General features: G+C 43.8%; 1 protein-coding gene across 1 annotated transcript; it reads left to right on the top strand.

The window, feature by feature from the left end:
* The first annotated feature begins 26,431 nt into the window (after positions 1 to 26,431).
* On the top strand, positions 26,432 to 142,962 carry LOC142765785 (uncharacterized). Its single transcript, XM_075867471.1, has 4 exons — positions 26,432 to 26,522; positions 131,253 to 131,563; positions 132,627 to 132,801; positions 142,124 to 142,962. The coding sequence occupies exons 1-4, from the start codon at positions 26,432 to 26,434 to the stop codon at positions 142,267 to 142,269; spliced, it is 723 nt and encodes a 240-aa protein (XP_075723586.1). The 3' UTR covers positions 142,270 to 142,962.
* The last annotated feature ends 1,217 nt before the right edge of the window (positions 142,963 to 144,179 follow it).

Genomic DNA, 144,179 nt, shown 5'->3' with positions numbered 1-144,179 from the left:
GAGCTTTTAGACACCATTTTCCGGCTAAGTGGTACAGCTCACAGGACGCCAACGGCGTGTCATTCTCAGACCAACGGGCTCACCGAACGCCTCAACAAGACCCGGGCTGACACGCTAAGCATGTACGTAGACGTGGAGCACAAGAACTGGGACATCATTTTGCCCTACTTCACGCTCGCGTGCAACATGGCTCGTCAGAAGACCAATCGAAAGACACCCTTCAGTCTTCTTTACGGGCGCGAGGACACGACAACGTTAGACGCAATGCTCACTCATGAAAATGATGGCAATAAAACAGACACCGAGCAGTTAACCCAGCTAGCTGAAGAAGCCAAACAACTTGCCAGGTTGCGAATCACCAACAAAAAGACGACGATGCCAAACATTCCAACCTCCGGCCCAGACCCGTCATATATATAGTGCACGACGAAGTATGGGTCTGGACACCTATTCGTCAGCGTGGACTCTCTGAAAAGCTGTTGCGAAGATACTTTGTACTCTACAAGATTCTGCGACGCATCAGTGACGTCAACTACGAGGTTGTTTTGGACGGCGTGCAGTGTTCGAAGCACCGCAGATATTCACCAGGAATCGTCCACGTGCTTTGAAAGAAACCTTACTTTCAGTGACTAACTGTGCAGTTTTAGATTCACCTTGCTTCTCGAACGTTCAACATCGGGGCGATGTTTTTTTAAAGGGGAATAATGACTCGCGTATGTGCCAGTGGTGGCGACAACGAAGCAGCACGAGTGTCTTTGGCCGAGGGCAAAAAACAAAGAAATCGTTGCAGTCTTTTTCCTGCGATCGATAAAGCGTATTTGTTTGAGGCGATTTGTCGGCTCGTCGATCCCGCGTCGTCAGAATATTGTGTTCCCAGTTCCGCTTTATCAGGCTATGTGCAGTGGAGGACCAGGAAGGATCGTTTTAAAAATGATTAAAAAGGTTCACGTGCGGCCAGGAACCAAAACATTCTTCTTTAAACTGCACTCGGGCACATTGCCAGCGAAAGTGTCCTTGAAGGCAAAGGGGTGTTTTCTCCTTAAGGACCGCATTGCATAATTCGTAAGGCAACCGAAACAATTGACCACGTCTTCTTGCATTGTTGAGAGGGCGTGTATTTTTGGGACGTGCTGCAGAGAGCTATTGAAAAAGACCTTCCCTCGGACCCGTATGGAATCCAGGTTCCTGATTTTTCAAAACGGCGACGGGGTGCCCTATGATGCAATTATGCTCGTGGGCCTCCACTATTTGTGGAGAGCGACAATGGCAGGCTACAATTTCAACAATGATGCGCGCCCACCCGAGCCTATCTTCCTAAGAGCTATTGACGCGTTTCTTTCTGTTCATAAAGCTGCACCGAATTGGCTCCCGTGGGTAGAGCATCTTGTGACTCGGCCCGAATTTTAACTCGACGACACCAGCACTATGTTGATTGACCACAGATACTTCTTTTGTGCGTAGTACATTGCGTGGTTTTATTGTTTGTGTCTTTTGTGAGCTATATGTTCTGTTACAAAAACCAGGTAATAAAGAAAAAAATTGGCAGCATATCCAAGGAGTGAATAATGGAGAGTGGGGCGAAGCATTCGTTTGTCTATTCGTTCTTGCTTTCGTCCGTCCATGCGTCCGTCTGTGTTACCGTCCACGCGTCCATCCGTCCGTCCGTGCGTGCGTTTGTTTGTGCGTCCGTCCCTGCGTTCTTCCATGCATCCGCCCCTGCTTCCATTCATGCGTCCATCCATGCATCTATCTGTCTGTGTGTCCATTCGGCCATCTATTCAACACTCCAAGTACCACCATCTCGCATCTTTTCATCATGTATCCCAATATTGAAGCACCGCCATCCAGCGGGCATTCCAAGGACTAAACGAGAGGTGGCACATGCACAGTTTCTTACGGCTTGCGTTTCAGGCCTACTTTCCACTTTTAACCACCTCGAGTTCGTGGTATATACTAGTTCACTGTATTCATGGCACTGCGGCCCAACGCTCGCTAAACCTTTCTAAAACCAAAAAGGTTATGCCCAGCGAGTATAACGTAGCAAACTTTTCCTGTCAGATAGGGCTCAATGTACAAGCCAATGGCTGCTAAAGGGAAATAAGAGACAGGAGAATTCGGCTTTTATTTTCTTACGGCTTGCGCTTCGTATCTACTCTCCACCTTTAACCACCTCGAGTTCATTCATGGTATATACTAGTTCATTGTATTCATGGCACTGTGGCTCAACGCTCGCTAAACCTTTCTAAAGCTAAGAGGTTACAGCCAGCGAGTACAACATAGCAACCCTTTCTTTTCAGATAGTGCTCATTGTACATGCCAATGGCTGCTGTGAGGATTCGAGAAAAAACGACAACGACGAAGGTGCGGGACAAGGCACGTGTGATTACGAGGCAACTGTGCGCCAATCAGCTGATGACTAGCGGTGGCCCATGGAAGTGGCGTGCCACGATTGGGCCACGTGTGATCATTACGTGGCAGTAGGCTTTGTGGCTGGGGATGAGCCGAAGCAGCGGCAGACGGAAGACAGCGGGCCGAAGCGTCGGACGCAGGCGATCCAGGTTCCGGCCAGGGAACGCGGCTGTCCACGCTGCTGCCGTCCAACCACCAGCTGGGGTGGCATTGCCGGCACGAATACTGCATCTCCGGGCGTGGCCTGGCCTGCTGTTCTCTTCCTTGTCGAGGGCCTTGCGGATCTCGGCGAGGCGTCTCCACGGTCAGGCATTCGGCACAGCGATGGACGTGGCCTGGCTAATGGTCACGGTTGCGCCGAGCATCGCGTCTCGACCCAAGCTGTTCGCTGGACGGGCTGGCCATTTGCACGCATGGAGCATCGCGTCTCCGATGCGGGTTGATTGCTTCGCAGTCGCACCCACGCCATCGAGCGCCGGTGTCACCAGAGCGTCGCACATCGGCAAGGGACGAGTGAGACGTTCTGCCGGGCGAGACGCGGGCGTGTGTACGGAGGACCACGGAGCCGGGCGAGGTTCAGGGTGGCCGAGGATCCAGGTGCCTGGAGAGTTCTGGCTGAATCGAGGATCGCCGAGCGGTGCCGATCCGTACCGAGCGACGCGCCAGACTCGGACGTGGGCCGCGAGCTCATGAGCTGCAGTGTGCACCCGAGGGTACCTGGCGGTGCCCTGGCCAAGAAGAAGGAACGTGGGAAAAAGAGCTCGAGGATTGAGGCCACGAATCGAAACGAAGCGGTGCGCCGCTCGAGAGGACGAGTTCCTGGCAGCGTTCCTGAGCCGGACGTGGGACCCGTACGTGTCGGCCAGGTAGAGCTCCGGTGCGTCCGTTCGAGGTCGAGTCCGTCGGCCTGTACAAGGTCCAAGGACGGGGCCTGCTGAATGGCTCCTGCCTGGGTGCAGTGGCCGGGAGCAGGTTCGTGGATGAGGACTACCGGGTGTGGTCCTCGTGAGCCGTGGCCTGATCCTGGACCTCAGGAGTTGCGACCCTGACTGCTGGGTTGGCCGCGACGTCCGACTCAACGGCGCTGCTCACGGTAGCGCATCCGTGTGTCGTCATCCGTTCCAGCCGTGCCACCTATGCCCTCGCGCACGTCGACGACCGCATAATGTTGGGACGACGGGGACCCAAACTGTGAGGCAGCGGCTTCTGCTTGCGAACCAGTAAGCGTAGCCGTAAGCGTAGCCGCGAGCTCTCCGCATAATAGAGGTCAGACTCTCGTGCAGGTGGCGTGATGCTTGGCGTGTAGGGTTGGATATATATTTTTAATTTCACCTGCCACTTCCTCCTATAGTGTGCAATATAAGCCTTCTTTTGTTCGCATCAATTGCTGATGTTAATCCTTTCTCGTCCTCTATCGACAAACATAGTGGCAAACGTCCTTAACCATTACAGCTGCTAATGGGGATCGCAGCGTGCGCGTTAACTAAAAGCCGAATGTTCCTGTCTTTCATTCCCCATTAGCAGCCATCGGCATGTACATTAAGCCCTATTTTTTATTGTTCAACAACGCACAGAAGAAATCTATCACCGGCACCACCTCGTGGGTCAAAATGTTATACTTGTTACATACTACAATGGGTACAAGGGACGAACGGGTGCCGCTATAAGACGCTTCGCCCCTAAAATCTAGCGAAGAAGCACGAGAGGGTGCGAGAGAGTGCAAAACGTTTTCCGTACATCCATCGGAGATTGGATGAAAGGCCTGCGCACAGAATACTTCGCTTGAATTTCCGAGCCAATCCGCCGATATTAGTGGAGCAAGAACTCTTGCTCCACAGAGCAATCCATGATGCGCATTTTCTCACAATCTGCCATTGAAACACGCAATTCCGGCTCCGAATCTGCCATTGTAATTTGATTGCTCCGCTCCGAGCAGAAAATGTCCGATCCCACATAAAGTGGGAATCGATGATATGCGAAGCACAAATGAGAAAGATTGATATGTCACTTTAAAATCAGCACAACGTTAAGCTGGAGGTGAATGATGGCGTACATGACTTCCGTGTCATGATTATTATGTTTGGATGTGTTGTTTACCTTTGTCATCTATTCAGGTCACGTGATACCAAATTTAGTATATGTGGAGCTAGCAAAATGGCCGCGAGGATGCTATGAGTCTGGTATGTTTTATGTTCTGACATGACACGCGGGTCAGGATTATCATGTTTGCACCGGTCATATATTTCATCATCCATTGACGTCACGTAACACCAAACTCGGTATATGTGGATCTAGCAAAACCGCCGCGAGCGAATCATGAAGGGCTCAATATACTCCAATGTATAGCGTTGACGCGCGCGCAGGCAGCGCACAGTGACTCTACTTTAGCAAAACGCGAGCACTCTATAGTCTGACGCTAGGCGCGACCGGGAGACCAGCGTTCGTCGGCGCGGCCTGATGGCAACCGACGCAAAATGCAGCATGCTGTCTTTCATGCCGATGCGTTACCCAGACAACACTGCGCCTCCATCTTTTCATGGCGGAGGAACGCAGGACCCGCTGAAACGCGCATGCGTCAAAACAACGCAGCGCGGAGCGTGCCGGCGAGTATGCGGCAGGACCGGTGCCTGGCGTCCCAACGCCGGCGTGACGCAACGAAATGAGCGCCGGCGAGCGCACACACCGCGTCACGTCGAAATGTATTGGTGCCTTCACTGTGTCATGTAATCCTGTTGATCATGTTTGCACCAATATCATACTTTCGTCATCCATTCACGTCCCTTAATAAACCTAATTTGGTATAGGTGAAGCTAGCGAAACGGCCGCGAGTGTATTTATGACAAACCATAGGTGTGTCATGTAGTCAAGTTGTTTGGATGTGTCATTTACATATGTCATTCGTTCGCGTCGCGTAATATCGAGTTTGGCACATGTGAAGCTAGCCAAACGGCCGCAAGCGCATCATGAGCGTAGCATGTAGTCATGTTGATACAGGACACGCATCTCACGTTCATCATGTTTGCACCGGTATCATACCTGCTTCATCCATTCACGTCACCTAATACCATGTCTGGCATAAGTGAAGTTATCAAAACGGCCGCCAGCACAACATGAGCGTGGCATGCAGTCATGTTGTTACATGACACGCATCAATGATTATTATCTTTGCACCAGTCACATATACTTGGTATATGTGACGCTAGCGAAACCGTGGCGAGCGCATCATGAGCGTGGGATGTAGTCTAGTTGTTACATGACACACACGTCATAATTTTCATGTTAGTTTTTGTCGCTTGTGTTCGCCATGCAATCATGTCATACCATACCAGTTTTGCAACATACAATGTAAACGAAACCACCGCACAAGCTGAAGGACCATGAAATGTAAAGCATGACAATCATGACATACATATCAAGATTTTCATGTTATGACTAGTCAAATATGTTCTTCATACAGTCATGTTATGCCATACTAAGTTTGGTATTGATACCGTTTTCGAAACGGCCAGGAGAGCTAAAAGTGATTGGCAGCTAGATAGATAGATAGATAGATAGATAGATAGATAGATAGATAGATAGATAGATAGATAGATAGATAGATAGATAGATAGATAGATAGATAGATAGATAGATAGATACGCTCAAAGTCGCCAAAGTTTGCTCAGAAATGCTTCAGATTTAAAACTTGATCTGCATCTGTTGTTGGAATTCAACAATAGCCAATCCGACACTAAAATGGACTTGTTCCGCATGAAGCAGAATTATTACCGGTAGTGCTTCGAATATGACCATGGATGGCACCAAAAGGTAAATACGAAAGCTTTTATGGATATTGCAGCGTTTCATGAGAGAGGCTTGAATATCTGTGCCGCGAACATTACTCTCGCTATCACTTACCGTCATAAGTCTTGTTAGTCCTAAAAGTACAACATTTAACGTATGGTCTGAGAGAATTAGTTCACGTGGCGGGCATTCGGGAGGATGATGCTTCGCACCAACAGTAGAGCCCCTTCAGACTAAACCTTGAGCAAACGAGCAACCAAACTATATACAACAACCATAAGTTTATATGGTTGTTGTATACCGTAAACTATATACAACAAACATCTGTGGATAGTTTTGGTCTATATGCTACAATGAAAGAAAAAAATTTAAATAACGAAAGCCACGGGCAAGGCGCTACGTGGCGTCTTTGCTTTACTTTTTTTTTCAGCGAAGTTTTGTGCAGCCACTTTCTGCATTGAATTTGCAGTTCAAGCGCTGTGGCTGGAGTTGTCCATGTGTGTATTCCATGAAATTTTGGCATGAAAAAACTCAAGAAATAAGCACTTTCGACCTCGCTACAATAGTCGCTAGTTATCCTGGCGCTTTTCTTTGTGTTCCTGCCGTGCAGGCTTGGTCCTTTGAGGTCATCAAGTGCTTGCATGCTCTGGGTGTAAGTAGTTTCCGCTGGCAGATAGGTAGGGAGATCGTAGTTTCAGAGAAGGGAAATGCTTGAATAAAGGCAGAAAAAATTTCGAATATACTTGCACGACATGAAAGATGCCCCAAGCAAGGTGTGAAGTTACGCGTAATATTACTAGTGCTATAGAGTCGCTAATTATATCACTTTATGACGGCAAGCGTAATTGATGACCACAGTGACGAGCCCTACGAAAAATTCTATAATTCGAAAACAAATAAAAAATTGCGCTTATGATGCCACCTGGCACAGTGCTTGCCGCAGCGATGGTAACGAGCGAATATTGTGTGCAAGAAGGACTTATCGTTTGTAGCTTTTGTACATTTGTTTATGAAAACCGCGGAATATTTACGACAACATGCCAGTATAAACGCAAGCCAACTAGCCCAGCTCTTCCATTCGTAGCAGGTCTGCCTTTGCAGAGGTTTCAGAGCAGTTATACTACTGAAAATGAATGTTCATGGTTATTGACTTTGTTATTGCAGTTACCTAAATTGCAGCAAATCATTCGCACGAACAGCCACAGTGACCTTTAGGAAAACGCAGCTCATATTGGGAGCGAAGCTATAAACTCTCGAGGTAAAATGTCCACTGCTGAAAAAAAAACCTTGCGCCATTCACCCAGCCGGGCCTACACCAAGAAGGAGCAGCCTTAAAGGCACAACCACCGACAGTCTTAGCCTTGGAAGATTCTGCGACTTTTTTGCCCGACGTGGCGAAAGCCGAATACGAGCGACAATTAACCGTGGTCACCTCCGCCAGGCTTGCACATTAGTCTCTGGCGATGTAGTTCCCATATTCTTTCTGACGGGCGGTGGTTCGACTTTACCTAGTATCTGCTAAGGAGGCGACATTAGGTCTCTCTGACCAACCAGTTTGTTTGAGCTTTGCACGGAGCCCCGCCGCGGTGGTCCAGTGGCTAAAATACTCGGCTGCTGACCCACCGGTCGCGGGTTCAAATCCCGCCTGCGGTGGCTGCATTACCGATAGAGGCGGAAATGTTGTAGACCCGTGTGTTGAGATTTGGGTGCACGTTAAAGAACCCCAGGTGGTCGAAATTTCTGGAGCCCTCCACTACGGCGTCTCTCATAATCATATGGTGGTTTTGGGACGTTAAATCCCACATATCAATCAAAGCTTTGCACTGATATACTTTCCCCCTCTGAAACGAAAATAAAATGTGTTATAATCTTTCTTTTCTCTTTAGTTGAAAGTTTAAGCCTATAGCTATCATGCCGGTGCGCAAAGTAGCTAAATTTGTGGCTGATGGCCCGCAGCCTAATTGCCGTGCCAAATTTTTGAGCTACCCAGATGTTGGGGAAAATGCACCTTCTGCCGTAAAAGGCACTCTAAGGTACACAAATAAAAAGCTGTGAGATGTAAGTGTCAAGAACATCAGCGTAACGTCTGCTATTATGGTTATTTGCGCGTCTGATAAATGAGTGAACAAAAAAACTAGATGTCCACGAGGCATGAGAACATAGTCGCAATTCAGATGCGGAACAAATTAGGAGTGCGTAGTTTTGAAATGTGACAAGTCACTTAGCCGGGTCCAATCGTTACGCAGATGATTTAAAATATAATCTAGATGGCGTGCCCATTTCAGATGTTTTTACCAGAATGGCAAACGCGAAAGCGTGATCTAGGCGATGGTGCATTTCACACGTTTGAACATGAAGGAATGCGTAGACGAGGATGGCCGTCTAAAGAATCCAAAGTAACTTCCTCGACACGAAAGTGAAAATCATTTGGAATAACAATGAAAACGTCGCCATTCTTGCACTTGTCAAGCTGCGTATGCAAGAATTTTTCAGAGACCAACGACACTAGCCGTATAAGCCCGGCTAAGCTCTCCTAAAGAATTTTCTCGTGCCCTGTAATTATTGTGTAAAGCAAGGTGGATTCACCTACCTTAACAATGTAGTGCCGTTTGATAACAGACACGCTCATGTGTCACAAAAAGTGCAGTGCATAGAAAACTTTTTCTGAAAGAAAAATTTTTACGAAAATTTCACAACTACTACTGAAAAGCAGCTGCCGGTGTGTCTACGTATACAGCATTGGCAATGCAAAAAGTTGAGGTAAATATCTGGTACGATATTGTTTCGTTGCAAAACGGTGTTATATTGATAAAATGTGAGAGTGGGCGTGCAGTAGGTGCCTCCTACGTATTACTAAATTGACAGTGAATATTTTTTGGGCTAATGTGTTGCGAAAAAGAAACCACTGAGAAAGCATTTTGAGCTCTTGGTACACAATATTTTTCGATTTTTTATGTTTATGATTGCGTAAAATTGATGTGACAGGAAGGACTTACTGATAAAAAATCCCAACGAAAACGGGTTAAGTATTCAAGCTTCATCCATCTGTTTCTAGTATTGTAAAACTTTTTCTGTGTGCTCTGTGTACAATACCCTTCTAAAAGGAGGTAGTTACGTGTTTCATAGGAGTTGCTAGAAGAATAATTTTCAATTTTGCCGCCCTCATAAAAGTCAATCTGGCAATTTTTTTAAAACTAATTATTGATAAAATATAAATGATTCTTATTCATCTTTAATAAATAGTACGGCAACAGGTTTCGCGCAGCATAACAACTTCATTCCGATCAAAGTGCAAATATAATTATGGCAAACAGACAATTCACATAGTGGCTATATCATTAGAAATACATTACTGTCCCTAATAAACATTTCCAATGTTCATAAATATTGCCATGAATTGAATTTTTTTGTTGTGTGTGGTGTTCATTCTTAGGTTTAATTGGTTTGTCCCTTGCCATGTTATTCCTTTTTATATTACTTAAATTAACAGTTTTATTTTTAGTTGCATATACGTGAAGCTAGCATCGTAAGTTCTTTGCATCTGTATCTCTCTCTTTGTAACTTTACAATCTTACTGTTTTTGCTACAGTTGTTGCCAATCATATACTCATGTTTACATATCATAGGAGGTTCCATTTCAGTCCGTTCTACCGGACATCGTTCTCTATACCCTTCTTGTACATTGTGTTTTGAAACAATAAAACTTGGTTTGATTGCATTTAACAAGTGTTCCCGTCATACTTGCGTCGTGTCGAGTCAAGGTTAGCTATGTGGTTATGTTCAGAAAAGTGCTCACAGTGCACACAAGGATGACTCATAGTCTACATAGATTAGGAAAAGGCACTTCATTCAGTAGAGATATCAGTAGTCATGCGGACATTGCGGAATGAAGGCGTCACATATATAATTATTCTGGATGAAATATTCAGCATACCAACTGGCCCCTTAGTGCTCCATAAAAAAAGTGACCGAATACTAAAAAATGTAGGGTGTGAGACAAGGAAATACGACCTGCTCAATTCAATTTACCGCGTGCTTACAGGAAGTTTACAGAGGCTTAGAAAAGGAAGAGTTAGGAATACGAGTTCATGAAGAGTGCCTTCGTATAGTACCCTTCGCTGACGACTTTGCACTGCTGAGTAACTCAGGATACTAATTGCAATTCATGTATACTAAATCAAACAAGGAGAGCTGAAAGGTAGATCCTAAGAAAATCAATCTTCGAAAACCGAAAGTACTTTAGAACAAACTCGGAAGAGAACAGGACTTCGAGGGATATATGTATCAGTGAACTCGAAGTTGTAAAAGAGTAAGTGTATATTTAGGGCAAGTAGTAACTGTGGAGCCAAACCACGAGAATGAATTGACTAGAAGAATAAAAATGGAGTGGAGCACATTCAGCAAGCATTCTCAAATCTTGAAGGCTAGACTGCCACTATACCTCAAGAAGAAGGTATGTAACACCTGCCTCTTAGTGGTATCTACGTAAAGAGCAGAAATTTGGAGAATTAAAAAGAGGGTTCAGCGTAGGCAGAGGAAGCAGTGACGAATGACAACAAAAATTATAGGTGTAACCTGAGGAGACAAGAAAAGAGCAGTGTATCAGGGAACAAACGGGTGTTAAGGAAATAATAGTCAAAATCAAGAAGAAGAAATGGTCATGGGCAGGGCCCGTAGCACGATGGCAAGATAACCGCTGTTCTTCAAGGGTCACATATTAGATTCCAGGGGAAGGCGGCGGGTGAGAGGGAGACAAAAAGTTAGGTGGGCAGATGCGATTAGGAAGTTTTCGCGTATAAAGTGGCAGCAACCAGCACAAGAACGAGTTGACTGGTGCTACGTAAGAGAGGCAGTTGTCCTGCAGTGGGCGTAGTCGGGCTTTTAATTATGATGATGACGATGAAATACTTATGACTCATCAATGGAAGTCAGTCTAGATAGCGCTACCTAAGGCTATCATCCTCGCAAGCCGAAGCGCGATTCTACATGATCAGCTTGCCGCTTTTGGTGTGGGTTTCTGTTCCATGTTCAGGCAGCGGTCAATATCTGGTTATATGAAACATATACGAATCTTCAACATACTTCTCTGCGTACAATATTTCGGTATAATTAAGGGATCTTTCAGATTTCTTCGTCATCTTCACACTATGTAGTACATTCACAATGAAAACTTACGACATGCGGATATAGAAATGTAAAAAAAAATTAGGCCAGGCACTAACTCCAAGCATGCGCCCGATGTCGTTGCGTGTTTCTGCGCTCCGCTTTAACGAGCATTATTCTTTGCAAAAATTTTCCTCGTTCGAAATGTTAAATAGCCTGCACGTGGCTTTGTATAGTTTGATTCACCTAGCGGTTCACTCATCTATGCTTTTTGGCAAAGATATATCTCAGGAGATGAAGACGTATTCTACGAATCAGAGAATGAATTCTGAATTTATGCAGATATTAATCGGTTTATATCTATGAACATACTCAATATTATCTCCATCATGTGGCTTGCGCTGGCAGAACATCCATTATGTTTGTACACCAGCAAGTTATGCGAAATTTCACTGTCAGCACCGCATTTATCACATCTCTTTTAGTGTGAAAGCTCCTCAGGGCTTGAGCTTGTCGGCTCTCGTTGATAAACCGGCGTCACAGCACCCTGAAAACACTGACATTCACGCAACCATTGATCAAAGCTTATCACAATTGTGGCAGAACAACATAAAACACCTAAAATTACAAACCCCTTACACCAGTCGGTGTCCTAAATTAGACATTACGGACCTAATGACTGGTATTTCATCGACTATTAATGTTGCGTTGTCACTCAATATACGATGTATGGCGCAACGACCGGACGACGTGGGTGAGACAAAAAAATTAACAATACGCTAATATAAATCCTAGTTATGAAATACCTATATGCACAACAGTATATCACACCTATATGCACAAACTGTTTATTCCAGTAAGCATTCTTGTCGGCTCTCAAAAGGAGGCATGCTCTCACAACGCGCGAACACAGCAGATGCGTTTGGACCAAACCAAGCAAATTCTTTATTTAACAGATTTTTTGGTCGACTACACCGTCCGTGGAATAAAATACATAATTAGTAACCAACACGCTAAACACACCGTTATAACCACAACGAACGCAATGTGGACTTTACCACGTAGCTTTGCCCACTCGTCATCATTTACTTCGTGGAGATGCGTGAATTTTTTGCTCCTATCTCCCACGTGATTATCTATCAGGTTTCACAATGCGCATAGAATGCATCGCCTTGATCTTGAAGAACAGGGCGAATAGTTTCGACCTGGAACAAAGTCCGGTCTAACAGCACACCACGTAACTATAACGTATCTGTTTCGATTGGGCCACCACTCGCTGGAAACATTGTTGTTTCGCCATATCGGCGAGGAATGTGGATCGCCTACAATGGCTTCTCGAGGTTCAATGCCCTAGTAGGAAACTGAACTAGGATGACCTCGCACTGGTTGAGCAAACCCGAGGGCAGATTTGAGCGCACTTACACTAGGCCATTATAGTCGGGTATTTGGTAAAGCCCAGTTTCGACACAACGTCTCGTTGATTGGTGTGCAGTGGGGTGTATGACGATGTTGTCCATTGCATACTCCTCTTAAGCAATGCTTCAATATAGAAGCTCCCTTCTCCCTCTTTTTATTTGTTCCATCGTGACGTGCGTTCCCAGATACACCAACTAGAACTGTTGATAAAGTGTAGTCCGGAATCCTCATGGATTGCGGCAGAAAATAGCCGCTCTATAACTGCAGCTGCAGAAAGACTGAAAAAGAATATTTCAATAATTGCGAAACTGCAATTGGTACATTTTAATAGGATATTTTGAAGGCAATGTTTTTTTTAATTCAGAATGAAGCCATTAAAAACGTGGACGTCATACAGAGTCTATGAGTGCTTGCAACACTTCTCGTAATTTTGTGCACGTTGAATAACTTTTTAATCTAAATGTTCTTTGCGCTCCTCATGAAATTCGATCCCATTATGAGCCCTTAATGTTTGTAACGTTATGAAGGCAGTTGCCTTACGCGTTACGGAAAGTGCTTTCTACAGAGAATGGGCAGTGATAGAATTTGGCTTGTGAGATGCTTACAAAAATGAACTTTTATGTCAGTATGGTACAGTGTGATTTCGCTTGTGGTAAAGTAACCATCACATTAGTGGACCAGTGACGAATGTTTTCAAAAAACCTGCAAGAAAGAATCTACCTTTGTGTCTTGCACCATTACAAAGGTATTCACATCCCTTCATAAACTCTGTCTTCGTCTAAATGAAACTAAATAATTGTTAATAATATTATTATTTATATTATTATTATTATTATTATTATTATTATTATTATTATTATTATTATTATTATTATTATTATTATTATTATTATTATTATTATTATTATTATTATTATTATTATTATTATTATTATTATTATTATTATAAAAAAGTGCAGACTGCTCTTAGATTTTTTCGAATTTCATTCTTTACAGCAAAATTTCTTACGTCTTGGACCTCCGTCTGTCAAAGAATAAACATTTTGAACTAGTAGCTCCGACATATCTCTTGTTGGTCCTGACGAATCGCACCTACCACCTAATGCAATACTATCTGTATGTACCGAAACCACGGGCTACAGAAGTCCAACCAATCTCCAAGATTTGCTTTCACGAGAGGTTACCATACGAGGTTTTAAAATTACTTGTCAGTCGTTTATTGGTCACACGTAATAACAAGCGATGTGTTATTGACCAAGTTGAACAGTTTACTGAGCTTGCCTAAACAGAATGTGTATATTGGTACCGCAATATACGCCTAAACATTGTAACTATTTCCACAAGTTCTCTCTTGAGCCTATAAGTACACTTAAGCATAAGAATTGTGCGTACAAGAAGGCTGAATGTTACTCATTCTGCCACTGGAAGGAGCAGTTCAGTTTTATTCAAACTCTATCTAAACGTCTATTAAAACCGGACCACAGTTCGTATAGACTATCAGTCGAAGAAAATCTTTCTGGCAGGCCAGCTTAGTTTTGGAGTTAGGTACGCAAACTGTTCAGCTAAAAGGGGTAGTCTTCAAGGCTACTGCACTCGGATGGTGTCGAAGTGAAAACTGTCGTCGACGATTTCGCCACCCATTTTCCCCTTGTTAATAGGGCTGAGAATCTTGGACGAAAAGAGGACAACAGCACAAGGCAGTTATCACATGTACAGGTCTGTCGCTGAATGAAACGCTCGTCTGCTGTTGTATTAGGCGCTTAACATTGTCTGTATAGTGTTCACCATATGATATTCCTTGAGCCATACTAACGGCCTATTGTAGTTATATGCCCCATTACTGCCTGCAATATTCCATAACTGTTTGTACGCTTTCAAACTTCTCCAGCTTGTGAAAAATCTGCAAGCTTTTCCAGTATTTAGTTCAGGCTGCAAAACTGCTGTTTTTTCTAATTATCACTCGAGTTTTCTACTGTGTACCACATTAAAAATGTTTGAGGTTGCTGTTCGCAACAAATTGTATATTAGCGCGAATTGTTATTTGATCCCTATTAATCAAGGGTTTCTCCACGTAAGTGTACACTATACCAGAGTATTTATTCCCGAGGGCCTCAATTTGGCAGAATTGGTGCCTTTAGCTACTATCGAGACATTATTGGTCAGCTGCTAGTTCGCAGTGTGGCAGCTTGGGCTAGTTGGTATGGCATGACGATAGTTATAGCGCGGGAACAAAATGACGACACAATGACAAAAAGGACACGAAGGACACGAGTGCTAACTTCCAACTGAGTTTATTGTGCAAAGCGCGAAATTATATAAAGGAGCCATTAATCATGTGGCAAAAAATCATATGGCACAAAGAGCAAAAACACGAGTAAGAGAAAAACAAAACAAAAAACAAAAGCACAGAAAAAAGGCAAAAAAAATCTATAGGGAAACGAAACAGAAAAGTAAAGATAATATAACTACTTGCGCGCACCGAAACCTTCGAGGAACCTTAGTTCCTTCTCGAACAGAGAGACGGAGGGCATGCTAATGCAAGGCACCAGTTCGTGTGCCATCTGCGCGGCCTCGACAATGACTCGGGTGCGCTCATCTTTGTGCTTGTACAGCGTCACTGTGTCCTTGAAAAGGGGCACACAATTGCACTCAGTGCAGTGCTGAGCAAGAAAACCATTTTTTTCCCATTTCAATGGAGGCTAAAATGCTATAGGCTCGTGTGGTAAAATTTGAATGCACTTTAAACCCCAGGTGGGCGAAATTTCCGAAGCCCTTCACTGCGGCGTCTTTCATATTCATGTGGTCGTTTCGGGACCATAAACCCCACTTGTTTACCTGTCTTGATACGAGTTCTCAAACTAGGTCATTTCAATTTACTGCGCGTCATTATTAAAACTTGACGTGAATATAATTACGTAGTAGACAACAAAACTAAGCTTCGCTAAACAGTTTCACTTGCCAATATACCTCTAAAACGGCGTTCATAAGTAAGCATACGGATTCATTGATATTTTATATTTCTGCAAAAAAATTATCCACTGTAGTCAATTATTGGCAACTGCACCAATTTTCGGCACCAAGAAATAGCACAACACCAGCAGGATGCAGAAAAATTCACAACCATTACGACAATGACAAAGATTCTGGCTATAGAACAATGCTGAAAGGCTGAAATGTCGTATGAATGCCTACGTGGAAGACACTCAGATCAATTGTAAGTGCTTCGTGACACTGATCCAAACTTATTAGAATATAAAAAAGCAAATCCTGATACGTGAGAGGCTTTTTACGTATGCGGGAGTGAAATATGTTGTACCAATGTGCACCCAACTGAAGGGCACTGTGATGACGCAACATTCGATCGAGGTCGAGCGTGACAGATCTGTCAGCTGGCGAAGTTATTTTGTTTGATGCAGTGCAGTGAAGGGCCACATGCCGGTCTTCCATTTACAAGCAGTGAATTGTAGATTTGAGGGTGTGAGTTGCAACTCATGTGTGATTGGCGCACGTCAGCCACTTTTCGGTCAGGCATGGTGCTCTCCAGCAGCGTAGGCACTCGCTTGCTCGCCCAGGGCTTTGAATATTCCAGTGAGCGAGTGAGTGAGTAAATCAGTTAGTTAGCGAATAGGTTCTTGAGGGAATAATTCAAGGTCTGAGGGAATTAACGAATAGGTTAGTGAGAGAATGGATGAATGAATTGGATAGCGAGTGAATTAGTAGGTAACCTGGTGAATCGGTGTTTGAGGTAATGAGTGACTTAGCTTGCGGTGAGCATATCAGTAACGGAGTGATGGATGGAGTGAGTGAGCGAACGAGTCCATGAGTAAGTAAGCCAGTGTGAGTGCCGCTCGATTACTGAGACGCAAAATATCTTTGATGCAGCCTTTAAGAGACGCTCTATGGCTATAGCATGATAAATGAATGTGCTAGCGACATTCACAAATTCATGTCGAGTAGCTATTACTGTATAATGAAAAGTAATTATAGAATCAGAATCAGGAGGTCACGCGCAGAAGCTTTTCAAAAGTATGCTTGAATATGTTCTACTACTGGGGTACCTCACTTTTCATGAAGCCTTGAATAAAAGCGTCCTAAATAGGTCAATAGTGGCACACCCACAAATTCAATTTAAGAACCATGCAAAGCTTCCACTTTATTAGTCTGCAGTGTCTAGCGCGAAGATGTGATGACGCAGCTGAGAAAATATTTCATTGATAAACTTTTATACAGTTTCCTAGGGAAATGTGCCACCTCGAGAGTAGATTGAAACGGCCGCCTGGAAACTCACTAAAGCACCTTCATATACCTTCACTGTTGGACGAAGCAGGGCTTATACTGCGGTCACCTTTTTGTTGGCGCTGTTCAGTGAGAGCACCGTGCCCTGGAAAAACAAAAGGTACTCTTTATTTCTGCATGGCGTGCTTTTGTTTTTTTTTGAGGGGGCAATGAGGAAGTGCTGTCGGCGCGGACGTAGAAGGTTCATTTTAATAGAAAACGTGCAAAAAGATTCTACTTCCTTTTTTAGGTGCTCCTTACAAAAGCATCCTCTCATTGTCTGCCCTAAAACAACAGAATTGTAATGGCCGCCTTTTAAAGTAGACGACGTATATCAAGTAGAACTATGCAATTAAGCTGGCCATAAAAATAAAACTCGTCATAGATCTCGGCCCGTTATTGCTTGTGCGTGAAAACGTCTAGGTTGGCTTCTTTCTGTGACAAGCTGGAGAAATACGAGGGTAGTTCGGAGCTAATTAGTTTCGAAAGAGCGAACATTATCAATGCCTTAAGTGATGTGAAATACCCCCTTAGTATACTTTTTTTTCAGGGTCACAGGAAAGTGTATATTTGTTTATGGAATAATATTCCTAACTTTTCCCTCATGAATGGGCAACGAACGTAGTTTCGAGCAAATGCCTGTACTTTAAGCATCTTGCATCGAGAAGTGGTTTTTCCAGTAACAGAACGTTTCGAATGTTCCACTGTACTACATGTTTTCTGAAGACGACTTAGCGCAGCAGGCTTCTGCTTGTTTAAACTGAAACTGACAAAATCATAGGAGAATTGAAGGTCACATCGAAGAATAAGAATTAAGTATACTGTGAAGGGTATTTCGCAGCTTCTTAACTTACAAGTTCGTAAATAAGAAGTGCTTTGTAATATACCTCCCAAGAAATTTGGGTAATAAAGCTATCAAGAGAATTAGAGCGTTTATTTGGATGCAGATGTCGTAAATATGAAAGGTCTCTCCAACATGAGCGGGTTAAAGGAAATGTCTTCTGATAATAATGTCAGTTTTAAACATTTTAGAACACGATCATTTTTACTCCCAATGGAAAAGATGCCAGTGTGCCAGAATGCCACTGCACCAGTACTTCACATATGAACCTTTCCTAGAAGCTGGCCTGGTTGGGATAAAAAACCGAGAAAAAAAGAAAAAGCTTCAACCATAAGTTATTTCAGAAAACCTGATGTTTCGAAGGAAGACCTGCTTTTTCTTCAGGGGTAAGGCTTGGATACTGTTTTTTTTAAAGCTTTGCGTTTTTTTCTGGCGAAGGTGAATGTAGAAATTCGCTAAAATCAAATGTATTCACTTTCAAACCACCTCGTTTTCATTTTTACGGACAGAGAGAGTCAATTCAGTTTAGCAATACTATATGGGTAATTCGTTGTTTGTATTATTGGGTAAAGCAATTTGAAAAAAAAATTTGGCCACATCAGCTCGCGCATTCTGACAGTAACTTCCGTAGGTGAAACGTGCTTAGCAATGCTCAGGACGCACAAATAATTAAAAACGCAGAATTTTTACCAAAATAATTTATCAACACTGTCCACTGCATACTTTGTTTGTGCGGGCTCGAAAACGTAGTAAGTCTCGCGAATGTCCTCAAGACACCCGACGTCTGACATGGGTGCGAAATGATAGTCACCAATCCCGAGATTTGTATAGAAGGGGGGTATTTATGTAGAGAAATAGAAAAGGGGGGTGCTTATACTTTGCTTAAATGGTTACAGAATGAGTACCTTTATTTCCCTTCCACTGTAAACTCTATCTATCTGTTCTTCAGTTTGTATTTTATCTGCGGAACTCTAAGCTTTCCATGTTAAATTTTAAGCTTGTTTTGGTGATGACCATTGTTTTCTTGTGTATTCTCTTCGCAGTCTTCCTCAGTGTCAGATTAGTACATTGGCTTTTTATCCAGGATATGTGAAAGTGATCTCAAAATGATATCTGAAAAGATATCATTTACTATATTTTCATATATTTTTTACGACTTTTTCTGAATCAGGCTGACAATTTCTTGTCTGTACTTTTAGAGGGCCTAGAGAGCAGGCAATTTTGGTTTGATAAATTCTCGAAGTTTATATTCTCTTTTTAGTTTCATTTTTTTTTCATTATGCACCTGCACGACCACCTACTTACTGATCGTTTTCGTTGCCTCGTTATAAACACGGTCAGATCATTTCACCCCCGTCAATCTGTTCATCAAAGAGAATATATTAGTGACTGCCCTGCGGGAGTGCCGCTAATAGATGCCGACACCCAGAGATCTCTCTAATGGTATGAACGAAGAGGAGAAAGAATGTAAATATACTGCACCAAAAAGGGCTTGGAGATAACACGCAGATATATTGGCAAGCTATCGTTGCCAATATACATTAAGAAACGCACATGTGGATGCTTACGAATCATACCTTTATTTTTGATACTTCTGCATGCCTCTTACCTCTTTTTTCAACAACCGAAAAAGTGGACAGCGGTTCGAAGTAATAAGAACAGAATTAAAGGAATCTGTAATACTGTCCATGCATGATACAGTTTCATAGGAACTCAAGGCATAAGTCTCTTTTGATTATTTAGAGTATTATAGACGCATATTTACTGATGATTTATCTAGCAACTTTTTTGCACATATACAGTTTTTACGGTTTTCATGTCTTGTGCTACAAGTATATTTCGATGCGTTCGTTTCATTCTATGCAACATACGCGCTTTTGGAAAATCCCAATAATGAAAATGAGTTATTCAAACGTTTATATTAAACATCGTAGCTAAGTTGCCTTCTCTCTGTTAGTAATATAAACTTGTGATATAGCTGTAGCTACGCAAAACTTACTGGCGTAAAACGAATAAGAATGAGCAGCAGGGATATTAAAAAGTTTCTTCAGTTGGTTGCATTAAAATGAGGCTAGATTCTTGAATGCAGTATGCAGGCACTCAATAATGAAACACAATACTATTTATTCAACAGCACCATAGCAGATATAGCGCGTGTGCTCTCAAATTATTGCTAGCATCACGTCAGGGTAATAGCCAGGCTCTTAAGCGGCGCATTCGCTATGGCAAGTTGGAACCGAGTTTTTTACGCGAACTCTCGATGAATAGTAAATTGTGTGCGTGCATTCTATGCGGGCTGATATGGCACCACAGAGCCGAAAAAAGAAGGCGTGCGCACCGACAGTGATTTGTAGTGTTCATTACACGCTGAAGCGAAATTATTTTTCTAGATCCCAACTTTTGCCCGAAAAAACAGATACTTTTATATTTTCGCTAATGAACTAATATAGGTGTGATTTTCGTGCCACCGTAAATATACAAATAGGCATGATGAACTCATTTCGCGACCATATTCAGGTAACGCACACCAAATAGGCCCTGATAGCCTCAGTGTTTTAATCAATACTTGTATGCAAGGTAAGCAAGGTTTCGATCTATCAACGAAGCGAACCCTTCAAATGCAGTACACAACTTAAGGCTGCTGGTTCTTCCTCTCTTAGACCCATCCGTGTAGTGTGTGGACTCTGTTTTGAAAGCAATACGCAAATGTTCCACAAGAAATATAAAAACGTACGAAGAAGTGTATTCCATCACATAATATCATACTTGAAGAAAACACAAAGATACAGGTTAAAGAACAAGGATTCATATTCACTTGCAGCAGGGAGTGACGTGTTACCAAGATCAGCCTTGTCAGCTGAAAGAAGTGGAATTGACAAATCATCTCAAAGTACGTCCAGCGTGCGGAGAGCCTTTACCTATACATAAGTAATAAAGAATAAATGAGGCTGATGTGAGCCAGCAAAATGGTCCATATGGTGTAGATATTTCTGCTGCTGTCTTTTTAACCAACCGGCGCCATGTATATGAGTTTCGCCCCAGAATAACTTTACCTTCCCCTCCAAGTGAAATTTGGCTCAGTGTACTTATTACATGTTTTTGAGAAGACAGATTTCAGACCTCCTATGAGCTGACTTGTCACGCCTCACGTCTAACTATATATTCCGACCAAATCTTACCTAAAATGGTAGATGTTACCCGTGTGACCTCAGTAAGCCATTCATAAGCGCTTCTACAATTGTTAAAATGGTACTTTCCAGGAAAATAAGACAGACAACCCCCAATTAGTATCGCTTGCAGATGCCTTTTCAGTAGACAGGGTTGCGTATTTATTGTAGATGAGTAGAGAGTTTCAGGGCACTGGTCTTTACAAAAAATTTATATATTCACACGTAAAAAGCGCGGCACAGGAGAATAGCCCAAATTGATATGTCACTTTTTTTAACCTGCTAGGGAATATAAGGCGCATCAAAATGAAGGTTGACTCTAGCCCTCCTACTGCTTGAAGGAATGTTTATTTTTCTTACTCAGCCTGGAGACAAAGATTGAACAAAGCATTCTATCTTTCAACTAAACATGAAGGTTTACCCAGAATTCTACAACAGTGTTGGCTTATGTTGTGAACGGTAAGTATGCGTCCAAAAACAATCAGTTCCACAGAACCAGAAAAAAATCATATAGTGGGCCGCATTGCCCTGAACGCATGATTCCGTGTCAAGAGGGTTAATGACCGACGATGACCTCGTCCCTCAACGCTTTCACCGGTGCCTTATGCAACACGCTGAACTTCCAGACTATCACGTAAAGCAGTCGCTGAACACCACCGAGTGATGCTTTGTCATTTTCTATCTGGCGCTTCTGACAAGCGTGCTTATGGGATTCTCAGTGAGTGAAGATACGCGAATATAGGAGGTCATTACCCACATAAGGAACGGTGGGTACCCCGTACTGTCATCTTTTGCACTTGATGTCCTGTGGAGATAGCACTCACCGCTCTTTTTGGTGTATCTTTATATTTTTTGCAAGGAGAATAGTGTAATCAGGGCAGTATATGTATCATTAAAAAAAAACCAAAAAGCTTTGAAATCTAGTTGAACAATACGCCTGTTGACAAGTAAGGAAGTTTATATTTAAGGGCTCGTTTTCCTTGTTATACGCTAAATTAATGAGATCTGTCAGACAATCATGCCAACAAAGTATAGGGGAAGATAACTAGTAGAGTTATATGTAATGTAAATGTGATGAAAAACGTGGATGAAAAGGAAACTGGCCGTGGGCAGAGATCAAACCTGCTACCTTCGAATAGCGCGTCCGAGGCTCTACCAACTGAGTTACAACGGCGACCGTTTCCCGTCCACTGTATGAGCTATATAGAAAAAATAAACGTAGAAGTGTCAGTCAGCGGCCCAAGTAGCCATGACGGTGAGTGTGGAACACTCCTTATTTGCCTGGTCGGCGTCACGGAGCAATCGGTAAGCGGCATTGCCAATATTGTCACTCGCATTGTGATTCCCTCAAGTATTTAAAAATGAAGTTTTTCAGCATAACACGTTTTAATAAACACTGGATCTGACATTCTATAGATGACTTACAGCAAGTATCTACGCACTCAATAAATTCAGGCATCTATAAACACGGTTACAAGCGAAGTAATATGCAGATAGAATAGATGTATGTTGTATGTAATGTTTTTTTTTTCTGATCCGCGTGGGTGAGTCAGTAAACGCAGTCTTCTTTCTTGAATTACGAGTTTTTATTAAGCTATCTAACGATTTGTTGTTCCACTATACATCGGTTATTTTGTTTGTCTTATCATCATGGTTACAAATCATGCACAACGTCCACCTTGCTTTAGGTGCTGTTTTTCTGGTGCTAATAAATAGAATAAATATTTACTTTATAGATAAAACATTTTATAACTGACGCGTTCAACAAATAGGTAAAGGGGATGGAGAAGTAATCTACTGAAGATGATGTGCCCACTTTTTTTTTCGCAAGTATGTGAGGACATATTGTTATTATTGTGTTTTATGGGGTTATTGCTTTTTCATCCTGCCCCAAAGTATTTCATGATGTTATATCATTTTCCACACGCTGGAGTTCCACATATTTATTTTCCGTTGACTGTAGCCATAACGGCTTTACTCCAGAGTTAGTAGAGATTATTCCAAAGTAAACATAGACCGTTGTTTCCAAAAGATTGATGTCACCTCTACTACTTTCACTAAACATCGATTGCACACATGTATTATAGAACGTGAAGACAAACAACGATGCAAGGACGTCAGTGAAGATTCATGCATTTATACAGTGTCTCGTGCATTTCGCAGCTAGCAACGTACTCGATCAATAAACTTATGCACCTGCCTGCTGTCGGGCTCTTTGCACCTCGGCTTAGCCCGTCTTCGTTCCTGTACGGCTAGCTAACACGGTCGTTCGCTTGATAGATACAAGCGCCTAAGCTACTGTTCTATCTCTTCCAAAGATAGGATAACCCCAGACCTTCAAGGACCCTTGCGGCTGTCAGAAATGTGCCCCAATGACGTTGCCAACATGCACAGACTGTCAGGTGAAGGAAAGGGCACAGAAAAGATGTAGGCGGAAGAGATTTTGACTGAGGGGTGCTTTTACAGGACTTCAGTCATCCTGTTATCTAAGTCAGAGGTGACGGCCAACGCAGACATATTGCGCGGTGCCTGTTTACCTTGTATTCCTACTCGTCAGCAAACCGACCAACGCTGCACGCCCGCTGGTACGCATTTTTCTTCCTCAATCGCCGTATAGCCCCAATGATTCAGCCAACTGTGCAGTCGCTCTTGCTGCTGGTTATAGTATTTGGGCGGCATATTTTATGGCAAAGAGTATTGCACAGAGTTGGCAGGATTCACCAGCTCCTTTACTCCTCGCTGAATTCGACAGTGAGTGAAACCTGAGCACGCTTGTACAACACGCTTAATTTGTGGGTAATAAAAGACCCACCTCTTCCGGTGCAGTACATTATGAATTATGTAAGCGTCAAGCAAACCTCTTCAATATACGATAAAAAGTAATCACCGTATAAGTGAAACATCAATGATATTTAACGAATTTCATGCTACTCGTACCCTGACTGCCGGCAGCCACGTGAAAAGTTGACAGAAATATATTGTTTCATGTGTCACATTTATTCCTACTGATTGCCTAAAACCTGTGTCATTGCACCACCGAACACGAGATGTTGCTGATTCGATTTCTTGTGAGGACCGCTTCATTCATGCAGTCGCGATATGCAATGTAGCCTGTGTATGAGCTAGTCACATAAGGCGTTTCAAAATTATTTTGGATTCTTCTATTCTTGAGTTCGTACTTAAGGATAAGATTGCAGCATGCTAAATCACTAAATAATTACGGTGTTACATTCCTGAAATATAAATGTATGTACTAGAGGCGCAATAAATTGTATTATCGCCAAATCAGCTTTCCCGATCCTAATTCGCGCATAAAATGTTGCCAAATTGGCTGCCGACACTGGAAGATACAGGCTGTTATGAAATCTATAAAAGAGAAGCACAGTGATAACATATGTCTATCACATCAGGTACGTAGTTTGAGGGCGCTGATGTCTCGTCTCTTTCTAATACACAGCTTGGCTTGGAGCATCGCTCAGACGGCTTGTATATGCAATCCAACCCATTTATAAGAATATCGGGTGAAGAATATATTGGTTAAAGCAATGAGTAGCTGCTGCACCATAACTTTTATGTTTCATACGATATATTAGCTCACCTAAATCAGTGTCCCTATGAGGCATCATCGGCCATAAGCATCATGTCTGGTTGTTGGTATTTGTACGGAACGTAATGAAACGCAAAATTCTTAAGAAATTTTAGTAATAACTTCAGACTTGGAAGACTTTAAGCGTCAAGAAACTTCAGACGTTGTTATGCGTTGGAGAATGAAGAATCCGATGGCTTAACAAATAGGACTTTGTAGTCATGACGTGAAAAATGTCACAATCTCGTCGCGTACGTCGTGAAACATTTTTCTTCAGACAGCCGCAAATACCCGCAGCACAGACATTGCGTGTCCTAAGTCAGCGCGTCGGTGCAGTCGTCATCCAGCTATCGCTTTTTGATCAACGTCAGGATATACATACCTTCATAAGCCCCGTTCCTAATTTGGAATACAGGTGCATGATTTTTAAACTTTAGCTCATCGTTAATGGTTTTCAGAATGCGTTAGTTCATCGGCATACTTCCTAGCTGTTGCTGACTATCCAGCATTGCCTTAATGTGACGCACCCACGCTTTTTCAGCACCTTCAGGACCTAGAAACTAAACTTCCAGCACATTCCAAGCGTAATAGATTCCAGTATATTGACCCTATAAGAGTATTGAATTTTATCTTTAGGGAGTGAACTTTCCTGAAAGAAATAGGGGCCTTGTTACTTCAAAACAAAGGACACAAAGTATACTGGTAGGAATAAATTTCCCCAATATGAACCTTTTTTCAACTCCAGTATGAACCTTTTTTCATGCGTAATACTCAGTTTAATTGCTAGGTAAATTCATTGACAATAAAAAGCACGTTACTCAACATTGTAATCGACACGGCCTTCACGAGTTTTCAGAGTATGTCCAAATCGAAGGTTGCCTCTAATTCAAGATAAAAACTTCGCACCTGTCGATTGCTTCATTCTAATATGGCTGGTGATAATGACATAACAAAGACTGAAAGTCACCGGGAACGAATTAGAACAGGATTCACTACTGAAAAGTCATATATCTCAGACACTTCACAAATGGTGAGATTTAAAAGTTGGTAGCAAATGGACTGCGTCATTTCGAACGCTTGTCGCTTGTGGAGAGCCGAATTAGATTTCGATTGAGCAGGATGCCTCTTTTTTGTTCTTGCGCTCACGTTTTTATCTTCATAGTAGCTCCACGCTCTTTAGCGTGCAGCCCTTATAACGGCTACAGATAGCGCCACATAGAAGCCGCTGCACGAAGGCAAACCCACAGGAAGCCGCAACCTTGGCATCGAAATCAACGCCCACGCACCAACAGCAGGAACTACGGAAGGCCGTGTGCTACAAAAACAAATCCTGGCCTCAGGGGAATGGCAGCCATGACACTGCCACCCTCTCGCACGCTCTGACCGAGGAGAAGGTTAAAACCAGATCTTCCTTCTCTCCTGCCACAGCTGTTGCTTCCTCCAAAGGACAACCTTCCTCGCAGCCACATCATCTCCTCTGCTCTTCCAACCCCAGTGGCTGCCGAGCAAATGGGACCCTTCCCGAGTATAAGCGTGCCTCCAAGTAGATCTACACGGCCTCATCTGAGTCATCAAGAACTCCAAGCAATTGTAGATTTGATTCCGAGTGACTGAGTGGCCCCAATCACCTATCGACCTGTAGAGAAGGTCAACTTTCCTCTCAATGTTTTGAGATCTCTAGACGCTTTCCTCAAAGGTTTCAGTCCCCAACTTGCACGGGTCAACTTCCAACGCAACCTGGTTGCGGTGGACATGCACACCACCACGAATCTAATTGCCCTGCTCCAGGTTGGGACGATCTGCGACGTATAGGTCCGGCCCAATCAACGGGACTTGAACACCTTTGTCTGCATGACCTACGGGGTGGACCTATTCATCCTCTTCGAGAGCCTAGCCGACAACATTGCCTCATCAGTGACATCTTGGACTGGTGTGCGCAGAGGTAACTGCCTCACCATCACCTTTGCGGGGTCCATGATCCCCTGCCGTTTTGCTGCATAAGCAAAGGCGCCCTGCCCATCCACGCAAGCCCCGCTCCCTGCAGCGTTCTGGTTGCAGCTGCTTCCAGCATGCAACTTCTACTTGCTCACGAGTCGACCGGTGCCTGCACTGCGGCGTCAAGCACTCGCCAGGACCATGTGCAGTGCAACGACCACGCTGCATCAACTATAGCGGAAAGCAGCCCGCAATCGAGTTGTGCTACCCTTTTTTGCAGCTCCAGCGCAAAACCTTTGTCAATATGGCGTCTGCTGACGGCCCCGTGAGCAGCCACGAAGCTGTGGAACAAGCAGGGCAGTGTGGCTGTTCTCAAGGGCCAATGCTTTCGGGATGCCGTCAGCGCTGCTGGCAGAATGACCCCGGAATACGCCCCTCTGCTTACATCGAATGTTCTCGTCATCTTCAAAAACACGACGACGACATCACCCCCTTCGACGACTCAGCCGGCTTCTGCTGTCGTCACCATGCGCTCGACGGTGGCACAGACACCGCGGGCTTGCTCAGTTTCGCGGGCATGTGCCATCGTTGCAAAGAACTCGATGACAACATAACTGGTTTTCTCGAATCCACCAGCCTCTGCCGTCTTCTCCGAGAACTCAAAATGACACCGCCTGCTCTCTCGACTCATCCAGTTCATAGTGTCTCACTCCCACATTTCCCGCGCAGTGATGTTGGGATGACCTTTATAGAGATAGGCAATTATGACGCCACACTTATTTCTTCCGTTTTTAGAACCTCTACGGAGTAAAATCAGAGATACAATATTCTCCAAAGCCATACTTCGTCCTGGGAGAGAGCAGGGAGGGTCATGACAACCTGTTCTGAAGTACCTCATCGCGTGCTCTGTTATCCTCTGTTATAATAATACTGCAAAAGGTCGTACACATTAGGAGCAGCTTTTTCAAAAATAAAACGCGTATATTGCAAGTAATTTGCATGTTCAAACCATCGGTCGAGCATAAAATGCCACGTTTTTCTTTGCGCATGAAATCCTAATAACAAAATCTAAAAAATACTGACACTCAAGACCTGACATTTGAAAATTATTGCACCTTGCGGCCATTTGGGAGCTTGTTGTAGTTCCCTATGAATGGCTGTGTGCATTGAGGACAAAATTGCAACGAAAAAACAAACAAACAGAAGCCATATAAGGGCTGGCTTGTGGCAAATGCCAGCAGTTCAGAAACTAAGAAGAAAACAAAGAAGAAACAAATTTGGCAGATGCCAAGACGCCTAGGGGTGCGCTTTTCTTCTCTTTATTTTGTTCAACATGTGCCTGTCCTGCGACGATGTTCAAGGTAAACTCTGTGCGGTATAACTGCCTTTAGTCGCGCCTGCCTTTCGTGAAATGGCCTGTATTCTGCACTTAAAATGAAACGGTAGATTCCTGGGTATGGTCGGAGACAAAAAAAGCACTTGTTATTTATCTTGCTAGTCTTTCCTTGCGCTATTGCCGTGCCTGCGTGGTACTTCCAGATCACCACTGGCTTGCACTCTATGAGTGTGACTTCATATTTTGGACTAGAATAAACAAAGCGCAAGGTTTCAAAAGAAAGAAATCATTTCTAAGAAAGCCGAAATAATGTTGTTTCACTGTAGAGAGACACCCTAAACACCCAACACGTGATGCTGCATTTGTTACGTTGCTAGAATGTTGACCTGAAGTTCACAGGTTTGATCTATGCTGACAGGATCGTACTTCGAAGAAGGTGAATTTCGAGAGGCCTGTGTATTGCGCCACGTACGTGCGCATTCCTTGCGGCTCTGGTGTCCTATAAGTTGGACATAAAGAATTTTGCATCAAATGTGACACAATGAAGTCAAAAAATTGAAAAAGGTGTCCGAGCTATCGTCAACAAGCCTTCGCAAGCATAGGCAGTAATTTTTTTTGTCGTCATCGTCTTTGGAGCTCTGCAAAGAAGAAAACGAAATGGTGGATTGTGATAAGGTTGACACTCGCTACAACCAAATAATGGAGGACACCTTACTGGTTACTATAAGATCAGTTTATTATATAAGACCTTATATAAAATATGAGATTTGCAAAGTGGGTCTTTGTTAACACTATCGTATCGCCCAAAGCAGCGGACAATCTTCACGTTCTTAATATAGGACACCAGGGCTCAGTGGTTTTCAGAACTCGAGAAGCATTCAGGCGAATGCAGAAGTGTAGCTCTCGTACAAGCTCCCAATTTCTTGTTATTCTAGTCGAGAAACATGCTAACATCACTTAGATAAAATGCAAGTAGTGTCTAATAGCGCGATAGTACTTAATAAAATTTATTTTAATTAATATCTTGTGGCATCACTGACTGGCTTGTGGATTCAAAACTCTGGGGAGAATCTAGAGGACGCGTTCATTACGTGTCCTCCAGGTGCTAGCAAGTCATCAGAGCTCACGCCCACCGCCTCCCCGGTTGTTGAACGACAAAATATAATAACGGTGTGTGATGAAGCTAGAAGAAGACGGCGATGAAGTGTAGTTCAGTCAGCTTGCCCTTACAAACATAGATGGAATTAATTTTGGTGCCGCAAAGCAGGATACGACATTTTTTTATGATGTCGGATATTCATACGTGTTCAATATGTCGTCGGTGGCCATTAAAGTTCAATGAGGAGCTGTTTAACACGAATGCAGCGATTCGCTATTGAACAGTTGAGGCGCTGTAACTGATGCGTTGTTGTTCGATGTTAGTTTCACATCAATAATTTGCACTAACTGGGTTATTTAAATAGAAGTATTTATATTCACCATATTTCACTTTGAAACCTCAAAGCCCGAGTGTCCTATATTAAGAACATAGAGCGTTTTTTGTATACTAATAGGATGCTCAGAAAAAATATCTTCGTTTTATTCAGGTTGTACTTAGACTAAATCAACAAGAAACAAAATATCTACCAGTTAAAAATATTGAAGGCTGAAAAGAAAAAAAAAACAACAGGTGCGCGAAATTTTTTGAGCCCCGAAGTCTGGCATGCCTAACAATCGTATCGTATTTTTTGCACGTAAAACACTAGGTGTCATTATTATGAGTAATTTTTTCTCCCGTTATATACAATACTGCATTACTCATGATGATGGCTCTAAGTTCACGAAAACTGTGGCGTTATTGTCGAACCAACCATGATAAATACGACCAAGAAAACGGGATTGAACTCAATTAGGATGATTAGCACATCAATTCAAGTGACGCAGGTTTCATCGAAACACCGACAACCAGCTATTGATGTTATCAAAATTCAGGAAGAGTGCATACATTAAGGGTTCCCTACAGCCTGTTGTAGGAATCACAGGCCATTTCGGTGAGCGTGTCTGCCAATTACAGACATTTCAACATAGGCAGTTCAATATCGCCATGAGGTAAAGTCTCTTGTTAAGACTTCCCCAACTTGTATTGTGGCGGCCATACCTACTGAAAGCGGTCGCTTCACTCCTACACAATTTTCAATAGCAACAGTCAAGATAGTTTTAGCAACAATAAAACTTATTTTGTACCGCAAATGGAAGCTCATGCTTAATAAGTAGTAATCTCCTGTCTCAAAAAAATATTTTGAAGCTATAGCTGTTTTGTAAACCTGAAATGCTACCTGAAATACTGTGACTCTGATTGCGGACGGAGACCCGCAGCCTTAGTGCAATCAGAAAACTATGAATGTTTTTTTGTTAATTGGGTAATTGCAATATCTCCCAAATGGCGCTTCCCAAGTACCTAAATTAGAGGCTGTATAAGCTGTGTGCCAAAGACATAAACGTAACGTCGGTTATTAGGGTTCGCAGCAGGCCTGACCATTAGGTTTAGTGAAAAAAAAAAGAAAAGAGCACACAAAGTATTTTTAAGGAGCATACTGCCGTAGCTCGGGTGTCTAAGAACTTGGGGACGTGATGTTCAGAAAAGCGACAAGCGGCGTGGCTAGGCTGGATAGTTACGCAGATGGACTGAACTTCAGAAGATAACGCAGACGACGTGCACATTTGCGACGCTATCCCACGAGCGGCGAAAATGCAATGCAATGTAGGTGGCATGGCATATTTCATACTTACAAACACGCAGGATGACGCGTCCGGAACGGGCCGCCCAAAGACTACTACGTAATTACTTGACGTGACTGAGAGGATTATTAGGTATCTCTAATCAAAATAATTATACTGGCAGTTATTAGGCTAAACAAAAATTTACCAAAGACGCATATAACATGCGGCCTTCGCACTGCTACGTTATCTGCAAGTGTAAATAGAGTTTATCGTGCACTGAACACTATTAATTCAATGAAAACAGTCTTAGTTACTTCATTTAAAGAATTCCCTGCACGTAATTAAACAACGCCTGGGAAACTGCGTAGAATAGTGTTTAAAGGAGCGTTGTATTGTGCAAAACGCCTAACAATGGAGAAAAATACCAATTTTAAAAAGTATTTGCCTGTGTTTCAGCATGCACCGTACTCCCTCTGAAATTATGGAATTATGAGGCAGGCGCACACACAAAAAAACAGTTATGGTTTTTACAGTGAGCGTGGCAAAAGTAACGGCTATAATAAAGGGATGTCAACTCACGGGTGTGCACCAGTTCCTATATTTACTGGGGGCTAATGATTTGAAAGCACGCAATGCTGTTGGTAATTTCCATAAAAAACATGGCAGATCCCACGTACAATAGGAATCGATGATATGCGAAGCACCAATGAGAAAAGCTGATATGTCACTTTAAAATCAGCCCAACGTTAAGAGGTGGAGGCGAATGATGCCCTACATGACTTCCATGTCATGACTATCATGTTTAGACGTGTCGTTCACCTTCGTCATCTGTTCGCGTCATGTCATACCAAATTTAGTTTATGTGGAGCAAGCACAACGGCCACGAGGAGGCTATGAGCGTGGTATGTTGTCAAGTTCTCACATGACATGCGTGTAGAATGATCATACTTACACCAATCATATACTTTCGTCATCTATTGTCGTCACGTAACACCGAATTTGTTGTACGTGGAGCTAGCAAAATGACCGCGAACGCATCATGAAGGGCCCTACATACCCCAATTTAGCATTGACGCGCGTGCACGCTGAGCGCTGCGACGCTACGTTAGCAAAACGCGAACACTCTATAGTCTGACTCCAGGCGTGACCGGCGCGACCAGCGCCCGTCGGCGCGGCCTGACGGCAACCTGACCGAAATGCGACATGCTGTATCTCATGCCGATGCGTTACCCACATAACGCTGCGTCTCCCTCATTTCGTGATGGAAGGACGCTGGACTTGCTGAAACGCGCATGCGTCAAAGCAACGCAGCGCGGCGCGCGTCTGCGAGTATGTGAGAGCAGTGGTGCCTGTCGTGGAAACGCCGGCGTGACGCGCCGAAATGAACGCCGCCGAGCACGCCCACTGCGTCACGTCGAAATGTATTGGCGCCTTGAGTTTAGCATAATAGGGTTCCCACATGACACGCACCTCATGGTTATCATGTTTGCACCAGTCACATACCGTGCGTCATCCATTCACGTAATACCGAATTTGGCATATGTGAAGCTAGCGAAACGGCCGCGAGCGCATAATGTGTGTGGCATGTAGTCATGCTGTTACATAATACGCATGCAATGTTTATCATGTTTGGATGTGTCATTTGCCTATGTCGTTCATTCACGTCGCGTAATACCTAATTTGGTACTTGTGAAGCTGTCGAAATGACCGCGATCGCAACATGAGCATAGCATGTAGTCATGTCGTTACATAAAACACATCTAATGTTTTTCATGTTTGCACCAGTATCATACCTTCGTCATCTATTCACGTCCCGCAGTACCAATTTTGGTATAAGTGACGCTAGCGAAACGGCCGCCAGCGCATCATGAGCGTGGTATGTAGTCGTGCTGTTACATGACACGCATCTCATGATTATCATGTTTGCAGCAGTCACATACCTTCGTCATTCATTGACGTCACGTAATACCAAATTTGTCATATGTGAAGCTAGCGAAGTGGCCGCGAGTGCAACATGAGCGTGGCATGTAGCCATGTAACAACATGACTACATGCCACGCATGTTATGATTTTTGTGTTGGGGTCTGTCGCTTTTCTTCGCCATGCAATGTTGTCATACCATACCAGTTTTGCAACATATGAACGAAACCACCGCAAGAGCTGCAGGCCATGAAATATATTCCATGACATTCAAGACAAACATAACGAAAATCACGTTATGACAAGTCAGATATGTTCTACATAGAGTCATGTTATGCCATACCATATTTGACCAGGCATAACATGAAAATCATGTCATGTTTGTGATGAATATAATGATTTACATTTTTTAAGTGTGAATACACTTTATAAGCGACCCCAAACCATCCAACGCCGTCGGCGGCGTCCGCAGTCTTCTCTCTATCTTTAAAAGAAGGAGGACTTGGCGGGCCGCAGCGCGACGCTCTACCGAATAAGCCACGGACGCGACGCTGATATCGGTGTGAGTAACACGCCTTATATCTTTAACGCCGCTGCGCGCGTCCCCCTTCCCTTCGCTCGCTCCTCCGCTCTCCTCGCTCGTTGCAGCTGCGCGCGCACCCCTCTCTCTCGCGCGCCCGCCTTCTCTCTCAGTCTCCCGTCGAGAGCGGATCGTGCGATTTATGTCCCGGAGGCAACGCTATCATCAACAACGAATGCAGTACAACCGAATGCCAGCACTGCACCCGTCGTTGGAGGTGACGGTACCGCGGTGGTTTCGCCGACGTTGGAAGACAAGGCAGCGCTACGAAGGGCTCGTGAGACCGAACGTAAGCGGGCGAAGCGTGCAGCGGATGCCGAACTGCCTGCTCGCGAGGCCGAGTGCAAGCGGGCGAAGCGTGTAGCGGATGCCGAACTGCGCGCTCGCGAGGCCGAGGACAAGCGGGCGAAGCGTGCAGAGGATGCTGAACCTCGCGCTCGCGAGACCGAGGACAAGCGGGCGAAGCGTGCAGCGGATGGTGAACTGCGCGCTCGCGAGGCCAAGATGAAGCGTCAGCATCGAGCCGCGAACGCGGCCCAAGAAGCGGAACGACAACGCAAGTGTCAGGCGGAGAAGGGCGACGAAGGCCGGCGTCAAGACGCCGCTCGCAATCGTCAACGGCGAGTGGACGTTCCCGAAGCCGTTCGAGCCAGTGAACGTGCCGCGCGGGAGAGGGTGCGAGCCCTGGACTACATTTCTCGGATCACAAAGCACTGGTACTAACCGTGAGCTACAACGATAACACGAATAGGTGCTAATCTGTAGTGTAGTTTGTGTGTGTGTGTGTGTGACGCGCTAGCGATGTGTGCATTTAATGCATCGTACGAAAATCGTGACGTGTGAATAAATGATACTTCGTATATAACGTATCTGTGTACAAATGCTTCATGACAAACATCACTTAAATTCATTAATTACACTTTAATCATCATCATCAGTAATAAAACTCCCAAGCATTTCCCCGAGGGTTAACATGGTTAAGTGCGAATGCACGGGGTGATGCTATGAGGGGGAGTAAAGTTAAAATCAGTTGGCATTCGCCAGTGAGTTAACGTAAACTCCCCCGTGTGATCAAATTGCGATTCCCAGGAACTATTACACCATAAAGGCACCATAGTGTGATTAATAAATATAATAGTGCGAATTAATAAATACCCCTCATAGCATCCCCCCGTGCATTCGCACTTAAGCATGTTCACCCTCGGGGAAATGCTTAGGAGTTTTCTGGTGCTGCAGCTCGTGTGGTGGTTCCATTCACATGGCATGTTGCAAAACTGGAATGGTATGACATGATTGCATGGCGAACGTATGTGAGAGACCCTATCATTAAATTCATGACATGCGTGTCATGTAGCAACATGACCACATTCCATGCCCATGATGCGCTCGCGGCCATATCGCTAGTGTCACATATACCGAATAAGATATCACGGTACGTGAATGGATGACAAAGGTATGTGACTGGTGCAAACATGATAATCGTGAGATGCGTGTCATGTAACAACATGACTACATGCCATGCTCATCATGTGCTGGCGGCCGTTTCACTAGCTTCACTTACACCAAAATTAGTATTACGGGACGTGAATAAATGGCGAAGGTATGGTACTGGTGCAAACATGATAAACATGAGACGCGTGTCATGTAAAACATGACTACGTTCTACGCTCTTGATGCGCTCGCGGCCGTTTCGCTAGCTTCACGTGTACCGAACTTGGTATTACGCGACGCGAATGGAAGACATCGGTAAATGACACATCCAACTATGATAATCACGACATGCGTGTCATGTAACAACTTGACTACATGCCACACTGATGATGCGCTCGCGGCCGTTTCTCTAGCTTCAGAAGTGCCAAATTTGGTATTGACTGGTGCGAACCAAATTTGGTATGTGACTGGTGCGAACATGACAATAGTGAGATGCGTGTCATGTGAGGACATGACTACATGTCACAGTCAAGGCGCCAATACATTTCGGCGGGACGCTGTGCGCGTGCTCACCGACGTTCATTTCATCGCGTCGCGCCGGCGTTGCCACGCCAGTCGCCGGTCCTGCCGTATACTCACAGCTACGCGCCGCACTGCATTGCTTTGACGCATGCAGCAACAGTCGTCTGGACACTGCAGCGAAACCGAATGATTTCTTTCGCATGACAGGCCGCTGCCTTCCGAAGCTTCATCGTCATTGGCGAAGCCTCTATCATCACAGTGTAAAACCTCTTGACCCCTTCACTCCAAATACACGCAACTTCCGGCCGCGGTATTGTATTGGTAATATAAGAGGAAAAATGAATGCGGGCAGGAGCAACAGCCACGGGCGCTCAGATAATTCGTTGTTAGAGAAGAACGGCTATTTGGGATATTTGGTTAAATTCCTTCGTAATAAGGTTTGCAACGCAAACGCGAAAGTGCAGAAAGAAAGGCAAGCAGAAGGCGAGAAATGAATGGCAAGGAGGACAATACGAGTGCTGACTACCAAACGACTTTATTTTTCGCAGCACACATGTCAATATATACAAATAGACGAATGTATTAGTAGCAAACGTGAGCCACGTGACATGGTTCTGGCAGTGTTCAATAAAAACGAAGGCACAATAATAAAATGACTTATCCCTATCTAAAAGCGCGATCTCTTTTTCATGCAAAGCCACTGAAGGCAGGCCCACGCATTTGTCACCAAAATCTCTAATATGATACGCCTCAAAAATTTCATGTGTTATTTTTTCTATATGGCGTACCGGCACACTCACGGCCTGAAATTGAAACTGGCCTCCGTAACTTCTACAGTGCAATAGAGGGTTTGAACTTATCCTTTTGCATAAATCGTTCATGTGCTCTCCCAGCCTTTTATCATGCGCCGTCCAGTTTCACTTGTATAAAAACGACCGCGTGTGAAAGGAAACATGTAGACAAACCCACTGTGCATTCTATAAATTTATTTACGTGTTTTACGGCACATGTCCAACTATTTACGGTAATTCCACTGAGGCGTTCATCGGTAAATCTGCAAATCAGGCCTATTTTGCACGGGGCTGATAATGCCACATCCACACCATATCTCAAGCATACTTTGTTGAAGTCATGAGATATATTGTCGAAGTACGAAATAACAGCCACTCTTTTTCGCTCTTTTGTTCTTTCTGGATTCTCTTGCTATTCTATGATTTTCTGCAGCAATGTCTCGCACACTGAAGAAACGACAGATTTCGAAAATCCCGCTGAACGAAGTCTGTTATTCTGCGTTCTTACACTGTCAGACATCTTATGTAGGCATCACTTCCATAAACAGACATTTAGGATATAATGTCCCAAATTGACCATATGATTATGAGAGACGCCGTAGTGAAGGCCTCCGGAAATAACCACCACCTGAAGTTCTTTATCGTGCACCCAAACCTGAGCACACCGGCCTACAACATTTCCGCCTCCATCAGAAATGCAGCCGCTGTATGCACACCAATTGGAAACCAAAAGTATGGATAGATATTTGTAACACATTTATTATAGTTCTTTGTTTCTCCTTGTTTTTTAGACGATTTTCTGAGCATTGAACAGGCATCTTCACTAACAGTTCAAGCATCAACAAATACCGTTGAAATGACATACCCCGTCGAGTTTGCGATGGCACTAAAACTTTTTTATCAATCTGTTGAGAATCTACACTCTCCGTACTAAAGAAACCAATTCATGTAGAAATGTACACAGCTCTTTCAACAATATCACAAAGTACACGCACTTAAAGTACTCCCAATTCATGTTCCGGGGCGATGTCATGTTTTACTAACTGACTTCTGCACAAATTTTGTCGACCTGGCAGAGCTAATGCTCTGCAGATAAAAGAGACCATGTATAACCGATTGACACCAAATATATAGAATCCAGATCTTATAATCGAATGCAATGAGTAAACTCATTATGGTGCGGTGCTTAAGATGCATTCATATTTTCTGAAACGATAACCTTTATTATTTATCAGCCCCGTCTGTGTTTAAATAATATGTAAATACCTACAGAACAATAATTATAAGGGTGCATTGCAGAGCGAGATGAGCAAAGCTGTTAAAAACGACGACGCTTGTTAATCATTAGTTTTCCCTAGCCACACTCCAAAAAAATATCTTTTGACGCTTTTCGGTTAGTCCTGACGTTTCACGTGTACGACTCGCCTAAAAGAGACACGTTGACTGTTGCGGGTCACACGACTTCGATGAGTATAATAACCACTCAAATAGAGTCACCATGCTTCTTTAAAGGGAGTCTTACGTGGAGCGTTAGAACAACCCGAGAGGAGTCAAAGAACTTTTTAAAGTGAACGCTTAGTTGTCACTGTTGCCATTCATTACATCTACATGCATATAGTAAATATTGTTCGCTTGATGAGCGTCCGAAATAGGATTACAAGGTACGTCGTTACTGACGCCTCCGGCAGTTTCACCCATGCAGACTCCTGCTACAAAGGCCTCCGCCATTTCGCATTCGTTAAAAATGAATGTTGCAATTGAACCCACGTCCTTAGTGGTTGCAAGTTATTACCGTACGTATAATGTAAGCCTACCAACCCGCCTTTCAAATATATGTATGTTTTGCTTCACACCCTGTATTAAAAAGGGAATATATAGACAATGAAAACTACGGAAAACAGAAAAAAAACACTGTTTGCAGCATTTTCAAGTAATGAAGTGCCAACCCGGTGAGTCAACAATACCTAACTAGAGTGAGCTTGATTTGCGATGTCAGAATCCCTCTCCTTGTTAGTTTCAGCTATCACTTGCCTTGTTTTATCTCACACTGACGAAGGCGTTGAGTGCTTGGTTGCAAGTATCTTAAGTTGCAACAGGAGCTAGAGACTGCTGCCCTTGTTCTTCTCAACTAGTCAACCTAATCTCGTGGAGCTGTAGGTATTTCTGGCGCTGTGCGTAAAAAAAAAATAAATCTCTCAAGTACACCTTGAGATTTTGTCAGCTGTAACATAGTGAAACATAATTAGGTACATCGTGTTGGAAAAAAAAACAAAATAATCATGTCCGAACTTATGACACTTGTGCCGCGGAATAAGTGCGCACTATTTCAGAGGCCGTGAGCCCACATCGCGCGCAATGAACGAGCTGGTTTTCATTGCGAAGAGCCTCTGTGCTGTGTATCGTCGCGTGTCCAGACAGTCCAGGGCAGAGTCGAAGGAACGTTCTCTAAGGACTGGCTCCACTGCGGCAGTTGTCATGTATGCAAACAGTTTCTGCGCAAGCGCCTGTGTCCGTGGGCACCGCCGCTGCATAATTTCCTGGATTAGTGCATACACGGGCGTCGGCACGGGCGTCGAGAAAGGGTCGCACAAACTTGCAGCGAGCCACCAGAGATGAAAGCCGGCGTGCCGAAATGGCTATGAGTGAGGCATGCTCCAGCCCCGCATGCCGGCACAACAGAGTTTTCGTCTTTCGTGTTTGGGCACACACGCCGCGTTGAATAATTTGTTTAGCATTTCATTGTGCTGATGCGCAAGCTCTTCTTAACGCAAAGCTACCAAACTTGCGTATAGACGCAGATGTAAGAGAAGTGACGATCATATATAAATGAGTGTATACATATCAAACAAACTGGAAGTGGAAAGCTTTTTTGTGGAAGTCGAATTCTAGCAAATTGTGCTGCTTTTATCAAACAAGAGATGCTCTTTCACGTAGTTAAAAGACATGAAACAAACAGAAATGGACCAGAAGGGTTCCAATAACTACGTCACAGAGTAAACTGTTTTTTAAAGCACAAGTTTCATACAATCATGGCAATGAATAAGCCATTCTTTTCCAGCAGACAATTATAGAGGGAGAACTAGAATAAACTGACTTAATTATTATATACCATAGCAGAAATCGTTCCACCAGCATATATATGGGCCATCTCTTCACCGTAAGACGTATGGTGATATATCCGATTTCCGGGCGAATACCATAGTACATATTATTATTTTAAAGCGCAAACTGGAAGGAACATTTAAGCAGTCTACATTAGAATATTTCTGTTTGTTCCGTGTTTTTTACGTGGGTCAAATCTTTCATGACATGTAGATGTTATGTGCATGGCCAGCACGACAATGTGTTTGCAGACCGAAATTTTCAAGAGCCTGACCGTATATCTATAACTGCAGCAAACGACACCAGTTTGAAGGCTGTGTTGGGTTCAGATACTATTTCTAGAGAATACAAACATGGTATTATCTGGGAGGTACATGGAACATACAAAGGTTTAAAAGAGCAGCACTTGTTCAAGAGAAAAGAAGAAATCGACATGTAGCCGCGAAAAAAACACTTCAAACTTGAGTTATATAATGAGCGACAGTACACATGGCTGCAAAGTCTGAGTATCATCAGCAGTGAAATGACAACAGCGCTTTGCCAAGATCATTGTTTGTCTTAGTGCGAAACTCGACACACGCAAAGAACTCTATTTTGTGTTTCACTCAATATGAAGCTGGTTCGGCTAGAGTAGAATGTGTCTAGATTGCCGTTATTTTGTACCTGATAAATCTATGCAAAACGCCTTCGCAACCTTAGACAATTGCGTAAAGAAAGACAAGAAGTTTAAAAAAAATTTGGCCATCTACAGTTGTGTGTACTTTTGAAGAATATTTTTATATCTAGGTATTCATGCGCCTTTATCTCTTTTTCAATTGTAAACTTTTAGATCATTCTTCGAATCCCTGAAATAAGAGCTGTAAACTTGTGGGCCGGCACTTGCACTTTCTTGTATTATTTCTGCACTTGCACTTTCTAAGAAAAGAAAAACCCGAGAAGTAAGCTGAATAATAAGGACACGTGCGCTCTCTCAACGCTGGTGTCGGCGTTCCCAAGGAACTTTGATATATTCACGGTTGCCACACTATGAGCCATCCCCCAAGACTGAGGTCTGAACTGATGCCAGTGGTCAAGGGATCGTAGCCGTTCTTCCCCCGCTCCAACAGGGACACGGCTGCGTTATCGCCTACGCTAGCAGTACTCTAACACCTATATGTAGCGCAACTATTCAATCACTGAGCGAGAATTTTTTGTTCATACCTGCGCGGTCTCCAAAATTCATTCATATTTATATGGCACTCACTTCTGAGACATCACGTACCACCGCGCGCTCTGCTGGCTTCCATAATTAAGGGATCCAACAGGTCGACTTGGTCGCAATGCTCTGCGACTGCAATAGTACACTTATGCATTGACATAAAAGTCTGGACGCCTGCATCAAATTGCCGATTGCCTCCTTTGTTATCTGGTTCACGAATCACTCACCGTCTCTGAGAACGAAGGTTGCCTGTGCTCAGATTTCCAACTGACCCACATAGCCAACGAGCAATGCCACAATGCATCCTTACGGGCTATCATCTAGCCCCTCGAACCCGTACCATCGAACCGATCTCATCGCTTTTTGCTACTGCAGAATGCTACCCTATAGCACCTAAACTTCCATCCAGACGGCCTATCTTTGCTGCTCGCTATACCGAAAAACCTGAACTCGGCTGTACTCAACGAAATTCATGTCGTTCCAACTGCTGGTCAACTCGGTGTGTCCCGCAGATATTACCGGATCTGCCATCGTTTCTATTCGACTGGCCTCGCACCATCCGTCCGAAAATACGTCGCAGCGTTTGAGGAATGTGAGCGCCGTAAAACACCGTGGATGCCTCCGACTAGGCGCCTTCAACCACTTGAAATTTCTTCTCAACCCTTCTTTCGCGTTGGCTTGGACCTACTCGGCCCATTTCCCCTGTCTTCTGCAGACTACATAGGAATAGCTGTGTCCATAGGCTACGCCACACACTATGCCATCACACCCGCTCTTCCTACAAGCTACGCCACCGACGTCCCGATTTATTTTCTCCGTGACGTCATCTTGCAACATGGTGTTCCACGCCATCTGGTCATGAACAGAGGCCACACTCTAAGGAAAAGAGTGTTAAAAGGGTGTGTGCTTCGTGCTTTAGAGGACAAATGGGGCTGCCACAACCATTATTCTCTTCAAGGACTAACGGTACCCGGTATAGTAGTTAGTCGCCACAGGCAAGCTCAAGATACTAACATTCAGTCCTCACATTTACACCTTAGTGAGTAACCGTTAGTTCCACAATTCACCTCAACGAACTAACACTTAGTCCTCACATTTGCACCTTATAAAGCAACTGTTCATCCCCACATTTACACCTTAGCGGGAAACCATTATTTATTACAGTTGAACCTCGCCGGACGAATGGTTGATCCACTGAAATACTCCAATTGAACGAAATTTTTATTCCCAATTCAAACATTGTTTTTTTCATTTATTTTCCGTTAGGCCTGATAGCAACAACAAATAGCGCAGAATAGCGCAGAATAGAAATAGTAACATATAGCGCAGAAACCTGAACTTGGAACCTGAACTTGGCAACGCTTAACGCTAGAACCTTATCTAGTGAGGGAAGTCTAGCTGTACTATTCGAGCAACTAGAGGGTGTTAAATGGAATATAATAGGGCTCAGTGAGGTTAGGAGGACAGATGAGGCCTATACGGTGCTACAGAATGGGCACGTGCTTTGCTAACGGGGCTTGGCAGACAGAAGAGAAATGGTAGTGGGGTTCTTAATTCACAGAAACATAGCTGGCAACATAGAGGAATACTATAGCTTTACTGAAAGGGTGGTACGTATCATAATTAAACTGAATTAAAGATACAAGATGAAGGTAGTACAGGCTTACGCGCCTACATCCAGCCATGATGATGCTTCAGTTGAAAGCTTCTATGAAGACGTGGAATCGGCAATGAGTAAGGTAAAAACACAGTACACAATACTGATGGGAGACTTCAATGCAAAGGTAGGGAAGAAGCAGGCTGGAGACCAGGCAGTAGGAGATTATGGCATCGGTACTAGAAACGCATGAGGAGAGCTACTAGTAGAATTCGCAGAACGCAATAATTTACGGATCTTGAGTACCTTCTACCGAAAACGAGAAAACCGCAAGTGGACATGGAGGAGCCCTAATGGCGAAAATAAGAACGAAATAGACTTTATAATGAGTGCACAGCCAGGAATCGTGCAGGATGTGGATGTGGTTGGCAAGGTACGATGCAGTGACCATAGAATGGTACGGTCTCGAATTCGCCTAAAGTTTAAGAAGGAACGACAGAAACTGATACGCAAGAAGCCAATCAATGAGCTAGCACTGAGAGGGAAAGTACAGGAATTCAGAGTGTCGCTGCAGAACAGGTACTCGGCTCTTAGTGAGGAAACCAACCTTAACGTAGATACAATGAATTATAACCTGACGAGTATCATTACGGAGTGTGCAGTGGAAGTTGGAGGCAGGGTAGTTAGGCAGGACACTGGCAAGCATTCCCAGCAAACGAAGAACCAAATTAAAAAACGTCAAATTATGAAAGTGTCAAGTACAACAGACAAAATAGAACTAGCAGAGCTTTTTATGTTGATTAATAGACGTAAGGTATGCGATTTAAGAAGGTATAACATGGAGAGAATTGAACACGCTCTGAAAAACGGAGGAAGTGTCAAAGCAGTGAACAGGAAACTTGGAATAGGCAAAAGTCGGATGTATGCACTAAGGGACAAAGAAGGCAAAATAACTACCAATGTGGATAGGATCGTTAAAATAGTGGAGGAGTTTTAAAGAGATATGTGAAGTAGCCAAGACAACCACGACCTTAATACTATAAGAACTAGCAGTAACCCAGAAGACACCCCACCAGTAATGATAGAAGAAGTCAGAAAAGCTTTGGAGAGCATGCAAAGAGGCAACGCTGCTGGTGAGGATCAGGTAACATCGGATCTGCTGAAAGATGGAGGACAGATTGTGTTAGAAAAACTAGCCACCCTGTTTACGAGGTGTCTCCCGACGGGAAGAGTACCAGAGTCTTGGAAGAACGCTAACATCATCTTAACACATAAGAAAGGAGATGACAAGGACTTGAAGAATTACAGGCCGATCAGCTTGCTCTCTGTAGTATACAAGCCATTTACAAAGGTAATTGTTAACAGAGTAAAGAAAACATTAGAATTCAATCAACCAAAGGAACAAGCAGGATTTCAAACAGGCTACTCAACAATTGACCATATTCATACTATCAATCAGGTAATAGATAAATGCTCAGAGTATAACCAAGCAATATACTTAGCCTTCACAGATTACGAGAAGGCGTTTGATTCAGTTGAAATATCAGCCGTCATGCAGACACAGTGGAATCAGGGCGTAGATGAAGTATATATAAATATTCTGGAAGAAATCTACAGGGGATCAACTACTACCATAATGCTTCATAAAGAAAGCAACAGAATACCAATCAAGAAGGGTGTAAGACAGGGGGACGCAATCTCTCCATTGCTATTTACCGCGTGCTTACAGGAGGTTTTCAGAAGCCTAAATTGGAAACAGTTAGGGATAAGAGGTAATGAAGAATACCTTGGTAACCTGCGCTTCGCCGATGACTTTGCATTGCTGAGTAACTCAGGGGACGAATCGCAACTCATGATTATGGAGTTAGACTAGGAGAGCAGAAAGGTGGGTCTTAAAATTAATCTGCAGAAAGCGAAAGTAATGTACAACAACCTTGGAAAGGAGCAGTGCTTCGAGATAGGTAATAGTGCACTTGAAGTTGTAAAAGACTATGTCTACTTAGGGCAGGTAATAACCGCTGAGCCGAACCACGAGATTGAAGTAACTAGAAGAATAGGAATAGGGTGGAGCACATTCGGCGAGCACTCTCAAATTATGACAGGTAGATTGCCGCTATCCCTCAAGAAGATGGTATTTAACAGCTGTATCTTGCCGGTGCTTAGCTACGGAGCAGAAACCTGGAGACTTACAAAGAGGGTTCAGCTTAAATTGAGGACGACGCAGCGAGCAGTGGAAAAAAAATTGGTAGGTGTAACCTTAAAATACAAGAAGAGAGCAGAGTGGATTAAGGGACAAACGGGGGTTAAGGATATCATAGTTGAAATAAAGAAGAGGAAATGGACATGGGCCGGGCATGTGGCACGTATACAGGATAACAGCTGGTCATTCAGGGTGACTAACTGGATTCCCAGAGAAGGGAAGTGGTTAGGGGGAGACAGAAGGTTAGGTGGGCAGATGAGATTAAGAAGTTTGCGGGTATAAAATGGCAGCAGCCAGCACAGGACCTGGTTAACTGGCGGAACGTGAGAGAGGCCTTTGCCCTGCAGTGGACGTAGTCAGGCTGATGATGAAGATGATGATGATGATGATTATGATGATAATGATGATGATGATGATGATGAGCGCAGAAAAGAACACGCGAAAAAGCAGTTAGCCACCTATGTGTAACTGCTTTCGCAGTCACGGCAACAACGAAAGACAAAAGTGAGACATCGAAATCTTTTATTTATCTACATACACATGAAGTTTCTCCATTCTTTTAAGTGATTTCATGGTGAAGGGTACAAGTCCAGACTCTTTGTCACATCTTGTTTAGTCCTTGTGGAGCTCCTACGACGGAAGCGATAGATGACAGGCATCGCAGACGCCAGCGCACGCAGCCTTCTTCCTGTTGTGTTCCCACGGCTGTACATACAATGATATTGTAAAAATAGTTCGACACATGTGGCAGAAAATGAAGATGCACGCATATGACAAGTACGCGCATGTTAATATAAAATATAGATGTGAAATGTGGCACACAAGTAACTTTACCTTCACATCCCATAGAGTCCTTCTGCACTGACGAAAGAAATGGACGACAGGCATCGCAGACGCCAGCGCACACAGCCTTCCGCACGGTGTGTGCCCACGGCTGCACATTAAGTGTGTAAAATAGTGAGTTACATGTGACAGAGGATGATTACGAATGCATATGAGAAATACGTGCAAAGTGAAATAAAAACGTACGTGAGATATGGCATGCTAGTAATGTCATTGTGATGTCACACATCGTCCAAGTCTCATTTCGATCCCCGTATCGCAGCAGCTTTGGAGTGGCACCTTCAGCCACAACTCCGCGAACCACCGTGCTGCCAAGTCCGCGAGTTTTGAGCGAGCGACGACGTTCAGCTCGAGCAAGCGAACACGAGATCAAACACGGCGCTGCATGAGGAGTGTCCGCCACTAGCCAACTTCAAACTGGAGAGCGAGCGTACGCTTGGCCCCGGCCACTAACAGCGCCAAATAAATCGACGGTAATGCGGCCCTCTTCCACGAACTCGAGCGAGTGCAGGGCGCAAACGCGAGACCGCCGACGCAGCCAACAGACGGCGCCGAGCTGCTTGCGATCGACTGACGGGAAAGCCAACTGTAATGGCGACCAATTTTCACGGAGTTCCAACGCTAGCGAAAGCCCAGCCAGCCCGTGCTGGTGCACTCGTAGCGCACGACATACTACATTCAAGCTCTTTACGAGAACCCGTAACGTGTTTTCGACGACTCCCAACACAGCGACGAGGTAGGTCTCAGCCCAATATCGTGAGCCCGGAGCTCATCGCGATGGCGAAGACAGGCGAGCACTCGATTAGCGAGCGTACGGGAGGCCGACGGGAATGGCGGCCAATTTCCAGGCGGTCGCAAAGCACAGGCGAACTGCAGATGACCAAGCTGACTTTCATGGTGCATTTCGTGCGTATGATATACAACACGACCATGCCCGTTGCGGGCAAGCGCGATCCGTATCGCGCACGCGACGAGTAAAATAAAGAATCAGCACCTACTTGCGAAAGAATCCAGCGCTGATTTCTGCCCTCAGTCGGACTGAAGTAATGTATCCGATAGGCCTGCTGTCTTCTCGGCCACCATGCTGGTCTTACCAACTGTTGCTGTCGTGTGTTGGTCGCGACTGTCTTACAGCGTGGCGTGGTGACGTGTCGAGACCTGCTCCAGACTTCATGGGTGCGGCGAAACGTAAAAGAAGTAGCGCACGCTCATCCAAGCGTACACACAAGCACTACGTCGTGATTCTTAGATCGTCAAATCCAGGCGGCCGTGGTCGAGCACTCTGAGCGCGACGCAACGCAAACCGTCGCCAGCAAAACACGTGGAAAGACTGAGCCAAAAGAGAGGAGGATGGCTACTGACCTTGGCGATGCTTTGAGCGCTGCCCACATTTCCCGGGCAATTCATCCCTTTGGAGCGTGTTTGGAGACAAAGTGGTTTGCACGCGGCACACGTTCCTTTGTGGTTGCTCCTCAACGGTCTATTATCCGTTCAGCGCGCGCGCCTATTGGGATCCGTTACTCTTTTTTCGGGTAATTTTGCCTAAAAGTGCACACACTTTTATTGGGAGTCATTGCAGTCATTCTGCACATATTTGAAACCCAGAACGAGCTCGCTACGCCGCACCATCCGCGAACAATAGGCCTCGCGGAGCGTTTGAACCGAATCTTAACCGGCATGCTTTCAAAATGCGGTTTTCAGCCTACTCCTACTGGAACCTTGCTTTATTGTACGTGAATTTTGCGTACAGCTCTTCGCGCCATGACACGGCTGGTTATTCCCGATTTTCCCCGTTTTTCCGCCTTGAACCAATATTTCCCCTCAATACAGTCATTCCGTTGCCAGCAGCTCCAACCACCGATTATGCGCTGCACGCCTAAATAAAACCAACAGTGTCGGTGTGATAAACAACCCCACGACGTCCGCTTTTCAGCCAGTTTTTTGGTTCTGCTGTGATCTCTTGGTACACAGGGCCACATCGAGTGCTTCGTGTGGTGACTATCGAAATTGCTTCTCCTGCCTCGTATTCTTTTTTATCCCTTTGGCCAGCGAAAACCTACACGCCGCACACCTGAAGCAGTACCACTCGCCCATTGACGTTGACGTCTAGATGCGCCTATACGGTGCCTTTGCCGACAGGGGTTACGCTACACGTAGCCTGTCTGAATGCATATTTCGACGTGCGTGTGCGCTCGATAAAGAGGACGCCGGTCACTTGCTGCTCAAGCTCGGATTCCGACGGGCTAGTGCTACAACCGCTCTTGCAAATATATTTTGTTAATAGACCTTCTCAATAGGTGTCAACATAGCAATACCAGCAGCACGTGTTGCTTCCAAAAAAACTTACGGTCACCTAAATTATCACCCTTTAACGCGGAAGCAGCAAAGTTGTTTTTTTAGTTGTTCCAGGGTAAGTAAAAACTCATTTTTCCGCTTTCTGATAAAAGCAAAGCGCTAAAGGTTATTGAAAAACTCCAATGATGTGGTGTGTGGCTTATGCACCCTACAGTTGGCGTGTTACATTTCTTTAGGGATTATCAGCTGCACGTTACAAAATCAAATCTGTTGCGCAATATCTAGACACAAAAACTGAAAGAAGTTTCAAGCACTTTCTTCCCTATGTTGTCATAAAGGAGAAAGTTTTAGAAGCTTTTGTGAGACTTGTATGAAAAATTGACAGAGCGCAAACTTTTGGAAAACATGTCGAGATATTTAGTCTTTAAGGTACCACATTGTTACCTCTTAGTTTATATTGCCCAATGGTCAAGGAACCTTCAGTTTCTCTTTTGACTTTTTCTGGTGTTTTTGTAACATTTACCCCCTCTTGTTCTCACTCTTTCTCAATGTTATTTTTTTTCAAATGGGGCTTGTGAGTGATTTAGTAAAAAATAACTTGAGGCCTCTGAAGACTGAAACAAGTTGAAGCTACTGTAAGTCCGTGACAGCCAGGGGACACGTAAAAACGAAATCTTTACTTCGGCCAACGTAATCCACATAGCCATGACGTGAAGTGACAAACCCAATTTCAGTACTCTTTCGGGTGAAGGGTTCCTTTGCGAGACGCCGACACGAATGGTGGAAAGCATCAGACTGTTTTCCGTTCTCATTCTTTTCCCTTGGGGAACTGGATATTTGGGACATGATGAGAGCAACTCAAGGAGGCGCGTTCGAGATGTGTGTCTGAAGTACCACAATCTGGGAAGATATATAGGAAAAAAATAGATATCCTAGCATTTAAGCCCCAACCTAAAAGGCCAAGCCCATGCGATATCCTACCCAATTAGTTTGGTATATGCACTCGTTCACTTTTGAAGTTTATCACTATGTGACACCAAAGCTCATGAATTAAGCCGTGGTAATGAGGAAAGTTTGGCGCCTTTTGCACTGCCACTTAACGGAGCACTTAGTGCAATGTTGCAAAAAAGTTAACTGGATTTCTGGAGGGTAATTTCGATTTCCGTAGTTCAATGTATGTCTTCTCGAAGAGACCGGAGCAGCAGCGAAGATAGAAGGAAAACGGGTGTTGTCTTTCATGCTGATCAGTGTTAAAAAAAAGATAATCTGCATTCTGCTCATTTTACCTGAGAACTATGCAAGTCTACAAACCTGAATAGTGAAAAAAAAAGGGGGCATTCCTGTATTTAACGCGTCTTTGTTTGCACAGCGATAACATGGAGTACTTCAGAATAATTGATTGCGTTGGCATGAATGACGCGTACGAGCATAAAAAACAATGCATCTTTTAGAGCAAAAGCGGTTATGAGATTACAAGGCGGGTCACGCGCAGTTGTCCGCCGCTGCTACCGCCACGGCTGCTACCGCCACAACCATATAGCGTGAAAGTAAAAAAAAAAACTTGCATTAAAGACACTGGGCCTCAAATCTGTGTCCACTGGGTACCAGCCCAGTATTCTACAAGCCAGCTACGCTGGCTTTCTTTCAATATTTTTGGTTAATTTTCACACATGGGTTGCTAAGATAAACATATTAGAACACACAAGGAACAATACAAAAATCAACTATGGCCGTCAAGCATAACTATAACACATCATGTCTTAGAATTCCTTCATGATCAGTAGGGCTTCTACTATTTCGAACCATAAAGGTACACATTCATCTGCTCTTTGTACCTCGAGAAACCTTGATATACTTTCTTTTATATACTCTCTTGCTGGTCTCCAGTCAGGGTCACACAGAAATCCAGCCATTATACAGCGCCATATACTATCCAAGGCAGTCACCATGATAAAATCGAAAGGCAATCCATCATCACTTTCTATTGCCAAGTACCTGATTCCATGAGGGTCTAACGGAAACTATTTTACCTGTCTTTGTTAATACGTCCCAAAAGTAAATTCCTTTTCATCAGTGCAGGAAAACATGGTCAATAGTTTCAGGTTTCTTACAGAATAGACAGTGAGATCCCGAAGGCATATAAAGCCCACGTTCCCCTAGGGAAGTTCTTACAGGAAGTGCTCCGGTGTGTAATTTAAAAAAAAAACGTTTTCGTACTTGGAGCTACCGCCATTTTTATACTCGTTTAAGCACATTCTGACCGTTTCATGCTGTATATAGCGCCCTGTACAGTGGGATGGGGAGCATAGTGTCACAGAAATCTTTGTACAGTCTGTTTTTTTCTCTTTCCAACAGACCACAGGTAGTCAGTCGAAAAACGAACACAGAAAAACCACACGCTGGCCTCAACTTCCTTCATACATCCTTGCTCAGCCCCTGCGGTAACATAATTGCTCACAACAAACTCAGGCAACAGTCTACTTAGTCTTGTTTGACATACTGGTATTAGGGAAGGATCCCTTGTCTCGCAGAAAAAAAAACTATCTACTAACTGTTTGATGAACAGATGTCCTCGTCCATAGAGTCCCCACTACAACCGTTTAAACAAATTCGTGTGACTGTACCTTTCCCAATTACACCCCAACACAAATATTGCAAACACTCGATGTAATTTTTGCACATTGATCCGGGAACAGTACAGCACTTGCATCACATATCGTAGCTTAGACACAAAAGACCAGTTGCACGCAGTAGCCCTAGCAAACATGGACAGATAAGTTGCATTCCACCTATTCGATTTCTTTTTCATTTCTTTTGTTTGCTGTGTCGAATATTCAATAATACTTTTGTATGACTGAAGCGGAACTCCAAGATATTTACTTGGCATTTTCGTTCATTTATTGGCTGCGAAAAATTCCGGGGTTGAAGGCCAATATCCATGCCAAAAACGAGGCATTTACCCCAGTTTATGTGCCTTCCTGTAACTTCGGCGAAAGATTTGCAAACTTTGACTGATTCTTCAGTAGCTTCATAGGAAGTGCTACAATTCGCAACATCATCAGCGTATGCGAGTAGTTTGACCTCTGAGGATTGTACTCTACCCCACTAATGATGTCGTTCTGCAATATCGACCAATATAATGTTTCAATGTAGATGCAAAACAACAGCGGACTAACAGGGTAACGTTGACGCAATGAACGCTCAATTCTAGTGAGAAGGCACAATGTCTTGTTGATAATTAATCTTGTATTACAATTTCGATATGCTATGGCTACACCGCGCGTAATTATCATCCCAACAATAATGCGCTCTAATACTGCAAAGAAAAGAGCGTGGGCGACGCAATCAAACGCTCTCTCCAAATCCAGCTGGAATATGGCCACACGAGCTTGACTGACGTCAACACATTCGAGCACGGACCGCATTTTATGAACATTTGTTACTATGGAACAACCTTCGATTCCACACGTTTTGTGTGTACCGACGATATGTTTTATTTCTGACTGAAGTCTAACCACCAGAAGTTTAATTAATATTTCTCAGTCTACGTTTGTCCATGTGATTGGCCTGTACGCTTTGACGTGCTTGCGCTTTTCTACCTCATCTGTCTTCGAAATCTGAACGGTACGTGATTCACCAAAGGACGGCGGTAACTTTTTTTTCCTCATATGCCTGTAAAAACGCTTGGAAGTATAAGAGACAATTCATATTTAAAACACTTGTACCACTCTGCACAAAGACCATCTGGGGCCGAATTCACAAAGCTTTCTCTTTGGCTACGCATTTTTCTTAGCCAAAACATTCCCTTATCTGGAGGGATTACTATAGCGCGGGTGCGAATTTAACTTATTCGGCACTTAAGAAGGCAAGGAGGACACACGATAGCCGATAAAACGACAAGAAAAGAAAGAAGTGTGTGCCGATATGATCAAGGTAGCACTCAAAGCGTCTAGCATCGAGAGTACACGATGATAGCCAATGATTTGCTGCATCTAAGTTTCAGTTCCGCGAGAGAGAGAGAGAGAGAGAGATAAAGATACAAGGAAAGGCAGGGAGGTTAACCAGACGCACATCCGGTTTGCTACCCTGCACTGGGGAAGGGATAAAGGGGAGAAAAGAGGTTGCACAAAGATGAGAAGGTACACACAATCACGAGCACACTCGGTGAGCACACACAGTTCACAGGCGGTCGCTCAGGTTTGTTGACTTAAGGTAAAGAAGCAGTGCTTTAGTTGCTTTCTGCGCAACTGAGGCAGATGCCCACGGTCCTAGTATCTTCCGCACACAAAATGGTCCGGGGTCAAGTCGACTTAAAACCATCCGTAGCTGGCATCGCTGTGTGTCGTAGCAAGCGCAGCTGCAGAGGACGTGTTCGATGGTTTCTTCATCTCCGCAGTAGTCGCATGTAGGAGTGTCTGCCATACCAATGCGAAAGGAGTACACCTTTGTGAATGCAACACCCAACCAAAGGCGGCATAACAGTGTCGCCAGTGTCGCATCGGAGCGGGAAAGTTGTGATGGTAGCTTCAGCTTTAGCGAAGGATCCAGTTCATAAAATTGACACCTTTGGAAGCTGGTAGACGACCAGAACGTGCGTGTGAGATCTCGAGCCAGCAGGTAAAGTTGTCTTGCTGCATCATTCCTTGATAGAGGAATCGGGACTACACGGGTTTCTTCATGGGCTGAGCGGGCTGCATCATCGGCTAGTTCATTTCCGGTAATACCGATATGTCCAGGCAGCCATTGATATATAATATCATGCCCTCGTGCTAGAGCTTCATGATGGCAATGTCTTATTTCTTGTACCAGTTGGTCATGGCTCCTCCTACGCATGGCAGACTGCAAACTCTGAAGCGCTGCCTTCGAATCACAGAATATGACCCATTTTCCTGGACGTTCTTGAACGAGATATTGTAAAGCAGCCCTTATAGCAGCAAGCTCTGATGCCGTAGATGTAGTCATATGTGACAACTTAAATTTGATTGTCATTTCTGCAGCCGGAATTACAGCGGCACTTGATGAGCTGCTGGATGAGACGGACCCATCAGTGTATATCTGCGTTCGGTCTAAGTACAACTCATGTAATAATAGCAGTGTTGCTTGCTTCAATGCTACTCTGGAGTGACTGCTTTTCTTTTTGATTCCCGGAATTTCTCGACGTACTTGCGGCTGGTCGAGGCACCACAAAGGGCATGCCGTTCTCGCAGCTGGCGTATATCCTGATGGAACGCTGTTTAGGTGCTTGGCTATGACGTCTGAAAACGTAGCACGTGGTCTTCCGGAAGGTAGAAGGGCCAAGTGGTGGTCGGGGACACGGCTAGCATGTCGAATGTGCGCTCTGAGGCAATCCACAGCTATATATATGTCCTGACCGGATGGTCTTTGGCAAGCATGATTGTGGCATAAGTAGAAGCGCATCGGGGCAGTCCTAGGCAGATACGCAGTGCCTGACCCTGCAAACTCTCCAATGAATGAGTATTCGATTTGCAAGTGTTAGTCAGTACCGGCAAGCTGTAGCGCAATAGACCCAGAAATAGGGCCCTGTACAGCTGTAGCATGGAGGCCACAGAAGTTCCCCTTGCTTTACCGCACAAGAATTTCATGATATGCACAATAGATAGCAGTCTCTTCTTCAAGTACGCACAATGTGGGCTCCACGAAAGACTTCTGTCGATTATTATGCCCAGGAAACGATGCGTCCGTGCATATTTGACACTCTGCCCATTGATGTAAACAGGGTATGGCGTCATTGGTTTGCGTGTAAACGCCATCAACGCGCACTTCACAGTTGATATATTTAGGCCTTGTTTCTGAAGGTAGGCTGTTGTGAGTGTTGCTGCCCGCTGTATTCGTGCACGCGCCTGAGGGCGAGTAACTGCAGCACTCCAGAGGCAAATATCATCGGCGTATATGGATAGGCACACCGACTTTGGCAGAACCTTCACCAGACCAATTAGGGCCACATTGAACAATGTGGGGCTTAAAACACCTCCCTGAGGTACTCCGCAGTACGTGTAATGTTGGGCTGTTGTACCCTCATATGTTTGTACAAAGAAACCTCTGCCAGTTATATAATCTTTTATCCATTGAAACATTCGTCCACCAACGCCCATCGCTGCGAGAGAAGTGAGGATGGCATCGTGAGCTACATTATCCTATGCACCCTTCACGTCAAGAAAGAGTGCCACTGATATGCGCTTGCGACTTTTTTCTTGTTGAACAAATGTCGACAAATCAAGGACACAGTCAATGGAGGAGCGGCCCCGACGAAAGCCTGCCATGCAAGAAGGGTATTTGGTGTATCGTTCCAAGTACCACTCGAGACGAAATAGAACCATCCTTTCCATCACTTTTCCGAGGCAGCTTGCGAGGGCAATAGGGCGATACGCTGTCAAGTCCAATGGTGATTTTCCCGATTTCAAAAGTGGTATTAATCGACTAATTTTCCATTCTCGGGGAACACTGCCGCTGAGCCAGGAGTTCTTGAAGCATGTTAAAAGTTCTTTTCTAGCTTTTTGTCCAAGGTGTCCCAACGCACTATAAGTAATACCATCAGGACCTGGCGATGACGTGCGCTTAGAAGCGACTAACGCACCTTCCAGTTCTTCCATGGTGAACGGAATGTCCATTTCTGGTAATCGCGTCTCAGGAACGATCACGGCGTCGATGCTCTCGTTCACAATATTCCCGGCAACTCTCGTGCAAAATTCTTCAGCCACCTCGAGTTCTGTTTTTCCCTGATGGAGTGCCAAAGCTTTAAAAGGGTGCCGTTGTTGTGGAGAGGAGCGAAGACCACGAACTGTTCTCCAGATATATGACAGCGGTTTATGAGGGTCTAGAGATTCGCAGAATGCTTTCCAGCGTTCGCTCTCCAGTTTGTAAATGCGTCGTTGAATCTTTTTCTGGAGCCGCCTTGCTTCCATCAGATCGTAAATTGATCTTGTGCGTCTGTATCGTCGTTCTGCACGCCTTCGTATAGCTCGTAATTTTTCCAGTTCGATGTCAAACTGTGTAACTTTAGACGAAAATGGTAATTTACATTTGGACGCTTGCATAGCTTCCACTATGGTATTTTCCAGGCTGCAGGCGAGGCCGTCTTGGCAAGCGTTCTCAACACGCGATGCAAACATCGACCAGTCAGTGCCAATTGCAACACCGGAAGAGAAATTTTTTACGATACCATCGATCGTCACGTAGGTGGGTATGTGATCACTCCCATGAGTCTCAATATCGCAAAACCACTTAACTTTGTGAGAGAAGCACCGTGACACCAATGTCAGGTCAAGGCAACTGCCATACGTGAGACCCCGCAGATATGTGGGGGTACCATCGTTCATGATGGAAAGGTCGTAATCGGAAGCGAAGGTAACAATGTTCCGGCCCCTGGCATTCATCCTAGTGCTCCCCCAAAGTATGTGATGGGCGTTGAAGTCACCGGTTATGATCCAAGGCCCACCGGTTCTCATTAGGATGTCTTTTAATCTGTCGCAGTCAAATCGCGATGACGGAGATATATATCCACCAATAAGCGTGAACGAAACTGCATTCTTCTTCACACGAAGACACACGTACTGATTGTCGTCATTTGAACTTATTGGGAGCGAAAGATAAGTCAAGTCTGTGCGAATGTAAACAATTACTTTGCTACGTTCTTCGCAAGCGGCTGAACAAAAAGCTTCATAACCGGACAATCTATAAGGCGTTGACACGTTTGGTTCACATATGACAAGTATAGGGAATTGATTGGCCCGAACAAATTGGCGCAAGTCCGAGATACGGGACTTCATGCCTCTGGCATTCCACTGAAAAATCGACGCACTTTTAACTTCAGTGCGGAAGTGGAGATTTTGTTGAGCCATTGTGCTTATACGAAGTTAGCAAGAACTGGATTCAGTGCATCCATTATTTGCAGTGCACTCTTAGCAGACGGAGATTGTATGCTGCTCAGTAGCGTGCGAATCGTGGCAATTAATGATTGCACGATTGCAGCCACTTGCCTGTCTTGGTTGGAAAGATCTCGAACCCAGTTCCGCGAGCGTCTGCAACAGTGCTTACGGGATGCCGCATACGTTGTAATAGACGTTTTGGTGGGCTGTGCAAAGCCAAGCACTCGCCTATAATCAACGACTGTAGCTAAAAAAATAATTGGTCGATGGCCTTGAGCCACCGAGCAATCCATGCACTATCTCGCCAAGTACAAGTAAACAACACTCCAGGTGCACCACATAAATAAAACCACACACAAATAAATGCATGCAATGTTTGAAAATTTGCCTCGAATGTCTTCCCCTATTTAACGCGACCAGTTACCTTACATTTCATTAAAGCTGCGCTGCTACTTAACTAATTTGGTGCAATCTAGCACGGTATAGTGGTGAACGTAAGGGTGTTTTGTACCTATAGTCAAAGGTAGCCTTTGTTACAATATTCTTATTACAAGACACATGAGCGACTTTGGTGCCTGCAGACGAATTGTGCGGAAATAGAAAACAGCAGCAATCAAATGAAATTGTGAGCGCAATTGCACTGGCTCCATGCACCGCAGCATTTTTATAAAGCCGGATTGCGAGAACGTGCATACGCTTACGCTTAGATATATGTCTACGTAAAATGAGGGAGACTCGTCGGGAGGTGTCTCAGTGCTAATGCTTTTCACAAAACGTGGTGCAAATATTTCGTCCAGCGTTGTTTCAGTGCGCAAACAAAGCAAGAAACATGTATACGAGTCTTGAGGTCGAGAGACATTATCACACGTGCGAAAAGGATGAAAAGAGAGAGAGAGAAACTCTCGTTTCAGCTTCGCGAAAGCTTGAAATCGATAGATAATAAAGACAATTTTCTGGCCCAGCAGACGTCAGGGAAAGTCTCCGCAAAGCAGCGTCAGATGCTCGGAGAGCATAAAAAAAGTTGAGTACGCGTTATATGGGAGTGACAGCCACTCAGAAAGCGAGATGAAGTGTGACTGTCTTTAGATGTGAGAATCAATGCTAATTAGGAGAGTTGAGTTAATGAGCCAAAACTTTCCTAAATAACGATAATGAAACCAAACTAAGCATTCATGTAGTGAAAGATACACTAGTTACAGTGAACTCATAATAGTTGATTAGCGTTGTCACAGCCCGAAAAATAATTTTATTATCTTATTTATATTTGGCAAACTATGAGAAGGCAGCCTACGTTAGAGCCCGCTATCCCAACGTCATGACAGTAATGCACAAGAATAAATAGCGCACGGTTATACAGTCACACGTGGCGGTTTCTATCTTCTAGTAACCTTGGGCAAACGCATTCTAACTATTTTTTCTATTTTTGACAAAGTTTCACCGGACGTTTTTGCATTCGGCTTCATTCGAAGGAATGACGATATATCAGCAATAGGGCGAATGCAACCACTGCTGCAGTGGACGAGCGGTTACAGCGCTCAACTACAATCTAGGAGGTACTTGGTTCGATTCGCAGAATCACTGAGCACTTTTTTGTTTCAAGAGGTTGCCCGGCCTGACGTTATACGTGGTGGCGGGTACTAATTTTTTGAGAAGTAGGCTTTCGCACTTGCTTCTTTCACTCCCCTTTTGGCCCAAAAGTGCTGTACTGTGCTCCTTCAAAAATTAAACAATTCAGGGTTCATAACTTTCTCCTCCATTCTCTCTTATCGCAAAAGTGTCCAGTGCTGAAATACCAATATCATACCTTGTATATTACTTTTCACGTGTTTGGATATTCGACGAGCAATCAGTCTTCACGGTGATTTGAAGAAAATCTACACATGCAGTGAGCTAACTGCTTGCAGCCAAGTTGACTGCCTTTGTAGGGACACGCTTTCGTGCTAATTTGGTAGGCATCATCACATGCAGCAAGACCAAAGAGCACGGACAGTTAGAGCTGACGCAAACAGAGTGATTAGTTTGTGTCTTCTCTCCCGCTATTTGTCATGCTGCACGCTTCAGTATAATGTCGCTGTCAATGGTTAAAATTAACTATAGCAGGTAATCGAGTTCTGCTGAGAGGGTCCCCTGTTGTCCAGAACGGAACAGAACAATGGCAATTTGATTTGTGTGATAAAGAAATACCCTGCTTTTGGTTACTAGAATAAATTACTAAACTGAAGTGTATTTTTTATTAACAACAGTTCTAGTGTAGATGAAAGGTGCATGGACAAAATTCGTGTATTCAGCTTGACTAGGTTTGTGACCTTAAATATAATTGCGAACCGGTATCACAGTATGCATAAATATCACACACACATACAACCACGGGTGATAGCTTGCTTATTCTGAATAAAATTGAAAGGTTGAAATCGACATATTCAACAAACGCAATGTGTACGAAATATGCTATGTAGAGCAGCTATGCTCTAAACTAATCTTCGCAGGTTCGTTCCATTTTACCCAATTTCTTGCCCATGACTGTAAGTTGGTAAATGAAACAACTTCTTCGAACACACATATTCTGTGTAAGGTTACATTTATTTTTATGCAGTACAAAACAAATTGAAATGTATAATGGCTCAAAAGAGAAATAACTAGAAACAAATTCAGCCAAATCATTGCCAAACTTACTCACCAAGGATAAACGGATTCTCTTTTAAAAGATACATACATACATACATACATACATACATACATACATACATACATACATACATACATACATACATACACACATACATACATACATACATACATACATACATACATACATACATACATACATACATACATACATACACACATATACGCACACACACATATACATATGTACACCCATACATACATACACTCAGGTGTAATTATTAAAATGAATGGCTATGAAAGAACAATTATAATACACTCATTTTGAATATACTACAGCAAGTAACTTACGAGAGAAATTTACCGGCACTGTTATGTTTGAACACGGTGTTTCTCGAACCATCTCGCAAAAGCTTGATGCATAGTTTTCCGCTGCTGCCCAGTGACAAGCAGTTTTTTTAAAAAACACAAGAATAAAGCCCTTGACAATATCTTGCTAAAGAAAAGGGTTGTGCATCAAGTTTTTGTACATGTCTGCAATATCACTCTGTTTATTTACATAGCTTGGCTCATTCACAACCCACTAACAAAGTATGTTAGGACACTTGGGCTGAAAGCTGGCACAGCGCGAGTAAATTCTAGACAATACATGAATAATACAATTATAAGCTACTAAGCTCTTCGGTTCAAACAGTGTTTATATTGACAGCCATAGGTACCATTTTGTTTCCCCAAAACACTTCTCAAAACTAGAATCCACTTTATTTAGCTAAAAGTTTCTATTCTGGCGCGTCATGGTGGCTCAACAGTGGAAGTGACTCTTTCGGCCAAGAAACCAAAGACCAACTATTTTTCCAGTTTGTGAATTCACCCCATGCTAACATTGAGGCAGCTGGTAGGAGTGCTTTTGGAGAGAGGAAACCACCACATTCCCACCAGTTGTGGCCTTGGGTAGCTACTTCACTTGGACAAAAATGATGAAAATACTCCTCAAGAAACTTCAAAGTTTGCACATCAACACAGTTCCCATACAGCTGTCTATTAGTCTGCTTGAAAAATACTGAGTTTACTGGTGGGTAAAGACTGTACACTTTGTGAGGTGATGCTCCAGTGCACTGAATGTATGTCTTGCTGCTGGCCTCAACTGCGATGTTGCTCAGAACATATGTGTAAAATAACAACTAATACTATGCCACTGCAAAGTATTTATGTGTCATTTGCATGAAACAGGGACCACAATAAAAGAACATAACAACAGTTGCCTTCACAAAGTTCAAAAGATGTAAAGAAATTTCCACAGAGTTTTCACAGTTCATCTGACGATAGTAATATTGGTTGTAAACACATTCTTACTTCCACTAACAAACTATTTTAAGATGCCATATTCAATATTAGAGTATACCAGCACTTTTGTTGGGCTAAACAATTGTACAGGCACCTAGAAAAACACAAGTGAATGCATGCTATAGCTACACATAAAAATAAATACTTTTATTTCTAGTCTGAGTAGAGCTGCATAGATGATAAGTCACTTGCATTACATTATGAACAAACCTATCAGAGCAAAGTATACATTTAAAAAGTTACACTTACACAGTAGATAAGTAGACTGTTGAAGGACGGACAGGCGGTGGGAAAATACCCAAGCACTAAAATCTACTGTTAAGATATACTAAGAGTAGTGATGATCCTCTTCCTTCCAAATAAAATAATCCACATAGATTCACTTCCCAGAGCTTATACACTGATAACATCAATGGTGCTATATGAATGAGTGTACACTGAAGGATTACATCGACTAAGTACATGGTTACTGCATCCATCGCTTTACTTCTTGTACTACAAAGAATGCAAACACTGTTATAATTGGCGACCATGGATGCTGTGATTTCTGGCATGTAAAAAATGTAGAGGCACGCAGGCACTTAACACACTTGTTAAAAACTTCAGCTCAAAAACATTTGCCCACTAACACTACAGCAGCCTTTAAATTAGTGTCATAGTTTGGTATCTTCCATGCAAAATTTAAATAATTTTGAATGCATGTAAATGAACTGCAGAATGATGCACTGCTAAGAAGTTAAGCAGCAGCTGCTCCTGACATCACAATGTGCTCTTTCTGCTGTTGTAAACTTTGAGCAGAACAGTCACTGGCAGTCCCTTTATACTTGTTGGTCTTCTGTGTTCTGTTCTTGATACACTGTACATGACCGTGGAGCACCGAAACCCTTGTTACTGCTGGAACTTAGAAAAATACAGATCATTGTTACAACCATGCTACATGCAAGAGTGTATTGTTGTCAAATATGCGCTCATATTTACAGATATTGTATTTTCAGAAGCCAATGACAAGCCTCAACACACACATACACAAACAGTGAAGACTGAAATTATATTTATTATGATACAAGAGCAAAACTACAATGTTATAGATGAGGGCATGAAACTTCTGACAGGCATAAAAAGCCAATAGAGTTTCTTCTATTTCGACTTTACACTAGGTGCGAGAAGTAGACCACAAATAAGTTCACTAAGAAACACAAATTAGACTGCATTACAACACAACAGCCAGTGTTCATAACTTTAAGGCTGTCTAACATAGCCAGCTCATCATACCGCATATAGGAGCAAATGAGCAGTTTAGAAGACACAAAGAACTTGTGGATTATGAGTGTGCTTGTTGCTGACATCTATTATTCTAAATGAAGAAAGCCTTTCAAAAATTCACTTCATCAGGGGAAATAATCATACGCAACAAACACAACGGGCTCCTACAGGTGCCACCAACACTCACCATTATTGTTGATACCAGTGTCTTGCCGGATGGATATGCTGCGTCCTGCACAGAACACCAAAGGAGCGCTTCATGACTTGGATTGCATGTGTGCTAGCTGCATCGCTCTGCTGCTGAAATAGGCTAGCCACAGACATAGAAATGAGGAGCCATGGCTTTGAAACACACTGAACGTCACCTTTAGAGATCAACAATGCATACTTAGGTCAGGTACAATTTGTAGAAAAATATATATCACTATTCAATCGTGGTGAACATGTTCGGCTGAAACACAAGCAACAGCACTGAGAGAGAAAAAGCTGCATTAGGTAAAAGATGCAGTTACTGGCCCTATGCCATCTGAGGCTTCTTCAATAGGTCTTTCTCCTTACAAGTTGTGAACAGACAGGCGATTTTCATCCACTTGCTATTTCCTTCCAGAACACTCGATCCACAGAGGGAGTCACAAGCTCGAGAGCTCAACAAGGAATCAAAGTATTTGTGCTCGTTTCAAAGCACAAGCTTTTGAGTCTCAGATTATTGGATTTTCATTCATAAGCTGCAGGCTTTCAGCTTTCAACATTCTCAATTATCTTGCAATTTAGTTCTATAAATGTTGAATAAGAATTATGTGTAAGAATATTACAGGTATCCACTGAAAGCAACCATGCTTGGGTTTTCAATTTGTGCACAGTAAGTGGTGTTCACGTAATCGTATGTATTAAAGAAAAACTAACCTTTAAGCCAGCCGTTAGGCAGTTTTGTGCCCTCGAAGCTTCAAAGCAGATCGCAGTCCTTCCAGATGAGGCTGCCATGCAAGCTTCCGCGCCACATCCCCTGAATGATAACAGTCCCAGCAGTGACATAGGCTTGCACAGTTAGGGAGAACGTGTCCTTCCTACTTTTGTACAGGTGCTCCAAGTAATGATGAGGATCGATGTGCCAGAATGTGCAACCGATGCATCACAGGACCTTAACAAACCAATCTCTGCGATCTGTGAAGAGCCAAAAACGAGATATTAAAAACATTCATTAAAAGCACTCACTTCTAATACTTATTTGAGGAAGCTATCACTTAGTTAAAGTGACCAAAATCTGCTATAATCACTTTAAAATAAATTGAAGCCTCACGTAAAATTTACGCACCACAATATATATGTCCTATAGAAGTATAGTACTACCACAGTGGTAATCGTCTATAGAACTAATTTACCAAAATAACATAAATTTTTCAAGTGCAACCTGGCTCCTGAAAAATAAATTCACATTAAGTTTCCAACTATCAAACGGGGTCAATCGACTGGCCCAACCTCATAATCAAACAAGAGCTCACTTGTATCAAGTCACAAAAAACTTTTTATGTATTTGCTTCATAATATATGTATGTATAAAACAGTAGTAGTAATTTTTTCATGCTTCAACTTACCATACAGAAACATTACATCTGATGGGCTTAAAAACTTGCACACGTTATAAAACTGCGTGAATTATAGTACCGGTGAAATTTAGTTCTGCAAGGGGAACTCACCGATGGCAACATTTAGTAGCCGTCGGTGTCATGAGGAACCAAGTACGGCCAACAGGCAAAGGGCATCTGCAGGCTGGAAGCTGCCAATGACAGCGATGAAGGGCTGGCCAGGCGTGCACGTTCATTGATATAATGTAAGAACTGGCCATGACCGGCTGTTGTCAAGGCTCTAGTGCCGTGCAAAACGATGGCCAGACGAACTCGGAAACCTGTAGTTAGGCGATATTGGCCTACAACTTCATCCAAAGCAAGGCACCAGTGAAACCTTTGCTTTTTCTGGGGGCCGGAGGGAAGCTTGACGTTCACGGGCTCTCGCTGCCACATAGAACTCTCAAGTTGTCACCGAAGAACAGTCTAGGCGCGCTTCCAAAGTAACACCGTCCACAACAGAATGTAGCATCTTGCAGCTTTGGTTGATCACATCACAGCGCTAGGTCTGGGGGCCGGAGGGAAGCTTGACGTTCACGGGCTCTCGCTGCCACATAGAACTTTCAAGTTGTTACCGAAGAACAGTCTAGGCACGCTTCCAAAGTAACACCGTCCACAACAGAATGTAGCATCTCGCAGTTTTGGTTGATCACATCACAGCGCTAGGACTATGGTTATCACAAAAAGGAGAAGTGACGACTTAACAAACAAAAGCGCCAAGCTGCCCCACCACAACTTCGCAGGGCAAAACAGTTATCAACGCTGTCTTTCAATTTTAGGTCACACGAGCACAGCTTGTTCACAAGTCTTGGAACGTCAACACAGCATCACTGTTCACAACGAACATCGTTTCACTCCCGAACAGTACATTGCTTTCAAGTAAATAGAAGCGTACCGGCTAACTAGAGGCGAAGCAAGAACCGAGCGCGTAGTTCATACGTTTCCGTACGTACTTGGGGTCACTCAAGTAACGTGTCAAAACGCTGTCAATCCGAAATTTCGCACAGCACCGAACTGAGAGACTGGAAAGTCAAGCGAACGAACTGTTACCGGCACACAAACAAACATTGCAGGCTTCTCGAGTGCTAGTTGCCGTCGATACATCGACGCCGATCCCCGCTTGATAACTACACCAACGCAAAGGCTTTGCGGCGCTTCACCGTACACCATTGCACTGCCACACCTTTCCGCACTGCTTACATGCACCGAAAGAGCTGCTGTAATCACAACACATCCGGTCAAACGCTGAATTAACTTGTGCGAGAAGCGTTGGCTGAAAGTCGCACCGACCGATATGCTGTTTACGACGCCATGTTGTTTTCGACAACTGCGCAGCACATAAGAGAATTCTTAGAAAGTACTTGCACTATTTTCACGGCGTGAAAAAATTTTCTCTTATGTGCGAGGGGGGTGATATGACGAACAGGACAGGTGTGCCAGATGAGAGAAGTGTTTTGGCAACGTCACGAAGTGAGGTGATGTAGAGGGTATTGCTTCACAACCAATCACAAGCTGTGCCTGTCGGCCAAGCCGTCGTCTGCTCGCGTTTGTCGTCTGCTTCGATCAGAGCATGCGACAGGGGATTCGGTTTTGCAACGCTATTATTATCAGGTCAAGTGGTCGCTGCGTCGCACAAAGTACATGTCAGTGGCTCGCTCTATTTTTGAATGATGTTCATGCGCCAAGTTAAATGGCTGGTAATTGACGCAGGAATGAATTCAGCCAAGGTTTGCTCCAGAATCGTGAGGGTTTGCATATTTTCGGTGTCATACAAAGTTACTAGGGTCATTTCATTCTGATTGCTTGCCATATTATCACGGTCCATATCGGTGTCTGAACAGTGAAGGTGAAGATGCATGATTTGTTTGTAGTTCCACGCGTAATCACGTGCACCCCTAATACGCTTTGGTTTACAAATTGCGCTTTGTTCCAGATCGTGCCAAAGTGTATCGACAGCTGTATTTCAGAGATCGCAACCATTGGACAGTTAGAGCCAATGAAAGCACACTAGAGCACAAACTTCATGAATCACTCACTGAAAACTTCCTCTCATTTTTAGTTCCAATAGCACGCAAAGAATGTGCTTGCAATCACATATTTGGTGGTAATTTCCACCAATGAGGCAAGGATCTTGAGTCGCACTTTTAATTGGATGAGATGGGGTGCAACACAACAACATAACAAATAAGGTTGATCCTATGCCATGCCGCGTTTGAATGCACCGACCATTCACGTATCACATTGGTTTTCATCCAACCGCAAATCTTTACATGCATAGTTTTATGCCATTGACGCCCAATAGAATTCTTCATTTACTGCGACTTCGAACTTATTGGACGATGGTGGTTGTCAACACCATCGACGGCGTACAAGGGAACAACACGCGAAGCTCAAGGCACCGAAAAAAATAAAAACGCACCAGAAGTCATCAGGCAGCCCTTAATGGGCGTGAATTACCTCAAAACCAGCCAGGGCACCAAAGTATACCGCCGCGGCAGCAGGTTCTAAGTAGCCACATTGTTCCTAAGAGTGGCCCGGACCACTCTTAGGATTTTCTCTCAGCAATGCTGTTCTTACGCACAATTTCGCTTCGTGAATCCACTTACGAGCACTTTTCGGTGACGTAAGCAAATATAGGAACTGCATCACCACCGCAGACATGTTCCCGGGCAGTCACAGCGTGCTTCATTTGCAGCGGCCGATGTGACAACGATGGCCACTTACGACATTTTTTCAAATCGTAAATCGACTTACGCAACAAAATTTCTCTTGCGCAAAAATGTTTTCGTAAATGAGTTTTGTGAATCCGGCCCCTGGTCTCGGAGATTCGCCGGGATTTAACTTATCAAACGTGCGTTGAAATTCAGATGCAGTTATAGGTAATTCTAAAGGCTTTAGACTTCCTCACTGCTATGTGGCATGCGTCCTAAATATTCTGCTTTAAATCTTTCTAGGTTTATCTGTCTACAGGCAAAAACGTTTTCAAAATGTATTGAAAATAGAGATAAAATGCTGTCGGTATCGGTTACTTCGTGGCCATCCTTCTCTATTTTTTCGTTGTGATTCCATTGAGCGTTCGTGTTTTTCACCCCTAACGCTCTTGTGATTGACGTCTCTATAATAGCCACAGCATCAGCCTTAGCACGGACGAGTACACCGCGGTAGCGTTCCTAGTCATACAGGGCAAGTTTCTGCTTAATATTGCGTTTGTCAATTTTATGCTCTCCCGGTTGTATTTACTCCAAGTGAATTAGTCTTTCCATGGTCATTCAGAGTTCCATTTCTTTCTTTTTCCTTCCATAACTAAATGCGCAAGAACGATCAATAGCTTTTATTTTTATTTGCTGCTTGAACTCTTCCCATTCTTCTGCAAATTTAACTTCATCATCCATATTTATTTCATTGGTGCAGTTCATCACCTGATCTAACAAATATTCGTCAGTGATCAAAGTGGAATTCATCTTCCACAGCTCCCATGAAATCTCTTCCATATCACATTTAAATATACAATGATCACTGAAGTGTATTGGGTAGACAGCATATGCCGTACCGTGGGCTATTATTTCAAGCGACGCGTAAATGCGATCAAGGCGTGCGTGGATATTCTCCTGAAAATGTGTGAAACGCACTTCTCGCGTTCCTTCCATGCAGCCACCAACGTCTTCTAATTCTAATTCATTATTTGTCTGCTAGCGTGCTATTACTTTTATCGTACATGGCGCGTCCGTGTAATCAATCTAACCCGTTGAGGACGCTGTCAAAATCTCCAAGTAATGCTCATTACCCTCGAAAGTGAAGTCCTCTTTTAGCTTTGAAACAAAGTGAACATTCCTCGCAAATAATTTGTGCAAAAATACACTCAGTACGCCACTGATATTTAATAAATACAAAATATCAGGAAACCCATCTACCAGACGGGAAAGAGAAGGTATCTTGCACTAACAGACCTAGTAACTTCCTAATGAACAAGACACAACCTGCAAACGTGCCTATTTCTTGACTTACATTAGCGCAGTAACGCGACGTAAACCTCAGCACCATGCCCCGGGGCTCTTTCTCACCGTCGACTTTTGTTTCTTGCAAAGCTAGTACATTCAGATCATGATCCACGAGCAAACTGCAGACTTGGCTCTGTTTCCGCTTGGCGGCAAGACCTCAAACATTTAATGTTGCCCCTCTAAGTTTCAGTGCAAAAGCCATGTCTACACAGTGAAGAACTTATACCGGGCTAGACATCCTCGGAGCCTCCAGGTGGACCCGTGTCACTAGAGGACAATTGTGGCCAGTATTTGTACGATATCGGGTAGAGACGCAGCCTTGTGCTACTGAGTCAGAACGAAGTCGCGTTTGCAGGTGGCCCATCTTTATGCTTTTCACTGGACACCTCGCGCTGTCTTGCACACTGTTCGTGGGGTCTTTTGCTTGGCGCCCCTCCACTGGTACACTCGGTGGACACTGGAAGCTGTTCGGTTAATAGCACGGTCTCAGGCTCCTTAAATGGCGTGCTTGTGTAGCCTCCCTCGGTTTGACCGGCTGGCTCTTGGGTAACCTACCAGACGTTATGTGTGCTTGTACTGTTGGTCCATCAGCACCAGTTCGTGTGGCTGTACACGTTGAAGCTTCTGGGTTCACGACGTCACCTGCGACTTTCGCCGTGTCTCCAGCCTCGGTCATGTCCATTACCAACACTACTGCGTCTTCACCTTCAGCTGATCCGATAGCCGATGCGCACGTACGCATGCACTCATCTTCGCTGTGGCCAAGCCACCGATAACGCGAGCATCGGGGTATCTTACACTCTCTCCTAACCGCTATCTCCCACTGGTACCTTGGTAGCGCAAACACTGCATTGGCCGACCAGGTGCTATCACAGGAGCCAACCTGAATTGATGCGCGAGATCTTCAGCCTTCATGCCACTCTTCAGCTTAGGAAGGACAGACCGCGTGGTTGACCCATGGTCGCTGACTCCTTGAATGCGCCAATGCTCTCGGGTGGCTTGTACAACCTTCCCAAAAGCTGCCAACGACGTTTGCACGTCTTTAGTGTTGACGCCATGCAGCAACCAATGAAGGCTCAGAAGCACCTGCTGATCCTGGGTGTCTACGATGATGCGACGTCGTCCCTTGACTTTAAGCTCCTTCACGTACAGCAAGCATTTCGTAGCGTCCGCGTTGCTCTCGGTGACTGCCCAAGCGTGATTTATCTGGTAGGCCCCCCAGTGCCAACACCTCCGGCAGCAGTCCTGTAGGGCTTAGTGTATCTCGGAAATCTTCTACTCGATACGGTTTGCCACGCACATCACCATGTAAGAAACGGCAGCATATCCACGGAGTGAATGATGGATAGTGGGGGAAGCATCCGTACGTCCATTCGTTCTTGCTTCCGTCAATCTATGTGTGCGTTTGCGTGGCCGCCCGTGCGTCCATCCGCCCGTGCGTGCGTCTGTTCGTGCGTCCGCACCTTCATCTGTGCGTCCGTCCCTGCTTTCTTCCATGCATCCGCTCCTGCGTCCGTCCATGCGTCCATCCGGCCGTGCAGCCATCCGTGCGTCCGTCCATGCATCTGTCTGTGTGTCCTTTTGTCCACCTATTCAACACTCCAAGTACCACCATCTCACATCTTTTCATCATATATTCCTCATATAGAAGCACCGCCATCCAGCAGACGTTCCAAGGACTGAACCAGAGAAGGCACATGCACACTTTCTTACGGCTTGCGCTTCGTGTCTACTTCCCACCTTTAACCACCTCGAGTTCATGATGTATACTAGTTCACTGTATTCATGGCACTGTGGCCCAAGGCTCGCTAATCCTTTCCAAAACCTAGGAAGTTACGCCCAGCGAGTATAACGTAGCAACCCTTTCTTGTCTTCTGTGCGTTGTTGAACAATAAAAATTCACAGCATGCGCGTTAACTAAAAGCCGAATTCTCCTGTCTCTCATTCCCCCTTAACAGCCATTGGCATGTACATTGAGCCCTTTCTTTTATTGTAAAACGACGCACAAAATAAATCTCTCGCCGGCACCACCTTGGAGGTCAAAATGTTATACTTGTTACACACTACTACAACGGCTACGAGGGATGAACGGGTGCCGCTTCGTCCCTAAAACACTGTGTTTTGCGCGACGCGTTCCTTGCGCTGTAGTGGCAAAATAATCTGGTATCTTGCGTCTTGATCCTCGGTCATTCTGTTACCGCGGCTAGTCTGTGCCGCAAACGCAGCTCCTACGGAGCGCATGATCCTTGCTTCCATCGCGTGTGAGTGCCGATGAAAGAATGTGAGCTACACTGGTGCTTGTGATTCGTTCGAAAACTTGCCTTAGGCAGGCTTGATGTCGGGAAATAACTCGCGTTAATACGACTTACGAAGCGTTTTAATACCGCGAAAGAACAGCCAGTCATCGCACAATGCAGAGAGAGTGAGAGAGAAACAACTTTATTTGGATGAAAAAAATTCACAGAGGAATGGCTGTCAGGCATGCCTGGCCGCCACCTTCTCAGCTCGCTGTATGACCCGGAGCTGTAGTTCTAGGCTCGCATCTCGGAGTACTCTTTCCCATGCCTCGGACAAGGAAGTGGTCAGAAAATCAGGCGGGGGTGTATGCTCGCAGCAGTCCCATAGAATATGAGAAAGGGACGTGACGGAGTCATAGTTTGAGCAATGCGAACTGAACAGATTGGGGCAAATGTGTATCGCACAGCACAAATTCAGAGAATTCGCGGTAGCAAGACTGGTCGCTGGATACTCGCTCGCATACGACACACCACCTCGCCATCGGGCGCAGACGTGGTCTCTATACCTACGACTTTACGTCGACGTTTTCTCGTCAGACCACTGCCGAAACACATGCTTGCAGGACACCACGACGGTAGACGGCTAGCACGAGCCCAAGCCTTACACGACGACTACGCCTCGCGGCGTGATGTGGCCTACGTGGACGCGGCCCTCTACCCCTCTCAACCAAACGCGTACGCACTTAGTGTAATAACTACTCGTACCCCCTCAACACCGACGCAATCTTGCGAGTAGCCAGCTCTGTCCGTGTCCTCCTCCCCACCGAAGCCGAGGAAGCGGCCATCGCTCTCGCGGTGTCCTCCAGGTTTACTACGATCCTAAGCGACTCGAAAACCGCTATCTCCCATTTTGCTCGCGGTAGCGGTGCTCCCGGTACGTACCTTACGGCTCCTTGACTCCCTCGCTTACCTCGAAGGCGAAGATCCGCCTCCCATATCTCTTATCTGGGTCCCGGCGCACGCAGGAAACTAGGGGAACGAGGCCGCCAACCGAGACAAGCTCGAGAATTCGTCAACTGAGCGGTGGGCCTCGCCACGAACCCAGAGAACACCGGTGCGCCCCTCATATCCTATCACGAAATTGCTGAGCAGTATCGTCTCGCTCGTCGAACAAAACAATCGCCGCATCGCAAACTCACGAAACCACAAGCAATCACATGGCGCGGGCTCCAAACTAACTCGTTCCGGTGCCCGCGGGTATACGCACACATTTACCCTATCTGTTCGCACAATGTTGTTGTTGTTGTTGTTCCCCTGTGCAAATAGCTCGTACCCAAAGAAGGGGATTGGCCGATTATAAGGTGAATTTGCCCTAAACTTTCAGAATTGCGTCATTCCTACAATTTTTTTGTAACTTAATTTTGATTTGAAATACTGATATCAAGTTTGCAGAAAAAAAAGAAGTAAAATAGTGAGACAGCAATTTAGCAAGAAAATTGTTTAGTCGCAGTGATGTATTCTTGAACGGCGAATAAAACATCCCTGTGGCTGAAACCCAGTGTAGAGGCTCCGAATGAAAGAAGATCAGGTTGTGATAGTTGCAAGCCCAGTCTTTGAAGAGGTGGTGCTAGTGTGCTTTGCCTGAATAAATCGAAACGGCGACAATGTAATAAAAAATGACTGACCGTTTCCTTTCGATTACAGTAAATACACATAAGGGAATTCAATATGCCTGATCTATGCAAGTAAAAATTGAGGGAGGTAACGCGGCAACGAAATTTCGTGATGACAACTTCCATCATCCTTGAATTAGTCAGTTCACTGCGCCACGGAAATAACAAGTGTTTGTACTCTGGAGAAGCCGTCAGTGCAAGGTCAGATAAATTTTGCCTAATTTTAAGTGTGCGAAATCGCGCCACCGTAATGTATACTGTATGAGAGAAAATAGGAATAATTGGTGTCAAAAGGGATGCCTTCGCAAGAGAATCAGCTATTTCGTTTAACAACAAACCTTCGTGCCCTGGTGTCCAGATTAAATGAATACTTCGGAGATGACAGGGGATCAACGATTTAAAAAGCACAATGCAAATAGCGCAACGCGCGGGCCTTCCAATGCTCCAACCCATTACAAAAGCTTGTTCCTGTTCCCGTATTAACTGTGGCGCATACCAACTTCGGCCATATTTCTTCATCATCGTTAGCCATTGCATGAACAATTGGCACGAAATTGCTTGCAAGTATTTAACCAGGCTTCTCAGAAGAATGACGAAACATAGCATAGAAAATGCTGGCCAGCTACCCAAAAGTTTATTATTAATGAATCTAGAGTGTATCATGCAAGTTTCCTTGCAGTAGTTACCCAATAGGCGTTTTGAAAAAGCTCTGAAAGGCCGCTCTTTTAGCTTTCACTGTGAATGTGCGACGCCTTCCACGCAGACCTGGCGTTTTTTTACCTGCCAGGCCATCAGTTACTACTTGAGACAAATGCCAGCTTCCTGCTATTAGAACATACTAATGTAAACTCAGTAATCAGGGTAACCTAAGGAACATTTAAAAACGACTACAAACATTTCTTTCGTCAAGAATCAATGCCGGCTAAAAACCAACGGAAGCGAATGCCAAAATAAACGCTCGTGAATTTGCGCGCCTTTGAAGCAGTGGAATTGCATCATCATTTGGATATTTTGCTGACCACAGCATTTTGTTCAAACTTATTATTTAAAATTACTAAACATTAAGTGACCGCTTTGGTTTGCATGTCACGGTCTTCCACATCTCTTGGTTGTACACGCGTAGATGCGTAGATGTTATCATGTTCAGCTAGGTTTAAAAAAATCACTGCCCTTCAGAAACATATATTAACAAGTATGTTGAACATCTATTGAAAGTTTACGCGTACCTATCTACTCATTACGCGAAGTACAATGACGGCAAAAGAACCACCATATCAATTATCTTCTTAAACTTCTCGCAAGAGCTTCAATAATTGAAGACGCTGACGCTCATTGAAATTCGAACGCCGCTTGAAACACCTTGCACGTAAATAGGAAGATTACCTTTTCAAACAAACTTCTTTCCTAAAATATATGGGAAATAGTGGCAGGGAATTAATAACTTGAGAGTATTAAAGAGGTTTTTTCGCAGGTATTCTCATGTCACCGCCTTGTTTGCGTGGTTGATTGTTAGCAAAAATTTGGCGTTTACCGCGAGCGAATAGCTCACAGAACTAAAAATTACCAAGGTAAAAAAATTGCAGCATATCCACGGAGTGAATGATGGAGAGTGGGGCAAAGAATTCGTCCGTCCATTCGTTCTTGCTTCCGTCCGTCCATGCGTCTGTCAGTGTGACCATCCATGCGTCCATCAGCCCGTCCGTGCGTGCGTCTGTTCGTGCGTCCGTCCCTGCGTTCGTCCATGCAGCCGCCCCTGCGTCCGTTCATGCGTCCATCTTTGCATCTGTCTATGTGTCCGTTCGTCCATCTATTCAACACTCCAAGTACCACCATCTCGCATCTTTTCATCATATATTCACCGTATAGAAGCACCGCCATCCAGCGGACATTCCAAGGACTAAACGAGAGGTGGCACACGCACACTTACTTACGGCTTGCGCTTCGGGTCCACTTCCCACCTTTAACCACCTCGAGTTCATGGTATATACTAGTTCACTGTATTCATGGCACTGCAGCCGAACGCTCCCTAAACCTTTCGAAAACCAAGGAGGTTACGCCCAGCGAGTATGACGTAGCAAAGTTTTTCAGTCAGATAGTGCTCAATGTACATGCCAATGGCTGCTAATGGGAAATGAGAGGCGGAGAATTCGGCTTTTACTTTCTTACGGCTTGCGCTTCGTATCTACTTCCCATTTTTAACCCCCTCGGGTTCATTCTTGGTATATAGAAGTTCATTGTATTCATGGCACTGCGGCTCAACGCTCGCTAAACCTTTCTAAAGCTAAAGAGGTTACACCCAGCGAGTATAACGTAGCAATCCTTTCTTGTCAGATAGTGCTCAATGTACATGTCAATGGCTGCTAATGGTGATCGCAGCCTGCGCGTCAACTAAAAGCCGAATGCTCCTGTCTCTCATTCCCCATTAGCAGCCATTGACTTGTACATTGAGCACTATTTTTTATTGTTGAACAACGTACAGAAGAAGCCTCTCACCGGCACCACCTTGGAGGTCAAAATGTTATACTTGTTACATACTACGGGGGACGAACGGGTGCCGGTATAAGAAGCTTCGCCCCTAAAAAGTCAAGGCAGCACTGCATGTCTCAATGCTTGAAATAGCAAAGCCCAACGACGCGTTATGGTCTGTCTAAGATGTTGCAAGGCTTTACCTGGGTGTTGCTATAAGCTTTTTCTAGTTGCTTCAAGCGCCGACAAGTTCAAAGTAAATCACAGACACTCGGAAACACGGCATGACTGTCCAAACTACCGAGACAGAACGCGAGCGGTCATCTCTTACGTGGATGTAACGGCAGGTTGTCATTCATCTAGGACTTCCTTCACTTCTGAGTCGTCTGCCAGCCGCCATTGCAATTTTTTTTCTTGTTGCGCACAACAAAATATTATACAAGGATCTTGCGAAGTGGGAAAATGAATACAAAATCAGCTGTAGCGTGACTGAATACATCTTAGAACACAGGTACGTTTTTTTTCTTGGAACTTTTATCGCAGTGAAGCATATGTTTATTGACTTATTATCGAACGAGTTTTGTTTCGGCGTTCGCTACGATTTGACACTAGCCTGCAACAGCAACCCTGTGAAGCCCCTCTTTTGTTGCCTTTGGCAGTTTAGTAGAGGCAATGACAAAGTTGAGGCTACAGCTATATCTTTGACAGCCAAATAGCTATTAAAAGTATGTAACATCTGGATGGAGAGCACCTTTGCAACTCTCTTTCTTTTACCAGGTTCGATTTCTTCAGGCTGCCAAGAAAATAAATTTTCCTCGTACCTTTATAACAAGTGTTTCTCTCAAGGCAAAGACTTGAGAAGGCGACTCCCTAGTTGTGCTACTTGCGTTAATGATTGGTGATAAACGACTTTCTCTAGAGCTCAAATACTTAAACGTCTACTTTACTACAACGATTGAGAAAGAGTTGCTCTCGAGCATAGCTCACCGCACATCTAAAACGTGCTTGGGAGGAGAAAAAACAAGTGAAATCATCGAAATTTAGCAGAACTTTCTGGCTTTCTTCAAAGGAGACACCAGCGCATAGCTCAGAGCACGCCAAAGGTGTCTCGAATATTTAGCGTTTTTTTGCGTTCTTCGAAAGACTAGTCACAATATGTGAACTAGAAAATGCCTCTATTCTGCAACATTTGTGTTCCTTCGCTCTATCTTCAAGGCTAAAAACCAAGACTCGCGCCTTGGATAGCTTTTCCGTAGGTCTAGGTAGGCCTATGCAGACAGAAACCATAGGGTGCCTTATGCAGTCCCTCAAGATGGCTAGAAAGCAAAAAGCATCTATTTTGAACTCTCAGATTCATAGGAGGTAGTTCAAAACTGAAAAAGCCGCTTGCACAACAGCTAGTCCTGGGTGATCAAACACCTGAGGCACAACGCTCATTGGCTCGATCAAAACCATCAACAACCGTTACCACAATTGAACTGTGGTAGCCACAGTGGGCATCTTCATGCAGGTAAGACCACTGGCATAGTGCTGGTCGCCATAGTATTGACGGAGAGAACCACTTACCATATATCAAGGCACCTGACTTCTTTTTGAAAACGTTCTGCGCACTGAGAAAACACATTTTTTTAGAATACAATGCAAAGTAGCAAAAGTAGCCCCTCGTTTTAATGAAGATAACTGCTTCGCTGAACTTTCTTGCCTCTCAATACTGGCGCAAGTCTATCGCGGTGGAGAACCTCTTGCTCGTGCCACGTTTGCTCAAAACTGGCACGCAGTCTTAACTGATCGGTGCTTATTGGTGAACATCATCGGCAACTTGAGATTCTCCTAACGTTGACAAGGTGAAAAATAAGTGATAGAGTTTCCGGCAAAAAATAAGCCTAAAAGCCAGGAGAACTAAACAATGAAATTCAAAATAGACACATCAGGACAATTTGACTGCGAAAAGCGACAAATACCGATAAAGGTGTAACCTGTTGGTATAGCAGAAATATCGATGCACTCTTCGTAGAGTTCAAGACGAAGCAGGTATGACGGGCATATTTTGAATAAAACAAGGTTGAGATGAACAGCTGCATACATTATTAGCTTTGCTTGAACGCCTTCTTTGACTCCACAATATTTTTACTCAGCCTGGCATGTGTCGCGTAATTCACATGATAACTGCGTTTGTTGCAACATCTTGTGTTTTTATTATTGCACCTCTCGTTCGCAACCAGTTCTGCTATCTCATAAGTATGTATGCTTTTTTTTCCTTCGCTCGATATGCCGGTTCAGTAAATACATTGTGAAAGCAAACAAGCCACGCATGAGATCCATGTGTCCTAGATTTCAAACCGCTCACGCGGGTATAAGACAGAAGCGATAGGAAAAGCTTTGCTTCATATAACACACACATAAACACTAATATACACAAACACATTGAATAGGACAGGCATACCGTGCGCAAACCAAGCGGCAGAGTTCGCATTTACTTCGTGCCTTCAGGTGCCGTATAGTGTGCCTCAGTGGAGGCACAAGCACGCTCAACACCTCTTTGACAGCAACTCTGAAAGGAGGTATCCCTATTTGCCTTTTCAATTCGAATTCATCTTTTCGTCTCTTACCTGCCTGCGCCGTGCTTTTAGCTCAGCCAGCTTTTTCTTGCTTCCGCATGCTTGAACACTTTCTAGGAGGCGTGAAATAGTATGGAATACCAAGTTTTCCGAGTTTTTTTTTTCTTTATTGAAAATTCTCGTACGTCAACAGCCAACAGAAACTTGACAATCGCGAAGCGTCTGCTGTAGAGTGAAAATTGTGTTTGTTATCCACCAGAGTATGCTTTTCTCTTTTTTATGTTCCCAGTAGTATGTATCTGTCAGCTTAAAGTAGGGTTTTTAGGATATATATATAAATATATATATATATATATATATGTATATATATATATATATATATATATATATATATATATATATATATATATATATATATATATATATATATATATATATATGTGTGTGTGTGTGTGTGTGTGTGTGTGTGTGTGTGTGTGTGTGTGTGTGTGTGTGTGAGGAGGTTTATTAGCCGTTAAAGACAGCGACGAGACAGCGTGAAGAACCGTCCAGCGATCGGCACAGCAACGAACCGAAGCACGAGCCGAGAGAGCCGGACGTTGGTGATGCTGCTTGCTGCAGGCACATCTTCTTCTTCATATATTTATATATATATATATATATAAATATATATATATATATATATATATATATAGTATGGTGGCTCTGGAAGGTTTCAAAATAGATGCTACTGTAACGACAAACGTTTTACGCTTTGCAGCCTAACACCATCCGTTTGATTCACTGTACCGTAAACCACGAAAGAGTGCAAGCCACAGCAGATCATGGAAACTTCCCGTCTTCAGCTGCCGAATGTCAAGCGGCCTGCTGGCGAGAACATAGCTTTGTTGGCAGTAGGTAGATAGCAACTCTTTGGAGGACACAACAATTTCAGCTCATGCTCGCATGGTTGGTGTCTGTTTGGCAATCTGAACCATAAAAGGGAAGATTTCAAAACTTTCATGTACTCTTAATCAGGTCTCACTTTGGTTCAAAAAACTGTGGTCTCACTTTGGTTCAAGAAAATATTCAAGAAACCATAATAAACATGTCTGGTTTACTTGCAGTATCTGGCACTTTAGGCAGGATCTGAAAAGAACATACCACTTTTTAGGTCCAACAAGTACCTTCTTCTGGAAACGCCAGTCACGATCATAATTCTTTTTTGATATTTTTTTTCGAATATATATTCTTGATAGGCACAGAGATGCTTTGTCCCGAGTGTGTACTTTTGTGAAACCCGTGCGGTGACCATGTATTTTAGCATTACTGTTAACGAAAAAAAAAACTATCGTAATCGGCGTCTGGATGTGAGCTCGTAATAATGTCAATGTGAATATTATTTTCGAACACTAAGTATCACCATACAACGTAACCTGTTTGTCCTTGCGGTGCCCGTTCACACCCTTATACAATTTCCCTAACACCACAGATACAAAAAAACTTGAAATACTTAGGGTAATATTTCTTCAATATTTACAACTAGAATTACCACCACTATTTTGGTATTCTTGTGGAGCCTGGGCGCCTAAAAAAAGGTTTCTTGATTAAAGTGGCTAAGAAAGGTAGGTGCGCTAACTCACCTCTGCTGAGCCAAAGTGGCTAAGCGAGGTGGGTTAGCGCTGTAGTCTGGATGAAGTTTCAAACATGGTTCAAGGATTTACACTGATGAACTAGATGGTGCATGGTTAAGATGAGCCCTGATCTCGTAATTTGACAACATGTTTCAAAATTCAAAACACTTACGCCATTCACTAATTTTTCCCCATAGCCTGCTGATAGCCCGACTGGTAGAGAACTTCACATATTTGATTTGTGGGGTTTAACGTCCCAAAACCAACATATGATTATGAGAGACGCCGCAGTGGAGGGCTCCGGAAATTTTGACTACCTGAGGTTCTTTAACATGCACCCAAATCTGAGTACACGGGCCTACAACAATGCCGCCTCCAGCGGAAATGCAGCCGCCACAGCCGGGATTTGATCCCGCGACCTGCGGGTCAGCAGCCGAGTACCTTAGCCACTAGACCACCGTGGCGGGGCGGAGAACTTCAAACAAAATATTGTCCCAGTGGTATGTGAAATCCAGAGCAGGAATTATTAATAAGCGGCCAAAATGTTAGTTATCGGATTTGCTTTTCAATTTTTATTGCGGCATATCTTCATCAGCCTACCTACGCCCATTGTAGGGCAAAGACCTCTCATGATCCGCCAATCAACCCAGTCTTGCGTTTTCTGCTGCCACGTTAAACCAGCGAAATGTTTAACCTCATCAGCCCTACCAAACTTCTTTCTCCACCTCGCGCCTTTGCCTTCTCTCAAAATACAATCAGTTACCCTGAATGACCAGCTGTTATCCGGCCTACGTGCTACGTGTCGGGCCAAAATCCATGTCTTCTGGATTTCAGCTATGATACCCTTATCCCCGGTTTGTTCCTAACCCAATCTGCTCTCTTGTTTTCCCTTAAGGTTACGCCTATAATTTTTCTTTACATGGCTCACTACGTCATCCTCAATTTAAGCTGAACCCTCTTTGTAATCCTCCAGGTTTCTCCTCTGTAGGTAAGTACCAGCAAGGTGCAGCTGTTGGTCTGCTGGTCAACAATTCTGCAATGTTACACGCTGGGACACCTACAGAGAAGCGTTGGACAAATGCACTGGTGAGCTGTTTGCAGATATGTTGCAAAGCAAGTGAGCAGTGTCTTCTTTGCTGAAACTGCCCGACCATTTTCCTGCTCCTGACATGAAATTGAAGAAACTCTGCGCAGCACGTAGACGGGCGGAGCGGAAAATATAGAGAACAAAAGGAAATTCGTCCGCGAAAACCGAATATAACAGGATAAACGCTCCGATTCATCGCCATACAAAAAAATTGAGACGAAATCAATGGGCCGCTTTCTGTGAGAGTTTATCAACGTTTACGCCCTTGAAAAAGATATGGGCAGTAATAAATAGTCTTTCTGGGAAGATCCGAACGCACAGGTTATTCGAAGCACTCGCTTTGAAACAAGAGATATATTTGCGAACCCTTGCAAAGGATTTCGCAGACGTGTACACATCTGGTAGATCAGCAGGAGCGGCGATTCCTTTGTCACACCAGTTTTTTCACACGTTGGATTCGCCATTCACCTTTCGAGAGCTGGATATGGCACTTAGCAAATTAAGAAGACGCTTTGCCGTGGGTCTCGAATTGATCAGCAATCAAATGCTGACAAATCTACCATATGAGCGAAAAAGGGCCCTTTTGAACATATTTAATCATGTCTGGAGCACGGGAGAGCTCCCATTTGTTTGGAAGACAGCATGGGTGGTGCCAGTTCTTAAGTTGGGAATGGGTCCTACGAGCCTCGCGTCATATCGACTGCTATCTCTTACATCATGCGTATGTAAGTTGATGGAAAGATTAATATGTACAAGATTAACTTGGTACCTTGAAGAAGAAAGACGATAGCCATCGTGTATGACCAGATTTCGCCCACGCCTGAGTGCCCAGGACAGTGTTTTGGACCTATTAATCCACATCGAGCACCACCACAACAGCGGGCTCTCGACACTCGCCGTCTTCATGTACGTTGCCAAGGCATATGATTGTGTGCTTCAGGCAGGCATCGTGAACGGGCTCCAAGCCATGGGTGTGTCGGGAAAGCTCTTCGGTTCATACATGAATTTCTCAGAGACTGCTGTGTCCGTGTTAAGCTTGGAAATGTAACGAGCGAAGAGAGACGCGTTTCCCTCGGCGTCCCACAAGAAGTGTTCTATCTCCCTTGCTTTTGAACGCTGCCATGGCCAGCCTTCCCGACACTCTTCACTTAGCTCTGAAAGGAGTTAAAATATCCATCTACGCCGATGACATCTGCATTTGGATCTTAGGGTACCAGCACAAATGTTTGGCCCGGATAGCACAGAGCGCTATTTCTATCATTGAGCGTCACTTGTTGACACTTGGCCTATCTTTATCAGCGGAAAAATCGGCCTTCATGCTCTTCCCGGGAGCGCGACGGAAGTCAACACGTCTGTCGCTGAATATTCGAGGCCACTCAATTCGTTGTGCAACAAGTGTCCGTTTCCTGGGCATTACCATCGAAAACAAGCTATTATGACGACGTGCGGTTGATGGTATAGCCACTGCATCAGTGAAAAGAATCAACGCTCTCCGTCGCATGGCAGGGGTCCGTCGGGACAACAATCCTATGTCCATGCTTAAATTGAATGATGCGCTAAAACAAGCCGCATTCTTTATCAGCTGCCCCTGATATCACCATCACCAAGCCAGTTCGAACGCCTAGAGGCAGTGCACAGAAAGGGTCTTCGCTTGGCGATGGGAGTCCCTCAGGCGGCTTCAAACACAAAGGCCACCAATGAAGCCGAGTCTCTTTCGCTCCGCCTTTTGGCGTCTCAGGCCTTATTGACGCAGCTATGAAGACTGGGCGAGTCTTTCGTAGGCACGGCGCTTCTCCGGCGGCTAAGAGCAAGAACTGGCTCACATTTCAACTCGGCACTAAACACATTTCGATATTTAGGCTTGAAACTGCCTAAACGGCGCCCTATGGACCCGCCATGGTCTTTTGTATATGTTGCGTGTAACTTCAGCGTACCCAAACTACCAGCGAGGCGCACCATTCCAGCCGCGGAAGCAAAATGTCTTGTGCTGGACCACTTCAGCACCATGTACCGCAGCCAGCTACATGTGTACACCGACCAATCAGTGTGCACACAAACGGATAGCTGTGCAGCGGCTTTCCGCATACCCTGCCTTGGCGTGTCATGGTCGGGCCGCCTGGATCGCATGGTTTCGTTCACAACGGTAGAAAGCGCTGCAATCACGGCGGCTTTGCGAAAATTGCGACCCTTTTCTGCACGAGATGTTGTAGTGCTGACGGACTCCAAATCGGCGCTACAAAGACTGCATCGTGGCCTACCTCAAGAAAATTTCCCCAGGCAATGTCTGGCACTAATCGAACACCTAAATGGCAAGAGTTTTAATATAAAGTTCCAGTGGATCCCACCCACGTTGACATTGAGGGCAATGAAAAGGCTGATGCCCTTGCATGCGAAGCACGTACATTGTTTCCAAAAGTAATAACTACCAATACTTACCAGAACAACAAAGATGTGATGCGCAATCGTTTCAAGGCGATGTACAAGTTCCCACACCAAGCATGTGTAATTCATGGACTTTCTCGTGAAGAAGCGACGCTGTTGTACCGCAAAAGAACCGGCTCCGCATACACCCCGGCCTGGTCATTCAAGACTGGTATATACGCTTCCCCGTTCTGTGCCTTCTGTGGTTACATCAGGGATATTGAACATTTCATTTGGCTTTGCCCACAGTTTGATGTGCAAAGAGCAGCGATGATCTGCAACTTGCGAAAAGGCTGTCATAGGCACCGGACAGTTGATGGCGTCATATTTTCTCAAGAACCCGCGGCAACTAGGAGGAACGTGCAACGAATTTTGTTGGTCTTCCTGCGAGACACTGGGTTGTCTGACACGTGGTGACATTTTCCAAATTCAGGAAAAGCTCAGGCGGAACAATTGCCGGCCATGCAGGCCAGGCTAACCCCACCTGCTGCAACATCACCACCACCATCACCACCATGCAGCTGTTATATCCTTTTTTTCTTGAGAGTTTGTGGCAGATTACTATTTATAATTTGAGAATACATGACGAATATAATCCACCTCATTCTTATTCTTTTAATTATTGCTCTCTCATGGTTCAGCTCTAGGGTTACCACCTGTCCTTATCGCAGATACTACTTTACAACTTCTAGTGCCTCTCCACCTAGCAAAGGGCTATCGCCACAACAGCAAAGTGCTACTGCGACATAGACTTGCACATAAGACATATTAATTTGTGTGTATATGTGTATTAAATGTGCGCCATGAGGCCAGTGTGGTGTATTAAGTATGGTATTGGCTTGTGGAATGTCTTGTCATGTACCCAGTGGTCGTGAATGGCTGTGTCGCTGTAGCGAAGGCGTGCTTACAGGAGGTGACGGGTGGATTCCTGCTGAAACCCTTGAAGAGCCCATTAAAGATAAATATTAATGAAAGTAGCCGAGTTGTTCAAATTACCTCGCTCTTGCCGTCCTGAAATTATTATTCAAGGTGCCGGCCTTTGTACAAAACCGTTCCGTGACTGCGCCTTCCTCCTAAGCTTAGCTCAGTCTGAGACCGCCCGTAGAGGGAATATAAAACCGGTAAGCTGTACCTGTTGAATGAAAATGATGAGTTGGAGACATAGCTGAAAAAATTAATTTGTCCTTGTATTATTTTCTGATTTTCACTTGAAGTCGTAACTTTTTTAGTATAATATAGAGCCAGCACAAATGTTTGAAGCAAATACAATCGAGCATAACCAGCAGCATCACAGCCTTGACAAGATTCTTGGCATCTAATTCCTTGTATCTCAAATTTGCTTCCTCGTGCAGACTCTTGAAAAAAAAAATGCCATTTTTAGCACCGTTACAATATTCATGGGTTCTGAACCTTCATACTAAACCTCGCTTCACAAAAATATGAGCCGATGGCTCCTAAATGCTCTGATGCTCTGAATGCTCTGATCTTCGTGAGCTGCTTTAACGGCTCCACAAATCTTTCAATTTCGCTCAAACTGACCTCACACAAACTTCTATCATTCTTCGTTACATCGACACAGGCTCCAATCATCCTGTAGTACAACGACCATGCCGTGTCTCCACCGCCGAGCTCCTAGTTATCACCGAACACGTTGACGATATGCTCAAGCACGACGTGATTCCAGCTTCAAGAAGTGCGTGAGCATCACCGGTAATTTTAGGCTAAAATAAGGGTGGTTCCAGTTGCTTCTGTGTCAATTACCGTGCTTAAGTAGGGTCACTCGGAAAAACGTGCACCCTCTCTCCAGGATTAATGAGGCACTAGAATGTTTTAAAGGTGCCGAGCTTTTTTATTGCTATGTATTAGGAAACTACGGCAACTTTGACCATACTTGTTTATCTATCTACCCATCTATTTACCTAACCACTTGCGATTTTTAGCTCCCCTGGCCATTTCAATAACTTTACCTATACAGTAATTAATACCAAATTACACGAAATAGCAACATGGAGAGAATAGAACACGATTTAAAGAATAGAGAAAGCCTCAGCGTGGTGAAGAGGAAACGATGGAAGGGCGAAATCCAGATTTGTGCATCAAGGGACAAAGAAGGCAAAGTAACTACATATATTGATGTAATAGTGAAAATAGGAGAGGCGTTTACAGAGATCTGTACAGTAGCCTGGAACACCACAACCATAATGTAAGAACTCGCAGTAACCCCGATGACATCCCACTAGTAATGACAAAGTCAGAAAAGCCTTCAAGGGATTGCTAAGAGGCCAAGCTGCTGGAGAGCATTGGGTAACATCAAATTTGCTGAAAGACGGAGGACAGATTGTGCCACCTTGTTTACGAAGTGTCTCCTGACGGGGGGGGGGGGGGCAGGTACCAGAATCTTGGAACAATGCTAGCATCATCTCAAAACATAGGACAGGATATAAGATGGACTTGAAGAATCACCGGCCTATGAGTTTGCTCTCTGTCGTATGCAAGCTATTTATAAAGGTAATTTCTTACAGAATTAGTAGAGCAGTAAAATTCAATCAACCAATGTAACAAGCAGAATTTTGAACAGGCTACTCAACATCGACCATATTCATACTATCAATGAGGTAATGAAGAAAGTCTCCCAATACAGACCACCACTATAGATAGCCTTCATAGACTACGAGAAGGCTTTCTTTTTTTTCAATAGAAATATCAGCAGTCATGCAGACACTGCGTAGTCAGAGCTTCAACAGAGCGTATGCAAACATCCCGGAGAGAATCAATCTGCAGGAATCAACTCCTACCATAGTGCTTCATAAAGTGAGCGACAGAATATCAATCAAGAAGGGTGTAATACAAGAGAATACAATCTCCCCAATGCTATCTAGCACGTGCTTAGAGGAGGTATTCAGAGGCCTACAATGAAAATGGTTAGGAATCAGAGTTCAGGAAGAGTACCTTAGTAACCTACGCTTCACCACTGACATTGCATTGCTGAGTAACTCAGGGGACTAATCCCAAACTATAAACACTGAATTAGACAAGGAGAGCACAAAGATAGACCTTAAATAATTCTGCAGAAAACAGAAGTAATGTACAACAGCCTCGAAAGAAAACACGCGCTTCGAGATAGGTAATAGCGCACTTGAAGATGTAAAAGACTACGTCTGCTAATGACAGGTAATGACTGCGGAGCAAAAACATGAGATTAGAATACCTAGAAGAATAATAATGAATTGAGGCACATTCAGTAAGCGCTCTCAAATCATGACTGGAAAACTGGCACTAGTCTCAAGAGGAAGGTATATAGCAGCTGCATCCTGCCGGTACTTACCTAAGGGGCTTAAAACTATGTGTAAGCCTGGAGGCTTAAGAAGATGGTTCAGCTTAAATTGAGGACGATGCAGCGAGCAATGGAAAGAAAAATGGTGGGTGTAACCTTAAAACACAAGAACAGTGCAGAGTGAATCAGAGAACAAACAGGAGTTAGGGATATCGTACTTGAAACCAAGAAAAACAAATGTAATGGGCCGGGCATGTAGCACGTAGGCAGGATAACCGGTGGTCATCAAAGTTGAACTTACACGAGGAAACAAAGGAGGAATTTTCGCAGCACACGGCACATCACGTGACGTGCGCGTCATCGAAACGTGTCGTCCTCACTTCATCCACTCCTCTGCTCACAACACGAATGTAAATGTGTCGCCGCTATTTAAAGTCCTCCTTTTTACGGTCGTCTGTTCTCGATTAAGAAAATTCAGCGTCAAATTTGTAAACAATGGTTATATTGGCGTGGCTAGGTAGCAGGCTGCCGGCTTAAAATCTACATGTTTTATTTTTGCGGCAATGACCGAATGTGTTTCGTGTGACAATAGGAGAGGCAAGTGGTCTTTGGTGTTCTTGGTGGTGGAATCGTGGTTTTCATTCACAGCGCGTGGTCTGCATGACTTCACAAGTGCGCTGCATAAGCATAAGAGTCGAGAGTATGAATGACCGTTATTTCGAGGATTCTACGAGCGTAGCTCCGGCTGTGTGCACGCGACGTCTAAGCTGCAGCGCTGAATCAGAATAGTCACGGAACTATTCGGTCCGTGAAGCAGCGCGTTTTAGATCTCGTGGGTGAATCTAGCTTGAAGATAATTGACTGAATTCCCAGAGATGGCAAGCGGGTTAGGGGAAGACAGAGAGCTGTGTGGGCAGAAGAGATTAGGAAGTTCGTGGGTATAAAGTGGCAGGAGCAAGCACAGGACCAAGTTAAATGGAAAAATATGGGAGAGGTCTTTGTCCTGCAGTGAGCGTTGAAAGGCTGATCATAATGATGATGATGATGATGATGATCACACCAAAATTGTTAGGATATAACATGATTGTATGAGTAGAATAAGTGACTAGTGATAACTTCAAAATCATGACATGAATGTCTTGAATGTCATGATTTACATTTCATCGTCTCGCTGCACTTTCGGTGGTTTAGTTCTCATGACGTATTTCAAAACTGGTTTTGCATAACATGACTGCATGACAAACATAAGTGACAGATTGTTATGTGGAAATTATGATACACATATCTTGTCAGTACTTACTACACGCCACGCTCAAGATGCTCTTACGGCCGTTTTGCTAACTTCACATATGCCAAATTTGGTATTACGTGACGCCAATGAATGACGAAGGCATGTGACTGGTGCTAACATAATAATGAGATGCGTGTCATGTGAGAACATGACGACATGCTACAGTCAAGGCACCAATACATTTCGACGTGATGCGGTGTGCGTGTTTGCCGGCGTTCATTTCGTCGCGTCACGCTGGCGTTGCCACTCTAGGTGCCGGTTCTGCCATACACTCTCAGGCGCGCGCCGCGCTGCGTTGCTTCGATGCATTCGCGTTTTAGCGCGTCTGGAGTCTCTTCATCACGAAAAGAGGAAAACGCAGTGTTGTCCGGGTAACGCATCAGCGCAAAATGCAGCATGTAGTATTTCGCACAAGTTGCCGTCGGGCTGTTCCAACGGACGCTGGTCGCACAGGTCGCGCCTGGCGTCAGACTATAGAGTGCCCACGTTTTACTAACGCTGCGTCACTGTGTCTAGCGTGCGCAGACGTCAACGCAATGTTGGAGTATATTGGGCCTTCATGATGCGCTCGAGGCCGTTTTGCTAACTCCACTTATACTAAAGTTGGTGTTACGTGACATCAATGAAGAACGAAATATATGACTGGTGGAAACATGATAATCCTGACACACGTGTCATGTAAAAACATGAAAACATACTACGCTCATAGTGTGCTCGCGGCCATTTTACTAGCTTGACATATACTAAATGTGATATCAGGTGACTTGAATAGGTGACAAAAGTAAACGACACACCCAAATATGATAATCATGACACGGAAGTCATGTACGGTATCATTTACCATTACCTCGTAACGTTGTGCTCATTTTGAAGTGACATATCTACATTTCTCATTCTTGGTTCGCATATCATCCATTCCCACTGTACGTGGAATCTGCCATTTTTTTTAGGAAAAACTGGTCATCAAAATGCTGCCAAGAGCCCTGCTAATGAAATATTCTTCGCAGAGAAACTCCAGGCTTGTGTGTCAATGCATTAAAAATACTTTTCACGGCAAATTCAATATGTTAGTGCATTAGTGTTCTACGTATTATTATCTCTTGGCAACCAAACAAGTTCGAAGTCATTGCACATGTTCACCGCTGTAGTTTTGACATGAACAGCACTGCCTTTTTACGGAAATATAATAATTGGGAAACTGCTTTTTTTTTGGCCTTTTGAGCATACGTCTTCACACCTAAAAAACAAATCCACCGTCTTCATCTACTTGAAGAAGTCAAAAGTCATTGCCTCTGGAATACTTCACCACCTCTTTTGTGGGATCCAGGCAGTGGTGAAAGTCTGTTTTCTGCACAGTCGTTGGCAATACGTGTACCCACATCAAGCAACCAACACGCATATATATCTTGAGGTGCATTAAGTAGCAACACGTTTGTTAAAAGTGGGTAATTCATGGCGCGCTACAACCAGCTCATGGCTAAACTGGGAACCATTCTTGAGCATGCGTTCAACGAGTTCAGCTATTTGCACATGATCTCCTTAAATAAAAAAACGTGACTCCCCTCATCGCTTCACCTTTTTGTTACTAATCAGTTGAAGCACATTACTCAGGTAGGAGGCCCATAAAAACTTATCCATACGAGCAGCGAAAATCCCCAGGGAACGCTACTCTGCTGCTGCCTTCCAGCGAGAGTCACTTGAATGCAGCACATGCAGATAATTCTGAAGAAACCGGCATAGCTTCGAAGGTTCAGCGCGTAATAGAAGACGCACACGTTTAGAGTGTGGAGTTCGTAACGCTGTATCGAACCGCCCAAAAGCATCTGCGGGTACCGGTACTTTCCTTACACAAAACGAAAGATATATTGATGGTCAAGCAGTCATGACTATGTTGCTCGCAAAGAGGTTTCAGGTTCACGATGAAGGAGCGGACGAAACGATGAAGGGAGGCACCGTTGTAGTAGAAATGCGGTGATAAATCTTGCAGCTGGGCAGTTGGTTCATATTTTATGGTAAACTGGTGTGCGCAAAATAAGACGAAGACCCAGAATCAATGAATCTATCAATCAATCACCAATCAATCAATCAATCAATATATCTATCTATCATCTATTTATTTATTTATCTATCTATCTATCTATCTATCTATCTATCCATCTATCTGATTCGCTGGTAATAGCACAAATAATCGGTCAATCTTGTCGAGTACGTCGTCAGACACTTTCCGCCAGAAAAGGACCCGTAGCTGCGGGTGGGTGTGCGCCACATGCATGCCGGTATGTGCCGTAGATGATGGACATCTTATATCTATTCAGGAACGGTGAGAACAGACATCAGTAATTTTAACGTGACAGCTTTAAGAAAAAGCTGACATGTTCAGCATTTACTCGAAGAATGTAGATAATAAATGTCAGAGTCCCAGCAGGAACGAAACTCGGCATGTTGCGTCACAATCAATTATTCTAGCTCTAAGCCACGTTACGTTTCAGAACTTTTTTTTACAGCGAAAGCTGCAATGAGATCACAACTCGGGTCACGCGCAGTTGTCCGCCGCCGCCGCTGGTATCCGTAACCACATCGCGCGAAATTGGAAAAACAATTAGCACCAATGATACAATGGGGCTTGAGCCCAGGTTCGCTAGATGCCAGTCCAGCATTCTGCCACTGAACTAGGCCGGTGCTTCTGACTTGTTGAAAAACTTGACTTTGGCAGGCGTGATGTCGGGAAAGCAATCCCGTTATCACGACTTACAAATCGTTTTAAAACAGCGACAGAACAACCAGTCATCGCACAATGCGAATAGCGTAACGAGTGGGCCGTCAAACGCTCAAATCCATTGCAAAATCTTGTTCATGTTCCCCTATTAACTGTGGAGCATACCCGCTTCAGTCATAATTTCTTATTAACGCTCTAATCCGTATCAAGCAAGTGCGTTTTAGTAGTTATTCAATGAGTGTTTTTAAAAGTCTCTGAAAGTCTGGTCTTCTAGCTTTCGCTTTGACTGCTGTGCGCCTTCCACGCAGGCTTGGCGTCTTTAAAGAGACACTCGTAACATAGTAATCATGTTCACAGCGCTAGCTGTGCAATCCTTCAAAAATTACCTATTTACTTCTACACTAGAGCCGTGATGTCGGGTGAATGTCTATTCTAGTTTGTCGCTATCCGCTGAAGTTCATTTATGTAGTGCTGTCTAGGGTTCCATACCCGCGATAACATCAGCGCTTCATGTTGCCACGCGCCTTTCAGCGCATGGCAATATCAGCGTACCGCTTTCTAAAGCCCATGTTTCTGGCATTGTTACACAACTGTATTCTGCTTATATATAAGGTACGCACCTGTTTAACATTTGTGCGTTGATTTGCGTGTATCCTGAGCGCCTTTTCGTAACGTTTCGCTGTATAAAAAAGTTCTAATGTATTAACCTTCTAATCCTATGCTTTGCATAACATCATGGTACGTGATCTCTGCTAAATTTTCTTGCAGTGCTCTTCAAAAATAGATGAAATATAAAAAATTATAGGCATAATTAAATTTGGCAAGACTGAAGCACTAGCCAAAATATGTGCAAAAAACACAAAAATAAGTCCCCAGAATTGCCATAATTTTGCCATATAAAGTTCGATAAAAGTTTTTCGGGATGAAAAGTGCTCGCTAAAAAGCGGGAGAGTTCAATACGAGTGTACACTTTCTTCGTGAGACCGAGGTGCAGCGGACGTGAGAGGGAGCACGTGTCCCGTTTTTGCCCTGTTGACTTGAAAGAAAGGGATAAAATGGAAATACGGGGAACATAATGGAAGAAACTCAGTGAATGCTCACGTTCAGACGAAAACAGGCTAGTCACGTACGTGCTCTGGGCAGCCACCCCTCCCCAGTTGCGCACGTGGCTTTACGCCAGGAAAGCGCCTTTAAACAAACCAAGAAAAAAAGAAAAATGCGGGAAGGGATAAGAGAATATCAAAGGGTAGGAAAGGTGAAGACTAAAACAACTAAGAACGGATGCCAATTAAGGAGCAAAAACAAACTTCTGGGTTTCTGTGCCGGTCTGGATGGCTGCTGTACTGGTGGGATGGTGGTCTGTAGCCGCTTGCTTCGGCGCCCACAGGCGCTCTTGATATGTACCCACGAAAGACTTCTGCCCTGATAATGACATCCTTGAAATCATCGGGGCCAGGGATATTTCTTTGAACACACATGAACTCAAACGCTCATCACACCGTCTACGATGATCACAATCATGCTGGGTTCATTGCTGCGTTCTTCTTGAATCACCCGGTGCCCGAAGGTGATATAGCGAAAGACACAGTTCACCGTGCGTTTGGGCACACTCTTATTAAGTGTAGTTTAAAACTATCTCCTCGTGTTTTACGAAACTTAGCTTCACTCTTTTGCTTCAAGGGTAAGCATTTCTCAGGAAGCCGTTGCAGATGCCACAGATAAAACTTATGCCTGAAGGAAAATATCCGGATGTGCTCCGGAAAGCAAATGGACATGGTTCTGTATTTATTCTGATCTTTTTAGCCCTGTTTGATGGCTGCTGCGAAAGCACGACTGGTGCTGCTGTACGTTCACTTCTTTGCATTAGTTTCCTTCTTTAAAAAGTTTTTTTCCTAGTGAGGAGGCAATTCTATTGCTAATTGAAAATGTCTCTAAAGTATAGAATACTAGAACACTTCTAGTACACTCGCCTTGGTAAGAAGAATTGCTTGAATGCTTTCTAACAGAGACATCTTTAAAGGCACTTATGAGATATTTATAGCCAAAACATAGTGTCTTTCATAACTCATACAAACCCAGCGCAAGTTTTACTACTATAAAATGAAACGAAACTTCTTTACTTGCTTGCACAGAAGCTCTAATACTCTATACCAGAAGGGAAACGTTTCACTGATAACAAATAATTTAGATATCGCATATTTCTTGTTTCTTTTCTTAAAACGGTGTTTCATAAAGAACCCTTGATTACTTGGTTTACCAAGCATACTTTAAGCACAACTTTTGTAGATTGTTGCTTTAATTTCAAAGTGTTTCGCTAAGCTACTGGGAAAAGAGAAGCGTTATTAGGTCCTAGGAAAGTAGGGAAATTCTAGGTTGCGCCTAGATTAAGTGGGCGCCTTTTTGAGCAAAAATATAATTCACAATATGCGACTCTTTATCAAAACTGCTTGTGAGCGATGTCACCTCTATAGGCATGTTACGCAAGTTTAATAAACAAGTGAGATGGTGCTTTATGGCTGCTCTTTCTTTTCCGAGTGGATTCTCTTTATATACGCGCGATTGTATTGTGCCGCGTGCAGTCATTCTAAAAAAGCCCCGTGGTCAGGGTTTTTCTTTGGACATACAAGAACTAAAAAGCTGGTTCCAGCGTCTGCGACGACCTACCTTGCAGGGTTTTTGCTGAGTCTTTCTAGTATCATGCAATTCCGAAGTTGATGAAGCCAATGAAACACTACCTCGTGTGTACCAAAAGAAATTGGCACAAGCTTAACGGTACTAAGCTTCGCTTTCTTATTTTAAAAGTGAGCACTCCTGTGGGAGCCGTTACAGATGCTAGACGTGACACACGGCTCAAGGAAGCAAAACGTGAAGGAGGCTTCGCACTTTGAATCAGAAAAAAAGAAAGTCATTTGTCGCTGATTCGAGGAGCAGTTAAAGATAAATTTGAGGTGCGATTAGTCAGCAGTGACACGCAATAAATATTGAAAATATGCTTATTCACATAAAATGCCTGTAAAGTGTGCGTTAGCACTCTATTCTTATTAGGTCACCTTGAAGCATTAACATCGTACGTAATGCAGGACACACAGTGCTGGTACTGCTGATCGCCAACTGAAATATCTCGCTAACGTTTCAATTAAAGCAATATTTTCCTAATTAGGTTACTGTCGTGGTGAATTTATCTTGACATGGGAGGGAGTACAAGAATAATGAAAGAAAATTGGGATTGAGCACTTCATCACTCTAGGCAAACCTTTCAGGTGTTTTTTTTTATTCATGCAAACGTTGACTCATTACGTGCTGGCTGCGATACGTAGTAAAATGTTACTAATGTGCGTGGTGTATTGGAAGATACCAGTCACACCTATAGTTGTTCGTTGTTTCACTTCTGCAAGTCTGCGTCTGAATTTCTGTGCTGTATATTTCGTACGCCATGGGAATTTAAGGATTTTTAACGACATATGGTTCTTGAAGAAATAATGAATTCTGCGAATGCAAACCTACACTGTGAGCAGTTCAGCAAAATTAATAGTCATGTGCGGCACTACTTTGCAAATCAAGCGGGAGGCCGCAACTTTGTCAAGTGCGCTTTTTTCAGGTATATTCTCGCTCCTTCCTCGCTTCAGAGCTGACTGCACTTGCTGCTTGATGACAGTAAACTTACATATACACATACTAAGTGTATGATAGTCAGCACACGATTGCATATACTGACGCTACTGATGGTAATAGAATTAGGGAGAAGGAGTGTCATTTCCATGAGTTTCAGTTCTTGCCATGGGTGTAGCTACGTGCCGACGACGCGTTCTGTAGCGCAACGAAATGTAGGGAAGTCAGAAGACTGAAAACTTGTTGCGTCATGTGACAACTCGTCGGGCGGCAAGAATCTGAAAAAAATACGTATAAATTGTCAAATGCTTATCACAATATAACCAGCAAGGAGGAAAAAAAAGTAAAATAAAATAACACCATGTCACGTGAGTAAAACCAGTGTGACATCTGTAACAACTAGTTAGGCGACTAAACATTAAATAGCAACACATGTGATAACTACTCAGGTGAATTAAAAGACTTATGATTGCAGAGTAAGAAGTCACATGATTAAAATAACATACATGACACAACATATACTCACGTGAAAAAAATCTAGTGACATCACGTAACTAGTCGTGTCACTAGAGTGTCATGTACCATCACGTAACATTTGCGTGAGTAAATTTGACGCACCATTTTTTAAAATCTAGGAATGTGCCTAAAGATCTCGTAATATTTAGTGACGTGACTAGGCTAGCGCAACATAGAGTACTAGCTCTGACGCGACCAGTTCCCGTAGTAACGCTAGTAACGTGACTAAAAGCAAGACATCAATCTACTAGTTCTCGCGTGAAGTCTCTAGCCAAGTCTAGCCATAATTAGTACGACTAGCGCATAATTTGGATTTACCCACACAAGTCAAGTGGCTGGAATGGTAAGTCTGATGATCTTTTCCGTCTTGCACCATTCGTGTAAGCTATGCACTTTTATTGCCGTATTGAGGCGACAAACTTACGGCCATTGAGTTTCAGGGCAACTCGAATAGCGTATTCATACGATGAGTACATGGAAAATTAGCAAAGGTTGCAGCATATCACACAATGTTGAGTCACAAAAGACCTGGTGGGCATATACGCGATCATGATATGTCTAAGCTTTTACCCTCACCTCTCTTTCTGCCTCTTGCTTGTTGTGCCGCCATATATATATATATATATATATATATATATATATATATATATATATATATATATATATATATATATATATATATATATATATATATATATATATATATATATATATAACTCATCCCTTGATGAAGGGAGGACCCCTTTCGAAACTGTTGGGAAATAAATATATTTATCCTTGTTGACAACGCTCCTGTTGTGCCATATCCCATGTATATATATACATATATATTTGCTTTTTTTCTATTTTTTGTGTGTGTGTGCCTTACAAACTCTCTCTGTCTATGTGTATTTGTTTTTCACTCTTTGTTTTCTTTTTATGCTTTCATAAGCTTTGTTCTCGTCCTTTTCCCGCTTTCTTCTTTATATTCACCGAAACTTGCGTCTCGGATTCTTCTGTAAGACATTTGTACACATTTTGGGCTGTGATTGAGCATGTGCGGATTCATGCTGATAATATTCTATCTGAGACACACGGCGAATCACTACCATGACAGCCCTGTTTAAAAGTGAACTTGGACGTTACCTGAATGCCAATGTAATAACTCATCATGTTATATATTTGTGTCATGGTGCTGCTGTTAGGTGCTGGTGTGAGTGTTATACGTTTCATGTTGTGGACGCTATGCAATTGAATGATGACGCTAAGCACTTGAAATATTTTGGTCAGCTTGACTGCTTGTGCAAGCCTGGAGCCTTGGAGGAGCTTCTCATAATCTAGGTTCTTCAAGATTTTTAAGTTGGTAGTCTCCTCAGTTGTTTGGTCTGCTTCGGAGACCGCATCAGCTCTGTATTACTCCTGATTATAATATTTTGCTGCCACGCATGCACGTGACACTCAATTGTTTTGTCTTTAATATTAGGGTCTCGATAAAATGGTAATACTTATTCTAGTTGTAACTAACAAGGTTATGATTAGTATAGGAGTATCAAACGTATTCGAAATAGCAGGATGTTTATTAGCTGCATATAAGTAAGGTCTCATGTTATCCTGGCTTTACTTTGATTGTTTATAACTAATGTCACGTCAATTTCCATTCCTTGGTTAGCGCATCTTAATTCTTTTCCGCTTTTGTCGACCAGGCTTATAGCTAGACGGTCATTTGTAAGGTTTAGCCACGAGGTAAGGGCGCGAGTACAGCGGAAGAACTGGGCATAGGCCTGGCCATCGCTACATGCAAGAATACGCGGGCTACCGTGATAACGGATTCGCAAGAGCCGTGTAGAAGATACATGAACGTAAGGACAGAAAAGGCAGCACTACATGCCTTAAATAGCACCAAGGTGGACGAAATAACTATCCTTTGAACATCGGGACGCGATTTTCTTGCTGGAAACCACAAACACGCGTCGCACGCCGAGGCTAGATATCATGCACGCCGAGCGATCTCCGACGCGCGGGGATCACGTACCGACGGCTGTCACGACGAGCATGAGCGCATACCGAAAACGTACGCAGACATTTTGGCACACTACAGAAAGCAGAGAAACTGGCACCCGCTAACACACAAGAATCTGAGTAGGGAACAAGTAGTGACGTGCAGAAAGCTACAAGGCGGATATTACCCGCCTCAAACAATGATGCACGCTATGTATTCAGGAACATTCAGGCTGGATTGCAAGTATTGCCCCCCAGACACGTGCAACAATCTGCGCCACATGGTGTTGGAGTGTGGCAACAATCCGGACGTACCACCGTCGTCACAGCTAGGTGCAAACGCATACGAAGAGAAATAAACAGATGAAGAGGAAGCATTCAAAGACCAGTGGGCTAAACTGAATATTTTTTGTATTATTGCCATTTCAATACTCCAGTTTCGGTTTTTTATTCCATAGCTTATTTAAAACAACATTTAACAGTCTCTACGTTGCATTCTTGGACAATCCCTCAAAGCGGGTATGTGCCATGTATTTAGGATTGCAAATCAAAGGAAAACCAGTGGGAGGCTTTGCTAATGACGCAAGACCTTGACAACTAGCTACGATTGGTGAGCCGGGCTGGAGCGGTGGCAGCGAGCCATGGTTACCTGTACTGAAGGCCATCCACCTTAAGACTGATATGTAAAGAGCCTGGTTCAAATTAGGTTCATTTTATTTATTGGTTAGCGCATCAACTAACGTGATTTAGTTAGCACAATCCTAGCTTCACATACCTTCATTAGCATGATAATATTTTTATGAGGCGTATTTGCCTTGGTCATGCCAACACAAGCCTTGATAAGCTTGTAATGGCATGTCCTGATCTAGTTATGAAAGTGAATGGCCAAGCCAATTAGTTGATTAGTCAGCCGCACGCGCTCGGTTGCTAGCATACGATGATGACGGCGATGACGGCACGCACCCGCCGAGCAGCGCGCTCAAATGTGCCGGCTGACCATGATCATCAGCACACAAACTCAGGTTATAAGGTGCTCGGCCGGAATCTCAGAGGTCAAAGTACAAATTTTTCTAAGCAGATTTTGAGCAGGCATTAAAACCTTCGAAAACAACCGGCCATACGAGCCTTCCTTCAAAATATCATCTAGTAACGTTTTTGAGACTTGCATTGCATGGTTGAACTTTTGCAAATAATGGAACGACAAAAAAGAAGGAAGATGCTTCTGGTTTGAAAACACCACCCACCTGTGTTGGTCATCGTTGACAGGATGCTGAGTTCTATCGTGATCAACTAAACTAAACACTTTTACAATGGCGGTATTCTGGCGTGACAAAAAAAAAACCCAACCGATTACCACATGATGTGAACGCGTGGCCAAGACAGCACCACCGCGGGGCTCTAGTGGCTAAGGTACTCGGCTGCTGACCCGCAGGTCGTGGGTTGGAATCCCGGTTGGGAGAGAGAGAGAGAGAAACGAGAAAAAAAAGGAACGCAGGGAGGTTAACCAGATGCGGTTGACCTTTGCGGTTAACCAGATGCGGTTAACAAATCCCGGCTGGGGCGGCTGCATTTTCTATGTAGGCGGAAATGTTGTAGGACCGCGTGCTCAAATTACTGTGCACGTTAAAGAACCCAAGGTGGTCGGAATTTCCGGAGCCCTCCACTACGGCGTCTGTGATAATCAAATGGTGGTTTTGGGACGTTAAACCCCACAAATCAATTAAGGTTCTCGACCTCTTTTAGGTAAAAGGCAACATATTGCAGCTTCGAAGGGTCGTCCCACTTGTTGCTCACGTCCATCTTTTCCAAGGCCGACAGCCAATCTTCGACTGCTTGTTTTCATGTGTGCCGTTGAAAAACAGTGGGCGGCGCACGCGTAACGCAGTGGTCACAATGACTATTTAAGGCTGAGCCTTGGTCGTGTCTTCTTGCTGAGTGTTTTCGTCAGCCATTTCTGGGCGAGTGGGCAGTCTACTGTGGCGGATTTCAAGCTTAAATAACCCTGTGAGCTCCAGCTCCAGAAATAGCGGGTTCAAAAAGAAGGTCAAGCAACCCTGGATGTCGCCCCGCAGCTCCCGGCTAGAGTGTACTAGAACTTTTGAGTGGCGCGACCGAAACGCTTTCCCCTCGCTTTCTCCATCCCCAACTTGTGGCGAAAGTAGCAGCGGCGCTGCCATTGCCCAATCTTCCCACTCGGTTTACTCGGCTGGCTCGGCGGCAAGGCCGGCATCTCGGTTTTAGTCGCGAAATGACAAAGAAGTAGCTTCTAAACCATTGTTACGCGCTAGGTTGCACAACTGGATAACCGCGTGTGCAACAAAGTCGGAAGTTATCACTTTTTAAGGCCCCGAAAGACGAAGAACGACGACTTCTTTGGGAGCGGAACCTCTATCGGCTTGACAAGCCGCTTCACACCGATTGTGCTGTGTGCGAGTTACATTTCAAACCGCATTTCATTGTGAGAGACTACGTACATGTTTTCAATAGTGTTCAAGTCCGAATTCTTAGGGGAACGCCGACACTTGCCCCTGATGCAGTTTTGACGATCTTGCCCAACCTGCCTGCATATTTGACGCTCAAAACTCCGGCTTCGTGGACCCAAACAAAGCGGCGTCATCTGTGTGTGCCGGCTGAGAATGACAACAGAAAACGGCGAAGCATTAGCACTCCTGCACAGCTCCTTGTGGATACCAACGGTGCAACCTCTGCAGATGGCGACGAAGCTGACGAGGCAAGCTCAAGTCCCTCGTCTGACGTAGTTGTCACTCTCGGTGATCTTCGTGGTCTTGTCCTACCATCAAAGTCATGGGCGCTGCACGAGATTCCTGTATTTGCCGGCGTGTCGTACGTAGCGTGCTCACTGAATCCTAGCACTCGTGAACTTTGCATTCAACGAGCCGTATACTTCACCTGTGCAGACAACGGAATCGTGGAATGTGCAGCATTTGTGCAAGAGAAACTAATCAGCAAGTCCAGTTTAGTAACTGTTCGAGAAACCTCAGATGCTCTGCAGCTTGTTGCAAGCGTCCCACTCTGTTATGGAGCAGCAGAAACTTCATTTTTGCCACCATCGGGCCTTACCCACGGTCTACACGCGCAAATGAAGTCAAGATGAAAAATCTTCTACAGTGTTAAAAGCGCACAGAAGCACCTAAAATGGAGTAGGCTATAAATTGCTGCAGTGGCGTAAAAAGGATGTCATTTTTTGTGCATATTTTCTTACACTCTTAATTTTTTGACGGCACACCAAGAAGAAAAACAATTTTTCCTAGAAGAGGCTTGTAAGCGAGAGAACATGCAAATAATGACGCGAAATCTCAAAATAAATCTTCGATCTTGAATCTTTTTGTATTAAACCTGTGATGGTAAATTTAGCAGCATTGGGGATCTCGGTGCATAATTCATCGATCTAAGCCAATTCATTGTTGCACTTCAGTGTCCCTTCAAACGATCTTTCGACCATAACATCTTTTTTTAAATGCATTTTGGAAAGACAACATTAACTCTGTCGTTCTGTTTGCTTTGCTTTATGTTATCTTTTGTATCCTGGCTCTATATTTAACGTTTTTTACAATTTACCTAATTGCAAATGTATTGTGTTTAAATATTTAATCCTTGCATTTTATGTTAGCAATTATGATTAACATTATTTACGACTCTGCTTTGCAGTGTTTTTGCGTTTTTTAAACTCTCAAAATCTTCCACTACTATGTTTCACCTAAGATATTCTTTTGCAGTATTACGTATTTGCATTTCTGTGGGTCCTACAACAATGAATCTATTCCCATATTTCAAAACCAAAGGGAGGTTTGGAAAAAGTCTGCTGCTCTTCAAATATTATCAATAAAGCCTACTTTTTTGTCGTGTGTGCACGCAACCACAAGCAATGAGCCTTTTATTTGAGTCCAGCTTCGTTGTTTTACGTGGAATGGACCAAAAGTTCTTCGTTCTGTGTGCACCATATTCCTTTTTTTAAGGGGGGCGCTTCCTATGTGTACCGGCCAGCTGGTTTCTCGTCTAAAATGTGTACACTTTAAAAATTTTTTTAAAAAAACGCGCTCGTTACATTGTACATTGTGCTATGCTGCTTCGGGCTGCAGTGCGGTCAGCAGCAACTTCAATAACAATAATGCCAAAAAACCTTTATTTGCGCGAAAAAGGGCAGATATGTGAATAATAAAAAAAGAGGGAGATCATCTTCACACAAGGCGTGATAGAGAGGTACCAACACGTACGCGGAACGCCTGCCAGCCATCCGCACGGGAAGATTGGTCGACGCCAGCGCCACCGCATCATTGCACGCCGAAACGGCCGCTCTCAGGCAGCTGCTCGCGCCACTCAAAAGCTTCTAGTACACTCTATCCCGGCGAAGAGCAGAGAGCATCAAACGTGTTTTTTTCTATTTAGCGTTCTTTCTAGCGATTAAAAGCTTTTCCTCCCTTTCAGTCCATCTCGTCAGCTAACGTATGGCACAGTCGACGTCAAAACCTGCTACAGGCACTTTGCCGCCTAGTAAGTCACCGTGCCTTCGACCAAACGTTGAACGCCAAAAGAGCCCTAAGAGTAACCAGCCAGGTGTGTTAACATGGATGCCGTTCATCAACTGGCGTGTTGCCACCGCCGAAAACCTCGTCGCCGTGAGTCTACAGGTAATTCGAAATGAATTGCAGTGACGTAGCCTGTCCACCACCGGAAACAAGGGGAAACTTATCGACCGACTTTTCGTTGATATCACCACAGATTCACCGCCCGCTCACAAACCCGAGCCAAGCGAGTCCGACATTTCTACGGCGCTAGCGTCCATGCCAGCGCCTATGGTGTCATTCTCAGCCAAGCCCTCTCTGCAGAGAACACGCAACGTATGGTGGTATTTTTCACCAGAATATGGCCATTATGAAGACAATGATGGCAAGTCATATGAACCAAGTGCATGTGACATTGCTGCCGGATCTATCAGCTTCGCTGCCTACCTTCAATGGAAGTGGTACTCCGACTTTCAAGCACTGGATAAAAGAGCTCGTGCGCGTTTAACGACTTGCACGATAGGAAGACGCGACTCTCCTCGCCATTGCGCAAGGGAAACTTCGTTAAGTCGCAACAGACTGGTATGCCTCAACAAGGCGTCAGCTTACCACCTGAGTCATCTCGAAAGCAGGGCTCTAAGAACAGTTCGGTGAGCAACTTTCAATCATACAGTGGCAACAGAAGGTCACAGCCCTCACACAAAAAGTCAGAGAATGCCTGCAGCAGTATGCTTTTCTAAATCTCAAGATTGTGTCTCGCGCCCAGTTCCCATTACTGACAGGAAACGCATCGAACACCTAGCTCAAGGCATTCGCGATGATCAGGTAGCCACATTCACCGCTGTTGAAGAACCCCGTACTGTGGACGAATTTCTCAAGATTGTAACAGAAGGGATAGAGCACTCGACCATGCGCGCCTTATCCGATCTCCCTAGTCGACAGAGCGTTTCGTAGGACAGTCGAGACAGCCCCAGTTTTAGAGTGCTACTGTTGGAACTCACAGTACTGGGGACCATCCACGGCATGCTCCACCATCTACACTTTCGTGTACCACACGTATGACGCAGCCTCCTCGCGTTGCCAGCCTATCATTTGATGATCTAGAGTCAAGTTATGAAGCAATTTCAGCCAAATATGGTTCCGCAGCATACAGAAGAGAACCATACTTGAGGGACGCTGTTTGTTACAACTGCCAACAAAAGGGTCACCTTGCAAGTAAATGTACTGCACCAAACCATCCTTCTATCGACAACTAGACAGTTCCGAAAGCACCAACAGCATTCGTGGGGCCGCTTTCTTGATATCCTGCGCAGATCGAAATTTCTATGTGCCATGGTTACTGCTGAAGTCAACGAAGTGGGGGAAATGAGTGCCTTTCCTGACAGTGGCTGAAATATCACAATTGTTGCAGCAAGTGTAGCATGAAACCCCGAAGTTGAGCCGTGAACTAAACCACCTTTGCTAGTCGTTAGCGGAAGCTTCGTTGTGCCTGAAAGATCTGCCTTTTTAAAAATTACCATTGAACCACTATCTGCAATTGTTGAAGCAGCCATCTTTGAACGGAATGCTTTTCTCTTTATTGTGGGCGAACATTGGTTTTACGCAGCTCAAGCGGAACTCCACTTCAAACCTACCACGTTACCTGTCGTCTGCCAGCCATCTACTAACGTAGTCGTGCATTGCAAATAAGAAATGTCGGTGAGGATGTGAAATGCTGGGATTGACACAACGTCTGTACTGTCACGTTTAGAACTCTTGCGGTCAACACTAAGCCTCTCCAAGTCGAGCATGAGCCTGGCGAGAACAATCCCCTGTGAAACCAGCTCAACAAAGCTACGCTAGTTCATCTTCATACATCATGTTCCACAAGGCCATTCAAGACAATCTTTACCAGCTCATTGCCTTCAGAGGTGCCATGTTCATGGCCACTCCAGAACGCTCCTATTCCGAAAATTTCACCCCGTTGTAAGCCTTTGCGCACGAGCGAGTCCTCAGCACAGCTACAGAAATTTGCTTGGTTTGCATTTTAGCGAAGCATACTGCGTGGTCCTTGCCCCTACCTATTCCCCGTCTGAGAATAACGACAAAACTGGCACGGTATCTGCTGACCACTCGAAGTGTTACATGAAAAGTGCACAAGAAAACATAGCATTCGCACAGGAAGTGCCATGAGCAGATCTTTCCGCAGTGTCCTAGAATGCAAAGGTGACCTGCCACGTGTCCGTCACCATTCCAAAGACATTGCAGCTCATAAAGGTCTGTGAATAGCAACTCAACGGCATCACTGTTGCACAGCCTAGCAAACATGCTGCAGTGCTGTCAAACTGTTACGCGACACCGACAGTGGCACAGCAAACGCCTGCTCCTGTGCACCCGTCACTTGCAGTCCTCGTCACAGTGGTGTCCTCCATTGAACCATCACCTGCATACGTGCCACAGCAAGTTCCTCCCTCAACTTTCTTCTTTTCATTTTGCGCACATATGTCAAAGCCGACCCCTGGAAATGTGCCCCTTAAGGTACATACAGACTGCATGAAGAAAAAGTGGTTAGCACCGTCACTCAATGCCTTGCAGTCGACTTCCAAGTCTCACTTTTTGAACGATAGTGAGACTACCTCGAAGTTTCGTAAAGATTGGCTCAACATTGGGCTCTTCCAACCGCAAGAAACGGCGCAAAAAGCACAAGCATAAAGAAGACTGGCAGATGCACTTTCCCAAGTATAGTTCCAAGAAAGCAAGCACACACACTGATCCCCCGGGCAACAAACTGATCACTTCAAGCATTATGACTGCCAAATCATCAGGACAGACCAGTTCCCACACGAAACGAAACCTCCACCCTGTCCAGTTATGGCACCTACTGCAAACACGGATGAGTCCACTTCAGAAGAACTTGCACCATCTGATGACCCGACTGATCTGGTTGACGCATATGCCTTACCTTCATGCGGAAATGAAGCCTCAGCCCCACCTTCAAGCCGATGACCTCAGCGTCATCGTACGCAACTTCGACATCTGCGATAATTCGACATATCGACACAAGATTAGTTTTTTTTTCTTTTCAAAGTAGACTTTGACTTCTGAAGGAAGGTGGGCTGCAAGATTATTTTTTTTCTTTTTCCAAGTGGACTTCGACTTATTGGGGAGGGGGGGGGGGGTATGTGAGCTCCAGCTGCCGAGATAGCGGGCTCAAGAACAAGTTCAAGCAATTCTGGGTGTCGCCCCGCAGTTCCCGGCGAAGAGCGGAGAGCAGCAAACGCGTGCTTGTATTAAGCCTTCCTTCTAACGATTAAAAGCTTTTCCTCCCTTTGGTCTGCATGTCTCGTCCGCTCACACGCCGCACCTCCACCACTGTGAAATAGGGCTTATTGGTTCAAGTACAGCACTCTATGAGGAGGCTTATGGACGCTGAGAGTGGCAGTGACCACCAGTGCACGAATCACAGTGTCGATCACAACAGCTTGCGCTCGGCCCTTCAGGCTAAGCTCGTGGCCCACTACGGAATATCACTCTTTCTTCTTACACTACGCACTATTTGCATCTCACTGAACTACTGCAGCCTAAACTGGATCACCACAACTAAACATCACCTAAATCAATTCTTGCTTCGGCAAACAAAAATTCTTCGACATATTATACAGATTCCATACCTGGCCTCAACTGGAACACTCTTTCATGAATACACTGTCATACAGAATGAGCACTTATACAAACAGCGGCTTTTGGAAAGTTTTTACTTCTCTGACACTTATAAAGTATTGCTGAAAACTATGTCCACATACTTTAGCGTGGTTTCTTTCTCATTACCGAACCACATACAACTTACAAACATTGCACTATTATTGGCTTCCTACCCTAAATGAATATACAGAAATTACTACTGCAATTCACCGTTAGTTGCGTGAATTTTGGCACCCATGTCGTAGTCTTTGAGTTAATTAGTCGTGACTTTTTAGCTTATCTTGCCACACCGCATTTTTCTATTTCAATATTTCTGTCTTCGATCATTACACGATAATGTGATTCCGTAAAATTTCTGTAAGTTCTGTATTTTTTGCATTGAAAAATTGTTTATGCTGTAGTGAATGTTTACATGCAAAATATCACTGACTCTTTGCATCCTACTGCTATTCCTTGATATCTTTCAAACTGCAACTTCTACAGTATTAATTATGTACGTTTTGGTATGATCTTAAAACCACTTTTGTAGAGTTAACATCCCATTCTACCAATTTTAAAGAGTCTTCAAAGACCGCATTGGGTTGCCTTGAGCAGTTTGCAGCCTTGAAGACTATCCAGAAATTCCTCTGGTGAAATAAACTATGACCTTTATTTTGACTTATGACAAATTGGGACTTGAACCAAGGTTAGCTCCGTGCCACTCCTGTATTCTACCAGTCAATCACGCTACCGCTTGGAGCTCGTTTACAAGCTGGCATTAAGCGGGCTTGATGCCGGGACAGTAATTGCGTTAATGTGAGTAATAAAGAGTTTTAGAAAAACCAAAGGAACAGCCAGGCGCTAGAGACTGGGAATTGCTGAACGAGTGGCTCGTCCAACGCTCCAACGCATGAGAAAACGTGTTCTTGATTACCTATTAATATGGTGCATACACACTTGAGGAAAATTCTTATTCGTCGTCAGACACTGCAAAAAAAATGTACAATATTCCTAACAAGTGTGCAGCGGACACCACGCTTCTACAAAGAATGACGAAGGATAGCGAAGTGTATGCTGACCTACTACACAAAAATTGTGATTATTTATGATGTAGTGGGTACCTAGCAGTGTGCTTGTAGCAGTTACCCAATGTGTTTAGAAAAAGCTCTGAAATATGAAGTTAATATTGAAACTCTTCAGAAAAAGCTCACCCTAGGCCCAATGCAGTAAAACCTAAGAGTGATCGGTTGCCAACATGGTGAAACAATACTCAGCTTTCAGGTGACGTCCCAATGCACTCGCGACTGCACTTGCAATAAACCCCGGCATTCTTTTTCTTTCATGAATCTCTCTTGTGTCGAAGTTAGCGACTGTCACATAAAGTCGAGTTGTTCACTCATGCCTACAAAAAGCAAGGACGTGAATAAACAATATACAATTCACCTGACGTACTCAAGCCGCACGGCCACGCCCTAGAACGATAAAATATTATAATGATGGCGACATGAAATAAACAAACCCGCCAACATTGTATCCCACGCATAATAGGTTGCATAAATAACAATTGTATTCCTCTTGAAAGTAGATGATTTGAACATCAAACAATTTCCGTCCGTTAATATTACGTAAACACGCCTGTTCATAATTCATACTGCGAGCATTTGAGCATTGTAAACTGCTACATTGAGCACTTGTTTGAGCTATTGAAAAGGCAACAATGACCAAGTTCTAAGCTGTCAAGACATTTACGGTTGTAGAAATTCGGTTCAGCTTTTCTTCTGGAGTCTATATTTTATTTTAACAATTAATCAATCAACAATATATTATCAGCTTCAGCAATTAGAAGCTATGGGAAGAAAAAGCTCCTGCAAGCTTCACTACTCTTCCCAGCCGGTTAGAGTTCAGCAAGCAGTTACAGCTCTGAAAGGCCGCTCTTCTAGCTTTCCCTGTGACTGTACAGCGCGTGCTGCACAAGCTTATGTTTTTCTTGCTTTCCGACTTTGATATTTGTAATGGGGACACTAATTTACGTACTTTACGCTTGCAAAGTTGAAGCTCAAATTGTCTGCGCGAATAAAAATGTCTTGTGCATGTAATTGTTTAATATGTAAAGATACTGCAACCAGCAGGTATTGGCAGCACTTGAGTGCCCTCTTTTATTATGACTTGCATTAACTGGGTTGTGTTATCAGCGCATTCCTGTAGCCACGCCTCAAAGCAGTTTTGCCATGTCTTAATTTCCAGAGGTAGCACGAAACTAAAAAAGTTCAAAACGCACTTTCAAAGCACTCAAACGAAATGTGAGTATTCCAACTAATGCTTACTGTCACAAAAATTCGCAAAACTTGGCGCAAACGGAAGAGCTCCTTCTTTATTATAATTCTTTTGTTGAAGCTTCTCTGTTGACTCCCTGAAGCAAACGTTGAGTAGTTTCTCGTATAACCACTACAAGAAAACGAGCAGCACTTACAAGCGTCATGAAGGTTTTGCGCTTCGTCTCTCGTACTCTGCTTGCAAATACGCGAGACAAGCGGCACATGCAAGAGAACAAGTAGGAACCCGATACAAAAAATTTCAGCGAGAGGCGCGGCAGTCGCCCATCCGCGTTGGCTATGAGGGTGTTGTCGAACAGTACTGCGCCGCCGATAGTCGAGGCGACAAAAGCCATTCTGTGGCTTTTGTGCCAACAAAGAATTTCTTACAGTGGCTTCAAGTTTCTCCGCCCTTATCTATTGCACAGCCCATCATTAGGGCTTTTCTTCTTCCGCTCCTTTCCTTCACCTGACTCTTCTATCTCTTTCTCTCACTACAAACACGCAGCTACCCTATCCCCTTACTTCACGAGGCGGGCTTTACACTCGTTCATTGCCTCATCTGGTGTCGTTTTCGTGCAGGCCATAGCTTTCATTTTCCAGGCACTGCTCTCAGACGATGGAGAACGTCGTGGCATGTGAGCCGGTAGAAAACATCATCGCAGCTTTCACTCGCGGTTCTACAATAGCGGTGCGAACTAACGAAGTGACGTCAGTTGAAAGATGAAAGAAAAAAATAGATACAGAAGAACTATGAGAGCGAAAAATTTAGTAGTATTTACACAATACCTCAATGGCGCGCTTATTACTCTCTAGTTTAGGCTAATTGTCGCTCTAGAACTAAATAGTGAGCTCCGTAAGGCAAACCGAAGTTAGACGAGAGCTGACTTTACAAGTTGAAGTTTTTTTTTTTTTTCGTGGCTATTGGCTGTTTTCAGTCATGCGAAATGCATCGCAAAGCGCAGCCGGACGTCATATACATTTGTATAAGCCAGTCAGTGTTGTAGTTGAGTCGCCGCTTCCGGCACCCTCAACTTCGAGTCTGATTGGCAATTTCGCCATCTTGCACCCTCCTGCCTAGCGCTCGCCTGCGAAGAGCAGCTTGTCGTCGGTAATTCCCGCGCCTTACGTTCGTTTTCATCTGTAGAAGAGAACTGTACATGGTCTGAAACGCACTTACGCATTTCTCGCTCTTGTTCACCTTCTAGTTTGCCGCTCAGTGACCTCTTTTGTATTCCGCGTCATATTGATCGAGTGCCTTGCGCATGCTGACGCGCACATTCTAAATAGTCATCAGCGTCATTCTCTTCATTGTCATCATCATAGCGTATAGTCGGTACCTTGAATGTTGTGTACCGCAAAAGAGGCAATGCAAATCGACCCATAGGTGCATCGCCTCTAAAACAAAGCACAACGAAGGTGCATATGTGCCCATCATTGCGTGTCTAATCAAATAAAATGAAAAGGAGAACAGCATTGCCACCTAGAAACGTAGTTTGAAAATTTGAAGCGTGTTCTCAATATTCATGCAAAATACAAGGAAATGCGTTGCAGCGCAATGCTATTTTAAGAGTTCGACGCCAGCATCACCTTGTCGACGAAAAGCTTCGAACCTTTGATCTGAAGTACGCCTCACTATAAAAATGACGGCTCTGTTTCGCGAATGTGCCCAATTCCTGCAGCTGAAGCTGCCATTTGGATAAGTTCTCAAGCATGCGTAACTCCAATATTGTGTTCTGGACTAGTGAATAAACAAAGAGGTGTGCCTATCACCACGCCGGGGTGGTCTAGTGGCTAAAGTACTCGGCTGCGAACACACAGGTCGCGGGATCGAATTCTGGCTGCGGCGGCTGCATTTACGATGGACGCAGAAATGTTGTAGACCAGTGTGCTCAGATTTGGGTGTACGTTAAACAACCTCAGGGGGTCGAAATTTCCGGAGCCCCCCATGACGGCGTCTCTCATAATCATGTGGTGGTTTTGGGACGTTAACCCCGCATACCAGAGAGGTGCGCCAACCATTAGCCGCTATATGTCAAACATAGCAGTCGTATTATTTGACCCGAAACTCCGGCAACTACTGAATGGCTTGATCTTGGGCTAGTTTGTGTTTGCTGAAAATCATTATGTAGCGCTAGAAGGACTGATGAAAAGAATGAGTTTCATGCACATTCTCGTGCTGGTTGGAGCTTGTTTCCAGTCTTTCAAGTTTTTTATTATTTTTTCCAAAAACAAGTTACAAAATCTAGAATATACAGACGAGGGTCCCATAGCCATAGACATTAGTGGGACCCTTGGTTCTTGGATACAAATCGACGGTACGATTTCTTACGAAGTAAGATTTCATGCGAAGTACAACGTATACATATAACATATCGAGACGACCTTTACCGCTGAAGCCACCCGGCGTTGCCGTCAAGCCGCTGCTTCACAGTAGTGCGTGAAGTGGAGGCTTTTGTGTCCACTGCATCTTTTTGCGCCACATTATGAGTTTAGGGCAACTAACAATGCTCAGGGTTCGCATGGCCTCCTTGTGGACGCGTTTACGAAGCTGCTTAGCGACTGCCCACAGTGGGATATGGCGGGAGCACCCAGTGTTGCTCTATCACCAAGTATGAACAATACCACCCGTTGCTTTCCAATAATAAATTCCCCGACTGAAACTGTGCGAAAATATGGAAGAGCGGATTACGATGCGCCTTATCGAAGGCTTTCGCAAAGACAGTTATGAAGACCTACTCGATCCGCGCTACCTAAAGTACTATTGAGTATACTCAAACTGTCACATAACTGGAGATTTCGTCGCAGCCAGAACAAGAAATGATGATGTACCCCATAAAGGGCTTGGACATAGTCAAGGTAACCAATACCTTCTGGACCCGTGCTATTGCAGTAGCATATCATATTTGCTTATCAAATACTTCTTACCCGGGTGACCTTTATCGTATATCGAGGCAGTAAAAAAGTATTTTTGCCTAGCCCTGTTCGGTTGCCTGATCAGGACAGTCAAAAGCTGCAGTGAAAGTTCACATAAGATGACTATTGTAAGAGATATAGTCCGCAACACACGGTAAGGATGGTAACAATTAAAAGGCGTTCGAGTGACAATATATTAAGCAACGATGTGTATACAAAGCATGTGCAATGTGGCCGGGTGTCAAAGATCTCATCGACTTTGTCAGTCACGTACATTGCTGTGACCTCTAATAGTTATTGGCCTTAGGTTTACTAAATGTGTGCTGTCGCTTCAGCATTTGGCGCCGTCAGCAATTGGTGATATTTGCTGCACTTGGCTCTGGCTCTCTCTAAATCTGACTCCGTCGTTGGGCGGCGGCTTTCTCTGAGGCTTCGTCAGGTGTGGCGGTGCTCTCTGTGGTTGGCTCCGGCGCTCTATGCAGTTGGCTCCGTCCGGGAGGGTGTGGCGGTGATATCTGCGGTTGGCTCCGGCGCTCTCTGCGGTTGGCTTCGTCCGGGTATGACGACGTTCTTTGAAGCTGGCTACATGTGACTGTAAGCAAAATCTGTCGATAAAAGAAGTTTCAAATAAAGTGCGATATTACGTCTTTCTTCTTGTGAAAGCTGTAAACGCCTTGAAAATTTATAACTAAGTATTAAGGTTAACCTTATTAAAGACGATAGTTTTTCTCGGGGTGCTTCGACGCAAACATTTTGGTTTGTCTGTCTTTCTGCCTGCCTGTACATTTGTCTGTTTGTTCGCTGTAATGAAACGGCAAACGGCACTAAACGGTGCGTCAAACAGCCAACCCTATCTACAGCGGCCATCAATATTGCTAAGGTTTCAGCGTTCATAGTTGTGCGATTGTCAATTGAAAAGCAATTACTGCGCGAATCTGAGGCACCATAACAAAACGTCAAAACTTTTTATGTGTGCCTTCATACTAAACAAGACATACATGAGTAAGTGTAAGGACAGTAGCGCTTATCACGCTGCGCTTACGATGCAACGCGATGCTCAGAAAGGCAAGTGTTTCCAATGCTTTACTTGGACATGTTGGTGGCACCTGCCCGTTGTTTGCGTTCTACACTTTGTCGCCTCTATGACTGGAGCTGACGCCTTCCTTCGTTTTCGAAGATAACTGCCAGATAGCTCTCGCGTATACCGCACCTCGATGTGCTCGTTCGCCTTCGCTGCTTGGATCGAGACTGTGTAACATAGCGCCCCCAGAATACAATTCACCAATTTTCCCGCGTAGAACATCCAGTAAACGTTTTGTCCATTCTCTCCAGGTGCAAGACTATCGATTGATTGATTGATTGATGAATTAACTACAGCCTCTGTTGCTGTTACTCGTCCTTGATTCATGTTTGAGCATGCCACGTGTATTCATCCCCATGCCACGCGGGAGCCCGCTTGTTCATCACGCGTCTGCAGAATCTCGTTCTTCGACGCCATCACTTGATTGCTGAGAGAGCGTAAAAAGGAGAGGCCACAGCCGCAGCGTCTTACCCAGCCCCTTACAAAGGCTGGAATGCGCTAGCGCGTGAACCCGTTTTGCCAGTGCTTGGTAGAGCTGTTGCGCATGCGCAGTAATGGTGGTCACACTGCACACCACCGGATTGAACTGTCCAATGGGATGCTTCCCGTCTAAAAAGTATTTATCTCACTTTCCATTGCGTGAGCTCTGAATCCCAATGCTTGGATGTACTAACTGAGTTTCGATTTGCACAGAGGGGTATTTAGTGAGTGAGACATCTAGGCGATATTCTTTGCCAAATGCTCGTTAGACTGTTCACTGGGTAGCAAAGTCAGCGAACTATGTACTTGCAGGGTAGACCAAAGAAAAAGTTCACGCTATATATTATTATACTTCGCGTTTCATTTAAGCCCATTTTCTCTATGGGGAGCCCAGGCTTACCTGCCCCCCCCCCCCCATACTTTGATGTGCCTGCTCAGCCTAATAATTAGTCCAGCGTTTTCACTGCATCTTTCCTCCGTGTCAACTGAAAAAGTAGCTCAGACTCTGTATGAGGGAGGTCTAATCGGCAGGTTTGGAAATACTAGAAAGAAAAGAATGGTGAAAGGCACACGTTCACAATTTCAAAGGAGAGCGTTTATTTGTACTCTTACCGCTGCACTTCTAATGTTATAAAGCTGCCGACAGAAAGCCTTCAGCCTAATATAGCACTACATGCTTTGATGAAAGTATTTCTTAGTGACAGTGTAATATTTGAAAGCTCCACATTCGAAGGAAGCAATGTTGAACAAATATTATGCTGCATAACTAACGAGCTCAGTTTTTATTACACCAACAACATTGAGGCTATTTATGTTTCAAAGCTGCTTATGGATGTATGTACCAAAGAGATCGTAAACTATTTCCAACATTCTCTTTATTGCGTAGCTCTGTCACGTTTCTTCTATCTCCCTTGAGTAATGAAACAAGTCAACGGATTTTTTAACATATAAGATTGTTACGAGAGCATCTGTCTTCACGATTTCAATACTTTTGTTTAGTAACAAGAGTCTTGTATGATTCCCGTTTGCGTCATCAAGTAAAATGGGAAAGTGTAAAAATGTCAACACCTTCAATTCCTCATCACATATTTGTCACTGTTTGCTAGGTCTGTAATAACAATATGTGTTTGTACGTGCAGTTACGTCAGCAGACTCAAGTAGTATTCAAAATATGCAACAAAGTTTATAAATGGACAAATATTCAGCTATATGAGATTGCCGGGCGGGGCCAATCAAATTTGTAATATTAATCTGCAGTGACTTAGTATTCTGATTTATAAACATGATCTGCTACTAAAAGATTCTTCTTTTCTTGCAGGTGAGTTCCATATAGGTGTGCCACAGGTCATTTTTCGCCATATTATGATTCGCGTGGTCGTAAGTGCTGATATTCTGTCATTCATACTTTCACTTTTAAAAATAACGTTTACAGATGCCGAATGTAGCGTCTTGTTCATCGCGATGTTTTGCTATGTTTTCTTGAATCATCCGTGCTTCGGCTTTATTCCTAAGATAATAGTTATCGGTGTATTAATGTATCCTTTTTCTCCAGATGTCTTATTCGCACTGCATGGGCATGCACGAAGTTGTCATGAAAGACATTCCTCGATATTCATGCGGTTTTCACGTTTCCAGGTCAAACAGATGCAGTATCAAAGGTTTGATCCCTCCAACATTGCGCGCACAAAAATATCGATGCTCAATGTAATTTACGTTCCTCTTGAGGAAAATCTGGTCAAATTGTTGTGCAAAACATATATAGTGCAATATCTTATTGTATGTGATTGTATGCGAAGAACTTATGAAACGTTTCTTGCATGAATCACCCTGCTTTCTCGTGCGGGCTTTCAAATAAAAACATGAACCATTTCCAGTTTCAAACTTACGATAATGTATATAACCACAAAAAATACTCGTCTGCTTACCATGAGTGTTTACACCTCGAAAAAGCAGCTTTTGTTGAAAGTCCTACTTATATTGTTCAATTGAGGTAAATCTGAATTCGCAATTGTTCAGTTGTTCATTTATTGCTTTCACACTCTCTCAAATTTGAATGAACGAACACTACGGAAGCGGCAACTTCATTAGTTAAAACTTAAGTAATAACCGAGCGCTCTTCCATTACATCGGCTGTTTCAAGATCTAGCAAAAAGCCACTTAACCAGTAAATATGATCAGCCATTGGTGCATAATATCACCCAAACCAAAGGTGGTGGCTTGCATTTCAGCAAGTTTCTTTTCCTCAGTTGCTAGTCCGCAAGGTCCGCAAACGGAGTCATTGCATTTTATGAAGGTCAAACAACCATGCCTCCTACACGTTTTTAGTACGCTGATGCTGTGCTTCTCTATGAATTGTAACACCGCTCTAAACCTTTAACCTTATTTTGGTGAGTTCTGAGGCCGTGCCCTTTTATATACTGTAGCCCGAGCTCATCTTGACCGCCTTATCCTTAAGAAAAGCCTACACTCTTTTCCGCTTTCTCCCCCCCACCCCCTGTTTCGTTCATCTAAAGCACTGCATTACGCTAAGTTCTACATGGCCACGCTTTTTAATCCTGCTGTACATCGTCCCGCCTCTGCCTCCTTGTCTGCAACGCTGCTGCCTCTACAGTACGGAAGGCGCCCCGGAAATTTCATTCTACGTTATGAGCTCAACCTGCATGGAGACCCCATAAGCATCTTCCGAGCAACGGGATCTCCACTGCGCTTCCAGCAGACCTGCTATATGTACTCATTAACCGCGGAACCTCGTAGGTGTGTTACTTACGTCCGTAAATTCTTTAGGGCTGGATTTCGCACAGTAGCGGCTATCTGCTCCATTACATGCCAGAGGCGCGCTTCGCTCGTTCACGGAGGAAAAAGTGCTTTCATTTCGAGGGCTACTAATTGTTTCTGAAGGGTCAGAACGCCGGAGCCCAAGTAAAAGCAGAGCAGCGTGCTTTGTGGCACACCCTGTCGACATGATTTCTCTGAACTTGAGCACATAAACAGACGACATTGTTTGCTTGCTTCGTGTTTCACAATTGGTTGGTTGGTTGGATGGACCTAAGAATGGCTCAACCCACCATAGGGAATCGACCAAAAATCGCACGGCAGTGTGATCTTCAGGGGAAAAAGTGGGAGGAGGGGATTCCTATTTTTGTAGATAAATCAAAAGCTTTATTGTGCTAACAGACTATTATGATTTGATATAAGAACAATGATGAAAAAATAAAAATAATAGTAAAGGACATGCGAAATTGAACTATGACGAAAATAAGTAATCAGTATATACTTGTGCGCTTAGCATAATAGCAGCTTTGATTCTGTTATATAGTTAAATACCGCTCCAGATATGTCCGTTTTGATGACCTAGTGCCGAAGCCCCTAGGGCGAGTATGTAGTACCGTTACAGACAGCTCAAGACCGTGCTTTTGGAAATCTGGTGTTAGAAACGTTTGCTTTAAAATTTGATACCTGCGGCATTCTGTTAAAAAGTTCTCTATAGATTCTCTTTGTGTACAATAATAACACTGAGGAAGAAGCAAAGCCAGGTCTGTATAAATAAAAGTTCAAAGGTGGATTCCTACATCGCATTTAAGTAAATGTCACTTTAATTTGTCTTGTTGCACACCATGAGCTGAACCGCTGAAACTTGAGGTGCTGAAAATCGGCGTCATTTAAGACAGAAGATTTGGTGTGTTCCTGCCATATACAGACATTTTTGAATCGCGTGATTGTAAATAGGCAGCGGGGTCTTAGAATAATCAGGAAGGGGCCCTGCATTGATTCTGCTACCAGTGTGTCCGCCACTTCATTCAGTTTCATTCCGGTGTGACCCGGCACCCAAACCAATCGGATAACATGAACGTGATTGGGTATATACGTATGAAATTCTAATAAACAAGGCGATGTCCTTGGTGCCGTCAGAGCAGTGCAAACTGACAAAAATCGGTCAGTATAACAACTGAAAAGAAATATGTTGGTAGCTTGCGTATGGCCAGAATCACTGCCATTAATTCTGCCTAGAATATTGGTGTAAAATCTGGCAGTCGCAGTGAATGACACCAATCTAATACTGTTGAGTAGGTACCCACTCCTGCTTGCTCGGCATTAACGAGAGCATCTGTGGCTAAAGCTTGACTTATCGGTAGGCTATTGAGGTGGTCTTCGAGCAAACCACTCACATGTTTGATCAGCGAATGTTTAGCATTTTTGGAAGTACATCGTCGAACCCTATTCTTACCGCAGGATTTTGTTCCTGTCAGAAACTCAATTCGTAGATTTTCACCCCCGATGGCTCTAGGAGTTTTTTTCACATAAACTATATTTAAATGCAAAGCATTTCTTAGCGAACATCGGTGACATTGAGCGTATCTATCTATCTATCTATCTATCTATCTATCTATCTATCTATCTATCTATCTATCTATCTATCTATCTATCTATCTATCTATCTATCTATCTATCTATCCATCTATCTATCTATCTATCTATGTAGCCGTTTACGTTTGGGTGCTTTTGTGGTCACCCCTTTACCTTGGCGTGGACCAAAATTAGCATGAGAGGGTAAGATTGTTTGTAGAATGTGACACCCCTTGTCAAGACTTGAATAATGTCACAATCCTGTCGCGTACGTCATTAAACATTTCCCACCAGACGGTGACACATACCCATTGGTTCGTATGTGGCACTGGTATGCGGGTATGTGCCACAGGTGATTGACACTTAGTACACTTAGTATCTACCCAGGAATGACGAGAACACACAAGAGCGATTCTAACGCGCGAGCGTTAAGAAATACGCGACTTGTGTAGCGTCGACCCGACGAATGCAAAGAATGAATGTCAGAGTCCCAGCTTGAATTGAACCCAAGCATTCTACGTCGGAATGAAGCATTTTACCACTGAGCTACGCCAAGTCTCGTAAATACTTTTCATATAGACGCTAATCTTCATGAAACATGAAAAGTGGTTGCAGTGCTGCCTACCCAATTTTCTAAACATTACATACATACTCTTTTCATACAGTTATCCCTTCGGTTTAACAAAAATTGTGGTTAGTTCCCATGCGCTGAAGTTGATTTACGTAGCAGTGTCCAGGGCCACCATACTCGCGAGCATCACTGCTTCATATCAGCTTCTGGTGTTGCTGATACGCCTGTTCCAGTTGGCATCGTTGCGCAAGTGGAAAGAACTGCTTATATAAACATCTGCAACTCTTCAAATTGTGTCTGTACGTGCAACATTTGTACAGAGAGCGTCATTTAATGACGTTTCGCACAAAAAAAATTGCAACACGGTCATCTTCCATCCGCATGCTTTGCATAACGTCGATGCTTAGCGAAGTGGGATCAGCGGAATTTTTGATGTCGATGCAGTCGAGACCACTCACAATAAAAAATATGTCTGTCTCGCTTATAAATACGTATTGGGAGCGCTTCTGTTGGGAGGCATAAATGTTTAGAAATGTTTGAACAATGAATATCTCAAACCTGATTTGTAGAGAGGGCAGATATGCTTCATGAAAAAGAACAATATTAGCGGCTAACTTAGGAAGGCCTACACAGACACAATGCTTCACACTCTACATAAAGAAGAGGACGTAATTTGTAAGTGGGTCCCTCACAAAACAACACACATCCAAACTCTAATATTGTGTGGATATATATGCAACATGTCAATAATACAGCTCTTCTATGCATACGAGATCGACCATTATTGATGCACTCGAGCAACCAAATCGCACGTAATTCCTTAGATGCAAATATACTGAATGTGAGAACACCAATTAGGATTTGCAGTGTATAATTACACAAATACTTGAATGATTCTACCTGTGAAATAAAGTACTGACCGCACGTCACTTCAATTCGCGCAGAACTCAACACAAATGACTACCATTGTTCAAACAAAAAAGTTTTAGCGTTTTTATGTTTTATTTGAGGTACGGTTATGCAGTCTCGGAACAGCATTGGCCTTAATTCAAGCAGAATATTCAAATAACCCACCTAAATTACATTAGGTGCATCATATTATTTATCTGAGACACTTACTAATTCAATTGTCCTAATGGACAAGCATACATATCTACTCATGAGTACTCAGCGGGCTTGTAGGTAACTGACGGGCCGAGTTTGCTGTAGAAAACTTGGCACTGAGCTGGTTGGCCAAGTGCTGCTTGATTGAATAAAGTCGCTTTCACTTCAATCTATTGATCTTACGTTAGAAGGCATAAAAAGAAAGGAAAATAGAGATATTCAGAGAAAGAAATGGAAGAAAACTTTACGAAAATAAATACAGAGAATTCAAGAAAGAGCAATAAAGATAGAATCAGCAACAATTGTAACTGATGAGATTTTTGGCGGAAGAGGGAAATAGAAATAAGCGCAGCCAACAGCACATAAGAAATAGATTTAACAGAAAAATTGGCAAGCCTATGCAAAACACGCAGCACAGTCCCAGCGAAAGCCAGAACAGCATTTTTTAGAGAGCCCTTTGTAGAATATCTTGGTGCAACTAGTGCACATGTAAAGTATCCACTATACTCATGCGACTTTCAGGAATAAGGAATCATTCGATACGCCACTTTTCCTTACTCTGCAGATAGGTACGGTACGCGATACACATATGCAAGGAATTATAGGCGCTTTATGCTCTGTGTGGGTGATGAAGTATGGCTTAGTTTTTTACATTGGGTTGGGAGAATCGAATTATCTTCTCTGTGCAAAATTCACAGTGTGTTATGCCTCGATATAGTTTGGCTCTTCTACAAGGCTATAATATACGTCTTACCTGCGTTCCAGCGATAGAGTTTCATGAAGCAGCGTGGCTCTGTCATTACTTTGCGGTGATGCAGAGGTCCCATATTCCACTTCCATCAGATTCTAGAATCTTTTTTTTCAGCACAATTTTATCTGTTAATTTTTTATTGTAGATTAGAAGTGGATGACGCGAGCGACGGCTGCGCCGTAGGAGTACGGTGACTAAATGGGCTCTTGTTGTGATCTCAATTCATCTTTCACTGTAATACGATCAACGCCTCAACCACCGTCACTGTCATCGTAGTCATGGCCGAGTGCCCGGAGGGGCTGCTTACAAATATCTACGTAGGCAGTTAGTGGAAGCGAGGAATAACAGTCACCAGCAGTGGTATCTGTCACGCTGGTTGACTTCGTTTCTTGATATTGGACGCGAGGTTGGGGGCACCAAACCTTACCTAGTGCTTGACACGCCCATGTTTGACTCACGATTATGGTAAGAGTGGTTGACTTTTGGAGAAACCTTTAGGGGCAAAGCTCTTTACGGCGTGGGTCTGTACAGCTTCGGATGCACGTAGTACTAGTATCATGAAGCCACCAATGGCACATATCCGCTCTAGAGCGGGTATGTATGTGCTACAGGGGAACCGAAATAGGAGATGTCGGTTCTTGGAGTGCTCACCAGAAGAACGCACGAACGGACGCATGGACGGATGGACAGACAGACTAGCAGATGGACGGACGCGTGGACGTATGGACGAATGGACGCACGAACGGACGGACAGGCGAATGGACAGACTCACGGACAGACGCCCAGACAGCCGGATGGACGGGAGCAAGAACGAATGGACGGACGGAAGCATGGACGGGCTGTCGGACGCTTCGCCCCCCCCCCCCCCCCAACATCATTCACTCCGTGCATATGCTGTGTTTTTTTTTCTGGTGTCATTTTTCCTAACATCGTGTGATAGCCTTCACGGACACCAGCGGTGGTGTTGGACAACTACCCCACTGCCACTTTTTTTACAGCTTCTGCTATAAAAGAGAAAACGTCGATGAAAAAAAAAGCAAGCTAGAAAGAGTGAACGAGACCACTGCAAACCTCGGCAATTCATTCTGGCACATAGCCATTAGTTCAAAGCTCTCTTAACTATTTTTATGCTAATGAGACGCACCTGGTTAAACCATTGAACACCCGCGCCTACAGGTTACTCTCCCTCGTCGACTAGCGTTTGCGCGTGCATTGCGTTCTTGGGAAACGCATTTTCGGTGACATCTCACGACATAAGAGACAGGAGAATATTTTAAACAAGTATTTTTCTACCCATCTGGCGGTGTCATTGCCCCTTCTCGAAAGAAGGCAATGACTCGGGCTTGTTGTTTCTCACTGCGGGACTAATCCTTACGCAGGCGCTGGTTTTCTTCAATTAGTTGAGATACCTCGTCTCTGAGGAACGCAGGAACGCGATTACCTCCAAAGCGTCGAGGAGGATACGGCGCAGTGCGTTGAATAATAATAATAATAATAATAAAATAATAATAATAATAATAATAATAATAATAATAATAATAATAATAATAATAATAATAATAATAATATAACTACTAATTTTATTATTATCCGGGGCTTGAAGTGCTAAAACCACCATACGATTACAAGGGATAAAAACTAATGAATTACTGCGGATGTCCAGCAATCTGGGACATCGAGTAGTGCGGTAAAGAGCTCAACCCTATGGGAAACACCGGGCGTACCGCTAAGGGAGTGTTCTTCATAGAATGATCACTAAGCAATGTCCGATTTTTCGCCGATCGCGCTTCAGGCGTTTAATGCTGACAACGTCCTTATGCCGTACAACGCGATTAATTGTGATTGGCCGGCTAGATTTTTCTCCCGAGACATTTTTGGTATCCATTGCTAATCTATGTGGTGATTTTTGAAAAGCTAATTGTTGGGCAACGATACGTTATTTGCTTGTGGCGCTCTAGTGGCATGCACGGTTGGAAAACCTGTTTCTTAGTTTGAAATTTCGTGGGATTATGCTGCGTGGATTTTTAGATGCGGAGCATCTTATACTCGCGCCTTGTAGTGCGCCGTCCGCGCCGTCCGCGCCGTCCGCACCGCTTCTCGAACATTCGACAGCTGACGCGCACGCATGCGCCGTCGCGCCGTCGCCCACTCTTCCACCATCTGTGCATCCCTTCCTCCTCTACACACCGCGCGCGCTTCACTCCTCCACCATCTGTGCACCCTTCCTCCTCTACACACCGCGTTCGACATCTACAATTCTCCTGATTCTCCAGTGGACGCGCATTTGGCGTCGCGCTTCGAGAACATTCAACAGCTGACAGTGCATGCGCCGTCGAGCTGTATATATACTCAAGGTCGGCGCTCACTCGCTCAGTTGCCGCTCGTCGGTTGGTTTGTACGGCGCGTCGACGTCCAAGGTCGCGGTGAAATGAATTCCAATGAATCCACAAACACAATGATCGACGTCCCTTCGACCAGCGCCGCCCTTTCTCATACGTGTGTACGTGTTCACTCATTTAACACCCCCTCCTACAACCACGTAAACCAATTTAGCCATCGACCCAAGTAAGTCGCAATTTAACACTCCATTTCACAACCACGTTAACCAATTTAGCCATCGACCCAAGTAAGTCGCACTTTAACACCCCGTTAACCAATTATATGCTCCGCATCCTCCTCAGTGTTCCCCCGAGGGAAGCTGCGGGCAATTTGTTTCCCTGGAGAGCTTTCCCAGCTTGATATTGCAGAAAAGCAGCATTACTGGGTTAAAAAATTCACCTATAGGTAAATCGATGACTAAGTGGATGTTGATCGTGTTAATACCTCAGCAAACATCTACAGATGTGATGCACCAGGTAAGTATTATGATGTACAACGTGAAGGTCTGTATGCCACGTGCTGTGAAATACGGTGGACTAAAAGCGACAACCCGAATCGCTGGGTATATTTGTAGAAAAAAAATGGTTGAACGTAGCCTGGTTCACAATTTTATTATACAAATTGCTCCAGAACAAGTTACAGTCGTCCAGTAGCGATAGGCTTACGGAACAAATTACACTTGAAACACACTCGTGTAGCCGACTCCACCAACTCAGCTTACACCAGTTTTGGTTTGGCGTTCTTTGATATTATCATATTATCGCCCCCTGAAAATTTTTCTTTGTAGTGTAGGCGACGCATCGCTGATCCCATGCGTGAATCACGCTTCTTTACATCTGTGTAGCTGCACACGTAACGCCATATTTAAAAAAGTTGGGTGGTCAGTGCGGGGAGGCGCGGTGCTACTAGACGACAGGTTTGAACAATCTAAGCATTAAGTTGTGATAGTGCTCATTCGAAACCAAGTCCCAGTAGCTTTAGCGCTTACTTCAGCATTATAAGCTCTGTGGCGAAATAGAGCATGGACATCGTCATGCGAAGAGTCAGAGCTGCGGTTTTCCACACCAACAAGTGCGTGCAGTTCGCGCAGCGTGGTTAACCGCGATCAACAGAAGTTTTTGTCTGAACGAAACAAATGAATTCGCCTATTATTTCGCATTTTGCCCAACAATACTGGTTCAGTACTGGCAGATTGTTTCAACCATCAACTTATTAGGCACGACAGCGTCATTTCCGCGTTGTAGTGCTTCAAGTTGCGGGGAAGCTAAAAATTTGACAACAACCAATATATTTTAGAGAAAACAGCTCTCAGCTGTAGTGAATGTAACTGCAGGCATGGGCCAGAACTTTTTGATTTCTGTTTACATTTTGGAAGCGTGTTTTTCGGTTTGCAACAAGTGAATGCATACTGTAATCTTGAAGTGAAGAGAACCATAACAATGGGAAACACTTGCGCTCCCTATAGTTAGACCTATTTTATACGTGAGTTTGCTGCAGAGCCATAGGTTAGGCATTTCTTGAGTTCCTGGAATTTTCGTACAAAGGGCCCCGTTACAAAAATAAGAGGGGGCTGGTCCTTTCTGCAGGTGTGGTGTGCTGACATTGCTAAGTAGCTATTTTTCACTGAGGTACAAGAGCTCATCGCAACATTTTCATGTTGCAAAAAAACTAGCTCTTTTAGTCACTAATAATTACTATGTTTAACTATGGCAAGCCTGTGTTTGTTGTTATAGTTCCAAGAACTTGTTCGTCAGATCATTTTTCTTTACAGTATACTGCCAATAAAACATTGGAAAGCAGGTCATAAATGGGGCTTGTTAGTGGAAGCTATGTTGAGGATAACAGCATTGAATGTGCCAAAGGCGAATCATTTAGACAAATAAAAGCGATTGTAGGGAAGTAAAGACTTGTTAACAGATTTCTCATTAAACCAGCCACCACCTTGGTGTTTTTCTCGTTATTTACATATTGTTTTAGTGATGCCAAACTTTCACGGTAGAGGAAGTGTAAAGATGGGCTTGTATACGTCAAGCGTCATGTTTAGATTGTTCTATTTCGTATGAGCGAGCAGACAAGGAAAAATTGATATGGCGCAGAAAATTCAACGTTCACGTGAAATGCCATTCATTGTGCGACAGTTTTTGTACATCAGAATGAATCTTAAACTCCCACTTCTCTGTTGTTGCGAGCTATTGATTCAATGTATTGACCGTAAAGATCAAAACAATAAATCAAAGAGATTGAGCTAGAGCCTTGTCAAGAGCCGGAAGAAAACCGGCAGAGTGAAGCATCTCTGCTTGACTGGTAAAACGAGACTGCACCATGTGGAGACAGCCGTTAAGAAAAGAAAGCGTCAGAAATGAGGAGTGAATTTTTCGCTTCACACGCGTGAAGTGACTTGAATCAGATTGTGAACAGTAATGTCTGGCCTAGAAAAATGAGCCCTAGTTAGCGCGGTATTTTGTGTGCAAGAGGGATGTGACATGTTTTAGTGGTAAACAGCAATTTTTTGAAGAATAAAATTGTATCACTGTTGCGCATGTGCCTGCATGTTGTGAGAAACAGACATATTTTTTTTGGTAGTTTGCGCTTGTAGTTTTATCTTCGCTACATTTCTCCCCGACTGGGACTCCGCCACAAGCTTCTGATTCTTGGTCACAAGCTTCAATGTAACCTCGCTGCAACACAGTGATATGCATCAAATCAGGAAAACGTAAAATGGGCAACAGAGAACCGCGATATCAGAAACAGCAAAAAACGATAATCTTGGATGGGTTAATAATATTGATGAAAACAATTTTCAACATAATACTTATTATTTTCTTTTTTCACTTTCTTTTACCATTAGAAATATATAAAAAGTAGCGTTCGCAAACTACATGCAGAAGCGTTGCAAATAGTGCATGCTTCGATATTGTAGCCTTGGCTGTGCTGCCACCCAAAGTTGACGCCAAGAATAGTGGTGTATTCACGTGTGGAATACACTGAGTACCTTTCTGAATAGATGATATTTTTGAGATTTTCGCCATCTATTACATTATTCTTCTCATATTATGTTGCAAAACTTCATATAGTTTCATAGTAGTCGGTGACTACTGCATGCTCAAGGCCAATTGTTGCAACAACCCCCCTCACAGAAAACTTGGGGCTTGAGGCAAAGCAGTACGTTTCCTAACCCCCGTATTCACAAACACTCCTTCACTCAAGAGCTCTCCTCGACTTGAAAAAGCCGATGGGAGCGCCGTCTCTTGGCAGACCAAGTCACTGCATATCGGCAATATTCTGCAGTGATTCTTGAAAAGCGCAGCGTCAATTTCAGTCGAGCAGTGGTGCAGTGCTCAACTCAGTCAAGTGAAGGATAAAATTCGAGTCGAGGAGCGTCTCTGAATATGGGGGTAAGTGTACATACAGTTAGAAAATTATAAATGAGGCTGACTGAGAACAACTCTAGTTCAGTGTACAGGTAGATTGCATACAGCTATAAACAAAAATAAAAGAAATGACAATTAGAAATATTAGGAACAGAGAGTCACTTATTGTTCATGGCTCTAGTTATTCAAACTTTCTGCGTGATATAATTATTAGTTCTTCACTGAGATTGCGTTTGCCTTATACTGTAATTGGTGAGCACACGTTTATTATAGAGAAGTTGCCGGAAGGCATCGAATGGCATTTTCGCATATTGCATAATGTATTTTGTTGCGCAAACACTGCGTGTCAGAGACAACTATTCTGCTTCTCGCCACAGCACCGACTGCTATGCAGATATCCAAATAAAAAAGAAACGCATGTGAGTGCACTAGTTGTGTTGGCCGCTTTGTTGATACACAAGGATCCGGGGTAAACAGGTGCCACGCAAGATAGGCGGCGTGTGTCGCCCGTCACGACTGACAGAGATAAGAGGATGAATGGAGTCGGGCAAGCGGAACCCACTGACAAAATCCGCGCAACCTACACGTTCTCAGCAGCTCCCTTTTGTCCGTTGACAAAGTGTGCCCGTAGACGTCGTTACTGGCCCAAACTTCCGTCTCCCGCGCTCTGCGTGTACACAGCTCCGGTCCTTGAATACCACTGCCATCCTGACATGTCTGGAGCGATCCCATCTACGGAAGAGATAGTACCGGAGAACTGGCGCTTGTAGCTATCAAGCGAACGAGCGCGCAAATGCGCCAGCGTTCAAGCAAAACAAAGCTGGTGAGCAAAGATCCATGAAATACGGCAGATGCGTGCATTAACCGATCCTCTGAGTGGCGGAGAAAATCTTCCACATTGTGCTCAGCGACAGCGGACATATTTTAGATGGTGTAACACTCGTATTGTCTATATTTACCTGCTGTGATTTTATAAACCTATGAAAGAAGACCAGAAGATATGCATCTACAGTATCAATCAGTTTTCGTGTTGGCGTTGGAATGATTTATGAACAAATGCGCCGTGCTCCTGATGTTTACATATAATATTGTAAAGTAACCGCAACTTCATCATAGATCGAATCTTGGCTGCGGGGCAGTTTAGATGGAGGCGAAAATGCTGTAGGCCGGTGTGTTCAGATTTGGGCGCACGATGAAGAACCCCAGATGGACAAAATTTATGAAGCCCTCTACTACACCGTCTGGCAAAATCATATGGTGGTTTTGGGATGTTGGCCCCACATATAAACCAATCAACGAACTTCGGCATCTCTTTGTTGCACTGGCTGTGTCAACAAAACAGGTGCTTTGTTCGTCCTATTATTTCTCCTAGCCGTATTCTTCATCTCGTGCTTCGCTACCAAAACGTGTGCGGCGATTTGCTTGGCGTCGCGGTTATGGGTTATTTGTTTGGGTAACGGTTTTGGGGGGTCAAATTGAGCCTCGCCAAAAATTTTTCGAGCCGAAGTAGTTTAGGGGTAAAGCTCCGTAAGGCGTATCTGAACGACGGACGGAACCAGACTTCTCCGCCGCGGACGGCCCAGTACGTGTTCCTACGTCACAGATTTGTGTATTCCGTGGCGCGTCCGAGCACCTCGTAGACACAAAAAGCCAAGCTATTTTTCGCATTTCAATTCGCATTGTAGGGCGAGCAGGTAGAGCTCGGAAGAGGGGGGAATTTCAGCTCCTCTGTTGGGAAGATAGCCGCTGACACGAACGTACGCAGCAGTTCACGGCTGCGTTTAGGTGCAGTAATTTAGAACCATCTAGAACACAGCACTTCGGGTGCTTCATTCCTGAGGACTGCTACTGCGACGCCATCCCACGCTTCCGAACCGTCAGCGCTTTGTCACGGCTCTGCGTAGGCGACAATGGCTCAGTTGAGATGTTGACTCTATGAGAACTGCACCAGTGATGCCGTCTGACGCTGTTCGACTCCGCTCAACAAAAAGGTTGTTCCCGAAGCTACCGTCGAGTTCATTGTATCCCAGCCACAGCGAACTGCCTGGCCCACCTTCAGGACAGCGTCGTGTTTTTTGCTTCCGACCGGGTGCTGATATGGGGGTGAAAACATTCTTGGAGTCTAGCGCACTCACAATGTCGTCTGCTAATACGAACTGTCGGGCCAAACGTAACACTCTTCATCTGTTCATCCTTTATACTAGTCGCCTACTTCTAGGTAGACATTATGGACCCTAGGACCTGATTTGGCCTACTCCTCATCATCAAGTTCGTAGACGTGCGTGGAATTTTGTTCAGTTTGTCTTTATTTTTATTCCTGTCTTCATTTCTTCTCTTTCTGTCCTGATTCGCCTGCTTATCAAAGTTGCTGCATCTCACGCCAGACAAATGGGCCACAGTGTTTTTGGAGCAGAAAAAATGACGTGGACAAAAATAGCGTTTGCAGCTTGAAGATGGCACCATTTATGATCACTCGTCATGCAAAAAACGCTCGGCATGAAGGCTACCCTGTTACACAAGGCTGTGCAATAAAGACGCAGAAGCGTGTCATTCGGATGATGTTCACATAAACATGCAATCAAACTGGCTTGAATACATGCACTCCCCCGCCATTGTGGCGTTCATTCAAACCCTCTAGTAAGATGTTTAGTAATAAAGCGAATTTCTTCTGAGTTATCCGAAATAAAGCCAAGACGGCGTAAAAAACTATCCGTACGCAGTTTCACGACGTATGCTTGTTCAATAGAAGTTGGTGCATTTACTAACCTGGAATTCATAATATGGGAAAAGACTGCCAGCACATACCAGCAGCACATGTCATACCATAATATCACTGCTTGTATTGTCTACTTTGATTTTCTTGCGTCCGTGCTTGCGAAACTAACTTCAATCACAGGTTCAAAGCGCCGCAACCTATGCCCGTTGCGCTGCTCGATCTCGCCACTAAAAGCGAAAACATTCTGCTAGGTATTGCAGCTCTGTCCTTAACTGCATACAAGTAAGCAAAATATGAACATGGTAAGAGTAAACGCCCAGTCGAATCACGCAATGAATCAAGCAACGAGCTCCTCTGTCAGAATCAGAGTGGGCCTTGTCATTTATTAGGGCACCCTTTCTTAATAATACATGACTAGCCGATGTTCCAAGAAGGCGAAAAGTATACACTGTGTTTCCATGGATACCCTGTTTCGCGAGTTTATTTCTGTCTTTCAGCAGTTTCCTTGAGCGTATGGTAGCGTGATTCACTAAAGCTAAGCCCCACATTTACAAACGCCCCTAGACTCGATCTTCGCCGTTCACTTGACAGAAATGAGCACTGCGCCACTGCTCGGCTGAAAATGACGCTGCGCTACTCGAGAATTGCAGAAGATTATTGTCTATATGCGATGCTTTACCCTGCCTATACATGACGCCTCTATCGGTATTTTTCATTTGAAAGTGAAACATTTAATGAAGAGACGTTCTGGAATACGGGAGTAAGGCTTATTGACCCTTAAAAGTATGTATTTTTGTTTTAAAACCTATACAAGATTACCTAATAGTACACAGCGTGGAATTAGTGCTTCGTAAAGTAGACAAAAACACTTTTATTTTGCGAAAAGAAGATTCCTTGAGCTCTTCAGTATGGGTGTGACACCCTAATATGGGCATGAAGTCATCTGCCACGCCTAAAATTAGGCTTTACCATCTAAAAAAAGTCCTTTAAATTTTAATGTTTTATCATATGCAGTTCCTAAAAACTATGTTAGGTTAATGCAATAAGACATCGGAATAAATACATTGTGATATGAGACTCGATGTACAAGCAAGAAGATACAGTTTTGCAGCGCACGCAAAGCATTGAAACCAAGTATAATTTGGCATGTAGCTGAACACGACGGTTATATGCAAGGGTCGAGGCCATAAGAAAGCACTCGAAGTTTCTTGAACTGCTTTAAATAAATGTGGCTCACTAGTGGTGCCTATATGCGTTGCTGGCGCCGGGTGTCGCCTGTGAACCGATGGCGCATAACGACGACAAGAACGACAACATATTCGTGCTCTCATGAGGCGTCACATTAGACACCACAGCTGTGGTTCTTTTTGCAGCACATCCTTTTAGGGACAAAGACTTTCAGATATGAGCTTTGTCCCTGCGATGTTCGTTGTCCTGGCTTGCACGCGCTGGGAACGCCGACCGCGAGCGCACGAATTGTAGGTAGAAGAGAAGAACGATCATGATGGGTGCACTTGTGGCACGCTCTTCGCTTCGATGTGGCGCCCCAAAAGCTGCAAAACGCGCTCACTCCCACCTCTTTCTCTCATGGTGCATTTCCTTATGAAGCAAAATGAAAAAAAAAACAAATAATGTACGGGGGTTAATGATTCCCTGGGGCTTCGCCCATTCTTCGTGCTGTGGTTTGTTTTATGAGGAATTTGGTTTTCAAGCCATCACGCGAACACTTCCGCAATATGATGGAGAATGCCGCTGAGCTGAACGTACAACAGGCGGAAATTGCTTCTTCGGCAAAGTCACTTCTTATTTAGAGAACTCTGATCTTCTCCGGAAGTTTCAAATGCTAGCAAGAAATGAAGAGAGCACAAAGTAGGTATTCCGGCTCAAGTATTGCTCTGTGGTTCCTCATTTTTTTTTTGAGCTCAAGAATTGTGAATGTGCTCTGTTTTTTTGTTTTTTGGTCCCAGCATCTCTTTTGGCCGTGTTGTTTTATTATTTTTTTTTCAATTCACTATACTATCGGAGATAAAATGATGGAAAGCGCCTTCACGATCAGCCATCGTTTTGGCACCTCGAGAAAAATAATATCGAGCTCGAGTTCGGCAGCGATGAACATTGCAATAGTTCTTGGACTGCAGTTATTCGACTCGGGTTTTACTCTTTTTTGTGTGTGCAACAATGGAATGCTTTAGCGCTTCAACCGATTGCCGCGGGCGAAGGCTCTTTCGGTTTGGCTGTCGCGGAAAGAAGAGCATGATTTGGTATTTTAAAAAAGTGCGTAATATTTCACGAGGAACTTCTGCAAGATTCCTAAGTGTGTGCTTTTATGATTTTTGTCTGAGAAAGTGTGGCAAAACGGCAGAATGCTGTGAACTTACTCTTTCATCTGGCAAGGTATGTGAAGTATTTACTACAGAGAAAAAAAAACAAAAAATTGCACGTCCGTTATGCTTCCACATAAGTCGACTCGAAAGCGGGAACTATTTGACTCGTAGTTTTTTTTTTGACACCAAGGACTAATAAAAGATAACAAGAGCACTCATTTTTGGCGCCGTGGTTTTCCGCCGCCCCCGACATCCTTAATCACTACTACACAAAATGAGAAAAAAGCGAAATCATTAAAAGATTCAGGATAGATCTGCACTCCAACCAGAACCCTGTGCATGGGCGCCGAAAATCGTACCGACGACTCACGCCGGTACTTCAAACGTCTTTGCAAACTGACTCTAGGAGGTTTGACGTCACAAAAAGTATCACTTTATACAGCCGGTTTAGTAAAATAGGGACCGTAAAATAAGGACGAGGTGCCACACCATGGCAACTCTAAAACTAGTGGGTCGTTAAAATCATTCAAACTATTACAAAACCTGATTCACAAGGCTTCATTGTCATTAGTCACCGCAACAGCAAACTGAACATAATATCTTTCAGATGTTTAGCGGGAAGCGGACTTCTTCACCGAATAAGGATTAATTGCATAGTGGGTGCTTTCCTGCTTCACAGAAAATTACGATGACTTAACCGTCATGAGTGCTATACAAGTGTCCGTGTAAGAATTATCTCAAGGATGCTTCAAAAAAGCGCAATAAATGCCCCTAATCCAGCATTTGCGAGTCTCGCTACTTACTGCTCACACAGACTTGCGATTTCGAGCTAGATACAGTAGAACAAGCATTTTTACGCTCCATTATTTGCTAATAATTTGATATGACTTCTCACAGGAGAGGCTACCAACATTACGAAATTGACATAGTGTTGAGAACTTTCCATGACCTACATTTAGTGAGGCGAACAGAGCCAGCTACCTTCTTGTTTGTGCTCTTGGAGTTAATTGTTTTAGAGTATTTCAGAAAGCAGACGTGTTTTCAACTTACCGACGTAGAGATCAGTAAAATAGACACGCATTCTACAGCAATATTGGTTCATAGTTCCACTCACGGTGTGTTCGGCAGCCTGTATATTTGAATAATTGATACGGGTGGCTTAGCGTCCCAAAATAATCATATGATTATGACAGACGCTGTAGTGGAGAGCTCTGAAAATTTTGACCACCATAGTTCTTTGATGTGCACCCGAATTTAAGCAAACTAGCTTTCAGCATTTGCGCTTCCATCGAAAATTCGGCTGGTGCAGCCGGAATTCGACAAGCTGTCTGGACGCGGCTTTAGAACACACTGGGTTGGGTCAGTTGACAAATGAAAAAGAATGGCGGACATAGCACTTTGTCGTGAAAGTCCAGATCAAAAATCAGCAGTCGACGTGGATGACAAAGATCCCGCCATATCTGGCACCTCCAACATTTTTTGTCATCGTGGCTATTCGTTCCGTCAAAACGCCCTTTTGAGATTTAGTTGTTTCAAGTTTTAAGAATGATTGTTCGCACTGAGAACAGTTAAGCATTAGAATATTTTTGAGATGCTGCGCAGTGAGTCCTACATAATATCCTAATTTATTAACAAAAATCACGTATGTTAGGTCTCTAAATAAGATCACTCCCGTGTATATGTCTAGGTAAAACAGTATGTGGTGAATAACTTTGTTATGTCCTGTTATTTTTCATTTCGCGACACGTTACGAAGCGGCAGTGATGATATGCTAAAATACACTCGCAGATAAACGTTGAACACCTGCATACATTTTTCGTATACCCAGTTGTTTAGAGCGCCGGAACGATGCCATTGGAAACATAAATACAAACACAGAAGCGGTACGTTGATATAAAGCACTGGTGTTCACGAGGATGATAGCCATGGACACTGCTACATGAATAAACTTGAGCGGTTGGCGCCCAACTCTAGTTAACGTTAACACAATGTGATGAGTGTATCATAGGCGTACATATATGTAGTGTTTATAAAATTGGGTAGTCAAGACTGCCACTAAAGTTGAAGTTTCAAGAATGCTAGGGTCTATATGAAAAGTAGTTCTGAAACCTGGCGTAGGTCTGTAGTAGGGTACTGCTTGCCATGCAGAATTCTAGGGTTTGAATACTGCTGGGGTCCCGACACTTATTGTTAGCATCCGTCGCATGTTAAAATTTTTGTTTGCGCTCGCATGTTAAAACTAGCCATGCCTTATCTCACCGTTACTGGGTAAATATAAACTACCAATCACACGTGAGGCATACTTGTATACTTGTGGCACATACCCTCCTGCAGGTATGTGCCATAGGTCTTGTGAAGAGGGTTTATTGACATACGCGACGAGATTGTCACTAGCGTGATTTGTCATCACCAGCGAGCCACATTCATCATCTTCCCATACTAAGTTTAGTTCACCTAAAGTAAAGGGGGTGATCACGAAAGCACCGAGACGTAGTCGGCTTAATAGATAGATAGATAGATAGATAGATAGATAGATAGATAGATAGATAGATAGATAGATAGATAGATAGATAGATAGATAGATAGATAGAAAGATAGAAAGATAGATAGATAGATAGATAGATAGATAGATAGATAGATAGATAGATAGATAGATAGATAGATAGATAGATAGATAGATAGATAGATAGATAGATAGATAGATAGATAGATAGATAGATGCTCAAAGTTGCCGCCGTACGCAAAGAAATGCTTCGCTATAATAATATTCATGGAAAGAAGTTTGGCCAGAATACTCTGATTGGCAGAAGAAGTTATACCAACTCCCTTGATAGACAGTATCAGCGCATATTCAGCAAAAAAAAAATTTTTTTTGTAGCTTTGTAAGCACATCTTGAATATTTCACGGGAAAGTTTTCTGTGTTTTTTTTTTCAAAATTTGAAGAACTCTGTGAAGGAAAAAGGTTTTCATCGTTAGATTTTGGTAGAACTAAAAAATAAAACGACATATAATGAAGACGATTGCTATCTTGACAGAACATCAACTGAAACAAATGATGTTCCAAGGTGCGCAAAAGTTAATTTGCGAGTCAAGACCTCATTTTCACTTTTTCACTTATCGAGAAGCCCATAAGCAATCGGGAAAGAGGTCAGATAAGAACGAAATAGCATCGCCCCCATTTTGCGGAGTTACTGTTTGACCTGAGAACCAGGAAATTCAGTCGTCTTCTTTAGGAACCAGGCTTGCGTTCTGGGATGGGGTCATCGGGAGTCGTTATTCTCCTGGTTCACGATCAAAAGATGCTCTGTAGTGTCGCAACCATTACAAATAATCTCTTCTATGCAGCTCACTCTGCTTCTTCCTGCGCATGCTTTAATCTCACCACTTCGGCTTGCCGTTTACTACGCAACGGATGATACTGAATGCGTAGTGAAGTACTGTCTAGGAAGCCGCATACTACACATTTGTAACATTGCGATGACCACGAGCCCATGGAGTGTGGCCTCGGTGGCTAGTAGCCCACTCGAAGGCATTTTTTGTCAATCTGTGTCTGCGTGAGCACTAAGCACAAAATATATTTCTAGAGTCAATCTGAGTGAGCTCCACCTTTTCTTGCCGAGAAACGGTGCCTAATAGTCATCTTAAACACTGATATGAACCTAATAACTTACTCACTATAATACTCGAGTGCATTCAAAGATATCTGCCTGAACGCACAAGTGTTGATGTTCCACCTCTATATAATGCCGGAACTACCAGGAAGGGCTTCGATCTTCTCACCCTCAAACAGATCGTTTAGAGGTGAGAGGGTTGTGAGAAGTTATTCTTGAACATGTCAAGTGCAGCGGAAATTGCGAAATCCATCGCAACAGTTCAGTAGATTATGTAGCTCCAGCAGGTCGACAAAGCAGCATCCGAAATTGAGATGACCCGAATAGCGACTGAACAAGTTATAGCGCGAGCACTATAGATTCAACTATACGTAAAAGCAGATTGGCAAAACATACTGCGTGGATGACACCAGTCATAGAGAGATATAATTTCAGTCAAGCCACCCGTTCCCGCCTCCACGTCTATACTAGTGAATATCTAATAAAATTACAAGACTTTTTAAAGCCAGCAGAAAGAGGTTCGCAGACATAGATGGGTTAGCAGAGTTAACGCGAAACATAACCCACTGAAAACGTTCACAAAAAAAAAGAAACGCAGGAAGACTAAGAGTGTACAAAAACAAAGATCGTTTTTCCTTGCTCTGTCGTGCTGACCTTGTTGGTTAAGTACTAGGAACTAGTTAGACCTTTAAGGAACAGTGAAGAAGCTCGAAATAGCGAAAACAATCACGTTCTGTACGCCGGAACCTAATTAACTCAGAGGGAAAAAATTCTGAACAGCATATCAAAGACATCAAGAAAGAAAATGAAAACTTGTAGAAAATATGTCCGAGAAAGACTCTGTGGCTATTAACTGAGAAACATTGGCAAGGCAGACAGGCCTATGAGAAAGCAAGAGCAGAGAGCTCAGTCAGCGAACAAAGCCAAAATAAAGTTGCCTAACGAAAAAAAATAATAATAAACGAAAGAACTTGCGAACCTTATTATTTTTTTTTTGCGGTAAAATGTCTCCAGACGTCGTACGAGCAACCACGAGAGCCTAGAGTATTCATGCATGAATTAGTCACGTCTGGTGGGCTCTGCGATTTTCGGCGCTTGTGAAGAAGGCCTAATGCTAGCAACCTCGCCCCAAGAACCGTATGCTCAAGATTACACAACGAGAATCCTCGTTCGAAGAAGTGCAGAAGCCCGCCGGTCTGGGCAATAAATTCTAATTTGTAGCTGCCACGTTCTTATTTCGAAGAATGGCGGGTGGTCGCTTCCACCTTCTTATCTCACACCAATACTGCGCCAAACTACCACACGTTTACGCACGGCTACTGGCCGCACACCAGAACGTATGCAGCATAGCTAAGACCTCATGAAATGACGCGTAGTTGTAGTTAATCAAAAGACTGAATTCCGCATGATACATTTCTTGTTTTTTCGTTCAGAAGAGTGTGGGGTTGAGAAAGCAAGAGCCAATTCGAACCACTAGTTCGCGTGGAACGTGAAAACGAGTGAAGGGTCCTCCACTCCTCCACTCTTTCTAAGAAACCTTGAAGAAACTATAGAGCGCACTGCCTTGAAGACGAGAGCAAACGATGTACCAAACGTGAGCCGCGCTTTATCGATGTGTTTGGTAAAGACGGTGGCGCTGGACAGGGTTGAATGTTTCGTTATTATTTCCGAAAAGCAACATGTTTTTAATCGATTTCCTTGTATTGCTCCTCGCAATAAGTGAAGACTTAAGATAGGAGGCTAATTTAGTGCCATGTAGCGTGTTTCTTGCGATAATTTCAGTGACACAAAAACTAGCAGACATTGCACTGAATTTTCGAAGGAGTACTGTGTACTTTCGTGCTTACACAAAAATAATATGCTGCCGTGCCTATACCGTTCTTTCGAACTCTCGTTTTGCAGGTACTTCCAGACGGAGCTTCCAGACGGAGCTTCCGTGCGACCTGCGGGACGCACTCTCCAACGACTCCCTGGCCTTCGTGCACTGGTACCACACGGTTGAACGGGAGTCTCACGGTTCCGGTGGCGCGGGACCTTCTCTAGGCTACGGTTTCCGCGCGGCAGCAGCAAGCCGCGAACCCATATACACAGTGGACTTCGGGCCGGATCCGGCTGTCAGCAAGGAGGCCACCTCCAGTGGGACCGTGGGTGGTGGCACTATGGCTTCCGGCGCTACGAGCTCCGCGGGTGCACGAGGGAACAACTTGTTACAAGTAGGCACCGTTTATGGCTATTAGAAGAAAACTTGTGTCATTCAGGTGCGCGTATGGTCGTACAATTTATGTTGATCTATATTCCTGAATTTTAGGTCCCATGCAGAAAAAGTAACAGCCTACACTATATCCTAAGGAATATAGTAGAGTTACCACATTTCAAGTGCTACTTATACATTCTTGTTTGTTGACAAAGTTATTCGTTTATATCTATTCATCAGTATTTTTACTATGTATAAGAACTAACTTGGATATCATTGTTTGAAGTTAAGCGTAATAATTTTTATGTTCAGAAGGTACTATTTCAGTTTATAATATGGGATGTTTTTTTTTCTATATTCAGATGTTGTGCAGGTTGTTTTAAAAGTATAATAGTGGTTCGATCAATGCGTTTGTTCATTCGTACGTACATTTATTGAGTTATGGAATGTAATTTTACATCCTTCATAAACTACCCACATTTATAGTATTACAGGAACAATTTTTCTTTCCCCAAAAATTCTAGCTTTATTAAACCCAGAAAATTATTAGTAGAAAACAAGTGCAAGATGGCTGGGCCAAATTAATAGCCCTTTTGATGCCTCTTTTGATCATTAAGAAGAGCTTTTCCCACTAACACATGCACTGCCTACCAACTTTGCACATTATATTGCTGAACTTTGATGACCACAATGGCTTAAGTTGGCTGAATGTTCTTGTCAAATTTTGTAGCTGGTCCCGACGAAAGTTCAGAAAATGCCCGTCTTGTGCTCCATACTGTACTGTTGGCCACATCTGACAGGGTGGCGACATCTGAAATGTGCCCCCCTCCCCTCAAATCTAAGAGGTCCCCCTCCCTCCCGCAAAAAATGTTAACGCCGCTGACTTTATGCAATGTCTTTCGGCTAATTACTTCATATTTGAAGGCATGCCCGTGTGCGAATCGAAAATACGACGGGCTGAGGTCCTTTTTTGCATGCTTTGGAGACATTTTGGCTGCTAGGACGCTGTGGCGGGCTAGTTGGAAAAATATCTTATGCGGCACCTGCATCAACGCTTTTTGTATATGCATGTGTTCTTGCAGGTCAACCGTTCAGCTGGGCATGGCTGGGTGGGGCGGGCCTATTTCTCCATTATCGGCCACCCGGCCAGTCTCAAGGTGAACAGCGTACGCTTCGAGGACGCCGGTCTATACACGTGCACAGCCGTGTTCCGTGACGGTGCCCGAAGAAACTCGACGGTGCGTCTTCATGTCGTCGGTGAGTTTAACTTACGTTGTCTACGGCGGAAACTTGCAACGCAGCCATACCTTCGAACATTTGTTCAATTATTCTTGCATTCCAAATAACAACAAAATCTGTGTAGCCGCAACTAAGTAGATAATTAATAAGGTGACACTGTGGGGTGAACCCATAAGGTGCTCCTTCGTGAACTAAATAAGCTAACATTGTGAAGGAAGTCACTGTAACGCTAAATCAATTCTCTTAAGTTTCTCAATATACTGTGGTGGCCTATTAGAATTGTTTTAGAAACATTAAACGGTAAGCCGAGGAATAAATCAGGTACAATATGTACCTCTTCGATTTGGAAGTTCTGATACGGGCAGCTGAAGTCCGGATGTTGTACTTGTGTTCATGTGACACTTAGCCTTATTCTAAACAAGAGTTAATAAGTATCAACGCAATATTGCGAAGCCATGAATTTGTGAAGATAAGGGGCTGGCGCAGTGAATGCTACAACGGGGATGCTCAGGAAACGTATTGCTCATCTTAACGCTAATTAAACCAATCACAAGAAACCTTAGGCTTGGCTGTATGCTAAGTAATTAACGTAAAAAGAATAGGTTTTTGTGGGCCAATCACGGAAAACTCAATCCTTGGTGAAACTTGATAATTGTTGTCATATTCAAGCTTCTGACACATGCACAAGCATTTATTACCTTAATTTCAGGACTGTGGTATTTGTATGTGTTTGACCAGTCAGATCGGTGCATCTGACTTTCTGAATGCGTCTGCCAAATAAAGAATGCTGTGGAATCCATAACAATGTTATTGCACGCATTGGAAAGAATTTCAGACTCGTAGATTGTTTTATATTGCTATTGCGGTAACACTGTTCATCGTAAACCACACAGGACGTATCTTCACATGATGGCCTTTATCATCCTCGAAGAACCACCTTTGAAGCCACAGTTTTGCAGCAGTCTATAGTACTAGTTTGACCTCTATAGTACTAGCAGTGACCTCTATAGAGGAGGAATAAATGAGAAAGGACAGGGAGGTTAGCCAGTTCTCAGACCGGCTGGCTACCCTGTGACCTCTATAGTATTAGCGTTATGGCTATACAGCTTCCGAATTGCTCCTTTCCTGATTCCTCCACGTGAAGAAGCTTTAATTTCCCTAGATTGCTAGCTGAAAATGACTAATCAGCGTGACAGGCGCAGCCAGAAAGGGAACGTGTTGTTTATATGCAGAACAAAAGTACGCTATTTTCTCGGTGCAATGGCAAACTTAAAGAAAAATGAGAATAACCATCACGTGTTTTATACCATCTTCACAAAAAGAAATAACTTTCCAATATATAAGTGTGCTCATGTTTTGGCAGCTGAAAGAAATAATGCTCCTGTCTGCGAATGAGCATGCTTCGTCTTATACGGGTGTCACACGGGCACTTTTAATCGCGGTGATTGTCGGTCCGGATTAACAACGATCCAGATTACTTGCTGCTACACGGTCACTTTTAATCACGATCAGGCGTGATTGGGATCAAGACTATCCCAATCCGCGCATCACGATCTACCTCAGAGATCACGAATTCACTGCTTTCTGCACCCCCTAGTTGAGCTTGTTGAAAGCACAATAAACAAGAAAATTGAGCATAGTTCAATAAAAACGCTTTAAAACAGCTAGATGTTTATCAAAAAATCAAATAGTAAACAGTCTAACTTGAAACAATATCTAAAGTATTGCATATTTTAGGATTCGCATCGGCCACATGTAGTTACGGGAGAATCAGACGGCAAGCAGATGAAAAGCAGTTGACCGTTGCCTTCAGCGCTTAGTTTTACTCTCCCTCCGTCGGAGCTGTTGGAGCACCTCGAAGCAAACTGATTATGAGTGTCGCAAGTCTTTCGAATACGTCACAACGTACGCGCACTCCGTGGTCGAATGAAGAGATCTTTACAATAGTTTACCGCTAGCAGGAGCGACTAGAACAGACTTGAGGCGCCGGAAGTGAAGCACTGGCGTGTACAACGAGATTCGCGCTTCGCTGTGACTTCACGGCTACGAGTGGGGGCCATCAGAAATAAAAGTGAATATTAAGAATCTCACAAAGTACCGGTAAGTGCTAGGAAAATTTTATCGAGTGATAGATTTATGAAATTACTATCGTAGTGGCATGCAAAGTTTTTGACGTTTGAGCGGTTATTGCACGAATAACATTGCCGATAAAGGGCTCTCTAGATATACCGTACGTCGAGTTTTGTCAGTGGCACATTTTACGGCACACAAATGTCACATGGGGCATTTCATGTCACCAATGGTTTAGCCGGAATAATTTGGGCCATGTAGCAGCGGTCATAAAGTTGATCGCAATCAAAAGAACTGATCCGGATAACCTGATCGCGAGTAAATGTGCCAGTGTGACACCGGTATTACATATCAGTTGTCCGCACTATGCGAGAGGCTGACGCCTGTATAGGTACCACTTCTCCCTCAATGATCTTGTTCAACGTTCCGTAGAAGTTCCAATCCATTGCTGATACGAACACAACTGAGGAGTAGATAAGAAAAAAAACAAATACCCCGCCGTGGTGGTCTAGTGGCTAAGGAACTCGGCTGCTGACCCGCAAGTCGCGGGATCGAATCTCGGCTGCGGCGGCTGCATTTCCGATGGAGGCGGAAATATTGTATACGCCCGTGCGCTCGGATTTGGGTGCACATTGAAGAACCCCAAGTGGTTGAAATTTCTGGAGCCCTCCACTACGGAGTCTCTCATAATCATATGGTGGTTTTGAGACGTTAAACCTAACATATCATAAGAAAAAGAAAATTCTGCATGAACACCCGGAGCACAGAACAAAGCATGTGGTGAAGTTATTAATTTTAATAATCGATTGCTTGTAGAGCAAAATTATTATCAACCAGCTAATAGCCATGCAAATAACGCTACATCGCACAACCAAGTTTCATTCCTTCACCAGCATAAAATTATCAAACACGTCCTAATGAAAGACCCCAAAAATAATGATAACCTAGAGTTATTTAACGTGCAGATAAAGTTAAGCACACGGGAAGTTAGCGTTTCGCCTTCGGAAATGTCTGCATCTAACCTGCGACTTAAAAACCAGCAGCAAAGCACCACAATCACTATGCCACTGCGGTGACCAAATCTGAGTTTGACACAAAGTAGGTGTAAATATTTTGTACAATATTTCTTTTTACTGACTCGTACGTGTTCCTGATGATCAAACAAGAATTCAAACACACTCGGTAGTCTTTATGAATGGCTGAAACAAAGCAAATCAAGCAAACTAAGAGCTTTCTTCATTCAAGAAGCGACTAGACATGCTACAGTACACGTTATTCATAGTTAGACTACCTGCAGGAAGTTACTATCCACTAAAAAAGGAGTGGCGTGTACCAGAGAGAGTGCCCGTTATTTAACATAAAGTACGATGTGAGCCTTTAAGCTGCGGTAACTTTAGAAACACACATTTTCTTCTGATGCGTGTGAAGTTGCGTGCCCATAACAAAAACGTGTTTGTAGTGCCCATCTTTTTTGCAGTTTTATCTGCTTTCTAATAAAAAAAAAAGGGTAGACTACAAAACCGGGGACTACGAAGAAAACCTCCTGCAGCACGACTTCCATTACGATTCCCGACAGACCAACTCGTGGCGCGCTTCAACTGTGAATCCATGCCAATCGGACGTATAGTGTGCCTCCAACGGTGTTGTGTGGACGACGGGCCTATTAGAAGCCAAAAGCGTCGCTTTCAAAATGCCTTATCTAAATGCATGTGTGTTCTTTACACTGTGACTCCTGAGTCACAATGTGATTGCTTTCACGCTTTTTTATAAAAATATCATGCGTGTTCTCCCGTTTATGAGCGTAGTATCAAGGAATACTAGCCACAGTTGCTCAGCCGATATGGCATTGAGCTGCAGGTGACACTGGCATGGCATCAACACCGGCAGTATAAGTCACATTCTGATGTAGGCACTACGTGTGAAAGTGATTTAGAGCCATATACTTGGCGTCAAGAAACTCGCAAGAACATTACTATTTAGTATTGCGCATCAGCTGAGAGATACCTGATACCACACTTTGAAAACTTTATGCATCTATCATTAGCGTATGAATGACACGTGTCTTCATGTGCTAAGAACATGAGTGCCAGTTCTGATAATTATCTAGAATTTCAGTCCGGTCTAACTGAACAGCAATGTTTTAAAGCTGTTTTTGTCAGTGTGTCCATTTCGAACACCTTTATTTTTCTTTGTCTTTTGTTTTCTTACATGATCGTCCCAAATTTTCCAAGGCCGAGCTTGCGGTATCAACAGGATACGCGCACCCACCCAATCTTTCTGTTTTTTGCCTTGCAATCTCCATCCCTCTTTCTCGCATAATTTGTAGCACAATAATTTTATATGCCAATGTTTAACCAAATATAACGCAAAGGTGGGAGCATGACCAGAAATATGTATACACAGGTAATAGAATGCACAAATTTTAGATTAAGTTCAACTGCTTTATTGAAAGGCATGAAGTTTCAAAATACCGATGTATTATTGCGTTGCTCAGCACGAGTACGCATGGTTATGTTGCTGTTATGATGAAAACCTCTCTGGAAACGTTGCTCAGCACGAGTAAAAAAAAAATGTGTGCATAGGCAAAAAGGTCTTGTTCTTGCTGAAAATGCAATGCAAGCTGTGCCTCCCATCGCCTAACTATACGAACACTTTGTTCAGTTTTATAGATGTTCTGCTTTAACACCCTTTGCTTGCACATAATTGCCTATTACAGCACACATGACACTGTGCACTTCTTCGCACGTGGCTCACTCAAAGGCAAACGCATTTCGCATGTGCACCGGAAAAAAGAAATCGGAAGTACCTAATTAGCCCCACAATATGCCGGCTGTGGCGATTACGTCGGCATGAGAGGTATCACTACGGCGAAACAACCCGCCCTGCATGTACAATCGATACAAAAACCATTACGAATGGCGGTAATGCGTAATAGAGGCAGGAAGAGGAGGGGGACTGCAGGAGTTGGTAATTTGCATGCATCGTGGTTAATCGTAACGGTATGCCTCACGTTATTTACTGGTTCTTAATTTTACAGTTACTTTTCCATAAATTTTGAGTGAGCGTGGGTGCTGCGCTTATACCAACGTATAGCCGTAACTATCATGCTGCAGTAACCGACGTACTTTATTGAAAGCAATCATGGCTTACAGTTAGCATTTTACCGATGGTGCTACTAACTTGAAAATAACGTAAAAAAGGAAGAAATAGGTACCTCTATACGTCAACAATGTTTGACCACAAAAAAAGCTAGTAGCATTAAAAAAAAGAAAATGTCGTCCATTCATTAAGAAGTGGTGCGTTTTGTAATACCAGCAAAGTAAACAATTTTGCCCGCAAGGCATCCAGGTAATAAAGCGTCGCTATACTACCTTAGTGGTTCTCCTAAAAGACACAGGTTTCATGCGCCACGGAAGAAGCGCCGTGTATCTGTTATAATGATGAATACAATGCATGCTGTTTTGTTCTCTCCTTCAATTTTGCAATGCGCAATGTACTAGCGCTAGCACTATAGTATTGGTGACCAATGAAGCGTGCTTACCACAAAATATTCTGAAAGAAGCGAAGTGAAGAATTTTCCGATGACCCAGAATTCAAAGGTAACAGTAGGCTTCACATAATAAGAAACATACATGTGCAATCAAAATTGCCGCTATACAGCCTAATTGCACAGGCTGTCTAAGTGTAAGCCATTTTCGAGCTACCTAGTGAAGTTTCAAGCCAGTTCTTTATTAATACTCATTGCTATGAATCCATGAACTAATATGACACGCCTATCATATCTATTAAAACTTCCGGATAAGCATGCACACATTTAGCGTGGCGTTAAGTATATCCCAAGAGTATATGAAAATTTGAAATTTACTGATTTTCCTCCCATTTTATCGCCTGCTGTATCTCACGCAAGTATATCTCATTTTACGTATCTCAATTTTTGAGGTCAGAGCATTGTTTTCTCTCTGTTATTTTTTTATTCATCCTTTTCCTTCCACTTCATTAAATCAAGAAGGGCGTTTCAACCTTGTATTAGGCGTAGAATAATATTGTGTCTTGTGAACTGACCAAGCCGTAACAATTGAAACTAAATGCGATAACGTCATTCGCTGAACAAACAAAAGGAATCGCTGCATATAATACCTAAACGTCGTGATGGTAAGACAATCCATGTTAGTTTTTTTAACTACTTGATTTACTTACAACCTTTCATGGTACTTTTCTCTGAATATTTTATTAACGTAGAATCTGTTACGTTTCGTTTTCTGCTGCTAACTTTCTTGTTTTCCAGTCTCACACTTCTTTACCAAGAGGCAAAATATCGTTTTTTTTTTTGCCCATTTGAGCCACTCAGACACAGCACCTTAGGTGACTCTCATATACTCAACCATCGGGTAGCACCAAGGACGTTTAAAGAAAAACTGCTGGAGTAGAAGCTCCCGGATTTCCTTGCCAGCTGATTAGATTGGATAAACTTTTATTTGGTCCTCCAAAACATATATCACTGTGTTGCGGGCAGCTGTCAACCCAGCTTTTGCTATTGCCAAGACGGCGGAAGCATATTCTTTTCTGGTAGAACCTACTTAGATATCAAGTGGCTTTGATAAGTTATTGTAAATGCTACGTTACTTCTATATCAAAAGATAGTTGTTCCCGACGAAATAACACGCAGAAATGACTATGGGAGAATGAATCTCCAATGAACTTTTCCTCCAGTCAGAGGCTTACCAAAGAGAACTAGTAACACTATGATGCACTTGGAGCACTATGTGACCCAAAAAAATACGTCCACTGTATAGAGATTCTATGCACCAATATGACCAGCCGACTTCTCATCAATGGCTTGGAAACAAGATTTCCAGTGACAAGAGGTTTTTGCCATGTGTGCTAAATCGCACCGTTGCTTTTGTTCCTTCCATAAATCCTCTCCTTAGGAAAGTGGCAAAGTGCCCTAATATTCAGGGATTTCCAATGACAGATCTGGGGTCAGTCAGCATCACCGCTTATGCTGATGATATCTCTGTGTTCGTGCGAAATCAAGCCAGTTACCGCGCTTTCTTAGAGTTGTTTGAACAGTATGCCAGTTTGTCGGGTGCTTTCCTGAATGTGGAGAAAAGCAAAGCCCTTCGTTTCGGTAGCTTCCACGCCTCTTTGCCGGGCGGTACTCAATACGTGGATGCCGTTAAAGTCCTCGGGGTATGCTTTTAAGACGGGGAGGTGGCCAAAACAAATTGGGAGCACGCCGTACATTGAGCCACGCAGGTCTTCGCGTATGCCGCTAACTTCAATTTGTCACTTGATGGTGGTGAAAACCAAAGCATGCGCATATGCTTCTTGAGTCAGGCACATTGCACTCATACCCAAATGTTTTGCGGGCCGCCTTACGTCGTTGGTTGGAGCTTTCCCATGGAACGCGAAGACACCAAAATTTCAACAAAAGTCCCTGAAGCTCTCAAAAAGGTGTGGAGGACTTAGTCTGCCAAATGTTGCGACATTCACAAAGGCACTTACAGCTAAAACAGTTCAAAAATTGTTTCCGGACAGTGACTATCCTGGTCGTAGCTTATTGCCATACTGGACCGGATCTCTTGGAGCCGCATTCACGTCGAAAAGGTACCGGGGGCCTCAAGCAGAACACCCGCATGCTTTTCATAAAGCAGCAGAGGGCCTCAAGCGTTCGGTTGACGGTGATGCCGCCGAAGAATACTTTGCAAAGCTCGCACCCGCTCGCATTAGCGAAATGTTAATCAGTCGCTCGATTACTGACGAGGAAAAACAGAGATGGAGGCCCAGCAAGTGGAAGAAATGGCGGAAGAACCGCGTACCAGAAATAGTTAGAGAATTTGATTGGCTGCGGCGATGGGACGCGTTACCCACTCGTCAGAGACTGTTAAAGTGGGGCGTCATTCCCAATGACCACTGCCCCAACTGCAGGAAAAGAGAAACGATCCGCCACACGATGTTTGAATGCGTAGCGGCCAAAGGCGTGTGGCACGTCGTGCGTCGTCTATTCGGAATGTCAGTGCCTTCGGGTGGAGAGCGCAGAAGGGGCTTATTCGAACAACTTCTACTTTACATCACGATGTTCGTCGTGTGGCGTCGGCTCTGTATAGCCGAAGAATGCCGATGACTCCAACGAGCTACATACCCAGCGTTACGGAAGATTAGAATGATCATGGTTCGGTACCTTACCGAACAGATTGAAACGCGGGGTGAAGAAGCCTTCATCAGAAGATGGCATACACGTTTTTTTTGATTTCGGAATGGGAATAGTTATTTCTTTTACTGCCGTTTTAATTCACAAAAAAAAAAACAGTGCTTCTCGTCGCACCTATATTATGTGAATATGTTCAAACTTAGTGCATTTTGCGTTTCATTTTCTCTTTGTTTTTTTAGTGATTCGTGTTCCGTTAGAATATTGAAGTGCTGTGCGTTACATCAAGTCTATGTTCTCTTGTTTGTAGATGCCACAGAAGTGATTTTGTTACATAAGACAGTCGTACTAACCTGAATTGCTCTTACCAGTTTGCAATAAACTTCCCTGTCTTAATCTTGCATCTCGTCGGACATAATATGTGATTCTATTCCAACTTCGTGCTTTTTGTGTTTCCTTTTCTCCTTGTTTCCTTGAGTGATTCGTAATCTGTAAGAATATTGAAGTGATGTGTATTACATCGTGACTATGTTTTCTGGTTTGTACGCGCCACTGAAGTGGTTTTGTTACTCCAGACAGCTGTACTCACTTGAAGTGTTGTTACAAGTTTGAAATAAACTTCTCTGTCTTAATAGCTTTATCATGCCCCTAGTAAGATGGCCGCTGCAGCCGACATCTTGCCACGGCTCTGATTCTGGCCAATTATTTCCACTCCAGCATTTTTAAGCCTGCTTGGGTAGCACTGGTAAATCAACTGGTGAGAAAATGAAGCAATATTTTAATGCTGCTTGCCTAAACGTGTACATGTGTGTGAGGGGAGGGAGGGAGGGTGTAGGCCTACTTCCTAAGCTAGTCACCTAAAAGGGGAAACAAAGTCCGCTCTCCATACATTGGTTTAATAGAAAAGAGACACACTGAGAGCCCGCTTCGTCCCCCTCCCCATTTCTTAGGAAAACACTGCGTGTGCTTCTGGCTGGTCGAATCTGTGGAGAGCTGCAGGAATTTTTCAGTGATTGTCCTGTGTACCGAAACGATAGCGATTGCCTCAATATCCTTCGGCTGCAGTGAGAGTGTTTGGTAGTACTTAGACTCCTGTTTGAACGCGTTCTTGTATTTACAAAGCTCCACCCGAGCCTCCAGCAATACGAGACGGTGAAGGAAATGAACTCCGAGGCACCATCGGTCATTTCAACGAAGGCAGCACGCTGGCATTGGTGTGCGTGGTCTATGGTGGTAAGTTTTACTCTTCAAATTTTCAACACGTCTAGCGGTTCCATTTCGGTAAATGGAAGGACACTCATCCAGTACAGAAAAAGAAATTCAACAGATCATGGTTGCTATTGCAAAAAGAAATAGCCTTACGGTTTGATGTTGAACTAGCATACAGTCAAATGCCTCCTCACACAAAACTCACCTAATATTCAAAGTTTAATGCGTCAGTGTTAAAGCACAGTCTGTCGAAAGTGTTGGTCTATCTGTGAACGTTGTTGTGAGTGATTTCATACCGTTTCTGTGAGTTAAACAGCAGTTATTTCAAAAGTGATACGACGATACAATACCACAAACCATGATTCAGAAATATTTCAAATTTCCCGTACATTTTGCTCTTTTTAAAAACAATAGAATAAAAGAAACACTGAGTGATTGTCAGTGATAAATGCGTGCGGCAGGTTAAAACAGCTGCGCTATTTACGATATTTTCGTGTCAAATGCTTGATCGCGTTTGCCATTCTGCAGTGAACCATTCGAGGGCCGCTGAAGGGTATTTTAATTATTCACGTTGAGCAGGCAGATTCAGCAGCCTCTCCTAACTCTTATGTAGTATCTGGTTCTAAAACCCTCTTGTAAAGACCTAATGGCACAAAGTAAAGGAAGCAGCTTATGGTAAGAACACCTCTGGTTGTACCTCGTGTTTAAGGTGGTCCACAATCTCAAGAACGTGGCTACTTGGCGCAACGTGCCTGTGGCGTTTCTTCGTCGCGCAAGTTGGCAGGCCTGTGTTCACCCATTTCTAAACAATCAAGGCTCTCCCTGTGTAAAAATGAACACGCTTTGTCATAAGTAAACCGGCAGGCTGGTGGAGTAGGAAATGCAACTCAAAACAGTCGTGTTTGTGTCAGGCAGGGTTCGGGAACTTCACTGTAAGGGAGCATGAACTTTCAATGCAAAACAATTTATCGGTAAATTTTCATGCGCATTGTAATCATTGCTCGTGTGAGGCAATCTTTCTTAGTGTTTTTAATCTTGCCGAAAGCTCACTTGCTCCTGCCTCCGAAATATAGAAAGTTTTTTTTTTTGGATAAGAAGAAACAGTTACTTGGGTATAGGTGTGACGTCTGTGGTTATGCGCCCGTCTGAGTTCGAAATTTAGAACTTTTTTGCTGGACCAAAAACGATCGCCCGCGTGTCTGACGCCTTGCAACTAGTTGAGGCAGTAGTGTTTGCGCATTTATTTATTTTTTTTGCATACACGGAAACACAGGGGCAAAGATGAAACAGAGAGAGAGCAAAATGGCAACTGCCACTCGGACGGGCACAACGCCTGTTTACTTTTTCGGGAGAAGACACAGAAAAAACAAAGATAAGAGGTGAGAAAGAGGAAAGAAGAGAGTGAAGTAAAGAGAAAATGTTGAAGACTTAGACAAGTGTGCACAAAAAATTAAAAGTTAAAAAGAAAACGACTATAAACGGGTGGCGAGGTCCGCAGAGGTCACTCACGTCAATCACTGGAAAACGAACATCGGATCGTACGTACAATGACCATTGTGAAGCATTTTGCGCATGCATGGTGTCTGTTCACTGGAAATATTCACACGCCGTCACAGTGCATCGGGTATTGCTGTACAGGCCTCCGTAACCCGGATGTCTGAGCTCATCATTTTTTACATTGGTTTCTTGGAGATAACATTCAGCGGATTCTTCATTGCAAGGAGCCATGTGGCGTATATATTTGAGCTGTTTTCTTCCAAACCGATTTATTTGCAAGAGACGCCCTTTTCTTGTGCTTCACCAAATTTTGGTAGTGCTTAGGCCTCTAAAAGATTCTGTCGAAGTTTTCCTGGCTCCTCCATGCCTTTTATAAAAGACTCTTTTGTCTGCTTCCGGAACTGGTCCCTGCCCCATTAGCCCAGATCAATATCTTAATGGTTGAAAAATTATAGCGGTACTCTAAACTGAC

The sequence above is a fragment of the Rhipicephalus microplus genome, chromosome 1 (genome assembly GCF_043290135.1).
Source record: "Rhipicephalus microplus isolate Deutch F79 chromosome 1, USDA_Rmic, whole genome shotgun sequence".
Lineage (NCBI taxonomy): Eukaryota > Metazoa > Arthropoda > Arachnida > Ixodida > Ixodidae > Rhipicephalus > Rhipicephalus microplus.
Note: the sequence above shows the minus strand (reverse complement) of the source record. Positions and strands in the feature narration are given on the sequence as shown.

Excerpts from the sequence above, each read along its gene's own strand:
- LOC142765785 (XM_075867471.1), top strand. The coding sequence starts at position 26,432 with ATGACCTACGGGGTGGACCTATTCATCCTCTTCGAGAGCCTAGCCGAC. Across the intron at positions 26,523-131,252 it reads TTGGACTGGTGTGCGCAGAG|GTACTTCCAGACGGAGCTTC; the intron begins GTAACTGCCTCA and ends CTCGTTTTGCAG. Across the intron at positions 131,564-132,626 it reads GAGGGAACAACTTGTTACAA|GTCAACCGTTCAGCTGGGCA; the intron begins GTAGGCACCGTT and ends GTGTTCTTGCAG.